Here is a 113,440-nt window from a genome sequence, read left to right as displayed (position 1 = left end):
CCAACAAAAGCTCACAAGAGCAAACATACCAACACCATTACAGAAAATGCAACCTATCCCCATCTCTAGTGTTCACTTTTTAACCTATGATGTTCTTAATCCTATGCCTAATACTAAACTGAATATAGTCGATACTACTGTCTATAGAAGGAACAAAGAGGTCCTAGATGGTCGAGTTCCTTGCTTTCCAAACTTGATAAACCACTCCAGCAACAACTGCATAGGACACTCTTTTCCTGAAGGTTCCTTTACGGTACATGTGAATCCAGTTAAGTAACATGAACAGGTTGGTTCTATGGGTGTGGAACCCCAACAACTGGAGAACATTCTTGCAGCATTTAGTGTTGTATTGACAGGAGAAAAACAAGTGAGAGCTAGTCTCATGATGCAGGCAGAAAAGGGCACAAAGATCATCACCAGTTACCCCATATTGATGCAGCCTAGCTTTGGTTTTCAGTCTATCTTGGAGAGCCAACCACAAGGTGATCCTGTGTTTGGGAGTTGTATACCACAAAAGTTAAACAACTTCACTCACATCACAAAGAGCACATGAAATCTCAACAAAGGAGCCTTCAATCAAATTCACATCATCAACTTCACTAATATTCTGGGATTCATCAAAAACCACCAAATTAGGTGCATCACTCTCAATGACATCCTCAATAGAGCTATCACATCCCAAATGACCCAAATCTTTCTCAAAATCCAACGGGCAATCATCAATGGGGTGAAAGTCACTTTCGCTCAAGGGAGGAGGGGTGGGAGAAAAAGGAACAACCTCAAAGTTCAATACCTCACCCTTTTCAACATCATTCCTTTCACTAAATCGATCTTCATCCTTAGCATAATATGAATTATAATCATCATCATCATCAATAACATTGCAACACATAAATTGATTAATGGCTCGGTCAATGTCATCGATTTGAGCTTTAGGAGATTCCGAATAAGATTTTGAAAATTCACAATGCAAGGAGTTTTGAAAATCCACATGGGGGGAACGGTTGTCATCAAGTTCATGAGCATTAACATTGGAAACATGAGGAAAATCATTTACATTCATGCAAGGATGCGAAAAGTCGTGAGAGTGAGCATGAGTGTCAAAATATTGAACTCTAGCAAACCACGAAAAGAAAGGCATGACATCTCTCCAATGCATGTTTTGAAGCTCTCCATTACAATTGGATTGAAGAATCTCAAACATTTTCCTATTCACACCGTTATATATGACATTACAAGGGTACCATGCCGTTAAACCATTAAGAGTTCAATGGGTGCGACGATATCCAATCACCACATTCACTCTATTATAATACATCCAAAATGGTTCATGAACACCTTGAGGAAATGAGAACACTCTTGACATTTTTTTTTTGAAAATGAAAAGAAAAAGAAAAAGAACTAGAATAGTGAACTAGAAAGAAAAATCAAACAATGATGCCATTCCCCGGCAACGGCGCCATTTTGATGAGTCGATTTCCGGTCGTTGACGGATACCGCTCAATCAAACAAAATTTATAAACTCCTAAACTAACCGACTATATTGGCTATAGTGGTAAGCATAGGGATCGTCTCAAGAGAATAGATACATTTGACTTTTCAAACTATTTGCATTCACAAGCTACCTCAAACGGAAATGTAAGTATGTATGTATGATTCTATTGAAATCAAAAAAGAATATGAAATATGAACAAGTAAAGAAACTCTAGAGATTTCGGGAATTGGCAATGGAATTTGAATTGGGAGTTCCGAAGATCCTAAATGCTCATGATATGCAATGACTAATGAATGAATGCAATGACCAATTTGTGGCTTCGACGAGCACTACTCAACCAATCCTAATCTAGCTCTTGCTACAATTAAGACTCGAAGAGGAAATTATGAACGAAAAATCAAGCCAAAGTAATGCAAGCAACGAATCACGCTCTCGCGCCAATTCGAAGCCAAACACTCCAATATTCTAGCAATTTAGGTTAGCTAATCCTAAACTAACTAGACATGGAATCAAACATCAATTAATCCATTTAATCACAAAATCATTCACAAAATTATCAACAAAATTATCTCCAAAAATCTCTAATTCTAATCCAAGGCTTCAACCCAAATCTCTAGACTATGAACTATTCAATAGGCATGATTATGACTAAGATTAAACTAAAACTAATCCTAATCATGAAAGTAATTGCAACAATGAAACTAATTGAATCACAAAATTCAGAAAATTCAAAGATCAAAATTGAGGGGAAAATCAACAACATTCACAATATAAAACTAATTCTAAAATTCAATAATGAAATCAAGCATGAACGAAATTAATGAAGCAATTAAAGAATGAAAGAAAAAATTAAAGAGAAGAGTAAGAATTATACCTTGAATTATCGAAATTGGACCAAAATTGAAGAACAAGAAAATTGAAGAACTAAACTCAAACTAAAGAGAAGATAATCTGAAAATTATGTTTGAATTAACTAAGAAATCGAAAATTTAAGCTAAGAATCCTAAGTTCTATCCTCTAATCTAAGCTCTAACCTATTTCTCTCTCTAGGCCTAAAACTAATTTGAGAAACTAATTCTAAGTATGAAAATCTCCGTCCTCGAATAATGCTGCAATTTCTCTTTTAAATGACACTTCCGCGTAGCCATGCGACCGCACAAGGGTCCGTGCGCCCACACAGGCAGGCATGTGCGCTTGCACAACAATCCATGCGCTCGGGTAACAAAAAACAACAGCTACTGAAGTCGTGTGCGCTCGGGTAACAGACTGCGCTCGCACTGTCAAGGCTGTGCGAACGCACAACAGAACTGTGCGCCCACAATGCCTGCAGTTCTGCACAATTGCTGTTGTTCTTTCCGTGTTGCTTCCGCTCGTGATGGAGCTGTTGTTTACGTGTAATGTTGCAGGGCTGTAGCTGCTATTTGCTTGCTCTTGAGTTGCTACTGTTTAGGCACTGCAAGTCTCATATTGAAGAGCCCACGAGGCTGCTGCAATGGCTCGTGTACAACAGCTTATGGACTGCTTGTAATGGCTCCTGTACAACAGCTTATGGACTGCTTGTTGCATCTATTGTTGTTCGTGTGCAGTAGCTGGTCTGCAAGGTTGATGGGCAGCAACTATGCTTGCCTCGCTGCACATTTGCAAAGTGTCGTATGGCAAATTAGTAAATCGTAAAGCACGTTACTAAAGGTATAAAGTCATATTATTAATTCGTTTAACAATTTTACAAATCGTAAAACATATTACTCGTCGACAAGCATAATGACACATTATTTAACACGTTAATACTCAAAACGATCCTTACGCAATGAAAATGAGCACAAAGAGCACGATTAGAGCAAAAACGACTAAAATATACGCAAGACGAGAATGTAACACCCCGACAATTCTCTCTTTTCTAAAATAACTTTTTAACATAAAACGTAGAGAATTATCAAGACATTATCGCCCGTGTGAAAACGTAACGGCTTATTCTGAATTTTGCAGCGGAAAACATAAAACTAACTTTAGGTTTATAATTAATCGATTACAGGTTTAATCCCAAAAACCAACCAACGAATATAAGGAACTATAAATAGTACGACAAGTCTAAATTCCAAATTAACAAACCAGCTCACTTAGCAAAACAAAACTAAATACAAGCTCTCTAATCCCGATCCCCATGATGCATCATCTTCAAACCTGTAGATGGGCAATACTTATTGATCCTTAGAGACTGCTCACCAAAGATGGGTCATCACAGGATCAATAAGGCATAGCCATGATCAACACACACAAACAAAGCACGTAATCAGCAAAGCTGAATACTACATACTAAAACAAAAACAATCCTAACATGATATTATTAAACGAACAACCCTAACATGATACTAATGAAACATAAGCAAGGAAAACCTAAACATATTGACTTGAAAGCTATACTTGACTGGACTAGACTTTTGTATCATTAACATTACTTTAATTGAAATAGTCAATGGACCGAGTTGCTACTAGAAACTTCTTCTTCTTCACTAAGGAAGACGAGGTACGGGCGCGACTCCGTAAACCCCAATGACCTGCGATATCGAGGGACTTTTGAATAAAATAGAACCGGTGATCAATCCGGCCCCAGAAAAAGCCATAGGCGACCCATGACCCCAACTCCTGATTGTCCGTCACTTTAGACGTGCACAGACTAAAGCTATTGTTCTTCAGTTTCACTTTACAAGATTTACAAATTAATCTCTGTTGTGACTCAACAATCATACAAACAACATTTATTCACGACTGTTTTTATCTTGGAATTAAGTAAGTGATCACAAGGGTATCAATCAAGACTCATTCCAATTAAATCCAACCTTTCCTTTAATACTGATCAACCCCTCTATATGGGTATAAGGTTTCAACTTACTAAACAAGGTCCTCGGCCCTCATAAAGTAGTGAAAAGCTAAAAGGGAACAATGAACAATGGATTTGAATCAATATATATATATATATATATATATATATATATATATATATATATATATATATATATATATATATATATATATATATATATATATATATATATATATTATATATATATATATATATATATATATATATTATATATATATATAATATATATATAATAATCTAATGTTCCCAACTAACATGTTCGCATCAATCATCTACTAACATGTTATAATTCTCGTAACGAAATATATATGCTTAACATGTCCATCCAACAATATTAAACATGCACTTTCAACATAACCAAGTTCATCAACAATTTCAACATGGTTTCAACAAATCACACGCATTCCAAGCACACAGGTATGTACATACCTTGTGTAAACAAACTGATAGGCCACTTTAACACTTTCAAAAGTCGCCTAAAGAGAATTTTCCGCCTAAAAACAACCAATAAAATTCCCCAATCAATATCCAACAATTTACAGCAACACTAAAGTACTCTAAATACACCCTAAACATATTTTGAACCATCCCCAATATTGAAACTTAACTAAATAACCTCCAAGCATAATAACTATTAAACTAATGATCCCAAAACGTTCTAAACTCCCATAAAACATCCCTTTTAAAATTTCCAGCAATGTAAAATAATTTCAAACGTCCACAAAACATAATCAACGTTCTTAAAATCATAAAAACAATAGCTTTAATAATATATAATCATTCTATTATGATTTTAGAATATTAAAACCTTAAAAATCCATGCTTTAATAATTAAATTCCTTATTTCAATTCAATTTCATAATCTGAAAATTAAATTTATTATTTAAACGTAATATATAATCTGAAAATATAATTTAATCATAATAACTTATAATTTACATTCAATAATCATGAATTAAATCACTAAACTAATTAAAACCCTAACTTATATATTAATCAACCAAAACTGAAAATAATTAATTAATAACATCAACACCAAATCTGAAAATTATAATTTAACTATAAAGATTAATAATTTAATTTCAAGAAACATAATTTCAAATTAATAAACTTAATTAAAAGATTTAAATAACTTAGGGTTTAAGAAATAACCAAAAGGAGAGGAGGAGTGTTGGCCGGCGGACAGGGCACGGCGGGGACAACGGCGACTTACGGAGGTTGTCAGGCCTGGTGGTGCGTGCGGTGGTGGTGGCTGCCGCAACAAACAGAAACAAGAGCAATGATGTGGTTGCGTGGAGGAGGAAGGAGGGAGGAGCAGACTGAATAGGCAGGGCCACAGCGAGAGTGCAGGTGGTGCGGCGCGGCTGGCTTGGTGGTCGCGGCTGGGCCGCGGCGGCTGTGCAAGAAAAACAGAGCCTTCAGGAGGAGAGGAAAACGAAAGGGAGAAAGAAGAAACAGAGAAGAAAAGGAAGGAGGAGGAATTACCGGGCACAGGAGGAGGAGGAGCGACGGTGGTCGGGTGGCGGCGGCAGCTGGGAAAGCAGCGTGGAGAGAAAGGCAGAGAGGTTGAGGAGCAGTTACGTGAATGGAGGGTTTGGAAATAGTTTTCCTGTTTTGGTTTTCACGTGAATTAGAAAAGAGGAAGGAGGATTATTTTGGGTTTATTGATTTGGGTTTTACCCAATTGGGCCTAGAATTAGGATTTGGGTTTTAGTGTTTGAGTCAAACAGAATAGGATTGTTTTTCCGAATTCAACGTTTTTTTCCCTAATTCAAATTCTTTTCAACATAAAATTCAAAAATTATTTTTGATTGCACAAACCGTTAAAATATTTAGAATGTATTTAAATAAAATTAAATATACATTAAATATACATTAAATATATAAATATAATAAAGTTCAAAAATCTTTAAATATTTAGAACGTACTTAAAATAAAATAAATATACGTTAATTATATATTTATTACTAAAATTCATAAATTCTATTTAAATATAAATAATATACGTTAAAATATATTAGTAAAGTTTATAAATTTACGGGGGATTACAGAGAAAATATTACGATTAATGCAAAAATGCGATAAGCGAACTAAAATCGATAAAACTAAGCAAAAATAGTAATAAAATGCTAAAAAATAAACTAAAATCCTAAGCTAAGAGCGACATAAATGTCTTAGGCACTACTACAAAATAGAGAATAGAAAACGCTTAATAGAGGACGGTTAAGTTTGTTAAGCGTTATCTAGGAATATAGAGTACGCATTTCTCTCATAACAGTTGTGTGAAAAAAAATAGAGTACGGTTACCTTACCTAACCGTCTTATATTTTTTACCATAATAAAAAAAATTATATAAAATATAAAAATACTTAATAAAATATAAAACTGTTTTCAAGATAACCGTTTCATATTCTTTTACAAAACTATTTTTACAATAAAAAAAAACCTTAATTAAACCAAGTCAACCATTTATTTTAAAATAATAAAAAAATAACAAAGCAATTAAAATAACATAGCAGATCGAAAATGAATTCCCAAAAGTTATGAGTTAGGCGCGGGGAATTTAGAAAATTAACCCTGCACGTACTCCAACCTCTACCTCTACTCGCAAGAAAAACCGAAAACCTCTACACCGCCGCTCCTCACTCTGCCGTCGCTCCTCACTCTGCACCGTCGCTCTCTTGCACCCCTTTCCGGCCGCCTCCCAACCGCCGGTAAAACCCTCAGAAAAACACTTCAACCTCTGCTCGGAAGAAAACCCGCAACTCCTCTGCACCGCCCCTCCTCACGCTGCACCGCCTCTCCCTTTCACTGCTTTCCGTCCTCCTCCCAACCTCCGGTAAACCCCGGCTGCCCCACCGCTGCCTTCAATTTCCAGGGTTAGTATGTGCTTAATTCTGTTTCTCATTAATTTTATTTAACCTATAACCTAGGGATTATGAATATTTGTTTGTTTGTAATATATGATTAAAGAATTCAGTTTGATAATTGCCAAAATAAAAAAGAATAAGAAATTGTTCAGTTCAATCACGATTGATCAGCGTTGAATATGTTTATTGGCCTAATTGGTGTTTTCTTTGACCTGAATTTAATTTGGAACCGTGTCTTGAATTTTACAATTGAATTTTGATGACTAGCTATTTTCTCGTATCAATAGGATGTGTTGGTGTTAATATTAATGCTTTTCTGAGGGATGATTATGATTTTGGATTTGTCTCTGCCTTGTTAGAGGCTTTAATTGATTTATTTAACATTAGCAATCTTTCGTTTGCTTAATTCTCCGTATTATAGTTACAACTTACAAGAAACTTATTTATATTTTTTGCTTAGGCTTCAATCCTCTTGCTGTTATAGAGTAACTAAGATACTTCAAAAATTATTGTTGTACAATGTTAGAGTCACTCATGGTGTAGTTAGCTTGCTTGAGCTCACAGGAAGTGGGCATCTTTTCAATGTCTACCTATTGAGCATGTACTGTTCAAATTGAAGTGGGCATCTTCTTACTCGTGTATGTAAAATTAGTACTTCTTGAGATACACACCATATTGGGTTAATAGTTGAGCATAACGTTACAGCACTATGATTGAGATATGTTCTTGATGCGAACAACTTTAGAGAATTCAAGTGCTTAGTAAAATAGAGAGGTGTTTCATTTCTCGGTTTTTGGAATAATGTTAAAAAGGAATTGAAGAAGTATTTTCTGAGGACCACAACCAACTAGAAGCTTATGATGTTCTTATGGTATTAACTATTTAGTCTTCATTGTCGGGAATGGAGAGGGGATTGGATTTTGATAGCCTTTTTCCCCCGTTTTATGCTAGCATATTTTAGACATCTACCATTTAGATTTGTGGAAAGGTAAGATGTTCTTGAAGGGATTGAGGAGCATCTTATAAAAGTTGGTAAGGTGCTTTAGGAATCATCTTGGTCAATTCATGTACTCTCCCTACTTTGAGGATCAAAAGGCTCCTGGGAAATTTTGTTCATAGTATGCTTGGTGACAAATTCAATTGAGGCATTGTAGATTGCACATTGTAACTATGGCCATTGGTTTGATGTCATACCTGTATTTAAGAATTGAGCAACTACGGAGTATATCCCAAAAGAAGAGTGCATTTATTTTTGGTAACAAGAATTCCGTTCCTGCTGAATTTTACTTAGTGAGATTTATGGAAGTCCTTATTGTCCAAATTTTCTATGCTCTTCTAAATTCTAATTAATGTGTATAACATGGTAAGATTTGTGATAATAATAATAATGTACTCAGAGTAATCCTACCGAATATAAGTTTATATTTATGATGCCGCTGGGCACCAAATTCGTTGTATGCCTTAAGTAGAAGTTTTTTAGTGCAAATAGATAGCATCTTTTCCTTTTGCTTTACTAACTTCTCTCCCTTCTCAGGAAATTGTGTTGAAACCTGCAACTGAATTTCAAATTCAGTAGGATGTTTATTGTAGTTGTATATCTCTGTTATTTTATGTAATTTCACTAATTTGTGTAAGAGTTGAGGTTTGTATGACTAGCAATATGTCTTCCAGTTCTGAAATGTAATTTGCAACCAAATTTCCTAGTCTATATTATGATCAGTAAGAGTGAAGTAAGAAAGCTATGATTTCTTGTGACATCATAAATATCATGATAGACTTTTAGCACACCATTCCTTCAGCAAAAGCCGTGGGCAAAGTGGAACTTGAATCGTAAGCACAGCATGACTATGACAGGTAAGCTCACTGTGATACAGAATAGTAGAACACTGGTATATTGTGATATTGCAAACTCTATTCCATGATTTAGTATTCAGGGTTCTTGTACTAGTGATTCTCCTGTAAATCTCCTTCAGTCCATCCTCCTCTCCCAAGTTCCATCAAAGTGAACAAGTCCCACAGCTACTTAAGTAGCAATAGACTCAAGAGCTTGCACATAGTTCACATGCCATTGATGGATAAGATACGATCAAAGAGGGCTATTATAGCTCTCTTATATCACATTTGGACTTGACACTATCAAACTTGATGCTGACCAGGATTGTTCATACGGGGGAATGTTTCACGCACTCAAAGCCCAGCTCATGTTTTGCAACTTACCTCCTGTTTTGGTTAGCAGTGAACTAAAAGTACCCAGTTTCATAACAGTGGATGATGAGACTTTCTTAATCAGTTTCATTGGACTGATAGAGTGGATTAAGTTTTATCTAATGTATTTGCAAGAGTTATACTGTAATAAATACTGACCATATAAATACTTGTCTTGTAGTATTTTGCCAAAACTCCCACGTATTCTCAAACTACGATTGATGAGCTAAGGGAGAGGTGGATCTCATATGTTACTGAATATCCCCAACCAAATAACGATGAAGATGAAGATGATGATGACGATGATCTAGTGTGACTTAAGCTAGCTCATCAAGGAGATGGTTGTTGTTGTTCCTGCTGCAGACGCTGCTGTTGCTGCAGATGCTGCTGTTGCTGCAGTCTGTTCCTGCTGCAGACGCTGCTGTTGCTGTTGAGTTCTTGCGGTTCCTGTCTGTTGTTGTTCAGTTCGTGCTGTTGCTGTTGAGTTCCTGCGGTTGCTGTTGAGTTTTTTTTTTCCAGTGATATTGGATTTTTTTTACAGTGATTTTTATTTTTATTTTATCAATGAATAATAGGATTTTGTTATTGAATGAACAATATTATTTTGTTATTGAATGGAATGATTTTTTGGAAAGATCGTGTCGATATAATTTTTGTTTTATCGTTTTAGATTTGCTTTACATACTAGAATCGTGATATCCTCTTTTTAAATAATATTAATAAAAAATGCGTGGGCTGTTTTTAAATAATATATAAAAAAAGGGTAGAATATAGAACGTTTGTGTAAGGAAACAATTTTATATCTTAATATTAAACATGAATTATATAGTACGCCTATGTACGGAAGATGTTCTGTATCTCAATATTTAATAGGAAGAATAGAGGACGGTTATGTACGGGAGGCGCGCTTTATTATAGAGTATAGGAGACAGTTATATACGTTAACCGTTCTATATTCCTTCTTCATTTCCTGATTTTAGGAAGGGAATAGAGGACGCTTATCTCTTATCACTGTACTTTATAACTAGGTATATAAAACGCTTCTTTTACCCCTTTTATAAACTTTATAGCGCGTTGAGTTGGAGAACGCCTCTAAGGCGTCCTATAAAGTGTATTTCAACAGTACTCTATGCCCTTTTTTGTAGTAGTGAGGGTTGGGTTTATATCGGGTTGGAATCATCAACCCTAAACCCTAAACAAACATAAATGTCGCTCATCAACATGTTCATAAGGATCGGGTTATAATCGGGTCGTGTTATAGTCGGGCCGGGTCAAGTTGGTCAGGTCGGAACATGTCGGGTTGTAAAACGAGTTTAACCAGATTGTAACAGGTTCGAATCAGATTGGGTTGGGCTTATATCGGGTTGGAACCATCGGATGACGGTCTGAAACGGGTCGATTGAACAGGTTTAGCCGAGTTACATCTGATTCAGGTTCATATCAGTTCGAGTATTTATCATTTCGTTATCGGCTTGAGTTCATACATTGTGGAAAAATCAGAAGTAGGATGAAATAGTTAGCGGGTTGTACGTATCCGGGTCAGGTCAATTCGGTTCCAAATTATAAATCACAATATCTGGTTATGACTAAAATCACAATTTTCAATACGTTTATAAATTATAACATTGAGGCCTTAATTAGGGGACAAGAACTATGACGACTAATTTTTAAAAGTATTAAGAGTTTATGGTACGTAGCGGGATTAAACGGGTTACGGTTGTAAGCAATTTAAGTTAAACGGGTTACGATGTAAACGGTTCGGATTAAACGAGTTACGGGTTGTAAATGGTTCAAATTAAACAGATTTTCCTGGATCGAAAGAATCAGGTTATTAATGGGTTTCGGATCATTCAGTTCGGTTGAAACGAATCGGGTTGTTGCGGGATGGTACGTTTGTTATCAGATTTCGGTTCTTAATTGGGTTAATGTTTCCGGTCGGTTCAGGTTCAAGTTGAATATTATCGGATCAGATCGAGTTGAGGTTTCAGCTCACAGGTTATTACCGGTTCAGAATCTAAACGTTCGGAATAACCCAACGAATTCAATAGTCCGGGTTGAGAATTGACAACCCTAGTCCGTAGCATACATAAGTGGAATAATTTCAGACTAGTAGTTTCGTGCTTTCGTTATTTGAATAGCTTAGCGTTTGTCTTTGTGTAAGCTTGCTTATCACTGTCAATCCTTTTGTAACTGAACATCTTCAGCTCTATCCTTCTTGGTACGATGGTACGGTACGGGTTTTACATAGAACATATTACATGCACCCGGATGCACCGTGCACTTTCTCACATTTTTTCTTTACATGTGAGGAGAAAATGTGATATGGACCACCAAATGACATAAAATACCCTTGCATGATACACCCAGGTGCATCTAATAATTTTCAGGTTTTACAGATCTAACTTTTGCTAGCTTGACTTCACTAGCAGATATTATTCTGCAGATCTGCTCTCGTTATGAAGTGTTGGTGAGGGTTCACCTTCTGGGATTACCCCTTTTTTGTCTTTTTTGAAGGGAGATTACCCCTTACAACTTGTTTGGTATGAGGGATAAGAAGTGGGGATAAGGATATTCCATTTACCCTCCTATCCCTTGTTTGTTTACAAGGAATTCTAATTTTTAGGGGATATGGATAGAGACTAATTGAGGCTTTAACCCCATTATTTTGTATCAAGGGGAGCAGGTATTGATTTGAGGATTTCTCATTTCAATGTTAAAAGACAATTTTGTCCTTCATTAATTAAAAGCAGAGAAAGAAAGTTGACATTATTTTAGCATACCATTTTAAAAGGGGTAATATAATAATTTTGTTATTTAATCTCTATCCTTATCTACCATGCCAAACAAAAAATAGTGATAAGTTTAATGAATTCCCTGTGATAAATTCTCTATCCCATCCCAATTTATATCCTTATCCTTATCCCTATCCCCCTCTCCTACCAAACGACCCGTTAATGCTTATGTAATGTAATCTCCTTCTTTGCGTTAAAAAAAAATGGAATACGCCGGACCTAAACCTCCCCAGTCCCCAGCTCACCACCAAGTTCAACGACCGCACCACCAGTCCTCCAGTGAGTTCTCCGTTCTCTCTCTACTATCTCCTTCCATTTAAATTCGCGCAATTTGACCGTCAACCTGTTCAATTAAGCTCCAAATGAATCGACTTAGTTCATCTTTTGCAGCCCCAAGAATTCTTCTCTCAAATTACAGCACAAAATCTGCACTCACTCCATCATCAACATCTTTCAATCCTCCGATTGTTCCAAACTCAAAACCCAGCTTAAACCCACTTTACTCTTTCCTTCCCGAAACCCAGAACCCCAATAATTTAGTCAATCTAATTTGTTTAGCTCTCAAAAAAACCAATTTCCAAATTACCCATCTCGCAAATCAGTTGCAGGACCTAATTCCTCATTTGGGTACCCAAGAAATTTCTAGGGTTTTGCTTAGATGTCAGTGTGAGTCCCAGTCTGCTCTTATTTTCTTTAATTGGGTGAAAAATGATCTGGGTGTTAAGCCAAATTGTCATAATTACTGTATTATTGTTCATATATTGGTTTGGTCTCGGAATTTTGTACACGGGATGAAGCTTTTGTCTGAATTGATTCGATTCCAGTCGGATGAGAGTGAAAAGGTTGACATTTTTCAGGGTTTGGTTTCGTGTTCCGAGGATTGTAATTGGGACCCTGTTGTGTTTGATATGCTTATAAAAGCTTATATGAAAGATGATTTGATAAAGGAAGGTTATAGGGTTTTTAAGAAGATGGTTAAGATGGGTTATGTGCCTCATGTTTTGGCCTTTAATTGTTTGTTGAGTGGGCTCTCGAAGGCAAATTGTGTTGATAATTGCTGGGAACTTTATAAAGAGATGTGGAGGATTGGAATTAATCCGAATACGTGTACGTTTAATATTTTTACTAATGTGTTGTGCAAGGACCAAAGTGTAGACAAGGTAAATGAGTTCTTGGAGAAGATGGAGGAAGAAGGATTTGTGCCTGACCTTGTGACTTATAATACACTTATTGGTAATTATTGCAGAAGTCGTAGGTTGGATGACGCGTTTTATTTGTATAAGATTATGTATAGGAGGGGTGTTGTTCCTGATTTGGTCACATACACTTCGTTAATGAATGGACTTTGTAAAATTGGAAAGCTAAAGGAAGCTCATCAGGTTTTCCATAGAATGGTTGATAGAGGACTGACTCCAGATATTGTATCGTATAATTCTCTAATTCACGGTTACTGTATAGAGGGAAGGATGAAAGATTCGAGGCTCCTACTTCATGATATGATTGCAAAGGGGATTAGCCCAGATACTTTCACCTGTCAGGTTCTTGTAGAAGGATTCGTGAAAGCGGGCAGCTTGCGTTCATGTTTGAATATGATTGTGGAGCTTAAAAGGTTTGGAGTTACAATTTCTAGTGACGTATACAAGTATTTGGTTATCGCATTGTCTCAGGAGAATCACCCAATTGCAGCTGTTAAACTTTTAGATAGAATGTTGGAAGATGGTCATGAGTCGGATGTGGAGATTTATGATAAATTGATCAAATCATTCTGTGATAGTGAGCTCCTAGAAGGAGCATTGCTGCATAAAAGCAAGATGCTAGAAAGGAGGGTTAAACCATGTTTAGCAATATATCAAAACCTAATAAGCTGTTTGTGCAGATTGAGAAGATGCTTGGAGGCAGAAGTTTTGATGCAAGAAATGGATTTATTTGACCTTAAACCTGACAACAATATCTGCAGGGCTTTGATATTTGCCTATTGTACAGAAAATAATTTTGATAAAGCAGAATCCTTGCTTCTTTCACTTTCTATCAAGTATCAGCTTTACGATACAGATAGTTATAATGTACTTCTTAAGATAAGGAGTGAGCAAAGCAGCATTACTGAATTGATGGAGTTACAGGACAAGATGCTGAAATTGGGTTTTGCACCTAATGGGTTGACCTTCAAGTATGTGCTTCAGGGATTACAGAATACTGTTATGAAGGACAAGGGCAGTTTTCAAGCCTGCAGTCAGTTGCAATAGATGAAAATGATAGATGTTTGTGCCTTTGTGGTTGCTTGATTTTAATCTTTGAAGTTTACCTTCATTCCTATTGTTTGGTCTTGCTCTCGGACTGGTGGATACACATTTGTCTCCCCCCGTGTCATATTGGTGCTTCTATCTTGAAGATTTTCGAAGATTCTGACTTCTGAGACCCTGAGGTAATATATCTCTTCTGTTTACAAAGTTGCAGCACACCCCCCCACACACACACCAAAAACACACTACTTGTATTTTTTAGCTACAATGACAAGTTGACAACTGATAGTGCTTTACATGGATTTGTACATCTATTTTACTATTTAAGTTGTTTAAAATGCCAAATAAACTATATGGAGGTTGAGGAAACCACTATGTGATGATTTTTCAAATATGTTGTTCTGGGAGTGGGAGAGGCAGGGTCAACTGTTAGTGCTTTTGTGCTTTCTGATTTGAGATGTATAGCTATCCACTCTAGTTTTAGTTGAAGCCAGAAGGTGGACTTTGCGAAGGTGTTTTTCTTTCATGTCTTTTTGGTCTTTTTTGTTCCGGGGAAGGGAGGGACTCTCTAGAGTATCAATTTCTCTGGGCTATGCCAAATGTACACAGAAGCTGAGGAAACGTTGATTGATTCTGGTCAATTTTAGGACGGTTTAATGGAAAAGCAAGTGATTTCCAGTATAGATTGGCTAGAACAAGGCTATGTATAAAGAGTTTAACGTAGGATCATAGACCCCCTGTCCTTTCCCCCTTATATGCAGAAGATTTGGAGGCTAGTTCTCCTACATAAACCGTTTAGTATTGTTCACAGTGGAGCACTTTACTGTTTCACCTCATTTATCCAGCCCTCTGTCATTTATTTTGTATTTCTTGATATTATTACAGGCGGAGTCATGAGTCTTGGTTGGTATGCATGTCAAATTGTCTGCCCATATCTACTTTGTATATTTTATTTTTGGTTCATGTGCTATAAAATAGCTAAGAATTTTCTATTCAAATGTTTATCATGAAACGTATCTAAAGATTAATGCTTGTAGAAGGAAGGTTTTGTGTCCCATAAATAGGGCGAACAAGGGTATCTCAATACCAAAATTTTGAATCCTCACCCTGTCAATAAATTGAAATTTCTATAATGTGTAGGATCCTAGGATGTATTATCTCATCCAAATTACATGTTTGTCCTAGTTCTTTTTCTCCCCCTCACCCCCCAAAAAAGAACTAAGAAAAATGTAAGTATTGTTTTCTATTAGTGCCGTAGTGGGAAGCAGTTTAGGGCCTGTTTGGCTAAGCTTCTTGAAAAGAACTTGTAGTTTTCTAGAAACTGTTTCTAGAGAAACGCTTTTGGCTTGTGAGAAACGTAATTGTTTGGTCACTAATTTAAAAAGTTCTTTTAAGAAACATAATTTTTGGCCACAAATTTAAAAAGTACTTTTGAGAAACTAATTGTTTGACCACAAATTAAAAAGTACTTTAGAGAAACAAAAATTGGAAATCCTCCCAATTGTAGATAGTCCATTGATGGAAGAGTTCAAACCCACATCGTCTAAAGACCCACCCACATCGTCTAACCGTCGCCTACAAAAGTCCACGAGTGACCTTTGTTATAAAAAGCCGCAGAGAATGATCCCGACATCATTTTTATTGGAAGAGGAGATAGACGGCCTTTCAAAGGCCGTTCATACGCTACTCGTCACGTCAGAACTAAACAAGCGGAAGTTGTGCGTTTTTTTCGCTTGAATGACGACACATTAGTTAGTCTTTCCTCTACGCTGGTGTCACTACTAGAATTCGAGGACTAAGTTTTGCTTAGCTGTCGGATTGGTAATATTAATAGTTGTTCATCATACTTTTTTTTATATTCGCACATTTATATTGGTAGATTACATTTTAATGGTGTGTAATTGAAATATATACGACGCCCGGGTATGAACATGTCAACACACGCTGTCAATTTCAAGGCGAGTGAGATAAAGTCCCTCTCTTACGCTTGTCCATTCTCTAACAAAGGTGAACCGGTTTATAACCAGGAGTAGTTGGAACTCATGGGCATCCCTGTCACCAAATTTTTATGATGCATGAGGGTGTGGTGATCCAAAACACTAATGTGACGGGGTTGGGTAACTGAACATCCGCAACATGGATACGTTGTTTGCATTCGCCCTTCCTATGTGAAATGGGCGTTGTTAAGGTGTGAGCCGTGGGGGCTGGGAGGGTGGTTTTTAGTTTTTGGTCAAGCAGGAGTAGGTGCTGGTGGTGCCTGGTAGTGGTGGTAGACATGCTTGAAGCTTTTAGGCTTAAGTTTTTATTTTTTTTATTTTTTATGTTTATAGGACTAATTTCTCAACTGTCTAGATGATGTTAATGTGAGAATTAACTGTTATGACAGTGTCATTACTTGTAGGCTTCTGTAAGTGTGGAATGTGTATGTAAGTGATGAAGCCTACTCTTTTGGTGTAATGAGATAATTTTTACGAAGGAATAAATGACTTTCTTTCGGTTATATAGGTCTCTTAATATTAGATGTGTGTTCATTTTTTCATACATGCATTTGTTTTATTGTGATCAGATGGTGAATGGAAACCTTGTATATTGTGCATCATGGTGGGAACTGGGTTGTGGAAGGTGACTTGTTTACAATGGGGGAAGGGTGAGTGTATTAGATGAATTCCTGGCTAAAAATGCTGATGTTAGAGCATCACAAATCCTCAATACATATCCACTATGTTCCTGAGATTTTTTCTTTTCTTTTTAGCTGATGAGATGATCATAGTAATCTGGAGCTGACTGAAGGTATCAGTTGGAGTACTAGATTACGTAGATAGAGTACCAGTGTTAGCTGAATCAAGAGTAGGTGAGGCTATAAAGGAGTGTCCTCTGCAATCCTTTTCTATCTAAATAAAACGATTGTTTCGGACTTATCATCAAATATTCAAAATCACAAGCTTTTTCCATTCCTTTCTGATTCCTTTTAATTGTTAGAACTAACTTGTGCCAAACTGCTAATACCCAAAGAGTCAGAAGATTATTAGTACTTCTGGTCGAATGACCTTTCACTGGGGCTCAAACACCAAATTCGCCTGGTTGCGGAAAATCAGAATTTCCTTGTTGACCTTGACAGTGGAAACAAATTACTGTGTTAACTGTCTAAATGCATTTCTGTGCCTCTTACTTTAGTTATGAAACATACAAGTATGTATCAGCAAAGTCACCTCAAAATTTTAGTTTCACTATAGATGTGAAGTTGACAATAATTGCCAAATACTGCACAAATGTAATTGAGAAAACTCATTCTTTCTTTACTCTATAGTTCATTTATAAGATATGACTTGTCGCTTGTGCAGTGCTCCCATTAAGGCTCCATTTGATAGGGCGTAAAAAGTTTCCATGAAAAACGATTTTCCCATTTTCAATCATTTTACGTTGTTTGGTCGGGTAAGAGATGAAAAATAAATTTCCATGACTCCCTCAAAGGTGGAAAACCCTTTTCCATTTGAAAGGGAGGGAAACCACTTTTCCTTCTTTCCTCCTTACCTCCCTCTCCTTTCTTCCCCTCAATCTTCACCATCTTCTCCCATTTTCCTTTAAGGTACCAAACAAAGGAAAACTAGTTTGGAATTGTGTTTTCCCTTGAATTTTTTTTCCACGGAGAATAATTTTACAATGAAAACGTTTTACGCCCTACCAAACGGAGCCTAAGTACACTATTTCTGCTATTCATTTGTTCAGAGAATTTTAGGACTTATCTATTTTTGGTGCCAATTAGGATTGTATGCTCTCATACTTAAGCGTAGAAATTAGGTAGAGTATTGAGCCAATGATTCTTCGAGCTGGATGTTTTGGGTTGTTTCTTTAGATTATTTGTGTAATATTTGTGTCCAATACCCATAAGCTTACTGTTGTCTGAGCTCAAGGCATGGGTACTTTGATTGAAATGAAGAATTTAACTTTGTCAGGAGAAGTACGGAGCTTATGACTGACATCTGTTTTAGGCAAGACTCAATAGAGTCAAGATTGTGTCACACACAGAAAGCTTGCTATTTAATTTGGAAGCTGGATAATCATGTACGATTTCTCATGATTTAGGGTACGTGAGATCTTGTTACATATATATATATATATATATATATATATATATATGGATTTACACGAGTTATAAATTTGTGTTTGTCTGTACTACATGGATCATGTTACTTTCTTCTGCTGTTTGCTCAGATGATCTTATTATTATTTTTTCCTTAATTGGTGTTTAATAATGAATTCTCGGGTTGATCTCAAGTTATACAGATCTATTACGGTCAGTTACACGAGGAAGTAATGATGCTATCATGTTTGTAGGACGACAGTTGGTGAGAAGCTGAATTGGTGCATATAATTTTGGTTGGAAAACATAGTGGTGGTGTTGATGTTATACTTGTATGTCTACTTCAACTGGCCACTAAGCAGATATGACATTCATGGATCGGCCTTCACTGGGAATATCTGTTATGTAAACCGGACAACTCTGATTGCAGTTGTTGATTTCCTTGGAGTGCACTCTGACTCTGTGAGTATGATGCCTTTCTGGAGATAAATAAAGTAAGCCATTTCTTTTCCATAATACCTCTATAATTAAATTAGTAGCTGTTGGTCAACTTTTCGTCCAAATCTGAGGCATCAGTGACTAATAGTATCTTTCTTTTCAGTCATAATTCATAATTCATAATTCATAATTCATAATTCATAATATCTGGTGTTCATTTTTCAAAGCCTTGTTTAAAAAAGACATAGAAATAAGGAATCAAATGAATGGACACTGGACCCCACTTCAATTGTTTGCATCCAGATAAATAAAACTAGTCATCGTGGACAAATTTCTTTTCTTGTCCCATTTCTATATTTTTGATTTTTCCCATTCAGGAGATTATCACTAATTTTGGGAATTAGTAAGGGTGCTAAACTCTATATGGCTATACCTTGTATTTGTATTTAGAAGAAAGTGGGCATATATTACGTTGGGATTGCTTAAAATAGAAATGTGGGCTACTGTGTTACTCCTATTTAGGGATGTCGAGAGTAATTTTCTTAGAATACTTGGGTGCCATGAATATGATAATGAGATTAAGAGTTAGGTTTGCCTATATATATATATATATATATATATATATATATATATATATACATATATATATATATATATATATATATATATATATATATTATATGGCCGTAAAAAAGATGCTCCTTGTTGGCCTTTGGTTATCAGAACTCTTACTTGGTATTACCCCTTCATTCTATCAGAAATTTCTAAGGAACTTAATACCTCAGAATATCTATCTAATGTAACCCTGTAGCTCTTTCTGTTTCTTCATCGCATTTCTTTTATGCTACATGTTTGTTGTGAGCCTTTGTAGTTTGTACGTCAACATGAATGTTTTTTTGCAAGGAAATTAAGTTGAAACAAATTCCAACAAGATCAGTTCGGTTCTAACTCACAACTATATATGTTCAGATAAGACCAGATAAATGTTTTTCCTATTGAAAACAACAAATCCTCTGTATGCCAAACTTGATGCTCCCCTTGACTTTACCTGAAATTTCCTATTGCGGGATTGAATGCGTTTTTTTTTTTTTTTTGTGAGAAACATGCGCAATCAAGTACAGTACGTTGGACCCCATTAAGAGACTCCCCTTATTCATGCTCATACTCGTCTATGACTATGAGTGACCATTATCTGGTGAGTAGACGTTTACCTACCGTCTCTTCCTATTTCATGCCTTATTATTATGTTGTATAGATTGGCTGATCTGTACTCTGTGGTACTCCAGCTTTTTGCATTATTCTAGATGTAATGTTGATTAGTTTTTGTTTTGAGATGATTCTAGATCTGCCTTTTTTTTTATCTCAAGACTACTCTTGAGTCTTGACCATTGAGTGAATGAAATTCTGGACATGTCTATAGAGTATCACCATTCACCAATGCAAATCAATCCTAGCCCTTCATTTTTAATTTATTTCTCCTTTTTGTCTTAAATGCTTTTTCTTTTCTTTTATCTTTTTGTTTCTTAACTTAAAATTAATTTTATTATTTCGGAAATTTTTAAAAAATATTTTTTGTACCAAAAATAAAAATTCATATTTATTTTTTATTGATTATTCTTTTGAATATTTAGACACAAAAAAAGCTGATTAAATTCTGAAAATAAAAAATTATCATATTTATCAAAATTAAATTCTTAAAAATTATCAAAAATTATCCTTTTTATTTCTTAAAGATCCTTACAACTCAAAAATTATTCTTTCTTTCTATTAAATTCAGAAAATTAATTGGGCATATTTAATTAGCAAAAAAAATCAGAAGTTTATGAAAAATTAATTGCAATGAGAGGAAGGGTGAGGAAGGAGGTTGAGAGGTAGATCTTGGTTAATTGATGAGGGAGGCGGGGATAAGGAGAGAGGAGGGCGGCGCAAGGTCGGTTGCGCCAGGAGGAGAGAGGAGGGCGGCACACGACGAGGGTTGCGTGAGGAGGAGAGAGAGGGGCGGCGGGGATGACTGCGTTAGGGAGGAGGAGAGAGGAGGGCGGTTGGGATGACTGCGTCAGGGAGGAGGACAGATGAGGGCGGTTGGGATGATTGCGTCAGGGAGGAGGAGAGAGGAGGGTGGCGTGGTGGATCGAAGCAGCGGAAGGGGGTAGGAGAGAGGAGGGTGGCGTGGTGGATCGAAGCAGCGGAAGGGGGTAGGAGAGAGGAGGGTGGCGTGGTGGAGGTTGATGGTGGAAGTTGGAAAGCAGGCATGCCTGTTTGGAGAGATGATGGTGAGAGTGTGGTGTAGTTTAAGTGAGTGTAATGAGGGTGGTGTAGTTTAAGTGAGTGTAATGAGGGTGGTGTAGTTTAAGTGAGTGTAACGAGTGTGTTGTAGTTTAAGTGATTGTGGTGAAGTTTAAATTGTGTAGAGATGAGCAATAATTAACGAGAAAATCTCATAATTTCGAGGCTAAAGATGTGCACTTTGACGTTTTTTATACTTCCTCCGTTTCGGAAATATCGCAACATGTTTGACTTTTACTCCTCTAACCAGGGAGGTGATAAATCCAAGGAAATTTTTACTTCGTCTAAGGAAATTCACATTTTTTCAAAGTTGATTTCCTTGGAAGAAGTGAATTCTTTCTTGGATTTATCATTTCCCCTCTAACCATTATTTTGAATCTTAATATCTCAATCGATTGCAAGTAAAATTATAAAAAATTAATATTTAAAAAATATATATCGATACGAATCTAACATGACCCCACATGACTACAACTTCCTTACGTACGAATCAAAAAAATGGCCAAAGTCGTAGTGTGAATAGTGTAAAAAACAAATGACGCAATATTTCCGGAACGGAGGAAGTATATTGTGCCTTAAATGTGGACTTTAGTTGACTTGGAGTATGTGGCTCGGATCTCGATTTCCGAGCGCTATATATAAGATTAAGCTAACGAGAGCATAAGTTTTATGTGTTTTTCAATGTAAGGAAGTAACAAACATGTATGTTGTGTTCTATTCATTTAAGTTCTATGTTTATTCATTAAAGCTTTAATTTTATATATTTAAAACTAAACTTTTATTCATCGAAGTTCACCGTTTATTCATTTTCAAGTTTTTATAGATTTTCATTTTTATTCATTTAGTTTACTTTATTTTTCTTTCTTTTTTCCTCTTTTCTCACCACTTTAATTATGAAAATGCTAATATAATCTTAAATAAGTTGAGTTTTAAGTATATAAAATTGAAGCTCTAATGAATAGAAGTGGAGCATAAATGAATAAAAGTTGAGCTTAAATGAATAAAAGTCGTGCTTAAATGAATAAAAATCGTGCTTAAATGATACTGTTTTTTACTTAAAATCATTAACTGTATATTCTTAATCGTTACATTTCATTTAATTCCAAGAGTTATATATGACCATGATTATTTCTTTAAAAAATATTTATTTTTAGTCAAACACAACTTAAACACTAACCTATGACTCGTGTGATTATTATAATTGAAGAAAGCTAAAAGATTGAAAGTTTGATAATTCCCAAACTAAATTTGGTCATTACCAGAGCACAAAAATATAGTTTGCATTTAGCCAACTATGTCATTGATCATTACCAAACTTTATCTTAGGGAAATTAAACTGTATTTTTGGGAAATGACCAAACTTTATTTTTGGGTAATGACCAAAATTTATTTTGGGAATTACCAAACTTGATTTTCGGTAATTAACTGCATTTTTTTATTCAGGTAGTGACGAAAAGGTAACTTGGAAATTACCATAGCTTTTGATCTTTTAGTTTTTTCAATTATAATAATCAAATTAAAAATGAAAAAGATATTTGCAATTCATAAGTGTCATATGCTAATGTTTAAGTTGTGTCTTATTCATTTAAGCATTAATTTTATGTATTTAAAACTAAACTTTTTAATTCTTCGAAGCTCACCGTTTATTCATTTTCAAGTTTTATAAATTTTAATTTTTATTCATTTACGGAGTAGTTTTTTTCCCCCTATTTTCTCACCACTTTAATTATGAAATGCTAACATAATCTTAAATAAGTTGAGTTTTAAATGTATAAATTTGAAGCGTAAATGAGTAAGCGTGGAGCAAAAATGAATAAAAATGGAGCTTAAATGAATAGTAATTGATCTTAAATGAATAAAAGTCGTGCTTAAATGATACTCTTTCTTACTTAAAATCATTAACAGTATATTCCTAATCGTTACATTTCATTTAATTCCAAGAGCTATATATGACCATGGTTATTTCTTTTAAAAATATTTATTTTTAATCAAACACTAACATATGACTTTGTGTGATCCAAAGGTTAATAATTCCCAAATAACCTTTTATTAATAACCATAACAAAAAAAATAAAGTTTGTATCTAGTCAACTACGTCATTGGTCATTACCACATATTGAAACTGAATAAAAACTTGAAAATGAATAAACGGTGAGCCGAATGAATAAAAATTAAAACGTATAAAACTTGAAAATGAATAAACGGTAAGCTTCGATGAATTAAAGTTGAGTTTTCAATATATAAAAGTGAAGCTTAAATCTTTAACTATATGCTCTTAATCGTTAGATTTCATTTGGTTTCTAAAGGTAAACCAAAATGCACCACACTCCCACCCTCATCTCTCCAAAATGCACAACAATCTTTTTGGATTTCCTCCACCACCATCAAAACTGATTCCTTCTACCACCAGTAACTCACACATTATTTCCTCTAAACTGTCGCCAACGCCCACCGCCTGCCGCCTGCTGCCCTCCCCCTCCCCGTCACGACCTTTCCCGCCGCCCTCCTCTTCCCCGTCGACGCAACCCCTCCTGCCTCCCTCTTCTATCCCACTCCAGACGCAACTTCCGGCCGCCTTCCTCTCTCCCTCCCCATCCCTTCTCGTCGCCTATCACCACTATCAATCGCGCAACTCTCATTCTCAGTCTCCTACTAGATCGCCGCCCACCACCACCATCAATCACTCAACCCACCTGGCGCCGCCCAACACCACCATTTCCTCACGCAATCTTTCCCTCTCCGCTCCAAATTTTCAAGGTTTGAGATGATAATTTAACACCACAAGTGATGATAATTTTCTAATTTTCTGATTTAATTTGAATTTTTTTTGGGCAATTTTTCAGATTTAATTGGATAAAAATGATAATTTTTATTTAGAGAATTTAATTAATTGTTTTTGGGCGAAAAAAATTAAAAGAATTAAACATTGAAAAAAAAATTGATTTTTATTTTTGGTAAAAATGATTTTAAAATTTTTTCTGAAATAATAAAAATGATTTAAAGTAAATAAATAAAAAAGATAAAAGAAAAGAGAAAGGAGAAAGTAAAAAAAAAAATTGAAAGACTAGGATTTATTTGACTATGGTGGCACCCAATAGGTGTATCACCTTAGAATTCTTATGAAATTCTTCTACTTGGGCTATTGTTATGACTTGTGAGTTGTGACATTGATTCATGCAAAAATTTACTTTTGTTCACAGTCCCAATCATAGTTATTTTTTTCTTTTCTTTTCTTGGAGGGTATTAGCTTTGAAATAAGTTTTTGTTATTTATTTTCAAACAATGTGTGTTGTGGTTGTACAATATATAGAACTGGACGGTTCTTACAATTATTGTGAGAATTGGACGGCCTAATCTGTTTTGAAGTGTGACTTCTGATGTCTCAAACTTAATTGACGGGAGAGATCAATATCATTCAAGACTTGTTATAATTTTTTTCCCGAAAGAAACATGAAAAATAATTTCCATAATTTTATTAAAGTACTTGTACTACATAAGCCAACTAAATTAAATCTGTTCACCTTCTTTTTTAACTGACTACGGAGCATTAATATTTCTTGTTGAAATACATTTTTAAAGACATTGAGGTTAATTTATCGGCAAATGAGAAATGTAAGGAATCAACTTAAAAAATGTGGATTTCTTTGAAAGAAGTAAAAATCTCCTTAGATTTATCAACTCCCATCCCTTATATGATAATAGGTGTTGTTTTGTAAGAGTACTAGACGTTGATAACGAGGTTGATTAATGGCATTTAATATTTAGTGAAGTGAGCAATTAGTCATTTTACAATGTTGATTAGATTGGAAATAATAGCTGCATTTATTGACGATAGGAAGTTATGAGTAGTAAAAAGATCATGTTAAAACTTCTGGTTTCGTTTATTTACGTTGTAGCATTGGCGAATCATTTTTTAGATTGAGATTTCTATATCTTTCGAAAATGTTGATTATGGTCTATCGGTTTAGAACAGACGTAGACGTAGACGTAGACGTAGTGCATTAGATATTGAATACCCTGTTTTGGCAGTTTACAGCATATGGTTATTGTTACCACTTAACACTTACCACTTACCACTTACCACTTACCACTTACCACCAAAGTTAGTTGCGAAATTGAGTCCGAGTTAATGCAGACGATAATTGAATTTGGCTTGCATGCAACTACAAGGCAATGATGTATTTCGAGTAACGACTAACGAGGCTTGTTGACATCTACGATGGGTTCTTGGGATCTAACATTTCCAGAGATATAACTTATGAATTATGAAGAGGCCGTTGTATAAGTTACAGTTTGTACTTGTCAACTGTTGTTTTAGTTGACTTAATTTAATACCTGGCCTTTTAAAGTAACTTCCACCTACCTTGATGTACTCCACTTGTCTTTTGTGCATGTCTTTGTTTCATCACATAGTTTTATTTTCTTGTATAGACCACAAGTTAAATGCCTTTCATAAATTCCTTTTCCTTTTCCTTTTCCTGGCACCGCGGTCACCGCCCTCCTTTTCTACTCTTGGTACGTGTAGACTGACGGTAGAGTATCACTCATTAAACTCGATCAACCCTTTATTCCAAGGCAAGTACCAATTCCACTAAGAATGTGACACATTTTGGAAAACTAGTCACATAATCGATATTACGGAGTCACGAGTGCGAGTGCGAGTGCGAGTGACACAACTTAGATTTTGTTATGTGACTACTTCACTTTAGTCTTCTTAAACTTGGGTAAGTATGATCTAATAAAACATAGAAAAAACCTGATACGATCCCGGTTAATTTACACTTGTCTTAGGATCCTAGCTAGAGGAAATACATAGGAGATATAAACTACTCCCTCTGTCCCTTAATACTCGCACCGATTTGACCGGTGCGGAGTTTAAGATATTTAAATTGACTTATTAATTTAATGGGTGTTAGTTGATAGTGGGGTATTTTTAATATAGTTAGTGGAAAATGTGTAAGAGGTGGAGAGTGGTGAGTGAGTGTGTGAATCTTTAAATGATTTTTTGTAGGGAATAGGGATGTAGGTGGGGTTAGTAAGTAAGTGTGAGAAATAATATAATATTGGTATAAATTTCCATTTATAGAAGCGGTGCAAGTATTAAAGGACGATCCGATAAGGAAAGCGGTGCGAGTATTAAGGGACGGAGGGAGTAACAAAATACTCCGTCATCCTTGAGGTTAAATTCATCCTCTTTTTTGTCTTTTCCTTCTCCTCTTGGGCCCGGGTTTATCTAATATGCATGAGGATTAATGCTTGCTTAACAACGCTCCTACTTTTTAATTTTTTTCATGTGTGTTAATTGTGAAATAGGGAGTATTGATTAAGGGAAAAACAAAGGATGTAGACATTAGCAGATCCAGATATTCATTCTAAAATAAAACCAAAACACTATAGCCGGCGTATAGGGGTGCGCTGCGGCTGCTCAGTGCCTGTTGCCTACCTTGGGGCTATGGATATACTCCCTCTGTCCCTTAATACTCGCACCGTTTTGACTTTTTACACTATTCACATAATTCACTTTGACCCTAATTTATTTCTAGTATATGAAAATAAATGTTAGTATATAATATATTGTTGGCTTCATCTTAATATATATTTTCAAAATATTAATATCTTTACAAGTTTTTATAATATGTAATTAAAGGTGCGAGTATTAAGGGACGGAGGGAGTAATACTTATACTCCGTACTCCAGATAAATACATTAATTAATAGATTATTATACATTAATTAGTTCCGGACAAAGGGAATTAACACAAGGAAAAATATGCCAAAACTCTTCTTTCTAAAAATTCTGAAATAACCATCCTTGTATAACAGGGGTTAAATATTTCCACAAAACTAATCTCTATTCTAATCAAAGTATTTATATATGTTAATTAAAAGCCATAAAATCACAAGTATTATTATTATTAATTTTAAGGGTTTTGATGCTGTGTGTAAATGTAGTCCAAGTGAACTTCTGAAACCAGTCTTCTCTTCAAGCACTCTTCATCTCCATTCCCACATATCTCCAATCCCATCAATTCCTGAAATTCATTCAAATAAAACAACATGCATCAGTTTTTTTCAGAGATAGAAATATATGATTCAAAGCTGTGAAATTAAAAAACAAATTAAAGCTTACATCTATGGAGTCTTTATCTTGTGACTTTGGTATCGGAACCGCGTTGGAGATTTGATGGTTTTGGTCATCTGCTGGTTTGTGTACTAGTAGACGAGCAGATGTTGTTGGAAATGCTACGAGGCAGAGGAGGATAACGATGAGGAGAGTAGAGGTGAGAAATTTGTGCATCATTTTTGTTGTCTGTTGAGTTTCTGATGCTGTTGTGTACTTGTGTTTCTGGGTTTTTAGAGAGAGAAAGATGAGAGAGAGGGGGGGGGAGGGGGGGAGTTTAGAGCAGAGCAAAAAGAAAGAAGTTGGAAGGTGAGGGTGGGAGATAAAAGGGGGACATGAAGCATTTAAATACATCTCAAGTTTAGTCACATGTAGCACCCGTAACGAAACAAGGTACAGACCCGCAACATTTGGACTAGGACCCCATACCATTTTCAATTTACTCCCTACGTCCCTTAATACTCGCACCGCTTTTCTTTTCGGGTCGTCCCTTAATACTTGTACCGCTTCTATAAATGAAAATCTTTACCAATATTATATTATTTCTCACACTTACCTACTACCCCACCTACACCCCTACTCCCTACAAAAAATCGTTTAAAAATTCACACCCCTCACTCACCACTCCCCATCCCTTACACAATTCTCACTAACTATATTAAAAAAATACCCCATTATTAACTAACAGCTATTAAATTAATAAGTCAATTTAAATGTCTTAAACTCCGCACCGATTAAATCGGTGCGAGTATTAAGAGACGGAGGGAGTATCAATTACGGAGTATCTGTCTATGTGGCTACTTACCTAAATACGGAGTACCTAATACTCTGTACTTAAGCAAAGTTACGAGACGATATGTCATTAGCGGTCTTAACTACTTTGACTAGTTTGTTCAAGTCAAATGAAGTGTGTTTCGGTGTTATACTTTGATTTTGTCATTGGCATTTTTATTGCGTAAGATCCTCAATACTGAATTATGACATTTTAACAACATTTCATTTTGATTTTTATATGTAGCCTTTCGACACATTGTCCGTGTCAAATATGAGTTCCAAATGTTCGACTAGAGTATGTTGATTTTGCTCAATGTGAATATTTGAGACACTTGCTTGGACATAAAAAGTATTGGTTCGGACCCCTCAGTTTTATAATTTCTTGAATATGTCACAAGTTGTTTGGTTTACTATAAAAATGTTCATATAACTTTTCATAATAATATATATTCATAAAAAAAAAGTAGATACTATGTACAGGTATTAAGGCGTTTGGTTAACATGAAAAATTATGAAATACGAGTATTAATGTGTTATTTGGTTAACATGGAAAATCATGAAAAGTAAAACTTTATGGGAATTGAAATGTTGTTGTTTAGTTTAAAAAAACATAAAACCATACTCCATTTGTTTTTATTTGTTGTTCCCATTTACTGTAAAAATCTTGTTACGAAAAGTAGTGGGTGGGTGTAAGATAAATGTGGAAAAAGTAAAAGAGATGTAATAAATTAATGGGTAATGTAGATAAAAAAGGGAAAAATGACAGAGTACTCCGTAAAAAATGTGTACGGAGTAATTATTATAGAAAAATAGGTAAAGATGGTAAAAATATACTCCGTAAATGTCAGAAATGTAATAAAACTATAGTGGATAGAAAAAAAAAACCACATCTTTTTGAAAAGTGGATACTCTTTTCAGGATTTACTTAAATGATACACTTTGATCGTCATGTAGTTTTAGGAGAGTAAATTAAATATATTAATATTATTTATTGTAAAAAAAATTAATAGTACTTAAATATATACTGTTAGGAAAAAAAAATGAATAAACATACAGAAAAAAAGAGAAAGATTAATATAAGTGAAAATGAAGATTACAATTTTCCTGAATGACATGATCATACTCCCTCCGTCCCAAAATTATAGTCATATTTTCTAAATCGGACGTTCCAAAATTATAGTCATATTTCTAATTTCGGCTATTAAGGTTCTCACATTCCCATGTACTATATTAATTAAAAATGCATTAAAAACCCCACACATGTACTATATTCCATTTTCTCATGTACTATATTCTCTTTTCCATGTACTTTATTCCACTTTTCTATGAAACTCAATCATCATTTGTACTCTATTTTACTTTTCCATCTACTGTATTACAGTACATTTTTCTAAAAATCCGTAATTTTTGTCAAACGAAACTATAATTATGGGACGGAGGGAATATGTGCATAAGGAAGGGAAGAAGAGAGCGATAAAGGAGAAGGTTGAGGTGTGTCGTCCTCCTATAGGTGATCGAGGTCCAAAGTAAAATCCAAGTGACTGCAAATATAAAATTAAAATGTCAGTGTATAAATAGCCTGAGGAGTGAGGACCTATTTCAATAAGTCAACCTTTTCGACATTGCTGACAGCTGGTTGTCCACCTTCACGTGTTTTGCCATACATCTTCTGACACGTATCAGATTGGGCATAACGAACGTGTAAAACCATGGGGGAGGAACTTCATGGAAAATCTAAAAGCAGAGATGACTTCACAATTCACATCACCCTATAATTATATGCTTTTAGGTTTTTATATTGCGGCCCACATGTAAGCAACCCAAGTACTATGTGTGTGTACCAAACAGGAAAACATTAACCGCCTCGGAAAAAGTGATAGAGTATAAAATTAATATTGGGGTTTTAAAACTAATTTGAATATAAAATTAATTTTGGAATTTCAACCATCAGCGATGAAAATGAATCGAGACATGTAAATAAAATGATATACCGCAAAAAGAAAGAGTAAATTTGTCTTATTAAAATCAAGGGTACTGTTTAATAAAAGAAAAAGAAAAACTTTGAAAACAAAAATATAAAAATCGATCAAGGGCACTCGAATTTAAAATTTTGCAAGTGGACTTTGACATTTTGGTAAGAAAATTTGCTAGTTGACTTTTTTTTTTTTTTTTTGTATGGTGTTAAATGCCAATTTTGCTAGTAATGGTATTTTACTTAGCATAGTACCGTACCTAATTCATACAAGTAACAACTTGAGGTCATGGAGTTATTCATCACGACTCATTAAGACAAAGTTTTTAAACTTGTTATACCTGACCCCACGTTAAACTTTACCCGAATTATCTAACTTCCAACTTTTCTCTTCCATTTTACTTTTTCTACTTCCTCCGTTCCGGAAATATCGAACCATTTGTTTTTTACACTATTCACACTACGACTTTGGCCATTTTTTGTAATTCGTACGTATGGAAATTTTAGTCATGTGGGATAATGTTAGATTCGTATTGATATAAGTATTTTCTAAATATTAATTTTTTATAATTTTACTTGCACACAATTTGAGATATTAAGAGTCAAAGTAATGTTTAAATGAGTAAAAGTCAACCATGATGCGATATTTCCGGAACGGAGGAAATATATGATTTGTATTAGTCTGATTTCTATTATCTTTCTTGGACATAATGATACTATTAATTATCTAACAAAATGCTAGATGCAAGAACGATTTGAGATCTTGCAAATAATGAAATCAAATCAATAAGTGATTAATTCATCGTTCTTATTACGTACGTACTAAAATATTATTAATATTCTAGCAAAGTTTAATTTGAAGTTTTATGTCAAATGTATTTCCGAATACATGTAAGAAATTTCAACACACAGAATGTGCACTTAATATCATAGTGGGGTCAAATAAAGTGATAAGCTTTAAGTTGTGTGGTGTATGATTAATATATATCTTGGGAAGAAAGATGAAAGATGAAAGATGCTTATTCTCTTGAGAAAGGAGTTGGGACTATTAAGAAAGAACCTGTCTGCTAATACTAGACATAACAACGTATAAACAATGTCTTTAATCTCCATTCTTAAGGAGATCAGACTTTGGAAAAGTTGACGCATATTTTTATAGTGTCGCTTTACCATTTGCTGTAAATGTGATCACATTATTATTATTATTATTATTATTATTATTATTATTATTATTATTATTATTATTATTATGTAGATCAATTAATCAAGGGTCTATCATATCGGCGCAATTTTTAGTGATGTCGCGTACTCCGTATATAATATACACTCGAACCAAGTTACAATAATAATAATAATAATGTCATAAAAGTACGGAGTACTAGCTGCCCAGCTGCTTTATTCAAAAGAATCAAAGACATACGGAGTATTGGCTAGCTGGTGTGGACGGATCGAGTGGCTTGGATGTAAGCAATCTTATATCTGACGACCACCCTAAGTTATTACTATAGAGATGGATGTAATTAAGTGCCTAAAATGTCAGATTTGGTCAGGTACTGTCAGATTTTATTAGTTTCAGACTTTCAGTAAGTTCAGATGGTTTAGTTCAGTTCAAATAAGTTTGGGTTTCATCTTGCGCAAAAAAACACTCTTATAAGAATTATGCCAAATTGTCAATTTACTACCATACTACGTAGTATGCAATATATTTTCCCCCACTCTAGTACGATAAGTCGCTAATTGTTGATATTTTATGTGTTTATCGCAACATGAATTACTTAGGTACGTAAGTTGTAAACTCAATTAGAAAAACAAACACAAACAAAGATATCGGTCTACGTCTGCATGGGGATGTAAGATTTGTTCTTTTCGTATGGTGTGGTTTGCTTTTTCAATGTTATAGTTCGATCTGCCATGATTTTTTCAGTCTAGTTTGAATGTTTGCGAGTGTTTTTTGTTTTTTCTACTCTGATCGAATATGGTATGAATGTTTCTTGTGAGTGGTTTTTATTTATTTCTGATATAGCCTATCCGGTTTTGGATCCTCTAGAGTTCTAAAATAACTCTATAAGGTAGAGTTTGAGCATATCAACAATTAAATGAAAAAATCAATGGTTCATATATTATCTTTCCAAAATCTCTCATATTATTTCTCATCAATACGAGCCATTGATTTTAAAATATATGGTTTAGATACAACTCTACCTTGTAGAGTTTTATTAAAACTCCAGAGGATCCGGACTCGGCCTATCCTTATATGCACGATCTAATCTGATTTTTTTTAAAAGCTCTATGCGAATAAAGAGAAAAGAAAATAGCCGTAAACGGGTAAATTTACCCATTTGATTCCGTGAATTCCTATTTCATGCGAAATACTCCGTATAGTTTCACGGAAGGGTGATGGTCGTCATCGAAGAATAAAATCTTTCATTGGAGTACAAGATAAGCTTTATAGTTAATGGTCAGAATAAAACTTTTATTTCTGGAACAAAATATATTCTAATTCTTTCCCAACTAATAAATCGTGATATTCAAAAATCACAAACATTTGGTCTTTTATTTGTGTAAAACAGGTTTATCGTTGACAAAAATAACTAATTCTATTACCCAGCGTGTATTAATTAATGGTAAAAGACTAACTACATATCTTTATTAATCCCGAATGTTGAGATTCAAACCTCCAGCGAATTGGTCAAGAGATAAAGTGAGCAATCAATATGCCAAAATTAACTTGGTTAAGAAGCAGTCTTAATCATTTAAGGTTGAACCCAATTTGGTGATGAATTTCTAAAATGTGCCTAGAAATTGGTTTCTTTGGTGGACGTAACTTCTTTTTACATAGGATGATATTAGTGGTGCACTTCTGTGTTGCGTATTTATGATTCTATAGTAGATTATAAACTTATAAGCAATTGTTTGAGTCCACATCTTACCAAAACTAGTTTGATAATCAAGATAGTTTTTCTCTTAATAAAAATATATAATTCATGTAGCTGGGAGTTATCTGCTAAATCGAATCAAGTTGATATAATTATATTAGCGAGTGCTCAGTTCTTATAGAACCCTTCTTCTTACCTATAAATAGAAGGTGACAATAGGTCACAGGTATAACAAGGTTGTTGTACAACATGTTTGCTATTATTGATGTATTATATGATGCACATATGTCATGCCATATGCTTAAAATAATTGGCATATGCATGCATGATTGCCGCAACATATGATACGGAGACACGGAGTACATAATACCAAGTATTATCGAGAAAATAATGAGGGCTTATCCTCTTACCTAGGATGCCTAGAATTTATTTACCCACCTAAATTTACATAAGTAATTAAGTATCCTTATATTTTATTACTTGCACAATAAATCACTTTTTTTTTAATGAAATAATTAATAAATGAGATGTTTCAAACTATCAAGAGCTGATAAAGTAACGTGCACTAGTACACTCATAGTTGACTTCAAAGGACGATATTCCACCTGAGATATCTATTGTCAGGCCCTCCACAAGTATACTCCCTCTGTCCCTTAATACTCGTACCGCTTTTATTTTTGGGCCGTTGCCTCGACAAGTATACTGCCTCTGTTCCTTAACACTCGTACCGCTTTTATTTTTTGGGCCGTTTCTTAATACTTGCACCGCTTCCATAAATGGAATTTTTTATCAACGTTATATTATTGTACTAACCCACCTACACCCATACTCTTTACAAAAAATCATTTGAAAATTCACATCCCCCACTCACCACTCCCCACCCCTTACACATTTCCCACTAAATATGTTAAATAAATATCCCACTATCAACTAACACCCATTAAATTAATAAGTCAATTCAAGTGTCTACTCCGCACCAGTCAAACTGGTGCGAGTATTAAGGGATGGAGGGAGTAACATACGGAGTAATTTTTTATGTTTAGGTCAGTTACTTTTTTAGTTCAAGATCAATTACTTCTATAGTATTAAGTGTGTTACTTCTATATATTAAGGACAACTACTTTTATCTTTTATATAGAGTAAGTGTTATTACTTATAAGGTTAAAGGCTAGGTACTTTTATAGTTTCTGGGCTGTTGGTTATAAGATTAAGGGCAGGTACTCTTGTAGTGTTAGTGTTGTTATCCATAGATGTGGTGATTGAAAAGTGGTAAAAGTGTAGAATGTGTAAGAAAAAGTAATAATGATTTATAGAAAAGTAGGAAAAGTGTGTGGAAAAGTGGGAAAAGTGTATGGAAAAGTGGGAAAAGTGTATGGAAAAGTGGGAAAGGTGTATGTCCAAAAATGAAAACTGGACACTTATAAGGAAACGCTATTTATGGGAACTGGACACGTATTTAAGAACAGAGGGAGTAGTATTAGGGCTACTTTATTAAGTAGAGGTACTTCTATAAAAGTAGGTGGCGCTTATTTCATTTTTGTGATTATTTACTTTTTAAAAGAAAAAACTGCAATATAATTTCTAAGCCTGTGCAATACATATTAATTTATAGCAGTCTATTTCACCAAACATCACCTTGACATTCCTAAAAAATTAGATATATTTCAAGTTTCAATAATATTACCACATTAATTCAAATGTAATTAAATCAATAAATAACAAAGTAAGTTTAGAGTCACGGATAACTACTAGCTTGTTCAATTTACAACGAGGGTATTTTACAATCGGTGAATTAAGTAGCGCACTTGTCTCGAACTTCATGCACCTCCTCTTTGATAAATGGCCTCTCCCCTGGAGTATTGAAAATCTTTAAAAGAACAACATGCAAACCAATAAATTAAATTAAATTAAATATAAGATTAGCTGAGAGTTGGGAGCGAAAAAAATTGTTTTAGTCTAAATATGTTTACTTAAGTTCGTTTTATGAAAGTTGGGAGCGAAAACAACTGTTTTAGTCTAAATATGTTTACTTAAGTTCGTTTTATGAAAGTTGGGAGCAAAAATGCCATGTTAGGCTACATATGACCTATAACGCCTTAAACGAGCTTTCGATGTTCATATACAGTCATCTATGAATATAAGAAACCTTAAACTAATAATATTAAACATGTAAATGGTTAAAAATGAGTCCTTAGGTTCATTTTGTGAAAGTTGGGAGCAAAAATGTGCACAAATTGACTAAAGTTGATGAGAATGAGGATTGTGAAAGGCTAACGCACATTCTCTCTCTGTATTTTTTTTACTTGCATCATTTGGAGCGACACACTTAGGGAAGTAAGTGGATTGTGAAAAGTCCAAAGTCCAATCCAATCCAGTCCAAACTTGTCGGAGTGGATCGGACTTGAAATTTTTGGACTGGATTCGGACTCAAATTTTCAAGTCCAATTATTTTTGTACTGGATTTGGACTCAACCTTTTGGAGCCCAAAAATACAATTAAGTCTAAAGTTTTAAATTTATTTTTATATAAACATATGTAATTTTAAAACTATTGTGATTTTTGGGCCTTTATTTATTTTTTCCTAAAAAAAATCAAATGTTACACTTCATATAAAACCCATAGCTCAAACATATTCTCTCAACCTCTTTCGCTTTCGGCTAAATATTTAGATGTATAATACATATTGTTATTTGCAATTATCACTACAAGAATTTGTATCTTTAACGACAACCTAATTAAGACGGGTTAAAAATCCCGTCGCAAAAGGCTTTTGCGACGGGACTAACAACCAAACAAGGACGGGAATAACCTTCGTAAATGTCTTTTACGACGAGATTTTCTATTAACGACGACCCCCTTTTATGACGGGTTCGCGACAGGAAATCCCGTCGTTAAGTAACGATTATTGGTCTTTTGCGATGGGATTTCCCGTCGTTAATAGTACAATTTTTTGTAGTGTATATCTATTGTTTAACTGAATTTTGGCTATTTATTTTCCGTGGATAGAAGAGTGACTTGTAGTTCTAAGCGTTAAAGGATTTCATATCCAATAGTTAATACTTGTATATTTTATTTTATTTGTCAGAAAAGTTAGCTGGTAACATTAGCATTTGAGTTTAACTTCACTAAAAAAAAAAAAAAATTTGTTTTTTTCTTAAAAAATCGTATCAGATTGGACTAGATTCGGACTCAAGAAAATTTATATGGATCGGACTGTATTGGACTCAAAAAAAATTTGGATCGGACTTGGACTCAAATATCAAAGTCTACAAAAATTTGGATTGGATTTGGACTTGGCAAAGTCCGATCCAGTCCATCCAATTTACACCCCTAGACACACTTACCAAGTTACCAATGCATTATTTGACCATTAAATATCATTAATTTTTTATTTGTAAAAATTGTAAACAATTGATATAATGAAAATATGCATTGTGAGAATTCCAACAACATTTTACAATATGTAGTAGTAACATTTGATTACTATACATTGGTAAAAAAAAAAAGTCAAAGTTAATACTTCCTCCGTTCCGGAAATATCGCACCATGGATGACTTTTACCCCACTAACCATTACTTTGACTCTTAATATCTCAAATTGTGTTCAAGTAAAAATTATAAAATTTAATATTTAGAAAATATATATCGATACGAATCTAACATGACCCCACATGACTAAAATTTCCTTACGTACAAATAAAAAAAATGGCCAAAGTCGTAGTGTGAATAGTGTAAAAAATAAATTGTGCGATATTTTCGGAACGAATGGAGTATATAAATATTGATAAATCAAAATGACACAGGTAAATAAAACATAGGGAGTACCTTTTGTTATGTATCCATCAAATGCTCCCAAAGCCGCCATTGTCTTGCTCTTCTACCCACTCAAAACGAGTGTTCATCCCAACCGTATTCATCTTCTTGCCACGCTCTAAGCTTGCTCGAGCTTGATCATCCGCCATTTATGACTACTACTTGATCCTTGATTAAGCTTTTCTTTTCTCTTCTGTTCTTCTAGCTTTTCTATTGCATCATTCATTTGCTTTTTGCTTTCTTCAACAAGACGATGAAGAAACCCCATATCCATTTTTAGATCTATATGGATCTAATTAATTTGTTAAGGTGTTTAATTAATTGTTGGATGATTAATTATAAGGGTTTTGTTTAGAACTACGAGAACGGTTTATGGGTTATCTTCCTAACAAAGGTAAAGGGTATTATTGAGTATATATACTGCTTTCTCCGCCCCTTATATTTTAAGTTGTGTCTTAGAAACCATAAAGAGTCAAATAGAGGAATCTAGCTTTAAGGGAAGGAGTATATATGTTGTGGACGCAGCTACTCAAGTTGAGCTATTAATAGTAGCTAGAGAACGTGGTGCATTATACGTAGTATATGTTGAGGGCGCAACTACTCAAGTTGAGTTTTACTAACTTATACTAGTACTCCGTAAGTAGTAACGAATAAGTAAGGGGTTGCATTATGTATATTTTGTGGACGCAATCACTCAAATTGGACTTTTAAGTATTTTACTAATTGATGAACGTTTGACTTGGTTCAGCGTTCTATCTGGCTATATTGATCTCTAGAAAAATAAGCAATGCCTTTAATGGTTATCTATTTCATTTATATACTCTCCCCTAACATTTTCTATCATTGCATGCATCATTTTGGGTTAAACTTTTAAAATGCGACCACCTATGCAATAAACGCTAAGCTTAGGGTGGTCAGCACAATTCAAATTGTGAAAGGAACTCTTAGGGTGCTTTCTGTTCAACTTATTTGACCTGAACTTATCTGAATTTATTGAAACTTATTTAAACTTATTGGAACTTATCTGAACTTATTGAAATAATAAATAATAAATAATAAATAATAAATAATAAATAAATATTAATAAAGGTACACCTGACTGTGGACTCAGAGGTAGTAGTCCGCTTGTTGAAGGGGGAAACTCCTCTCAACTCTCCTTATTTTCACTTACTTAAAAGATGCAAATCCCTCATTACTCGTCAAGAGGACATTGCTACAGGGAGGCTAACCGAGCAACTAATTGGTTAGCTAACTTTGGAGTTCAGTCGGATCAAAAATTGATTATCTTGCCGTTTTATTGGAGGACATGAGTGGTGTTGTCTGTCCTCGTATGGTGCCGGTGGATAGAGCTCCGTAAGCCAAGCTTCGTAGAAGTCAGTAGTTTAGCCTCTAGTTTCGTACTTTTTTGTTTTCTGTGGTGTGTTTCTATTTTCTCTTGTTGGGGTTTTTGGCTTTTTACCCCCTTTTCTCACAATTTTTTTTTGAATAATCAATTGAGAATGTCGATTGAAAATTCAATTTCGAACAATCGATTTAAATTTCCGATTGAAATTGATTTCGAATTAAGAAGCGTTGATTGAGCAATTGGAGGAGGAAGGAGGAGGATCGGATAATCGCGACGTTGCTGGATTGCTACGAGCGACGATTTCCAATTGATGCGAGCGGCGAGCTACGAGCGACGACCGACGAGCTACGAGCGGCAATCGCCGGAAGTTGGCGGTGGAGAGAGAGAAATATGAAATAATGAATCGATAAGAGGAAGTGAAGAGAGAGAGAGAGAGAGAGAGAGAGAGAGAGAGAGAAAGAGGGGGGGGGAATTGGAGAGAGAGAAGGAGAAATCTGAAATAATATTTTTTTTTAATCCCATTCCCAACGCTTAGATGTAAAATATTTAAAGGTCCAGATTTGTTAAAATTGATTCATTTTGGGCGATCAGATTAGAAACAATCCAACGGTCTAGGGAATGTTCTTATTGAAAGAAGTATTCTCACGGAGTTAAGTATTCTACGAGAGCCTCACTCTCTCTCTCTCTCTATATATATATTTATATTTATATATATATATATATATATATATATATATATATATATATATATATAGAGGAAGGCTCTCGTGAGAACACTTATTTACGGTGAGAACACTTCTTTACGGTGAGAACACTTCTTTACGGTGAGAACACTTTTTAATAATGGCATTTTCGTAATTATTATGAACAAATATCCCAATATAATTATTTTTTAACCATTTTTTTTCATTATTTCCAGCCCTATTTCTCTCTCTTCGATTCCCCTTTCTCTCTCTCCTTTCGAACGCTTCTCTTACTGCTCAGTTCGCTGCTCGCCGCCGCTGCTCGCCGGTCACTGCTCGTCGTTCGCCGGACGCCGATCGCCGCTCGCCTGTCGCCGCTCGTATCTCGCGGTTGTGGCGGCGGTTGTTCTCTCTCTTCTATTCCTCTCTCTCTCTTCTCTTTTCGAACACCACCACATCCGGCCACCGCTCGTAGCCACCATCAACATCCGGCTCTCCGATCTCCGCTCGCCGCCACTAGCTGCTTGCTGCAAATATAATCGTCGGTGGCAGCGGTGTTTCTGGTGGCCGCGAAATCGAACCTGAACACCACCACCAACAGCCGCTGCTCGCCTTCCGCCGCTGCAGTAATTTAAATCGCCGGTGGTTATGGTCGTGGTTCGTGAATCATGAATCGTTTCAATCGCTGGTGTTCGAAATCGAAATCGATTTCCATGAGCCATTTCGGTAAGTTTGTTCAATCCTCCTCCTTTCTCCTCCAATTCGAAATCAATTTCAATCAGCACTTCTCAATTCGAAATCAATTGCAATCGAAAATATTAAATCGAATCGCTGCTCGCGGTGGAAATTTTAATCGATTGTTCGAAATCGATTTTTCAATCGGCATTCTCAATTGATTGTTCGAATTTTTTGTGATTTCGTGGCTGAACTGATCTGAGGTTACGAGATTCAGTTTTCGTGGCTAAATGGAAGGACTAGGTTTGCTGGTTGTTTGCGGTTAAGAGACATTTCCGGAAAATGTATTTGGATCTTGAAAAATGCAAATATTCGAACATGCTTGGATATATTTAGAACATGCTTGAATAAATTTAGAACATGCTTGAATAAATTTAGAACATGAGCTTACAATTTTAGAACATGATTGAATAATTTTAGAACATGAGCTTACAAATTTAGAACATGGTTGAACAAATTTAGAACATGGTTGAACAAATTTAGAACATCGTTAAATAAATTTTGAACATGCTTGAATAAATTTAGAACATGCTTGAATAAATTTAGAACATGAGCTTACAAATTTAGAACATGGTTGAACAAATTTAGAACATCTTAAAAAAAAATTAGAACATGCTTGAATAAATTTAGAACATGAGCTTACAAATTTAGAACATGGTTGAATAATTTTAGAACATGCTTAAATAAATTTAGAACATGAGCTTACAAATTTAGAACATGGTTGAATAATTTTAGAACATGCTTGAATTAATCTAGAACATGAGGTTAAAAATTTAGAACATGGTTGAATAATTTTAGAACATGCTTGAATTAATCTAGAACATCGTTAAATAAATTTAGAACATGAATTTGAAAATTTAGAACATTGTTGAATAAATATAGAACATAGAGAGTGTAAAAGTGTTCTCACCATAAGAAGTGTTCTTACATAAGGAGGTGTTCTCACCGGATCCCTCCCCTATATATATATATATATATATATATATATATATATATATATATATATATATATATATATCAATTTTTAATGTTTTACTCATACACAATTTGAGATATTAAGAGTCAAAGTAATGTATTGAAAAAATAAAAGTCAACCATGAGAAGATATTTAAGGATCGAATGAAGTATCTTACGTAGTACAACATAAATTTTTATAAGGTAGTTAATTACAACATTTTTTTATAAAATAGTTTTTCGCAAAAACACGATTTTATAAGTTAGTATTTTACAAATTTGCCTATTATTTACAAAATCATATAACTTCGATAATTCACAATGTAGCTGTGAAAATTAGCAACACCTCCAAAAAAAAAAATCACAAAACTGTAAGAGAAATTAATAATAAAAATTTCAATTTATACAAATTAATGAAGGATGCTAAAAGTTATAGTTTAAGAACAATTAAGTAAGTGAAAATTGGAAGCAAGAAAGCATAGACGATTAAGAGTTTAAGACTCATTGCCAAGTAAATCATGCGCCAAAACCGCCAAGGAGACTACCAAGCTAGAAAACTGCACAAATTAACGTCAAAATTTTATGTTAGAACGTACGAATATACAACTTGTCTATTGTTTGCTTTACAATTAATATACTCATAATTTACAATATTGCCAAGATTAACGAAATAACGGCATGTGTATGATAGACTGATCACAAGTTAAAATCCCTCTTTTTTGTTTGTAATTTGTAATGTCCTCATGACTCATTCATACGAGAAAAAAGATACGAAGTAAATAATATGGAATGCATGGTGTAGTGTACACTCCGTCCATTTTATTTTTATGTCCAACTCTACCCCTTAGTATATATTTTTTCTAACAATGCATTAGTGTAATTAATCATATATTTAACCCAGCCATGGGCATAAAAAAATTAAAACAACGTACCTTAGGGCGCTAGAAGTAGAACCACCACTTCCAAAGCCAGTACCACCGAAGACGTTGCTGGTAAATCCATTATTATTGTTTCCCATCATCCCAAGAACCATATTCATGGTATTAGCGGAGCCGGCCGCATCACCATTACCAGGATAACTCGAATAATTACCATAATAATTAGGACTTATTCCCGGCATTGTTCCGAACATATTCATATGTATCATTTGAGTTTGAGCCTGAACCTGAGCCTGAATTTGAGCCTGAGTCTGAATGTGGACTTGATGAAAATTACTATTCAAATGTTGGTTATAAGCATTGTTATAATTGTTGAAAAACTCTTGTTGGCTATTCGCAATTGAATTAACGCTAGCAAAGGAGTTATTGTTATTATAACTAGTGTAAACCTCCGATGCTTGACCATTATTATTCCGAGTGCTAAAAATATTTGGATATTTTTTTTCTAGCTCTTGTTTGATCTGTTGCAATATTTCTGGAGGAAATCCCTCGGTTTTCTCGAGATTTTCTACTGCTTCGATGATTGAATTGATCATTGCTTCATCATGGGTATTTTTAGTGGGTGTGGAGGAGGAAGGGGTAGTAGACCTAGCAGGTGGAGCACTGAATTGAGACGCTGGAGCTGAGGGTGTGGCGAATCCAAAGTAGGGAGACGAGGAGGAAGAAGGGGCGGCGGTGAAGGCAGAGTAGGGAGTTGAGGAGGCAGAAGGGGCGGCGGTGAAGGCAGAGTAGGGAGTTGAGGAGGCAGAAGGGGCGGTGGCGAAGCCGAAGGAGGGAGCTGAGGAAGAGGATGATGATGATGATCGATGAACTGTTAGGGAAGGGGAACCCTGTGAATCCTGCCATTCATGTACAATTACAAGGGTTGACTTATTGAAGGGTGTTTTACAGGATGTGACTATGTGTGATGAATTTTGAAATCGTTAAAGAGGATGTATTATGCTTATATTTTTATTTTATTTATGAAAATTGGTGGAAGACATTGAGGATGGGATCGTGGGAGGATATTGACTTTCAGGCAATGCCATTATTGTGAAGTGTGAACTAGTAGTGTCTATCTAATGGTGGTTGACAAACAAAACTCTATTCCCATAAAATAATCAAAATAAATTTTCAGGTAATTTATTTCTCAAGAACGTGTTCTATTCCAATTATTTTGTCTGAGTTTATTTTATCTGGAAAATAAACTTATTTTGTCTGAAATAATTTTTTTGTATATAAAAATGTCTAAAAAACTTATATTTTTTCATGTACTTATATTATCTTAACTCATCTAAATTCATTTTGTCTGCTATAATACGTCAAAATAAGTCGTGTTAGGTTATGAATAATATAATGAACATGCAAAGTATGTTGTGTGTTGTATTATTTTCATGATCATACAACTAGTATTTATACGAAGTAGGAAAATCCTAAGTGTCAAAACCCTAGAAGCAAATTAAATTAGGTTGTTGTAGAAGCTCGATCACCACCTCTTCTTTGATACAATCACGGGTTTGAATTATGGCACCATCTTCTCGAATAAGAAGATGAATGGCATTATGATTCACTATTGTTGCTCCAATACTAATTAGAGATAAAGGCCCTGTTTGGTAATCAGAGTTTAGCGGTTAGCTGTTTACTGTTTGGATTAGCAGTTAGCTGATTACCTTTTTGCTTACCAGATTTGACTGCTGATTTGACTAGCTATTTGTATAAACGTGTTTGGTAACACTTAGCTGATTGCTAAAAGCCGGTAAATATTTTATTGTGTTAAATGACATTTATAGACATTGATTTTCAATAACATTAACATTTTCTTAATAATTAAGATAAATATTTTACTCGTGAATTGTAATTTAATTACGGAGTGTAACTTTGGGGGGAAAAAAACTAGTAAACCGGCAATACAGCAAATGATTACCTGATGTGCAACTAGTTAATTGTATTTGTGGCATTTAGTAATTTATACTTCTCTGTATTAATTGAAAGCAAAGAAAAATAAATAACAAACTATCAAAACTCCAAAAAAAATCTCCGAAAGGACAAAAACCACCGTCCTTCTACCTCTCCTTTGCTCCACCCAATTTCTTTTAAAGGTCATTTTTAATACGAAATACCATCTAATTTATCTCTTAATCTTCAACGCTTTGTTCATCTATACCCTCTTTGTTTCAATGTTAAAAGCAATTATTAATCTAAACTCACAATTAAAACTTACATTGAAGTAAATTTACAAAAACATTAAAGAAAAAAAAAATCAAGATCTATTAATGGAGGATACAAGGTAGAGGAAAAGAGAATGAAGATGGGGATAAAAGTGACTTTTCACTTTTCAACTTCAATCCTCTTTTGAAAACGCTGCTCATAGCAACGTATTTGAAATTGGAGGATTAAGTCCAATCCACTCTTTCAATCCTCCTTTTACCAAATACCACTATTAGATGGTTTGACTAGTCAAACCTCTGATAGTGACCCAAACCTCTAATTTTTCTCCAAAACTCTATCTATCAAACAAGGCCAAAGATAGCAATCTCTTACACGACTAAAAAACACAAAATCGATACGGCACGATATGAAATCAATTTGAACATGAGTTTTCTTTTATTATTAATTTGTTATATTATGCGCAATTACTCTATATTTTACCGGCTTAATAAAATTTGTGAACAACCTACACGAGTTGACACGTTTGTCGGGTCATACTTAGAGAGAATCCCAACTCCCCAAGTCCGAAACATGGCATGGACATAATAAGAATCGAAAGAACAATGAAGGGAAGCGGGTACAAATATTCAATTCTGTTTCTTATGTTGTCAACAAGTTGATATGGCCGAGTTGGTCTAAGGCGCCAGATTAAGGTTCTGGTCCGAAAGGGCGTGGGTTCAAATCCCACTGTCAACATGACTTTAATGTTTTTCTATTTTGTATGTATACAGTCTCAAGACTCTCAAATCGTTGTTGTCTCATGGGCCGAGAGCCTGGGACACTCTTTTACGGGTCCACATAAAAATCATCTCGGCCTAGGTAGTAACTGTTTCATTAGTCAATGAGAGCTCATACCACTTTATTAATTTTTAAATTAGTTAGTAGTCCTAGTAACGTCGTGTGGTGTTACATATAGTTTGAGTTTTATTTATTTTAAATTTACATATCATTTTCTTTATATATTGTTGTTTTTTTTTTTTTTTTTTGACATAAGCTTAGTTTGCATAAATAAATAAAGTGTACATATTACAACTTACAAAAACTAAAACAACCTAAACTACTAGGGTCATTAACACCCCTTACATAGATTACAAATCGAAATACCAACAAAATATCAAAAACTATAGGAATAGCATGTTCTTCATATGTCGACTGTGATTGTTGCCATGACTCTGTTTACCACGGCTTATGGAGGTCAACTGGCCTGAGCCATTTTTGCTATTGATATCCTTATTGAAGATTGAATTGTAACGGGATTGGTACATACTGAGATAATCCTCCGAAAACCTATGGAGCTTGGAAACAAAAGAAAAGAGCGAAAGAGAAGTAATGCCCCGAGATGGTTGCAAATGACTTGTGATATTCTCACAAGCCCAAATAGTCACTAAAAGTGACTCGAAAAGCATGCTATAAACCCCCGAAAGAGAAGCAGCGCTAAGATAAAGATTTTTTAAAGCAATGAGAATCAATCTCATCGCTAACCTAAAATGAGAATTAACACCAGTTAACCTCATCGACCACACTAGTGGAAAATCATTCTTTTGCGTTCGCTTATTATCACGTCGAATGCAGTCAATCCTTGCCTCGAAAACTTTCACTTCACCAATAAATCTTTGTTTCTCAGCAATGAGGACATTAGTTACATCCTTCTTCCATTTCACAATATCTTCATCCACCCAATCGATCGCATCACACTGAGCCTTCCCATTCTATTTTGCAAATCGATTCGTCTCCCGAAGTGCATATGCATGCATGCGGTTAGCCGAACATGTTACGGGCAATATGATAAAACTAGTGAAACACTGTTTTTAGCTTTATTCCATTTATTTGGTATTACATTGTTTAACTATTTCGATGTTTGCTACATAGATAATGTCTAACTTTTCTCTAGAAAAACTTTGCGAAATATTTTTTTTCCTTACATATTGATTGATGTTATAAGATGCATGAGTATCGCAATTTTGTTTTCCATTAACTTTCGCACGCATCGCGTGCATATAATACTAGTTAAATAAGGTGGGTGGGGAAATCAATGAGAATAATTTGATTGCTGAATGAAATAAATGTAGATATGGTAGGAAATTAAATTGTTTTACCAAAAAAATAATTAAATTGTAGAATTAAGGTATTTAGGGGGATAATTTGCAAAAAAAATGAAAAGATTAACAATGTAAAAAACAAAAATAAACAACAATTTGGAAAACAGGAAGATCTTTTAGGAATGTAGGGAGTATATAATCAAGAGAACAAATAACAAGTACTTAAGCCAAATCGTACAGCTAAGATGACATAGATTCCATAGTCACCAATCACCATTCTCACAGTATGTAAGGTGTTTTACAATTTTTAACAATCAAGTTGATATGGCCGAGTTGGTCTAAGGCGCCAGATTAAGGTTCTGGTCCGAAAGGGCGTGGGTTCAAATCCCACTGTCAACAAGATTCATTTTTTTCTATTTTGTATGTATGATGCAGTCTCAAATCTCAATACACTCAAATTGTTGTTACATGGGCAGACTCCGAGAGCCAGAGACGTATTCTTTTAAGGGTCCATATAAAATCATCTTCTTTTAATATACACCATCGTTGGGTCCATATAAAATTTATATTCTTCTTAACCATACGTTGGGTCCATATAAATTTTATATTCGATTACCAATTATATATCCATCATCGATAAATTTCAATAGGTAGTCCGTAGTCCGGCCTGTGTCGTAACGTTAATTACTCCATCCGTTCCGAAAAGATTGCCCTATTATAATTTTTTGGGTCAAATTTTGAAAATTTGACCATGAATTCTCATTATCCTACGGGAAATAATAATATAACCATACATGTTGGGTCTTGTTAAAGTAGTTTCAATGTATACTTTGGGAATATTAACTTTCTATAATTTTTACGCATATAAATTAGAGATATTTACGTTTTAAGTCGTGTTTTATAGACCGTAAAAAGTCAAATGCGGAGGGAGTAGTTAATAAGAGTTCACACGCTTATACTTCCTCCATTCTTATTTACATGACACAATAGGGTTTTGGACACTATTCACACAACATCCTTTGACTTCCTTTTGTGGTTTATACGTAAGTAAAAATATAGTCGTGTGGGGTCTTGTTAGATTCGTCTCAATAAATATTTTTTAAATACCAATTTTTTATAATTTTTTCTTATCCAAAATTGAAGATATTAATGTTTGAAATAATTCATGGGCATGACTAAATAATTGTGTCATTTAAATAAGAACAGGGGAAGTATCTCTAAAGTAGGCTTTCTCCATTCATATGGTATAAAAACTATGAGGAATAAACCACTTTGTACGTACGAGTCATCCCTTAGCAAAGTGGTTTATTCCTCTTCGTTTTGCAGCGTACGTAGGTGAATCATTTCACTCACATATCAATTGTTCATGAGATCTTATCTTAACAGTCATCTTCTCAACTATCAGCCAACACTAACCCGAGACATACAAATTATAAAATTAGCCCGCCAGACACTAACCCGACTACCCGAGGCTTATATACAAATTAATGAATTATACAATTTGCCCGCCAGACACTAACCCGCAGGGGCGGATCTTTGTTGTGGCTGGGGTGGGCCTGGCCCCCCGGCCGGAAAATTTTGTAGTGTATTTTTAGTTACGGCCCCCCCAAAATTTGTGTATAATTGTATAATTACATAGTATATTGCTTAATTTTTTTCTACCGGCCCCCCTCGTAAAACCGTTCAAGGTCCGCCACTGCTAACCCGAGGCATACAAATTATACAATTGGCCCGCCGACAAATTATACAAACTGGTCTGATCTGGTCTGGTGTGGTCTAGAATTTTCTTATTATAATAAATAATAAATGATAAATGATAAATAATAAATGATAAATAATAAATGATGAATAATAAATAATAAATAATAAATAATGAATAACAATTAACAATTAGTAATTAGTAATTAGTAATTTATAATTAATAAGTAATAATAATAATTATTACTAATTATAAATTAATAATGAATAATTAAAAATTTGTAATTAGTAATCCCTCCATTCCTTTTTGTTGTTCCCCTAAAAAATGTTGGGTGGTTTTTAAGAAAACTGGAATCTTGGTTTGTATTGGGATATGAGTAATGATTTGGTGTAAGAATAATGATTGTGTGTAAGAAATTGAATAAAGTAAAGAGAGAGAAAGTATTAAATGTTATAAAATTAGGGAGAAAGGGATAGAGAGAAAGAGAGAAACAGGCGGTTATATTCTTATTCTCCTAAATATAATATGTACATATGCATGTATTATATAGGATACAGATGTCAGGGGTATAATGGACATCCACAATACAATATATTTATAACACTCCCCCTTGGATGTCCATTATCTAAAACAATACAATGACCCTGTAATATACATGAGATGATGCCTCATTAAAAAACTTTCTAGGAAAACCCTATGGGATAAAAACCTAGTGAAGGAAAATAGTACAACACTTATCATAATACGCTTGGGATGTTGCCTCGTTAAAAACCTTATCAGGAAAACCCAATGGGACAAAACCATGGTTAAGGGAAAAAGAGTGCAACGCGTATTTTCTCCCCCAGATGAATACATCACTTGAGATCTTCAAGTTCAATGAATATAAAATTGTTGATAAATTTTCAAATGTATCAACATGTAACTCCTTGAAATTTGATTCTCCGCCATTTGACTTGAATTTTCAAATCTTCACTTGTATGCACTAGATGAGTACTTATATCACCAAACTTTTGAAAATAATACCTGAAATAAATATATATTCTTGCATATAATATTACAAAATGTATCATTTCATATTGGACATATATAAACCTTCTTCTGGAGGTCATAAGTAGTAGTAATCATCAATGTTGATAAAAATTTCTCTAGTCATACTTTCATGACAATACATGATAAATAATAATATCATTGTCCAACTTAGGGAATAATGTGATTTATGGTTCTTCTGGACCCTAAAATAAAACTCAATGTAAGGACATTACATGCTCTTATCTTATATTTTTGAATCAACTCATATTTGTACAACAATTCTTCCGTGAATAAACTAATATGTATATTTCATAATTCTCAAGTACTCAAACTACTGGTTGAGACGACATTTCAAAAACACTCTTCAAGAGTTTAGATAATATTTGATCAATGTTATGACATTCATATGCAAAACTTAAAGGGCTAGATGTTTAAGAACATCATGTATAAGTTCTTCGGGAACTTTTCTTATTTGCATGATTCATAACATGTTATTAAATCAACATTATATATATATTTCTTTCACAACTATTAAGCAAATGGAGTAAGAATCTCCACTTATAAATTTCTTCATAAAGTTGCAAATCTGTCTTACTATTCTTTGGATGCATATTCATATACGACATAATAATTGTTTTGAAACATGTTATATGAAATTATAACTAGATAATTCTATATCATACCATGATAAAACATAAAACAACCTAAATGTATGATGAATGATGCATTTACCTATTAACTACATATGTATATGAATGTAGGACTCAAATGCAAAACACTGTACAGTGTGGATATTTCAAATCCATAACTTGTTGGACTTCAGGCCCATGAGCTCATTTGATCATTATAGGTATGTCTACATCGAAACAGACATAGATTTACGATCCCCTATTCAAAATCCATTATTTCTCGCATATGCATTATATTTCGGTTCCATCGTCTACCGGTATCATCAAAATTCTTCAACATATATTTTGCATGCTATTCATCAATGATATCTGAATAATTATTCAATAGGTACCATTCATCTTTTCACACCGCCCATCTATTATAGTTCAGATATCTATACCACTTAAAGGGTATTTCATACACTATATATTAGTGTTTTCTTTATTTTCAATAATATCCTCAACTGCATTATCTTGCCCTTTTTATATAAATAAATCTATATCTCATCACTGTGTTGGAACCGTATATATAATCTACACTTCAGGTGCAGAGATTTAAATAAATATTGGCAAGATATATTTCTCAACATTTACTATGTGTAACATCGAGCACTATGACTAGCATATACCTTTATGTCTCTAAACATGTACAACTTAACATAATTAAGTTTAGATATTTATGTCCAAACATACTTCGAGGACATAAAGTTGGCATGTACACTTACTCATATGGGGATCAATTTATTATCTTTTAATTTTGCCAACTTATTCTTGCTCGTCTCCCCCTAAGTTAGAAAATTATTTCCAATATATTATGGGGCATAAAATCCTTCACCAACTAATAATACACTTTTCAGCGTGTATTTTAATAAATGTTTCATACTTTCGTTCTCTTCTAGAGATTAACATTGATCATGGGGAGTGGATACACTGTGCAGTTGTATTTTTTTTCTTCATATTTTCTCAGTTCGTGCTGACGTATGATTGCCCCAATCAAGAGATTTATGATATTTAAATCAATCACAAAACACTTGAAAACTTCTTGGTGATCTTCAAGTCACTTATTATCATTTTTGGTGAACTTCAGGTCACTTACTATCATGGTGAACTTCAAGTCACCTATCATATAATTATACAAGTTTTCAAAGTAATTAATATCTCTTGTATTTATTTTCTCAATTGATTCATTATAACTATTTGATTGAAATACAACTCAACCTCATCATTATGTCTTGCCTTTGAATATATACAACATATGAGGGAATGTCAGCACACAAACTTTTATTTGACAAGAATTTTCAAATTCTCATGACGGGTGTTCTTAAACCCGGATGACCTGAATTATCACATCGTACGTATATAATATCATATAAAATGTTTCATTCGATAACTGCTGGTTATCTTCCCAAAGCGATCACTTTAATTATAAAATACTATAATTTGAACATATTGTGATGTAATATAACGACACAAAATAGTGTCTTATTTCTAAAAGCAAGACAATTTAACAAAACTTGTGGAAAGATAGCTTATATTCTTCTTGAGTATGCATTGTAATTGTGGTACATTTCAATTTCAATACACATATTCATCTTTCTTTATCTTCATGATGGTATAATAATCATAAACTTGTACTCGTATTCATAAAAAGAATTAATGAAATATGAACAACACGTGTACCACTTTTACCATCATTGTATCATTTTGATCCATATACCACTGATCCATTTTGATCCACTGATCCATATTGATCCATATTGATCCATATACCACTTTTACCATCATTGTATCATTTTGATCCATATCTCCCACCGATCTTTGTATATATTCCATTCTCAACTATTGTGGGAGCAATATTGTCTACCATTAAACATATCTCTTCATAATCTATTATCATTATATATGAGAGACATTCTTAGACTTAATTAGTCCCTTCGGGGGAAGTTCATAAATCAACAGCCTCTAATTGAGTTATGTCACTATATTCAAAATCCCTTTCGTCGTTTTCAAAGTCCCACTTCTAGTCAGATCGGAATGTAACATCTCTAAATAACCTTTATATAAACATAAAGCAACATACGGAGGGAGGCATTAAGAAAATAAATTAAAAGTAAAAAATATAGGTCACAACTATTACAAACATGCAATAATAATAACTAACCCTGCAAAATTAATTTGTTAGATCGTTTCCTTGTCTTCACATCCAAATTGTTAGTTACTTGGTCTACCCAAAAACACATACATAGGCATCATATATTCATATGGATGCATGAAAATAACGGACGGTTTTTATAACAAACGTAATTAATCAAATTAAGAGTATATAGAAATGCAGTTGACGGTTAGGATACCATATCCACCAAAGAATTAATTAAATGTAAATACCGCACAAATATCAATCAATCAATCCAAACTCCAAAACTAAAGGTTGCAATATAAAATTAAGTTTATCTGTACGTTAACACAAAATCATATACTCGAAATCACGTATTCAACAAAGTAAAGTATGTAAATAAAAACATTTGACGAACTATAATCACAATCAGATTATAATTCAACAAGTATAATATCATACAATCCATGTAAATCGATTAATATTTACTTACATCGATAATGACGATTCTCTTTGTTATTTTCTCGTTTGTTAAGTCGCAACTTCCTTTGATTTTCATCAACGGTTAGCAATGGTGCTGATAACATGTTATAAAATTAGGGAGAAAGGGATAGAGAGAAAGAGAGAAACAGGCGGTTATATTCTTATTCTCCTAAATATAATATGTACATATACATGTATTATATAGGATACAGATGTCAGGGGTATAATGGGCATCCACAATACAATATATTTATAACATTAAATTAATTGGGGAAAAGTAGATATTTATTAAAGTATCAAAATAAATTAGCCAACATTTTCATTCACATGGGGCCATGGGACCCATCTCATCTTACATGGACCAATCAGAATTAAGTTTACAACGAGTAAGTTTTTTTTGGCTGGAAATGTAGCCCAAACAACTGACATTCAGATTTCCCTCCAAAAATTTCCCAAAAAATTAAAAATTGACTTTTCCCTCCAAAATTTTAAGAGGTTGAAAAAGTGAATGTCTTTATAAATAGAGTCACTTTTCCCACAAAAGACCAAATTCTGACTCAATTTAAGTTCAATAAATACAAGGGATACACCAAAAATTCTTCCTCAATTCAGCATTAAAGAGCAAAAAAACAGGGGAATTAATGGCTTCAGATCAAGAGGATGACGATTTCCTCGGATTTTCTGATGATGAAGGCGACGACATTAACTCCGGTTCTGACTCGGAGGGAGGTGATAATGATGCTGACTTGGTACAAGCTTCTGAAAATGAGGCTGATTTTGGGGACTTTGAGTTCAATGAAGATGTACCAAACAGCAATGAAGATGTACAACATGTACCAGCAGAAGATGGAATGGACAGCAGCAAAATACCAACATTTGATTGAACTTTCCACCACCATCAGAAAATGCATCACCTCATCATCATCAAACAGCAACACACACAACAGATCATCATAAGCATAGGACTCCAAGAATAAATAATGAATTGAGGCTTGAAATTTTGGTGTTCCTGCTAAATAGAAAGATTCCAGATTCAGAAACTCTTTTGTATGGAACAATAAGGGATGCAGTCATAGAATTTGATTACACAAGAAAAACCATAGGCAAAATATGGGACAGAGCAAAGAAACAGAAGGAAGCAATGAATTCATATGTTGTGGAAAGCAAGTATCACAAGTGTGGCAGGAAAAAGGTTCAAGTCTCATATGATTCTATTGCACAAATAGGCATGGGGGACAGAACATGCATCGTAGATCTTGCAAAAATGCTCAATTTGGGAGCAACAACAATATGGAGGCTCATCAAGAGGAAAGTTATTAAGCCACACTCAAGTCCCTTGCATCTAGGCATTTCAGAAGCATGAAAAATGGCAAGGATGAGGTAGGTAATCAGACTGATAATGGATTACACTATACCACAAGAACCAACATATTACAACATGTATGACTTCATTCATATTGATGAGAAGTGGTTTTATTTGACTCAAAAAATCAGAGAGTTTATCTTGCAAACAATGAACCCTATCCACACAGAAGTGCAAGTTTGGAATGGACAGAAAATGCTCATTAAGGACATTTTGTGTTATTTTTTAAAACATCGAGGGTATTTGGTGCATTTTGGAAAGTTTAGGGGTATTTGGTACATTAAGGCAAACCTCATGGGCATTTCATGAAAAATCCATTAATAGATAGATAATAGATTCTATACTATGGAGTAATATATTAAAAGACGGTTCTAACAAAGTATATGTGCCATATGGAACCCCCTCTTACAAGAAACATGACATGTCATCAACATAGCAAGAAATATGCGTACAAAAATTTCGCATTTATAAGTCTCGAATATGAGACCAACAAGATGTACAGTAAAAGTCTTATCATCTTAGCCAACTATTTGTTATGATTTTCACTCTACGTAAATATATAACTTGAAATAAATAATGAATGTTCATTAAGAAGCACTATGTATTAACTTATACAATTATTTTATACTTACACTAGATGTTGATGGACAAAACATTTTAATTTGATACAAATAATTTTTAAGTAAAGAAAATAGTTCAAATTAACAATTATTCATGCTAAAATAAAATTACATTATTCAATGTATAAACCGGGACATCGCCTAGACGATTGGACTAGACACTATAATATTTGAGATGATCACATGTAGCTTTAAGAAAGTACATAGATATAGATAAATACTATAAACAAGTTTTTATTAAAAAATGTTGGGGAGGAGCGACCGCCCCCACCCCGGCCCCTGTAACACCCTGATAATTCCTTATATTTATAATTACCTTTTTCCGACTAATATAAAAGAATTACCAAGATATTACCGCCACCGTGATAACAGCTCAGGCTATTTACCAGAATTACGCAGCGGAAATAACTAACTTTCAAAACATATTAAATAGTTAATGGTCATAAAAACAACTTGGAACCGTTGAGGCCCAAACCAACATTCAATAGTTTAGAAAATACATTAACTAAGTTTCAAACCATACTAAAGTAATAATGATAGTAGTCATGACTATAAATTAAAATAGAGTTTATAAATGCGAAAGATGAAATAGTCTCTCCTCACTATTCCCATGATAACTTCTCCTGCAAGTTATCTCTACCAACCTTCTTATTGAAAACTACTCCCCAACAATGCAAGTGCTATGATGGATCATCATAGGGTCATTAAGGCGAATGCCATGACCGAAAGACACGAAGCACGAAGTCAGCGAAAGCTGAGTACGAACAAGCTAGAATGAAATCCTAGTCTAACATGCTTCACTCAACAATAAAGATAATCCACATGCAAAAGCCACTCAAGTAAACCAATTAATCATGAATACATACTCAAGACTTGACACGACTCTTAACTCATAGATTAATAAGAATTTAGCTCCGAACGGGTATTACACAAAACCACTGAGGGAATAACAAGACCACTGAGGGAAACTGAGGGTGTTGGGAGCCCACCAAACACCAAATAAAATAGAGTCGGGCTTTCTACCGACAGTCGGACCATACCGACGAAATTCCTGCGCATTTTATAAGCGAATAACCAAAAGAATGAAACAACGTCTTGTATCATTCAAGGAGTAGGAGTTTCTCTGACGCGACTCCCCCCATTGTTCATACTCAAGGTGTATACGTTCCAAGAGTTTTGAAGCTCATTCGGGTTACACTTTACGTTAATTAGTATGTTATGTTCAAGACTCAACCCAAAGACATAACTCACAAGAAATTCAACAATTACACAAATAAAGAATTAAACAATGACACTTCATTTTAATCCTTTAGGACTTGTGATCAAACATAAGACTCAAGTGAAATTACTCCATTGTTCCATCTCAAAAACACTGTTTGAGATAACCAGACATTGCCTGTTAACAAGCGGGATGTTCCCTTAGCACGAATAGTCCTTAGTTCAATTCACATAAACTTCTTAAATGTATGCTACACTGCGGTAGAATAAACGATGCACGGAGTCAATACAACAAACGATGCACTGAGGCAATACTCAATAGGCTCATTGTATGCTAGACATTCCGTACAATAGCATAATAACTTGCATGCGAAACACTCATACATGCATATTAATTTGAACAACATGCTTGACATAATTCAACGATTATCAAAGTCCATAACATGATAGTTCAACAGAATCTATAAAGCATAAATCAATCCATAACATGCTCATTCACATAGATTCAACAACAATTCTCAACATGCTTGTTCACATATCAAACATGAATTCTCAACACTTAAGTTCACATGATTCACAATCAATATACTTCATAAGGTCCTCATGGGATAGGTGGTCACCCTAGTTTTGTACGTACCTGGAATACCTAAGTACGGGGGCCACTGTGCGAATCACGACTCAAGCTAGAAATCAACTCCTATAAACACAAAGGACAAACTTAATTATTATTCATGTTTACTAAATTTCCAGCAACTATTTAAGAATCTAAAACCCTTGGTTTATTTAGAAATTAATCGTTATTCGTTAATTTAATAGTCTCAAATAGTCAACTCAAGTCCTAGTATTAAAACATTGACTTTTGGCCTTAAAAATCATTAAAAATCAACACTTTAAGATTTATAATAAATCTGAAAATTTAAGTTGATTCCCATAATTTAAATCGTCATTAAATTATGTGAATCAATCACTTGAACAATTGGAATTTAAATCCTAACAATAGGTCATTAATAAAACCATGGTTTGACCATAAAAATTGACACTTTAATAAATCATTAAATCTGAAAATTATAATTCTTTTGAATTAAAATTAATCTTATCAAATCAAATACGAAACATTAAAACACGGTGTTCACAACCATTCCCAGCAATTTAAATAATCCAAAACAATTAAATAATCGTAATTAAATAATTTAAAAACTGAATTTGGGAAAGTTAAAAGTATACGGATTTGATTAACAACAACAACACACACACGCAACAACGAGGTGTTGCGTGTGGGGCAACGACGCAAAGCATAGCAGCAGCACGAAGCAACAACAGCCGCAGCACGAGCACGACAGGGGCGGGGTGTGCGCTGCGGGCGAGGGCGAGGGCAGGGGTGTGCGCTGCGGGCAGGGCGAGGGGTGTGCGCTTCTTGGCGCGACGAGAGCGAGAGGGAGTGAGGGTGAGTGTGCGCGTGAGGCGCGGCAAGGCAGGCACGGCACGCGAGCTAGCAGCGAGCAAAGGCAACACTCGTTGCTTGGGGCCGAAGGAAAGGGCGGACGAAGGAGAGAGGAAGTGCCGCAAGGAGGAGAGAGAAGATAGGGAGTTCTGAAAATTTGTGGGGGTTTAATGAGGGGGTGTATTTAAAGTTCTTCTTTCCCACATGGGCTAGGTTTTGGAATTTTGAGTTGGGCTTGCTTTCGGGCTTAACTAAAATTAATCCTTGCAAGCCTTGTTGGGTTTGACAATGCAATTGGACTGGGCTTAGATTAGAATGAAATTCGTTTTCAAAATACGACCCAACAATTCCCGAATAAATAAATTCGTTTAATTTATTTAATAAAAATCTGGTTCGTAAATAATTAATAATTAAATTATTTAAAAATAAAATACATTTGATTCTCATAAAATGCATTTAAATTCATAAAATCTTTATAAATACAATAAAAATATACGGAGTATTTATAAATTACGAAAAATACGAGGTATTACAACCCCTCTTATCTCCGCCACTGTTCACAAATACTTCCTCTGTTCTTATTTAAATGACACAATTATTTAGTCACGTTTTCCAATACACGATTTCAAACAATAATATCTTCAATTTTGGATAAGAAAAAATTATAAAAAGTTGATATTTAAAAAATATTTATTGTGACGAATCTAACAAGACCCCACACGACTATGTTTTTACTTAAGTATAAACCACAAAATGAAGTCAAAAGAGGTTGTGTGAATAGTGTCCAAAACCCTATTGTGTCATATAAATAAAAATGGAGGAAGTACTATGTAAGAATGTAATAAACTAGTGAGAGGCCAAGAAAGACTTCTAAAGAGTTACTCTTACAAAACGTCTTTAGAAAAGAGAAGTCACTCAAATCTCAAATCCAGTTTTTATGTTGCCATCTTGTGCAGTTGTACCAAATGTTTTCAGCTGTATGATCAATATTATATTAGCCGGCCAATCCATTCGAGGCCGGCCGGTGGAGATCGCGAGCTACCAAGTAACAGAAGAACGAATCAGTAATACTTCAGAGTCGTACATTACATTTGAATGAATCAAGTTGGTCTTAGCATAGTAGATATTCACTTAATCTCTTAACTAATAGGTTGGGGATTCGAGTCACATCCCACCTTTGGAAATGAAAACAGATCATTGGTCAACCCTTTACATATGATTAAAGCATGCAGAGCGAGATGGTTAGTCACTCTAGTAGGCGATGGACAACAACTATAAAAAAACAAAAAAAAAACATTACAATCAAATGAGATTTTGTGGATTAGGAGTAAAAAGACCAATTAACCAAAAGTATATTCACTGACTTAAATAAATTTTAAAAAGGGTAATAAAACATATTTAAAAAAAGAAAGTTGGTACATCGTGATCACAATAATCAACATCTTCTACATGTACATTTCTCACCAACAATTTTCCACCATCATAAACTGGTCCACCACTACTCCATCTCTTTCTTAAGGAATTAAAATAAATTCCAAGAAAAATACATATAAACAATTCTATTAATCTATTTATATCTAAATAAATAAAATAATCCCAAGGACAAAATTAAGCAAAATAAACAGTTTTCTCTCTTCTTACATGATTCTTCCACCCTCTGCCATCTTGTTGAGGATCAAGAATTATGAACACAACAACACTAATTATTGTACGTTTATAGAGTTTTTAATATTATTGATCATCAGGACGTGACGGAGACCACGGTGACATATCCATGGGATAACTCCCTAATACCCTTAAGAAAGATGTGAATTCTTGAACCTCAGCAAGCGCATTCTGAGCTCTAGGCTCGGCCATTGAAGCCTCGAAATCAACGTAGAACATGTACTCGAAATGCTTGGCCGTACCTACATTAGCGTCATCAACGAGCCTAATAGGTCGGTGGCGGTGGGGGCGGCTCTCAATCTTGGTAAGGCTAATGTTCCTAAAGGCAAACGCCGAAAGAACCTTGAACAAGGATGAGGTTCCCTTGCCTTCCCCATTGTTGTCATGAGTAGCAAACACTATACTCGTCTTAAAAGGCCGGTCGGTTCGAGGAATAATCGGCTCCCTGGCTAACATAACGAACCGAGTAACATTTCCTGAGTCGTCTTGAATACCATCTGCCAATATCTGTATAATATAAATCAATTAATTAACTACATAAATTCATTAATAACAATTTTAGTTGGTCAGTTCTGATCAACAAAATTAATATTAAAATTAAAATTCTAATTTTAGGAGCGTTTGGTAGGAAAGGCAACATGTGCTATCGGTATCTATCGAGCTGTCATGGCTAAAATGCATCCACCACTACTATTACTCATACATGGAAAATATTGAAAAAGTTCACATCAATTAGATGCCAAAATACGTGGGAGCAACTCTACTTGTTAAAATAACAAAAATGGTGTCAATTTTCAACTTCAACTAGTATTTTTTTGTTCTTTTAGTAAATTCATTGCTAAGTTGCCTAAGTATGAATTATTAAAACTTGTACATAATAGACTTAGTAGTTGGAGACAAAGTCTAACATTAACAAATATGGTTGGTCAACAAAGATGCTTGTACATATTAGACCACTAAGTAGACCATTAATTCATTAACGAAATTTCCTAGAATGCCATTATGTTATAGATTTCGGAATTAATGACAAAATCACACATTATTACCAAGTTAATTTTAATTACTCAAACAGTTAGACCCATGATGACTTGGCATAGTGGTTAAGACTGAAGTATATACAAATTTGTAGCTTTTACATGAACTTGTTAATTTGTATTTGAGCTAATCAAAACATGATGATCATTGCAATAAATTCTTCAACATTTTTTAAATTTTGGGCAAGTGAAAACAACAAGGCCATGGGGATGCCAGGCAATAAAACAAAAGCATAACATAATGGTTCACCATCACCCACAAGGCCACAAGTTCAAAATTCTTAGTTAGTTGGCTCCTTTACCATACATGACTAATTTCTTTTCTTTTTTTATTTATTTTTTGAGGAAAATGACTAATTTCATTTTTCATCACCCTAAATTAATCATCACAGTACAACATGCAATTGAAATTTGACAATTCATCAATAATATCTCCACCATATCATAATGCTAATGATAGTGCTTTCACTCTTATAACAAGCTAATTCAGTCAAATTTCCAGCAATAATATTACTGTAATGTAATTTTTCATGTACTCGATTTTAATAAAAGGTAAAGAATTAATACCTGTAAACCGTACAAATCGGCGGCGCGTGCGGAGGCAATGGCGGCGGTATCCCTCAACCCATGAGTAGCAACATACTCAGCGGCGCCAGCAGTATCATCAACGGCTTCTCGAGTAACATTCAACCCCAGCTTGGTGAGCGTGTGCTCGCACTGGGCTAGCGCTTGCGGGTGTGAAATCACGCGCGTCAGATACTCTTTCCTCACCCCAGGCAAAGCCAACAAACAATGATGAACCGGAAGCTGAACCTCCCCGACAATATGGAGCCTATGACGAAGCAAAAGATCGTAATTCCGATGAATCGAACCGCCGAGGGAATTCTCAACCGGAAGAACTGCCCGATCGGCGATCCAGAGCTCCACCGCTTGAAACGCCACTTCGAATTGATCGCAAGGGATGGCTTCACAACCGGGATATGCTTTCCCGGCGGCAGCTTCAGAGTACGCGCCGGGGACGCCCTGATAAGCGACGCGGAGGGTGTTTCCGTGCATTGGAGCTGGGGAGAAGTCAGTGGAGAGAGAAAGAGGTTTTGGGAGGTTGTTTGTGGTGGTTGTTGCGGCGGTGGTGACAGTTGAGACGATTGGAAGTAGGCTGAGGGTTTTATGGCCGTTCACAGTGGTGATTTCATCAGGTTTCTCGCTGCCATCTCCGCCCGCGGAGGAGTTTTGTTGGGAAGAGATGACTTTGGAAGCGAGTATAGCACACGAGCTTTGCCAATCGGCGCGTGTACCAGTAACGGCACCGTTCCTACCGAAAGCGGAGCATCGGATAGTGAGTTGACTCGGGTGGAAGGTGACTCGAGTCGTGGTGGTGGTTTGCCGAGTTCGGAGTGGGTTAGGTGAGGCGGCGGTGGTGGTTGGAGACGGAGATAATGCCTGCATTTTCGCTGCGAATGATTCTAATGTAATTTGTTTCTTGTTGTGGTAACTTGTAAGCAAAAATGTGAAATGAAAATGTTAATTTTGTTTTTTTTGTTTTTATTTTATTTTTCTGTAAGTTATAAAGCTTGGAGTTTTTTTGGAACTGCAAGCTGAGGATAAAAGAAGAAGGGAAGGGTTTATATACAAGAGAGGGAGAAGATTGGTGATTGTGTGCGTGTAATGTGGTGGTTCGGTCAATCTCACACCTACCCCCCTCCAATTTCTTCTCTTTTTCCTTTTTTTTTTTTTTTTTTTTTTTAATTTTAATTTTATTTCTGCCTTTTTGGAAATTTTCATTTACTAGTAATGTAGGATCAACCTTTTTTAGTAGTAGTTGTATACATTTTGGCAATTTTCATTATATCACATTGACATCTAAAACAATTTTTTCGCACATATTTTTGATTTCTCATCGGAAAATGACAGTATTATGATGTATTGTGCGCAAAGGATGTCCGAATGTACAGTGGACAACTTGAGCAACTTCTGATTCATTTTCATCTTGATGGAAAATCTACTTCCATCATTTCCATTGTTTTCACCTTTCATTTTGCAGTCTATGTGTGATCTTTTTTTCTTTTTTTTTTTTTTTTAATTAAACACAGAGAGAAGCTCCAAGTAAAAAAAGAACACAACATAAAATAAAAGATAATTAAATGGACAAGAAACTAAAGAGGAATTAAGCGTCGTAAAGTCATAACTTTGTGATCCGTATCTATATAAAAGGATCCTAATCTAAATTATAGTCTACTGTTTTTAGTTACGTCTGATTAATCAATCCCCACACAATTACATATAAATCCAATTCGAATTTCCAAGCATAGATTGGCAATGGTTAAGGTCAAGAGGACACCACCTCGTCAATCCCACTAATATACAATTCTATTACAGTGCTTCTTACTTTGTACATAGTATTTCATAATCTCTTGTTCTAATTCAATGGATTGTCACATTTTTCTAACTCGTTTCTATTTAATTTACATACTCTTTCTATTCTCGAATAGTAGTTCCTTTTGGAATCTTGATACTATTCATAATTGAAGAGAATGTTCTAATTTATTTCCAATATGTACTTTCAAACATATTCATGCGAGATCTTATTTTGTTCGTCTTAATTTGTAGTTTAATAATATTATTTTTTTATATTTTTCTAACATACGTATTTGGAGACATTTACGTTAAATATTGTGTAGAAACGAGTTGAAAAGTCAAAACATGACTAATATTTAAGAACGGGTGGAGTACTTCGTATTTCATTTTATTGCATAGATCTATTAATATTTAAAAGTCAGGATCTCCTTCCCTCTTTTGTTCAATTAAAAAACTATATATGGTCCTTTTTATTTATTAAAATGACAATACAATCCAACAAACAATTATTAATAAAAGTCATGTTTTTTTTTCCCAAACGAGGGTAGTTCCAAAGTAATAAAAGGACAAAAGGTCTTGTGCGCACAAGGTGTACAATAAATTTATTGTACACCAAGATAACTTTAACCGTTTTTTTTATAACTTTAACCTAGTTTTGATTAACTTTTGTATTAGTAAAAAAAAATTGATAGATAAATATTTTAAAGGGTTAAATGATTAATTTTATACATTATTAGTTATTTTGAAGAAATAAGTTTTACTAAAATGAAAAAAAATAGATAACTGAAAAATAGATAACTTTTACTTATATATGCTTAACTTTTAAGCATTTTGAGTTAACTTTTACTCCGGTGTACAATATTTATTGTACAGCCATTGTAAATAAGAATTTGTGATAAAAGGAAAACACATAAACCAAACAATTAACAAAAAGCATGTGATCACTTGATAAATGTTTGAACTAATTTACTTTTCCATGTTTATTTCAAAAAAAAGTATTTAGATGTTTACGAAAAATAAACTAAGGGTTTTTCATGTCCAGTTTATATTTATTTTTCCTGATAAGTTCAAATAATTGAAAATCAAATGAATAAAATACATCTAATATAGGATGAATAAAGTAATAAACGACCAAATTGTCTAGTATTCCACGAAGGCTTTCGTGGTCGATTTCATCCAACTTGCTTGTGCTTTGCATCCATCCCTCCTCTACTTTTCTTTAAAGTAAATATAAATATATTGATGTCATTACACAACAATATAATTTACGTACTCGCACATGCTTTATACCTAATATACAAGAACATATATTTTTTGAATTCAATTGAAAAGATATTTATAAAATGATACACAAAAGTTGAAAACTTGTTTAATTAATTCAGGGTTTGAGAGAAAAAGTGATAAATTAATTAAAATTACTAAGAAAAACCATGAAATTGTAAACGTGTTGTAATGCATTGAATTTCAATAAAAAAAAATCAGTTGGTGAGCATGCATGATAATGGTCCTACCAATTTTACTTCTTAGAAATATTTTAATTTTATTAATTTTATTTTTGTGTAAAGTATTTCTAGGGTCAAGACTAAAAAGAGCTACAATTATTTGACTCGAGACTTTCAGACGCCCGCCAAGGGCCAATAATGTCTGACGGCCTTATGGGCAATTTTGTCTTTTTAGTGAATTATAACGAAAGCTTTGTTGTTTTATGGCAGCTCATCACTAAGCAATTTAATTATGGTTCACCAATTACTATTTCGGCATGAGTTCAATAAGCAGCACCCTTTTAGAGTTGGAGAATTTTTTTTTTTTTTTTTTTTTTGACATAGGATTAAATTTGCATAATTGAAAAGGTTTTAGTTGGAGAAATTTTAAGGGCAAATGAAGATCTATTTATCATTCCCGATCCCTTTCTTTACCCTTCCCTTCCTCCCCTATCCTTCCATTTCATTATCTTCTATATAAAGTGTAGATTTTAGAATAATTTAAGCACTAGTGTTAGATTGGGTGAAACTCCCTAGATTAGCATGAAGTGTTTTTCATTTATCTTATTACAAACATTAGTCATTATTGTATTATATATGAAAATTAATGTGACTAGAATTATACAAATTATATATATCTTAAGAAAACTCTATTTTCTATCGCAAACCGCAGTCGTAGTGGTAGGAGAATGAACGTTAAAATAAATTCTATATTTCACAGTGACTATTGAGTATATATAGAGTGTTATAGTCAAATTCATATTGTATGTTTTTATAAATTTGTTGTGATTTCAATGTATTCCGAGTTTATATTTCTTTAAGTGTGTTTTCCCTGTAACGAAATTATGGTTAACGCCACTAAATGAAAACCATGATCAATAGTGTCCTGGATGTAATGCAAAATTTACTTTAATACATTTATAATATTCCTCCCCGAGGTCATGCATAAAAAGATAAAATAGTTGTACCCCTATAAAATATCAGAACGAGTGAAGGTCACGTACTGAAGAGCACCTGTCAAACTATAGTAGAGAGTAGTTTCCTTATCTTATCCAAAAAGTTTTTTTTTTATCTCCATCTTTAATCTTGATTTATCATTTGCTCTAATTTTGGAAAGGGCATAACCACATGAATAATGAAGCATTTACTATTTCCGGAGTTTGCTTTAGTTTAATTTGCCTTATTTTCTATGCCACGGATCAGAAGAGTCAAGTTTTTCTTTGTGTTACTTTGGAAAACTCCAAGCTAAGTCATTTTTTGAGATAAGATAGCTTTCTAACTAAATCAAGGATCAAACAACTATTAAGGGCGGAACGTACTAATTATATTGTACATTTGCTACTTAGGGATTGTTTATTTTGCGTAAAATATATAATGATTTAAAAGGACTAAGCATTTCTTCAATATTTCTTCAATCATAGGTTGTTTTGGTTTTTTCTCTGCACGCAAGTTTGGTTATAAAACATTATTACCTCTGTTCTTAAATGATCTTTACGCTTATTATTTACACGGTAATTAAGGAATTTTGGTGAATATGTGATGGTGGCTATAAATTGTCCAACAGTGTGGGTGAATGAAAATTATTATTAAAGTATTGTGAATGGGTAAGTTATGGTGAGCCAAATGAAAGTAGAAATGGAATAAAGTAGAGTGTAAAAAACTTTCTGAAATGTACTGAAACGGAAAGTGTAAAAGTTTTTCAAGAAAGGAGGTAGTATATGTTTAACAAAAAAAAAGAAAAAAACTATTTCAAGGGAAAAACATTTTACTTTTAACCACTTTACCTTCCATTTTACTTTCCTCCCTCCATCCTCACCCACCACACTCATTTTCCTTCCTTTTCACTTTTCTTGTAAGGAAAAATAAATATTTAATGTAAACTAGTTTGAAATATTTTTATTTAAGACATTTTTCCATGGAAAATCATTTTAATTAATTGAAAATGTTTTCCGTAAAACCAAACAGTATCTTAATATATTATGCTGAGAGTTATATATGTGTTTTTTTATTTTATTCTATCACTTGTATAAACTTATCTATTATCACTACAAAAAATTGTACTATTAACGACGGGAAATCCTGTCGCGAAAGGTCAATAATCATTCATTAACGACGGGATTTCCTGTCGCGAACCCGTCATAAAAGGGGGCCGTCGTTAATAGAAATCCCGTCGTAAATCCGTCCTAAACCCGTCGTAAAAGACATTTGTGACGGTTATTCCCGTCATTGTATGGTTGTTAGCCCCGTCGCAAAGGCTTTTGCGACGGGATTTTTGACCCGTCGTAATTAGGTTGTCGTTAAAAATACAAATTCTTGTAATGTATATACCTGTGAGCGTAACACTTACTCAACATGCTGACTTACTCGAATTTATTGGCCCCAAATTAAGTTATGTGAACTTAATTACTATAATTTAGTGTAAGTGTTTTGACCTCCAAGGCGCTAAATGTTACCTAAACTCCATCGGTGAACATGGCTTTATAGTAATGAAATTCATCTGTCATTACAAACGTTGCTTTTTTTCTTTTTCTTTTTCCCCTTTCTCATATTTTTCTATTGTTTCTTACGTTGTACGTCCTTTCTGGTGTATAGAGGGAGAGACGCAAGAGATATTTTTTAGAATTAGAAGAAATTCGAGCAAACGTCTTATACTACCTCCGTTTCAGAAAGTTATTTACGCTTTGGAAAATGTGTCCAAAGTATGAAAACTTTGACCGTAAATTCCCACTATTATATACATCAAAATGTTACATGTAAGATCATGTTAGATTGGTCTCGTTATTCATTTTGAGAATATTAACTTTTTATAATTTTTTTCCATACAAAATTGGATATATTAACGGTCAAACATTGAACCGGAGTCCGTGCAAATAGTACGTGTAAAGATCTTTTTGAAATGGAGGAAGTACTTACTAACCTACTACGTTTATACTTTATAGTAGTGTGCTTAATGAGAAAACTTGATACTTTCCTGTGCAAAGGATGAAATGAGTGTCATATGCTACCAATGCTTGATCTATATATGATTATAACGGTACATTGTAAGGTGCAACCAAACAATATTTTGTTCGTGCATGTTTTACATTGCAAGATAGAACACAAGGACTTTTACTCGTGTGCACACAATGTATAAGCACATAGGGCAAACGAATAGCCTTGATTGTAGGTACCATGCTAAAGATACAATACGTTGATAATACTTAGAAAATTGCCTTGATAATTGGTTATGAGCGTATGACCTATGATTCCTATTAGCTTAATAAACCTATGATCAGGCTGATCTAATATGAAATTTAACAGTATCATCGACCTGCTTTGATCTTATCTTCTGATTTAACTAAACTTTTATAAATTTATTATCGTAATTTATATTTTCTAATATCAATTTTACATTTTTTGTATCACTATAAATAAAGAAAAAGTCACGAGTCACTTATTTCGTGGCCAATTTGTTTCATGCTTTCATGTCGGGGCCGGGTCGAATTTTACAAAATATGAAATCCACTTCCTTCGTAATTTACCATCGATAAACATTCTTCGTGTACGTTACAAGTTACAACGATGGATTGCAATGTAAAATGATTCTCACATTGATTAATGTACTTACCAACCTTTCCTTGAAAATACAATGTGTTTACCAACCAAATTGGAGAAACTACGTAAACGTCATTGTCCTTAAGCTTTGACAAAACAATGTACTACATGTAAAGTGTTGTAATTATGTAAGGTATATGACGTTTTGGAGATGAGACTATATGTTGGTGGAATAATGTTGGTAAGCAAAGAAAGCACTCCACTTCCGATCTCTCATTGATCGACATTCATCATTTTCGAGACCGAAAACTATTTACATAATTACATCGTCCACATTGTGTATTAATAAACCATTTACGGGGAACTTTTAGGCGTTTTTGTCATGCTTCCTCGCTACATAAGTTAAGCTCTGTTCTGTTTCATCTTTTTTCATTTATTTTGGGAAAAATAAGTTTATATAATTTCAGTTACGTTCAGATAAGATAACTTCATGAAAAATAAGTGTCGTTTAAGTACAATTATAACTAAAATAAATTTTGATTATTAAGTTCTAACGCACCTTATTCCTTTTTTATATGCTGCTCCGATATAATGTTTTCGGACATCAAATATTGAATTCTGTAGTTATAATTAAAATTATAAAAAATTGATATTATGATCATCATTTTGGAGACCGAGGACTGTACACATAATTACAATTAGGTGTGTTAATGATCCGAGCCGAGACCGAGCCTTTATAAGCTCGACTCGAGCTTGAAACTCGTGAGCAAAGGCTCGGCTCGAGCTCGAAACTCGTGAGCAAAGGCTCGGCTCGAGCTCGAAGCTCGTCGAGCTGAGCCTAGGAAATTGGGCTCGAGCTTGAAAAGTTAAAACCGAACTCGGTTCGGCTCGAAGCTCGATAGGCTCGTTGAGGCTCGACAGAGATTGATCATCAAATGTTAAATTAAGAAACATGTTTATCATTTTTTTTTCATGTTTAATATGTTACAAATAAATATTTATTAAAATTAATTTATGCAAAAAATTATTTTATAAAAAGTACATATATTAAAAGAACTCGAGCTTATTCACGAGTGTAGACGCCTACATTTGTCCCTAGGCCCGACACGGTGTGTTCGATGATGAAACCAAACACCGCTTGACTAAGCTTTCCTAAATATACAGCGAACGATCCATGACTGACTGAAAGCTCGGTTATCAAGCCTAGCTCGAACAGGCAAATACTCGGCTTGGCTCAGCTCGTTGACATCCCGAGGTGTGGCGTGTGTTCACACTTATAAATAATCCCAACGTGTTTAAAGTCTATCGCATTGGTTAACATAATCTAAAAGTAACATAAACATAGAAATAAAGTAACACCATTCTATACAAGGAACCTCTAACATGAAATTGAATAAACTGTAATAAAACAAGAAAAGTAAAAGCGAATACAATTTATAAGTAACACCAACTTAGAAAGTCAAGTAACACCGGTCTATACAAGGAACTTCTAACATGAAACTGCTATAAAAGAAGAAATGTAACAACGAATACAATGTATAAGTAACACCAGTCTATACAAGGAACCTCTAATTTGAAACTGCAATAAAATAAGAAAAGTAGTAACGAATACAATGTATAAGTAACACCAGCATAGAAAGTCAAGTAACACCAATTGTTAACACCAGCATAGAAAGTTAAGTAACACCAGTCAATAACCTTCTCCAGCAATTGTTTGTTCAAAAAATCCAGAACAATAGCACAAGATAACGTTAGCTATATATAGAAGTACATTTTTAATACAACATTGTATGCAGGTAATGCAAACCAGTTTCAACTCGAACCTGCTGAATACCACGCATTTCATTCACTATCTGCACAATCCAATGCAAATGTACAACTAGTCAAGTAACATATCATCTAAAAATGGAGGGATAAAAGTAAATTTTCATCTACACATTCTGGCTTTTGCACAGCAAGGACTACGGAGCAACAATTACATGACCTATGTTTTATCTGATTATTACTGGTATTTAAGTCTAAGCAAAGAAGTCAGGATCTTGATGCTTAATTATCTTAGGCAACTCAACTTCCCTGCCTCTTGTGCACCTTTTCACGCATCTCCTGCAAACCATTTTTCCAAAAGAGTGACTCCGAGCTGCTGGATAGCTTGAGATGAAGTTTTTGTTTCACCATTATTGTTATCAGGGGCTCGTTCTTGGCAGGTAAACCGGACAGATACATGTCTTTACAACCTCATTCTATCCCTGACCCTCTTTTGACAAACTAAAAACAAAACTTCAAAGCACAACAACCTGATGAAACAAGAATTCTTTCCTTCCCTCCCACCCCTCACCCCCAAATAAGAGTAATCATAAACCCAAAATCAACAGGAGAAGGAAAACTTCTTCTGCAAATCCTATAATGAATCTTATGTTCATAAAAGAAGCCAAGCTGGACATCACACATCACAGGAAAAACCTCTAAACTTATTTAGCATGAGACAAACACCATTAAGCATGACAACGCACACCATTTAGAAACTACAAGATATCCGTAACTTTTTGTGGTAGAGTCGACATAAAGATAGAAGTCTGGCATGAGTACTTCAAATGAAGCAAAAACATCGCATTGACAGTTGACAAGCATACAGACTTCAAATTCGACTAAAGCCACAGTTTTAAGCAGCAATTCAACATGAAATTTGCAGAAATTCACAAGAGAAAATATTCTAACTTTGTAGTTAAAAAATTCAGAAAAAAACCTAACTATGTAGCAACAATTACAACTTGAAATCGCAAATCGAAAAAGCCCACACAAAAATAAGAAATTCGAAACAAAAATTCGAGAAGATAAGAGAGTGATGCGAAAAGAATAAAAGACCTAAATTTTGTAGTTCGGCAACGGTGGTGGTGAGGTCGCCGGTGGTAGTTATGTCGCCGATTGTAGTGTATTTCGCCGGTGGTGGTGAGTTATCCAACCTTTGCCCTACATTATATGTGAGTATGTCGAGGGAAGAAGAGGCAACATTGCAGGGAAGAACAATGTGGTGAAATTGGTTTCGTCAGGACTCAGGGTTTTCCTTCAGAAAAAAGAAGGAAAGTAGAGACCCGTTGAGTTAAACAACGGGTCTTTCTTTATTTTACTTTAATTTTTATGGAAAAGTGGTGGGTCATGTAAAATACTAGAGACCCGTTTAGTTAAATAAGAGGTTTCTTGGTTTTCTTATTTCATTTTTTACGAAAAATAAGTGGGCCCTTTTATACGCTAGAGATCAGTTAAGCTAGATAACATGTCTTTTATTTCTCTCCCTCTAATTTTTATTGGGTTATTTGATTCGTAAGAGACCCGTTATCTACAATATTAGATCTCTTATATGAAAGAGACCCTCTATGTCGACCAACGGGTCTTTTATTAAGGGTCTCTTTGCCCATATTTGTAGTCGTATGCGCGCGCGCGTTCACCATCAAATTGATGGTGTGGCTGGTCACACATGAGACGTATTGATCATCTAATAAGCAATTTTTGTTCTATTACGTAATATATAATTTTTATATTGAAATATGAAAATTTGACCAAATATTCGATATGCTTAATATGTTATTTTGACAAAATATTGAGTTAATATAATTTCTATTATTGATATTACGATTTGACTAAAATATTACCAAAATCATCAATCAAATATTGTCATATTCAATAATATATTTTTTCTTTCCATGCATAAGCAGGTTAAAAGAGAAAAAAATAAATAAAATATATTGGTGTTTTTTACGAAAGGGGTTCTTGGCGTGAAAATTTTGCACCAAGAAATGACATGTGTCATTCCTGATGTCTGTTTAGTATAATGTAAATAGATACGTTGTTCTTTTTGGCTTAATTTTAGTTTCAGCGCTTATATTTCAGTTCAGTTTAGTTTAGTTCAGTTCAGTTCATTGTAATTCAATTCAAATCAACTTATTATTATTATTATTATTATTATTATTATTATTATTATTATTATTATTATTATTAGTATTATTATATTTATATTAGTTACTATAATTCCTCATTTATCATTTATCATGTACTCTCTCCGTCTCTTTTTGTTCTTTCTGTTTGGAATCTCCTTGTGAGACGAAAAAAAGTTAAACCAGGAAGAACAAATAGAGACGGAGGGAGTATGATATCATTTATCAATTATATTTTATTTACCATTTATTATCATATATCATTTATAATTTATCATTGATCATATATCATTTATTATTAATTATTAATTGTTTATTATTTATTATTTATTATTTCTTATTCCTTATTTCTTATTTAATACTCCTACTTACTACTTATTTCTTATTATTTATTACTCTCTCCCTTTAATAACGTTCATCACTTTTTCATTATGTGCGGTCTCGAATGCACTACTTTGGCCATTAATATTTTAAAATTTTCATTATTAAAAATTGTAAAAAATTTATATTTAGAAAACTTACACTGAAAAGAATCTAATGACATCTCACAAGTAAATATTTTTACTATTATTTATAGTACTAATTACGGTCAAATTTTTTAAACTTTGAGCATATGAATATTAAACATGAGGAACATTATTGAACGACTGTAGCATTTATTATTTATTAACCTGTATTTATTATTTACTACTCCGTATTTATTATTTACTACTCCGTATTTATTATTTATTTCAATTCAGTAATATTCAGTTAAGTCCAATTTAGTTAAGTTATTTAAGTTAAGTTAAGGGTGCGTTATATTCACCTGATTTTCACTTATTTTTTCCGAACTTATCTTATCTGAACTTAATTTAATTAACTTATCTGAAGTTATCCTAACTTATCAAAACTTATTTTAGTTATAAATTATATTTGGTCAACCTTTTTTTTCCCGAACTTATCTTACATGAACTTATCTGAAATTATTTTTCCCGAAATAAGTGAAAGTTATGTGAACAAAACAAAGCGTAAGTTAAGTTCAGTTAAATTAAATTAAATTAAGTGCAGTTCTATTTAATTCAACTCAAAAGAACAGGGCCTTACAACAACAAAAAAAAAAAAAAAAAAAAAAATTGACAACATATTCTTAACATTAATTTTAAAATCCTAATACTTTCATTTACGTAAGTGTACTTCCATTCAAAACCTAATAAGTCCGATAGTGAAAATGTAAGGACTATTTACGTTCTTTCGAAGTCAAAATATATTTTAGTGAAATATAAACTATAAATGGGCGAGGGGAGATTTGAACCTAGGACTTATTGTACACATGCCCTCAATCTTAACCACTAGGCCTAGACATCATTGGTAAAATATATGAAGTAGGTAGTAGCTTAAAGTAAAACCAGAAACATTAGATATTATCAATTAGGGCTTGGCCTATTGGTTAAATCTGAAGGCTTGAGAATGATATGTTTCAGGTTCGAATCCTCCCGCGTGCCCACATTTGCAATTTGTAATTGTACATGTGGCTCATTTGCACCAAAAACTTTTAAAATTAAAATTGCTAATTAACCGTATAATTGTGGTCTTAGTGGCTTGATTAGGTAACAATCACTCATCAATGACAAAGATCTAAGTTAGGATTGGATGAAAAATAGTATTATTTGTGTCCCTAAAACACATATACTTGTATGAATAAATTAGTATCGTTTCTCTACTTAAGGAAAATCTTTACACTTCACAACCTTGAGTACGTGTGGCCGTCTAGGTGTCCACAACACAAAATACAAGCTACAAGAAACTAATTGTGTTTTATAAATGAATGATTTCCTTTTAGCATGATTATAACTTTCAAAAGTTTATGAAATTAATTGTTGCCTTTATTATTTAGTTAAGGGCCTACCAATAAAATATCATCAAACTAACAAATTAAACTTCCGTCCTATACCTACCAAACACAACCTTCGTTAGGTTTGAACAGAAAAACGTCTAGATTGTGGGGATAATGATGTGATTTGATGTTGGTAAATGGTAATTGATGGATAATATTAATGGGAAACAACTCAAACAAGTGACTTTGGTAGTGGTTCCAATTCTATTATGGCGTATAAAACAATGGTGTTATAAACATACAACATATACAACATAACGGCAGAACCCCTTCCTTCTAAAAAGAAGGAAATAATTTAAAACGAAATAATGACGTATAAGGTCCCGTTCGACAATTGCACTTTAGAATTTATTTAATTACCCTTTTAATTAATTAGCAAGTCTGAGTAGGCTTTTCAATAAAAAATTAATAAACGTAAGGTGCAATCCGAATAAACTTGAAAACACTTGAAACGTAGATATCTTGAGTATGATAGCCTATGGGGCAGTACTCCTACTAGTGATACAAGACGTTGTTTCACTTTTTTATGCAGATAATTCCGTCAGTATGGTCTGACACAGGTTACTATTATTTCTTTTGGTGTTTGGTTGGCTCCCAACACCTGTCCAATGGACATTTCTTTTCTAGGCCCGTTCGATGCTTATTCTAATTAATCTATAAGTCAAGAGTTACGTGCTATGTGTTTTTGGTCATGGTCTTTGCCATAATGACCCTAAAATGATCAATCATTTGCACTTGTATTGTTGGGGAGTAAATTTTTAATAAGCAGGATTCTAGAGGTGACTTACAAGTGAAGTTACCTAGCAATGAGATTGGTTGAGAGCGTTTATTTTTACTTGAAATTTTTAAACTCTATTTATTTTATATAGTCTAGACTGCTTCTATTTCAGTTTTGGTTAATGGAATTTGTTTTCAATTGAATTTTGGTTTAGGCCTAAAATGGTTCCAACTTGTAGTAAGACCATTAACTATCATTTAATTATTGAAAGTTAGTTATTTTCGCTGTTTAATTCTGGTATTAACCTTAACCATTATCACAGTGGCGGTAATGCTTTAGTAATTCCTTTATTTAAGTTGGAAAATGATTTTATAAAAACAAAGAATTATTAGGGTGTTCAAAAGTGATATTTGCAAAGCTCTAGTTTAACAGATGTTTTGCATCAATAATATTTGATTACCCTTTTAATTAATTAGCAAGTTTGATATGTTTATCAAAATGTGTTTGTAACACTTAGTTGATCACTAATTCTAAAGTTGTTGGCTATTTGTGATCGGAGTTCATAATCCATCTTGCAAGATTATTAACGGAACATTATGAGAGAGTGTTTTGTGCTAGTCGGTTTTATAATAGTCTCAACATTTTTACTTTCTACACTATCATATAACGAAATTGACTAGTCATTTTACTAATATGTATTTTATAAAATGTTGTTGGACTAATTAGTTTCAATGTCTATATTTAAATTAAATTTTGTCCTTTTAATATAACCGATAACTAAAGATGATAGTGGTTAAAATAATAGTGCAACTATTAACAAACGGATGAAGTATTATGTACTACCTCCGTTTTATAATGATCGATCTTTATAGTTATTATTTACATAAATATTAAGACAAATAAGATAAAGTGTGTAAAAAAGTGGGTGAGTATAATAATATGGATAAAGGAAGAGAAATAGTGTAAAAATGTGGGTAGGTGTAAGAAAAACATGAATTAAGTAAGAAAAAAGTTAGTGGAAAGATGTAAATTTTGCGGGTTAAGGGGATAAAATGTACATTTTAATGTTCAAAAATAGTATAAAATACAGTGTAAAAAACATTGTGAAACAGAATAAAACGAAAAATGTAAAGATTGTTGTGAAACAGTAGACATTATAAGAAATTGTACTATTAACGACTGGAAATCCCGTCGCGAAAGGCCAATAATCATTGATTAACGAAGGGATTTCCTGTCGCAAACCCGTCATAAAAGGGGGTCGTCTTTAATAGAAAATTCCGTCGTAAATCCATCGTAAACCCGTCGTACAAGACATTTGCGACGGTTATTCCTGTCATTGTTTGGTTGTTAACCCCGTCGCAAAAGACTTTTATGACGGGATTTTTGACCCGTCGTAATTAGGTTGTCGTTAAAGATACAAATTCTTGTAGTGAGAGATAGTAATTAAAATTATATTAGTTTACAAAGGGATGGTTAAATTGGAAATAATGAATTATGAGGATAATATGGTGTATTATTATAAGGTTAACAATTTAACATAATGTATTATTTTATATACGGGTGTTCCGGGTACGAAACAATGTGTTTCGGATTGAAGGCCCTTTTGTTGATGTGGAAGATTTAGCTTGCTCTTAATGTGTTTTAAGTCCCAAATACCTGCACACAAGTGAGATTACTAGCCTCGGGGGTGTTTCCGAGGAAAGTCTCTCCGATGCCTAAGTAAGCACTACGTTCAGATCTAGAGAGAGTTCTCTAGAGAATTGTTAGTGTAAAGGAAATACATGAACGTACCTTGATATGTGCTCTAAGGCGACATATTTATATAGTGTGTGTAGTAAATGCAGCTATGGCTTTACTACAAGTGGGCATGGGGCCGCTTATATGAGGCGTAGAGCCTATGAGGGAGAGCTGACTTTATGTTGTGTTAGCCAAGTGGGCTTTTGGGCAGTTGCCCTATTGATAGATAATTGGGCACCCAAACAACATGTCACACAGACCCATTTAATTTAGGATTAAATGAATGGGTATTAATTTTCCACTTGCCGGTTTTGAAATTCAAAACTCCCGCCATTTTAATCCAAAAAGGTCTTCTAAATTTGGGCATTTATGACAAGTGTCATGTAGTTGCGATGATCGTTGTTTCCACTTCAAGTGATCATATATGCGGTGCAAACTGAAAGGAAGTTAAGCGGTTTGGGCTTCCCCTTATAAATATAAGACCCAATCTTTCATTTTAATATTTTCTTTCACCGTTTATTCGAAAGTCTCTCAAATTAAGGCAAATTTGCACTTTGAAATTCGTAGATCCTCGTCTTGTCGTTGGGAATTTTCTTCGGGACCTTGCATCATTCGACTTGTCGGCGAATTCCGCTTCTGATTCTTGGATAAATAATGTAAACTAATAACATTATTACTACAACGCCCACTCCGAAAATAACCAAAGCTTTCCTGCCCCGGCGATAGTAGATGGTGTCGTTCTCATTTCCATGGACTGCCGGCAAAAATGCAAGTCCCCTGCATGTATACGTGGCACATATCAATAAAAACATCAAATATTTGCTTCACATGTGGCGTCTAATAGCGAGGAAGTACAAGCGCATAACAGATATGTATGGGCAAATACATATCAGAACAAAAGACAAAATAAGAAAAAGGACAAAAAAGAAATTAAATGGCACTTTTTTAAACAAAAATGGTACTTTTTTTTACAGAATGGTACTTTTTTTTTACAGAATAGTACTTTTTTTTACATGAATGGTACTTCCTTTTTTTGTCTTTTAGCTATTTGCCTTTTAGTTGATATGTGTGTTTCCACACATATCTGATATGCGAAAAAACAACCTCTCTAATAGCGGAGGATCAATGTAGAAATAATGTCAAATACGGAGTATCGGATAATGTCAGACAAGTATTAGACCAAGCGCTTTAACATCAGCACTAAGAGCAGATAAATAAAGAAGACTCTTACTTTGGCTCTTAATCTCCCTCCTATGCCACCTAAGGTCCAACTTCAAATAAGAGAAAATTGTGGAAATCCACTACTTTTTTACCCTAGCTCTTATTCTCTCTTACTCTCTTCTTTTTCTTTTCTTTTTCATGCAAAAAGAATGATTTGGCATTAGTTCAGAATTTTCTCTTACACACTCTAATTAAGAGTCTCTCTTTTCTCACCTAAAAGCTACTCCCTCTGTCTCTTTTTTATTTTTACGTTTTTTTTATGGGTGTCCCAAATTGTTATTTACATTCAATTTTGTATTATCACATAAATGTTTTTAATTAGGGTAAATTATTTTTTACCACCTAAAAAATTGATAAATTGTTTTTTAACACCTAAAAATATTAAAAATGTCTTTTACCACGTAAAATAAAATAAAAATTGTTTTTTACCACCTCTTAACCGGAAATATGGACGGAAACGTTATGTGATCTCATTTCAACGACTATATTTTTTATTTTCTTCTTTTCACCCACGATTTTCATGTATATAAGCTACAATTTTTCCTTACTTCTCATTAATTCACATAACATTTTCATCTATTTTGTAGTTAAGAGGTGGTAAAAAAAAAATTCATATTTTTAGGTAGTAAAAAATAATTTAACCTTTTAATTATTACATTACCGTTTTTTTTTTGTCCCAAAATGTTATTTACGTTTTTTCTTTTTGGTTGTCCAAAATGTCATTTACATTTCATTTTATATTCTATCAAAATTTGTGTCCGATTATTATTTTAACTATATAAATTCATTGGGTCATTTAATCTCTCACACTTTTCCATTAAGATGTCAATTTTTCTCATTTTCCAAATATCGGAATTTTGATAAAAATGAAAACATTATATATAAACGTAATTTGCCTTATTTAAATAAAAAAATAGAAAAATCTCAATGCACGTTAACTAATCGTAAAACGCATGCAAAATGCCAAACGTAAAAAACAAAAAGAGACGACGAAAATGACTCTTAATTTTTCTCTCTCCATAAGAATCATCTAAGAGTCTAAAAGCTATAAGTTTCCCTCGAGATGTGACACTAAATAAAGTCATCTAACCATAGGCTGATAGGCCTGAAATATACTCGAGTTCGTTAACATACTCAATGTGTAAACGTACAACGGCAAATTAAAACACAACCAATGTGTACAATAAGGCCATATATAATTAATTACCAAAATCATCACAAATTTATTCCTAGGAAATTGAGTGATAGAGTTATGAGAAAAGTTAATTTTATTGATATTTGTAATGAAGTATTTATAGAAGCCTAAGAATATTATAAAGTCAACAATAATATCAATTGTTAAAATAACAAAGATATTGTATATAATTAAAAGATATTATAAAATTAAATCTACCACTAATATGTTAAGTATATTTACAAAATCAGTAATAAATTATTGCCATGGATAAGTTGAAAAGTATTGTCAGTGTCGATCTTGTGAAATTAAGATTGGAAGAATGTGATTTAACAGAATTTCAGAAGATATTAGCATTTATATGAGTTATGCATGCAATGTAATTACGCGCTTATGTTATACTAATCAGCACGTGTAATTGTTAAGCTAACCGAATTCTCCACGATTTAAATTCTTTCTTATTACGTACTACTACCTCTGTTTCAGAAAAGTCTTTACAGTTACTATTTGCACGGACTCCAATGCAATAATTAACTATTAATATATCCAAATTCGTATCTGGAAAAATTATAAAAAGTTGATAATCTGAAAATACATACCGAGATCAATCTAACAAGATCTTACATGTAACGTTTTGATGTATATAATAGTGAGAATTTACGGTCAAAATTTTCATATTTTGGACACATATTCCTAAGCGTAAAGAACTTTCAGAAACAGAGGAAGTACGTGTTATGTAAGCGTATTTCTCTAATCTATACATATAACTTCCCAAGTTTAGTATACTTATTAAACTCTAGCTAATAATCGCGTATAGATAAGTGTCTGATTAATATATACTCATTGCCATGCTTAACAACAAAGCACTCACTACCATGCTATAAGGTTGTTTGTAATCAATGAATTGCCAAATGAAGTACTCGGTATATTATTGGAAACTGAAATCATGAAATGGATGTCTACAATAATTCACTACGAAAATTAACTGAAAGAAACTATTTATTTTATATAAAACCAAAAAAATAATACAAATTTGTATCAGACACTACTGATCCCACAGCCCTATATACTATTTACTCCCTCCGTCCCGGAATACTTGACTTGTTTTCCTTAACGGGTCGTCCCTTAATACTTGACCTGTTTCTAAAAATGGAAATATTCTAATAATATTATATTATTTCTCACTCCACCCCTATTAACCCACCTACCCCTTACTCCATACAAAAAATAATTAAAAATTCAACCCCTACTCTCCCCCAACCCCACCTTTTACATATTTTCCACTAACTACATTAAAATAATACCCCACTATCAACTACTACCTATTAAATTAAATAAGTCAACTCAAGTCCCTTAAACTCTGTGCCGGTCAAACCGGGTCGAGTATTCCGGGACGGAGGGAGTACTAATTAAGTACGTACATATCATGCATTATGTCAAATTAGTCTTTAGTCCCGAAGTTATTGGTATGTATTAATGTAACAACGGGTAAGTTATTGATACGGAGTAACTATTTGCGCAGACTCGTCAAGGGCACAAATAGTTACTCCGTATTAACTAAGACATTGTTGAAAAAACCCATTACAGTTTAACCCGAATAACAAACTGAAAATTGATCATTACCAAACTTGACTTATCCAGCCAGAAACCGACCTCACCAATCTGTCAAAACAGGTCTACGACCAAATATGATGCCAATAAATACACAATAAAACTCAGGGTCTGTTATATATATATTACTCCCTCCGTTCCTAAATGTTCTTCCTGTTTCCATTTCGGGCAAGAAAATAGAGTACAATAATAATAATAATAACAGATGTGAAACCCGGGTTGCATAACAAAGGAATGAGATGCTTAAAAACCAACGGGAGCAAGCACCCTTAACAGTAAAATGTGCACCATCAGACTGAAAAATAACTATGAAAACCCCTCTACGTACATACAAAAATCCTCGTACTAACAATTTAATATTACAAGGTTAAACCAAATTCCCTCCTAAGATGTACATAACTCACCTCTTCCAGCCACACCAAGCCAGAAAAATCACTTGTCCAGAAATGCTGCTGCTGCTTCATTGTATCATAATGGGGCATATGTTTGAACCTCGATCCAGCAGCTAGCTATCCCTTTTCCTTTCCCTCTTTCAACTAACTGACTATCTCCGATCAAGCCTCCCTCTCCAATGGCTTTTGACAATTAAAAATGATCCTTAAAGTCCAACCCATTTGACCCACTTGAAAACCCGCCCAACTCTAAATGGCAAACCATAGTCTTTGGTCACTGCCGGCTCCCTCCTGGCCGCCTCTGCTTCTGACCAGACGTATACTCCACGTTCTTGTCGACTGCCAGGTACCGTGTTATCCAATATTACAGCCACAACGAATGCAACCACCATGTGGAGTGATAGCAATGTGTTTACAACATAGTTAAGCTGCACCAAATATGCCATGTCAATAACTCACCGGAACTCTATATTCCCACCGCATATAATAATAATCAATAACTTTAATAACCTTAAATCACCTTTAAAAGTTATATAAAACTACTTACTAAGGCTCTTTTTCCGTTAAGGGTAACAGATTATTAAGGAAGGATGTGTATTTTATTTTGTTGGTAGGTAAGTCGAATGACCCGCATCGGCCGCATGGACAAGACTCCTCACGGGTCCCCAATCCAGACTTCGCAAAGCACGTTGCAAATGGAGGATCAGGAGGAAGAAAGGATAAGGGGATAGTGGATAGTTGGATACCCACCCCGAGAAGCCCTAGTGGGGTTTAATCCCATGACCTCAAGGTACTCATCCCTCTAGACCTAGAACTGTTAGTATCTAGTTCATGTAATTATACAGTCGTTTCCTGTTTGAGAGTTCAATGGTGATGCTTTTCCATTGACAAACACTTTCTTTTCTTTCATTTTTAAATTAAACCTGTTTCCAACAACACAAGTATAAAGAGGAATGTTCGCCAGCAGAGGGCCACAACCTTAGATTTACATGGTCATCCCATGCAAAATCATCAATAAGACATATCCATAAAAACAAAATATAAAATATTCCATAATTATGGATTTATGACCTCAAACTGCAGTCCACGATAAACCTTTGCAGTGTTTTTTATTTGACAAGCAAGAGAGAATACAGCAAAAGTTGGACAGAGGAGAAAGATGCTTACCCCTCCAAATTTCGTCTGGACGGGCCCATGAGAGGCTACAATGTATGGAACAAAATAACTTGGTACTGACACATTAGACTTTGGAGAGATGCCATATTGCTGGAGGTACGCTGGTATAGAAAGAGAGAAAAAGAGGGAGAGTCCAACAATGATAATGTTTCTAGCACTTCCGGCCTCACTGTATCGCAGATTTGATAAGCCTAAAGCAGTAAGCATCCCCCACATGAAGCAAAGGAGAGCAGCAACCATGACTTGAGGAATAGATGCTAAAAACCCTCCAACTTTACCTGCATGCATGGCAAAAGGAATTCAATATAAAATGCAAAACCAGAATCGGTATTTTGCTAAATCAGAGGATATGTGAAAGCATGAACAAATGAAAAACAACAATAATTTGTCACGTTATAACATTGTCAACTATCCTTCATGGCTTAGCAAGTTAAAACATGTGTCAATGAAAATTATGTGATGCTCCGCCTCCGGAGCTTCTTCCACTCTTCGTAGTAGATATGCCTAAAATTTATGTACAACATCTGTGCAATGGCTTTTAACAATGTCTTTTACATTAAAAATAAAAATAAAAATATGCACAGTTCACCGAGAAACTTGAAGCATAAGGGACACAAGAGCAGAAGAACTCACCTATAAGAGATAAGACGATAAAAATACATGCACCTAACTCAACTGCTCTCCGGCTTCCCATTTTAGTTACAGCAATAGTGTGCACATTTTCGGTGAGTGTTGTGGATCCAGTCCCTGTACCCCAAAGGCCAGCTAAGACACTGCAAATACCTTCCAGACCAATCCCTCGACTAAGAACACCTCGTGTTGGAGGTCTAGAGGCCACCAATAAGGACGATGCATGGTATGAACCAACCTATGAAGTAAGATAAAGATTGAAATTATTTAAACAATATTTGAGGTCTTTGAGTTATTCGATCTTTCATGTAAAAAGATCAAGGATAAGATCAAAACCAGAATCTACAAAACAAGTCTGGAGTACATGCACAATGATTAAGACTGTTTAAAACATTGGAAAGTGTAAATGCAATACACCGCCATCGATGCTAATAGCATATTCACTTATAAACCACGATTGTAGGGTGTAAGTGGACTGGAAAAAGTCCAAAGTCCAAAGTCCAAAGTCCAATCCAATCAAAACTTGTAGGATTAGACCGGACTTGAAAACGTTTGGATCAGACTCGGACACAAATTTCCGAGTCCAACTTTTTTGGACTGGACTTGGAGTTAACCTCTTGGAGTCCATAGCATCTGATGACTTGACCAGCAAAAAGTGACATCATGCCGACAGGTGGATGCTAATGCAAGTTGAGGTGATATTTTCCAGGGAATATGCGAAGGACGTAGAAATCCTGAAAGGTAATGGTATGATCAAGTGCTAGGAGTCTTCCCAAGGAGTGACCATTACAATTACTCGTCTAACCATGCATTGCAACTCTCAGATTTAAAATAATTGACAGAGAACTTACAGAATCCACTGACGCAATTATGGAGACAAAGCACATAACAAGGGCCATTTTCCAGCTGAATACAGGTGTACCCCATTGCAAAGGATAAGGAAATCTAAACCACGGTGCCATTTTCAGTGCATGTGAAGTATCAACACGGCATTGTTTCATCCTGGCAACATGCTTTTTACAGTGCTCGGATATAATATTTGATGTAGGTACACTTGGATCACAGCCTTTGTAGCTGTATGCCCCTGCTGCAGTCAGAAGAAATGCGGCAGCCCACGTGATTGCAAGAGCCAAGGGAACCTGGAAATAACTTAGCATGAGATACGACTTGCATTGACTACATTCCCCCGTCATATAAAACTTACTAAACTGTTTCGACTTTTAGCATGACCGACCAAACTCATTTACTTCAATTGACCTTCTTAACTCTAAGATCTCTAAACTAACAATTAGCAGAGTGATCTAATCATCCATAAATTGTACTTTGTGTACTATGACAAATATCTAACGGAGACAACGGTTCAAATATAATATTTCATATTTATGTTACGAAGCTGCCAACAGAAAACTAACTGTAGTACAGAAAAGAAGCAAGACATACCGCATATATCAGAAATACACGGTGACCAAGAATAGATATCTTTCTCAGGTACTGCAAGAAAAATCGGTGAATGATATCAGTGTTATTGCAGGCCAGAATTTAAAAGACAGTAACAGCTTTATAAAAATTTAATCATAATGGATGGATCACAATTAGAGCATCTCTTACAAGAGAGAAGATAATCACAAGCAATATCTGCACAGCACCAATCTCGAGACAAGTACCAACTTGTGGGAAGCCATAACTATAAAACGAAAGCCCTACAGCAGCAATAGTTGGAGCCACAACCACCGGATTGATAACCCTAGAGGTGGAAACAGTTATATAAATGATTTACCATTCGATAAGACGTTGCAACAAACATATGGAAACACCGTAAAACACAAAATTGAAATAACAAAGCAAAAACAAGTCGAACAATATAGTGACCAGCAAGATATGTGCAGCTAGACAAAACATAAATGTGCGTCTAAAAACAATATAGCGTACATCCAAAGAGACCATTAGATTAATTCTGTTTAGATATAAAGGCATAGAAGAACACCTCGTGTTGGAAAAGAAAGTTTACACGTCTTGAGATTCTAGACGACATACAGGCTACTACCATAAATTTCAAGCAATCTCCTACTTGATTTTTATGCTCCCCCATATATATTAAAAAAAAAAAAAAAAAAAAACTGTTGTCAAAATCAATGCACATATGTATGCAAACATGAATGTACAGCACAATCAGAGTAGTACTAAAGTCACTTGGAACAACTAACTGGAGAGACATTGAGGCATATAACACAGGTTAAAGGGGAGGAGGCGTGGTGTAGTACACTTTGTGATTAGATGCTTTCTTTCAGTAGTTGGTGTTGGTATATACAGGGGTAACAAGAGAATTTACTGTCGCACACCTAAAAAGTAGGCTACTGCAAAATGACCAAGTTTAGGGATGGAGAAATCATAAATGCTTAGGTGGATGTGGGCCGTAACAAATCAAACTAAATTTTGCCCAAAGCTAGTCATGTAAAAGGAAGCTTAGATAGTTTAGATGGATGTAAAGTACAGCACAGAAGAGGGTGTTACAAGATAGTGAGATGAGACATAAACTGACTGGATAAATCTTTCACAAGAGACTTAGTTGACCTTGTGTACAGCTCAGTAGATGAGGGAAAAACTCTACAAGGAACAGGACATAAAATCAGTAATATGTAGAACAAAAAATGGACTGCTGTTTACTGAACCTAGGAATAATAAGGACATAAAAAAGAAAACTGGATTTATTTTTCTATGAAAGATATGCTCTCTTTTTTTCTGGTGCAGTGAGAGATATGCTTCATTAACACTCCCATTTTATTTTACTTTCATTAGGAATGAAAACTTAGTGTAAGTTTACTAAAGATACTACAGCCTGAGTCATCCTTTCAAAAGAATACAACAGCAGTGGAGAGATATAATAAACAAAATGAATGCTGTCGTGACTCGTGGCCCAAGTTACTAAAACCGAATGAAGAGAAGAAAGAAATTCTTCATAGAGAATCAACAGACAACCATGCTACAAATAAGAAAGCTTCCAAATCTTACAAATAATGACAAATTGGCAATCGTAAAAGCTATGACTTAAAAGTTTTAAACTACAGAAAAAAAATAAAAAATGTATTTCAAAAGAATAAAAATGAACCAACTAAATATATAATTATTACAGTGACACAAACAAGAAAAAACCGTGTAATTTAATTTGTTTCTTCAAATTATTTAACATTAGATAACAGATACACATCCTCCATCTCAAATAAGGCACCCACGTTTTCAAAACTAAACTTTGACTAAGAATTTTTTACTTACATTTTCTATACATTAAGTCATGCTATCAAATCTTCTCGCTAAATTTTTAGTATACAGTACTTCAATAATCTAAGAGAGTATAGCTGTGTAGCCACATAGGGGGGAAGTACCTTTATACACTTATTTGCAGGGATATAAGATGAGTATGCTCATTTACCCCCTTCACAATTCACTCACCACCACTTTTGTTGGTAGTATGATAGTTGATAGCATCCAGCCATCTACTGTTTTAACACAGTTATATTACATACTACCTCTGTTTCTGAAAGTTATTTATGCCTTGGAATATGTGTCCAAAGTATAAAAACTTTGACCATAAATTCTCATTGTTATGTACATAAAAACGTTATCACAAAAGATCTTGTTAGATTGGTCTCGTGATATATTTTCAAAATATCAACTTTTTATAATTTTTTCACATACGGAATTGGATATATAAGTGGTTAAATATTGCATTGGAGTCCATGCAAATAGTAAGAGTAAAGAACATTAAGGAACGGGGGTAATATAATTCAACCCAATCGAGTATTACTTTCTTTGAGTCTGGATGTTTACCCATTATCCTTGTTATAATTTATTACAGAATGCCATAATAAGGTTGTAAAGGTCTTTCGGTAAGGGATCTTGAGCTTGCCACTCCACAAAATATCTTTGGTTACGTGCGATTTAAATCACACCGCGATAACTGTTATGGACCCTTATTTTACCAAATGATATATATGTTGTGGACCTTATTTTACCATAAGATATATGTTACGGAATCTTATTTTACTATAATAGCAGTTACTACCAGCTTCTAAAACTCTAAAAGTGATACGGATCATACAATTGAATTCAGATATAAATTATTATTTTGTCAGTTAGTCACTATGTTTAGAATCTTTTATGCATACACAAAATAACAGATAAGGTTGTGCAAAACTACATCTAAGCTATAATCTAAAAATTATTATCCAAAATTTTTGAGTTACAATGAATAAAGTAAATATTTTCAATGTGTTAACCTCCGAGTGGACACTCTCTAAAGAAAGCTAAGAAAAATCAAAATAAACTTCCCATCAATATTCATCATACCTCCTTTCCAATTGATCTCATCTACATATAACTGAACTCCCTAGTTACCTTCCTACCCAAGCTAAGAATACCAACTTATTTGTATTACCTAAAGTGCCCCTTCACCTAAACTTGATGCATTACACAAATCCACCGGTGATCAAGTAGTTGAGAAAGTTTCTAGAATCGTATGCTGTGTTTAGTTTAGTGTTTAGTCAATCCCAAACTCGAGCTACACAATATATTCCTAATTCGATATATGTCTCTTGTCAATCTGCAAAACATATCCTCCTTCCCCGGAAAAGGAATCCCATCAAAAGCACATGAACTTGCTTCTTTCACTTAGTGGTCTGATTTTTCTCTTCATCCTCCCCCTACCCCACATCTACTTTGAAGTTTGGAAAGGAAGATGTCGGGATGAGGACTGGAACAAAACATTCTATTTAAATCACACAACCAAATCCGCAAATAGCTTGTGGTGTATTTCTTCCAATTCTCTCACATGAGAGCTTGGGGAGAGGGGGGACATGTCTCTATCCCAAAATCTAATCCACACTACACCTCATGAATGATCTTCCTTCAAGCTTAGTTTTAAAAAGCGTGAAGCGCACTGAAGCGCAAAAGGGCCTTGTAGCTTAAGCGCAAAGCGCAAAGCGAAAGCGCACGCTTTTCGTAGGCGAAGCGCACCCAGAAAGAAATAATAAAATTTCAAAAGTTCAGAAAATATGGAGAAAATATGGAAAGAAAAGATGAAAGAAAAAAGAGAAATCAATACGATGAAAGAAAAATTCAGAATGCGACGAGAGAAATCCGACGAGAAGGCTAGAGAAATCCGGCTATGGGAGAAAATTGCACTAGGGTTTTCAAAAATATCCCAAATATTCGCTTTTCAAAAAAAACAAATCACGTGATACTTTTAAAAAGAAAATTAGAGTCACGTGGCTTTATTTTTTATAAAAAAGAAGGGTTTGATGTGCCCAGACTACAAGAAGCGCAAAAGCCCTAAGAACCGCAGAAACACCGAAGCGCTAGGAAGCGTGCGCTTCTTGTATGTCGCTAGGCTTCGGCTGGCAAAAGCGTTTTGCTGTGAGCTTCTGAGCTTTTGAGCTTTAAGCGCAAAAAAGCGCGCTTTTTAAAACTAAGCCTTCAAGTAGGATAATTTTATGAGTTGGCCATCTACTCAACTAAAAATCTAAAGTTGTTGGCAAACTAACTATGGTTTAATCTCTAAAAACTACTTCATATACATTCTCACTAACTTGGGGTGTGGTCTGTGGATAAAGAACTAGCCCGTTCAAACCTTATACCAAGTCTCCCAATAAATGGAAATAGAGGCTCCCAGAGAACTGATGCAAAACTTCTTGGTCTCTATTTCTATACTGCCACATAAGAAAAGCAACTCAAACGAAAGCTTCAGTTTGAACTGAAGGGTGGTGGGGATTTTATTTCTAGAAAGGATAGAAAGTTTGAGTAGCTGGGTAGTGGGTTTGCTACAAAAGGTGGACATATGGGACATAATCTAGATAAAAACATTCTTTCCCACACATTTCTATTCTGTCTTCGCCTAATTTTCATAAAATCTATAATTCCATACATGACTGACACTGATTTGATCATATACTCCACCCTGTAATATTATGAGACTAACAGGTCAAGACGGTTGAACCACAAACTTAAATGTCAAAGCTGGCATTTGAGGAAAACATGTGAGGGGAGAAGACTGTCACCCTGTAGTATACATGATAAATTATGTATCATGAATATCCTTTCCCCGTAATGACTGTGTTTCACCATCTGTTTGGACTGTTTCATGCTTAAAGATATTTCCCGACATAAGATACAATTCTCCAAATGGTATCCAACTCTCCTAAAGTCCTACTACAAACAGCCAATTTCATTCACTGCATAGACTGCAGAGATGAACAAAAAATTCATACCAACAGAACGCCGCGAGAAGTTGAAAAGGCAAAGATACCAATAAAACTTTAAAACTCATGCTCCACGGTATTTTTTCATATAAATAGCTAAAGATTATGCTACAACTGCCAAAGAATGCATTAACTAAGCAACTTCTTGCAACCACAAAAGTAAACTGTGACCAAAGTGCAACAACATAGGAGGTACTATGAAGGAAAGGTGGACACTACAGCCATAGCACACGATCAAATCAAATATAGTCCCTCTTTGTCCATGCCAATAGAAAATAGAGGAAGGGGAAAAGGTCTCATTTAATCACATCCATCCACATGCAAAGAAGGTCAAATCAAGACACTTCTTACTATTTCATAGCAATTGCATTTTATATTGTTCAAAACATCTAGTTCTTTCTGTTGGTCCACATGGAGCAAAATTGCCAATGCAATTTATACAAATAATGAGAAGGGTACTTGAGTCTAAACCAATAGGCCAATACCTTATGGGTAAGACATCATAAACTCATTAAAACTAAAAGGGGAAGTAGCACAAAACAGAATCTAATATCTTTTTCGAACAGCCATTATCCACTAACTCCACAAGATTATCCTACACATCAAAGGATTCAACCAGCAAAAATTACAAAAATTAACAGAAATCTAAGATTCATACCTGACCAACAATGACATCAATCCACTGTAGCCTAAGAATGTCTGAAATGCTGATCCTATTATGATGGCCCCTTGGAGCTCCTTCATTATGTGCTTGAAGTTCTGCAGTGATTACAAATATATAAACAAACTTGAAAGAGACTTAAACAATGGACATAAGCAACATATGAAGTTATCCGTAGAAAATTATCAGTAACATAAAACCCTAGTCACGAATTACAAACATAACAACTTCAAATCGTCCGTAAAACAAAAAACATCCTGCTTGAGGTTATCATGCAGTTTCTTTATACACTATAGTCTAAACTTGTGATGAAGCATAGGAGTAAGCCTATCAGAGATACAAAGTAGTTAAAAATGAAAATAACCGTCCAGCAAGAAAGTTAACAGACAAGTAGTAGCCTGCCTAACTCAAACATGTTTGGAGATACTGGTTAATGGCTTTAAGCTACATCAAAATGGGTGAATCAGAAATTTTCTAAGACACAAATGGCATAAAACCTGCGCAAGGTAGATGAACATGTCTCAAAGAAATATCATTAAGTAAAAGATACTAGAGTATGTCTATACGTTTAATTTCTCCAAAGGTACATCAGAACAACACTGTAATTCTGACAAATGGATAAAAATAAATTTTCTCGCCAACCTGCCCCTTAGCCTTTCCAGTTTATGGTCAAATGGAAACAGCAGTTTGCACTTTGCAGGGTCAAGCTACATGCATCCAGATCCTCCCTCAGGTCAAAGCCATCATAGAAAATCAAGATAATACATTCTATTCTGGCTACTAGTGCATAACATCGAACTTTGCAAGGAAAAATCATGTCTAGGAGTGTCTTCCCTAACCTATATGCCAGTACTATTGTTTGCCAATCATAAAATGAGATCATTACTACATTTCTTCCAGACATTCCCTCCTAGGGAGCTTACCCCAAAAAAAGAAAAAGTTTGTTCCCAGGTTACAGTCCCTCAAAGCATTTCGGCTGGGATCCAACATTTTTTTTAAAACCTTCCATTGGTTTTCTGTCTCAAATTGCTGGAACTAGACAGCCAGACAACTACACAAATTGTGGACAGGACATTGACGGCCAAATTTACACAAATTGCTCTCTTGTAGAGTTAAACCAGTACAAATAATACTCAAACCAGAAAATATCCAGATCATTCTCGAACCAATCACTGAAGTGTTAATAAACACACGTAGTAATGTTTAAGATCACGTAAGACGCTAAAACTAATTCCATTAAGCAATCGTGAGAAAAAACAAAAGCACCAGAGGAAATAGATAATTTGCAGAGAAAACAAATAGAACTTGTCCGAGGTTACAAACATACATTTCCTTGCAGCTTTTGGAATTCCGTAGAATTGATTATTGCAAGTGCTGGAGCCAGATAAACAAAAGAAGGCCCTTGTATTAAGGGCAACCTAGTTCCAAAGAATGAATGCAATAGTGTAGTTACTCCAGTCATGAAGAGAACCGTGGACACCACATTGGCTGTATCCTCCTACATTCACTAAATCACATTAGAACAACACAGTAAACATCAAAACTGATGCTTGAATTTGTGGAGCACAATATAAGCAACAGAAATTTAGAGCTTCAGTGTTATGCTTACATAAGATCCACCCATTGCCGGTACTATCACAAGAGGTATCAGAATTATTGAGCCCAAAATCGATAGATAATGTTGGAGACCATAAAAACCAATGGGGACTGCAAAATCAAACAAACCAAAAAGGTAAGTTCCCTATCAATCAATACTTAACAAAGATCAAAAGTTTCCAATATACACCGAGACCCACTAAAAAATTCAACTACAAATTCCAACAACCTCAAAGTAGTGATCTCATCATGATTATTGCATAAAGACTGAAACTTTCTATTAACCAATTATATTATCACACTATATAATTGAATATAAACCTGCTATACATTACATTATCTTACGTATATATTGAAAAACAAAATTATCAAAACAACTAGTCAGTAAAAATTATGAAAGAAAATAGTTTAACTCGAAAGAATTATTGATTTAAAAAAATAGAAAACTCACGAAGACCAGGACTATCTCTGAGCTCATACTTCATATGAGACTGCCTCCCAACAAACCCATCATCCTCTACAATATGAGGCACCGCCTCTACACCCTCCTCGTTCCTACCCTGCCCTCTCCGGGAACCCCCCTCGACAGCGTGCCCTGGCCCGTTCCCATTCGCTACAGGTGTCGGCCCCTTCGCTGCACCCCCACTCCCTCCATCAGAGTCCCTTCTCCTCTTCACTGGCACTTCCTTCTCCCCACCAGTCGCCGGAACAGCCGCCGGAGGAACTGCGGGAACTGCTACCGGCCCATTTGCTGTCGGTAAAGGCCTCGACCGACCCAATTCTAGATCAACAGCAGAATCCGACCCCCGTGACTTCGGAACTGACCCAACTGGGCCTGAATCACTAGCATTAGTCTCACCAGAAAACTTGGGCCGAAACCCAGTTTTCTTAGCCCAAGATGTCGGTGGCATTGGCTTTGATTCCGGCACCGGCGGCCATTGCCCGGGTTTAGGCTTCTTATTCGGGTCTGAACTCGCCATGTTTATTATTTTTTGGGGTCAAATCGAAAGCTACAAATCCATTATAAAAAACCCAAGTATAAAAATCAAAAACAAATTTCAGAAACTGGGTAGATCTGAATTTTCTCTGAGATCCAAGAAAATGCAAGAACAACAGCAGCAGCAGAAGGAGAAGTGACAAAAATGGAATGAAAAACGCGGTTTTTTTTATTTTATCTCTCCTCTTTTCTCACTCTAGCTTGCTTAATAAGAGTGAGCAAGTACAGTAGTGTAGTCCTAGTTTTCTTCCATAATTCAAAATGGGGTTTTAATTTTTATTTTAAATATTTTTACAGAGTAATTTTTTGGTTTTATTGAGAAGAAGAAGGTGATGATGTCATAAGGGAGAGAGATATGGATATGATAATACATCATACATGCAGTGGTGTGCAATTAATCTTACTGTTTTGTCGTACTTTTGAAGATTTTTAGGGGGAATTCTTTGTTAAACTTTCAAGTAATTAGGTTTAATAAGATTGAAGCTAAAGTTTTTATCTCACCTCCTAGATTGATGGCGATTAATATATTTGTTAAATTAGTAAAACATTACAAAATAAAAAAAAAATATGCTAGATACGAAGAATTGAGGAGTGATGAGTCGTTGGTGGACACTAGACACTGTAGAACATATTAGGTGAATTCGAACGAAGAAGTCTCTGCGGCTATCGGTTATTTGTTAGAAAAGTAAAAGTAAATAGTAATGAAAATAATTTTGGGGAGAAAATGAGATTGTACAGTAAATAACATATGGACTTCTTGCTTACAATGGTATTTTTTTCAAATAAATGGTATATTTTTTTAGGGAAAGGGTACTTTTTTTTAATGAAATGGTACTCTTTTAAACGGAATGGTACTCTTTTTAACGAAATGATACTGAATTTAACGAAATGATACTCTTTTTAATGGAATGGTACTCATTTTTATTTTTATTTTGACTTTTCCTACTACCACCCTTGCTTATTTTGTCATTTAGTGAGTGTTATGTTTTTGCAATATACTCCGTATAACAGCTAGCCACAGCGACGAGTCCACACCCGGATGCACCGTACACTCTCTCACATTTTCCCTGAACATGTGATGAGAAAATGTGAGAGGGGCCACCAATGAACACTAAAATACCTTTGGGTATACGGTGTGCTCGGGTGCACGTAATAATTTTCATGGACAGTGGGCAACGAAACTCATACCCACCCAAAAAAATGGAATTGAATGAAATGAAATGAAATATAAAAGTAAGGGGACCACTTAATAAATGAGTAAAAGTGTTGTTAATGTTTGTATACATGTTATGATTGTTGCATAAATATTATCATTGTTGCATAAATATTGTCACGGCAACTTTTGTGTGAGACCGTTTTACCGAAAAAACCATTTTGATTGCTAAACTAATTGGTTTCATTGCTTAACTAATTAGTTTCAGTGTTTAACTAATTAATTCCATTGTTTAACTAATTAGTTTCATGATTAACTAATTAGTTCCAGTGCTTAACTAATTGGTTCCATTTGTCTGTATAATATACTAAAAGAGAGGAAATCAATGTGATGATGACAAATGTCATTCATTAATTCGCCTCTCTTTTAATTACAAATAATTTTTTTAAAATATTTCTAATACATATATGGAATAATAACATAACTTAATTAAGCACCAGAAAATACTCATATAATATCTTTAACTCGACTACAAATAATTTGATAAATCATGTTAATTATATATAGTTCCTTTATTTAAAACGTAAATTAGTTCTAAAAAAAATGTGAATCACAAGTAAAATAACTAGTATTATAAAAGATTTTTTTGATTTTTCGGTTTTATATGTATTTACTCATTAAAATACATCTAGAGCTAAGTATCCTGGCATATTCTATTTCAATCTCACGCCTAACATTATTCTTACATGTGTTACTATGTTTTCTTTATAATTTATATGTGATTATCTAACACAATTAACTATATTCTCTTTATATATTTACATTGACTACCTAACATAATCAGAGTATATTTACCGTAATTACTTTTCTTTGACGTGCATGTTCTCTAATTCGAATACAATCTTGTCCAAAAAGTACTTGCAAAACGTTTTATTGGTAAATTCGAGTGCATATTATAAAATATTGTGGAAACCCTTAACGGCTTAACCATCCGCCATCATGCAAAATATCATATGCATTACAATCTTTATCTAATATTTTTTGTGGAATGCAATATTATGTACTCTGTGCAATTATCATTTCTAATAAGTGTTTATTTCATTTGCATTACAATCTTTATTGAATGGTTTCTGCAAAAATATGCACTTCCTTCGTTCTTAAATGTTAGACCCTTTTGTAATTGAAGACAATCCAACAAAAAGTACAATTGTCACATGGATTCAATAGAATTTAACCTGTGTGGGTAGGATATAGAAATAATTAAAAGGTTTAATGGGGGTAAAAGTTAGCAAATACAACCTAATAAAGTTCTCTATTTGCCAATTACAATCTCTAACTTCTAATTTTGTCAATTACAACTTTAAACTTGTACAATACATCCATTTTAAATTACAACCCGAAGTCATTTTTCGGCAAAAATCACCAGAAGATGATGTCATGATGTATTAAAAAAAATTACATAATTTCTATAAAAAAAAAATCGAAAAATAAGAATTAAACAAAAAAAATTGAAAAAAAAATTATTTTTATTATAGATATTATTGACGTAGTACTTCGTAATTTTTTTACTGTACGCGAGGTTGTGCATAAATGGCACGGGCCGTGCAGAAATGGAAAGCCCCGTGCAAAGTCTAACGACAATCCTACATTTTGGACACATGTTCCCCTTAGTATAAATAGAAGGCTACCCTTACGTGTAAGGTATAGAGTGTGTCTTTAGGTTTATTTTCAGTCATTAGTTATCTCTCTTAGTGACACACTCTCACCATCCTTTATTTCTTTCTAGTGTAAATTTAATGCTTAATTGACTTTACACTTCTGAATTCTTGGAGAAAGATCTCCATTCAATTCAAGTAATTGATTTACTTTTCATGCCTTATTTATTTACAACTTTCATGTCTTTAGATTAGCTTCAATTTCTGAGGTTTTTAGTGCATGATTTGCGGTTGATGTTCTTTACACAAAGTGGTATGTTCTTGGAGTTCATCCCCAAGCTCATATTTTTGGTCGAGCTTCTTTATCCGAAATAGTAAGTCATATTTTTATGTGTAGTTTACTTAGACCTACTTGGTTTAAGTATAGCTATGTGTGAGTAGGTTACTTGGGCCTAGGGTTGGGTGACCCCTAGTAAAATTATGGCGCAATTGGTGTTTCTCTCTACTTGAGTGTGTAAGTTTGGTGTTGGTTTGGCGTTGCTAGTTGTTGTGGGATTATGTCCTTTCTTGAGATGGATTTATGAGCATGTTAGGTGTCTTTGCTTGACCCTTGTTTTCTAGATACCTTAGGTTGATCGTAGCTTGCATGATAGACGCCTTAGGATTATGCCTTGCCTATTTCTTGCCTTGTTCCTAACCCCAGGGAAAATAGTGATTCATGTATTATAGTTGTTCTCCTAGATAGGCACTGAGCACAAAGTCGTTGACACCGGAAACACTCCCTATGACACAGGAAAATGCCTGTTCTTTGTGTCGACCCTAGGAGCGTGACTATAGTGTGTGTTGAGCCTCATTTCTATTTACCTATTTTTCACCGTGTCCATTGAGAACCTAGGTAGTAAATCAGGAACACAACGTTAGGCTCTTGAACCACACCGTGACCATCAGATGTGAATGGTTTGTAGTAGCGTATAATACTCCCTAGACTAACTTGTAATTCGCCAAATGATCATAGTGAGTAAAGTAGAGAGATCTTGACTTGTCATAGCTATACTAGGTGGAATTCCTCTTCTCTGGTCATACCCCTCTTATATTGTTTACACCCTTCATTTGTGCAATAAGTGACAAGTTGTGCAAACAACTCAACATTGAGTGTTGTATCTAAATAAAGTATCTAGTGCGTGCATGTCCCTTGATAGTGTAGAAAATGATTGATCCCTGGGAGTTTGACCCCTTCTTACCCATTTGCTACTATACATAGTGTAGTTCCATAAGATTGAGTCAAGTGGATAAAAATGTATTACTTGTGTGCCGCTCCCATGATTAACGACTAGTGGGGGTGCATCAAGTTTTTAGCACCGTTGTCGGGGATCAACCGTTTTCTATGTTACCTTACGTGTATTCATTAGTTGTAGCTTTACTTTAGTAGCTTTTTGTAGTTGCTTGCCAAATTTCTCTTTACATTCTAAACTAATTCCTAGATTGTGTGTGAATTAGGTAGAGCACAAGGTGGAGAAGAACGTTAGGAAAGTGACAGAGCAAGCAACGATTGAAGGTATGGAAGTAGGTTAGAATTGAGACCATATTTTGTGAAAGAGTTAGAGATGGACACGTTCGGAGGAAGTCCAGGAGAAGTCATCTCGGCCCACATCGAGTGCTTCCTCTTGAAGTGTGAGCAAGAGAATTGTAAGGGAATTTTTGAAGATTCTTTGAGACTCAAGGCATTCCCTTACATCTTAAAAGGTCGAGCTAAAGGGTGGTACGAGATGATCGGTACATCACGTTTCAATGCTTAGGGATTGGTGAATTCTGCTTTTAGAATTCGCTACACCCAACCTGAGGTCGTTCAATCCTTCAAGAGTGACATAATAATCTTTTCCCAACTCGAGAAGGAGCCATTCTCACAGGCTTGGGAGAGGTTCAGGATACTCAAGGAGAAGTGCTCGTATGGAGATCCGGCATGGCATGACGCAGCTAGAGCCCTTTTTAAGGGAGTTATTAACGAGCATATCCACGGCGAGACACCCCCCCTCCCCCCACGAAGATAAGGGGAGGATTGGAGCAAGGATAACATGTCGCAAGGTGGGGGAAACACGGGGCAGTCTCGTGGACAAGGGATCTCATAGTGCCACTCCCGACTAAGCAATTTGGGTAAGGTAGGTCAAGCTAATGACCTTAAAGAAGAGCTTCAAGGGAGGCAACCCATGGTTTTTCATTTTGTAGCTTAGGAAATTTACTGTTTGTTGAGTGTTTTGTGGAATAAACAAGCTTGGTCTATGATAGGGTCGCTTGGCATGACCCAACAATGGTGCACATGTTGTGCAAAAAGAAGGGACGAAGGAAAAGTAGGAAGAAGGCATGATGCATGCCCCATGCACTTCTTGCACGGGGTACCTCTGTAAAGTTTGGAAGCTGCTTCCCGCACAGGGAGAATTAATTTGGCACGAGCCATGCCATTTGTGCACGACCCTCAGCGATTCTAAGAAAGTACTGTCATTTTCTCTCCCCTCGTTTCACTTCAACTTTACAAAACATAGAAGTCCGAGAAAATGAGAGCTTCCGCTTCCTCTCTCTCATCCAAAAACCCCATTGTTTCTGACAACCCTTATCAACACAAGATTTATTTCCCCCAAATTCCTCAACCAATTTTTAAAATTCCACTTCAAAGATTTGAACTCACACCAATTTTCCGACGTATACCTAGATCCCTCCGACCGTGCCACCGAGGAAACTCGTGAGCACCGACAGAGAAACCAAGGGTCAAGGGTGGAGTTCAAATCTCGACTAGTTAGTCCTACAAAGGCTCGATTTTTTCATTATGCGATTTTGGTAAGCAATACTCTGTATTTCTCCACTCTATACCTCCCCTGTTTGAGATATGTTTGCTAACCAACTTTTTAATCTCCCTTGAATTTTCCAATTAGTTGTTGTTATTGTTCTGGTGTTGTATTGTTGTATTGTTTTGGGAAAGAATAGGTTTTATGTAATGTTTGGGGGTGTGGAGTTAAGGGGTTCAAAGGATGTTTCATGAATAAAGAAGAGAGCAAGGAGACTCTTCATCCGGTACGAAATGGGAATGGGTGCCTGGTAAATGGCTCGTAGATAATGAGCGAATCACTAGTAGGGAGTCATTTCTCACTCCGGCAATAGGAATTGGTGAAGTTGGCCTTGAGTTGATGGGAATTCCTGGAGAATTCAAGGATTTACTTAGTGTGGTAAACCTCTGGAACTACTCCATGCTCCGCACAACCACCTTCGACCGACTTATAGTTGAGTTTTTGGGAACAATGCACTTTCAACTTTTCGATGAATCTCAAACCCCCTCTAGCATCCCCTTTTTATAAGTAGTGCTTCCTACACAAAGACCAAAACAGAGCTCCAAAATATCTTCGGGTGGGAAACCACAAATTGCTGCCCAACTTCCCCTAAACATCCACAATACAAACACACCTTTTGGGAAAAGCTCACAAAGGTTCCTCCCTACAACCCAAACACGGTCTTTGCAACAAAAATTCACAACCCATCCATTCGTATGTCATTCAAAATCATGGTCACCACCTTATTTCCAAGAGACCTTGAAACAGACTTGGTTTTTGAAGAAGACCTATATTATCTCTTTCTAATGGTACAAGGCCATTGGAACCATGCATCCATCACGCCACCAGAAAACATGGCCTGACTACTTGCCTAGCACGATCAACTTCAAGATAGATGTTTTTGTGAGAAATGTAGAGGAGCCTTGGAAAGGCTAGCAATAGGTGGTATAGTGAGCCGAATAGCATGAAGTGTTCATGCTTCCACCGAGTATTCAAAGCAACTTCTTTCGGCGTCCCCCAAAATGAACCTAGCTTCTATTCAACACGTACCCTACTTCACATATGGGATAGTTGGGAAGATCACATGGCTAGTCAATTCGGCACCCTATTACTCTCTCCCAGACCGGATCCTGAAATCACAACCATTTTGTCCAGATGCATCTTCACTCCTCCTCCTAACCTTGTCTGTCTCCGCCAAAGGTTGGAGAAAGGGGAGGGATCCAGAAGGAATGATCGTGCATAAGGATGCGGGAAGGCGTGCCATACCAAGAGGAAAGGGCACTAAAATCTCGAGGAAAGGAAATGAGGGAAAAGGAAATGATGGAAGAGGGTCAAGAATTGGCTCATAGCAAGTACACTCATGATGACAAATATTCTAGTGATGATACTCTGCTGCGATGGGTAGAATTTTTTGACGAAGAAGAGGATCGACATCACCGCCCTAGCCCGATCATCTATCCAAGCTCCCCGCTCCCCATAGTAAGGTACTTTCTCTCTACCACCCAGGTAAACCACATCAGGACGATGTGCTTAGTTTAGCTTGCGGGGTGTTTACATCTAGTTTTTTTTTTATATCTTATGCATGTTTTAAGATACTTATTGCTTTAAATATTTCTTGATATTATGCATGAGATTGTGGTTTGCTTATGTTGCATGATTAAGAATTTAGTTTACTTAAAATCTAACCAACATAGCAAAATCCTTAAGTTCTAAACTTCAAAATTGAGTTAAAAGGTGTCATTCCAAAATAACACTTACTTTTATAGAACCCAGCCCACACACGGCCATATTCTTCCATTTCATCATCATCATCCACAGTTTCTTTCACAGAGTTGTTCACATCATCAACAACTTCATGTATAACTTTAGAAATCTCCAACGAATTAACATATGCTTATGTAGAAGTTGTTGGCTCAACACTAGCAGCAGTAAACAGAGATGCAACCTTAGATGAAGGAACAACAACAGAAGGTAGAGGCACAACAGTAAGAGATGCTGACATAGATGCATTCTTAGCAGTACCAAAAACATCATCCCACCCATTAGGTAGGTTCTTCACCACTTGATGAATCTCCACTACCTCATCGACCAACTTTTGATAAGTGGCAGATTCCATAATATCATCATTGTTGTTCTGCATCACAGCCCTTATTTTGAAGAGCTCTTCGGCATGGATGGATGATATGACATCGATCCAAATCTCTCTTCATCAACAACCACTGACCTTGAAAATCCTGAAAAATAAAGTACATAAATGTAAATACGAAACATATTAGGAAAACCTAATAAAAGAGTACAACAACTATTATAAGAATATAGTTGCTATATTATAAATATAGTAACCATTATATAAATAGTATATAAAAGGTAACTATAGTATATATTACAATTACTATATCAAATATAAAGGTAACTATAATATATAAAAGGTAACTATAATATAAAAGTTAATTATATCAAGTATAAAGTAAACTTACATCAGGGGCTTTGGAGGGAATTTCTTCATTAGTAGGATGAGATTCAGGATCTCAAACTGAAGAATCCTAGCCCACCGATGGGGAAGTCGATGGCCAACAGAGGGCTTTTCAGCTCCTACCCCACTGCTGCCAGGATCACTTTCTTTCAAAAACGATTTCTTTCGTGTCAAATCCATTTGACCATCAACAAAAACAATTCTTTTTGGAAATTGGATACTTCTCCTTCTCCAAATTTCCAGAACCATATAATGCACTCATATTTGCATTTTCAGCATGAACCCGATCAGTTATCATCTTCAACGTCCAATGTTGAATCAGAGGTAATTCATTAGGAATACTTCTTAAGTTCCTAAATTTCATCCGTTGAAAATAAACAAGTTGCAAAAAAAAACACAAACTCCAAAAGTTTTATGATCTTTCCCTTTAATTAAAGTATTCTTAAATTTCACAGCTTCCTCACACAATACGTGAAGAACATATCTACACCAATTATATTTTGGAATCATATCAGGAAATTCCAAAGCTTTGGCAAATCGTAAATCAATACTCCTATTTGATGTAGGAGTCATAAATGTAGAAAATGCAACAAAAACAAACAACTGTTTAAACAGATCACCACCCTCTGTCAACAACTTGATTTTTTCCTCAAACAACCTCACAAGAATTTGAGCATTTATTTCTTCAAAACCAAACTCCCTTCGCGACTTGACCTTTCAACTCCAAGTCAGGATTAGAAGAATTTCGCCCACATTTAACCCCTTCAACCTCCAGCTTAGAAAGGGGGAGCATAAACATATCATACACATCATAATCAGTGATTTCAAACTGCATGGAATCACTGATTGTGAACAAAGAACTCACTCCATCAAAACATTTGATGCACTAATACATCATTTGCGTATTTTTTCGGTGTAGTTGCAGGTGTAACAATCCCCCAAACCTATCTCTTCCACAACTGCCTTTTGCTGGGGTGTGAAGTCTTTAATTAATTGGCACAATGTTGGAACATTGTGTATCAAAATTAAACCTGAAAATAATCAATATTATATAACCTAAGTCATATATTTAATATATAGATATAAAACAATAACATAGTAACTATAAAAAATATATAATTACTATTACCAAGCATATAGTAACTAATATAATGATATAGTAAATATTGTACACATATAGTAACTATAATACACATATAGTAACAATTTAAACATATAGTTACTATTATTGATATAGTATCTCTAGATATACTATTTAAAACATATAGTAACTATTTAGAAAAATAAATACTTACACAATCGGCATGCCATCAGTGCCTATTTCTTTCATAGCTTGAGCCTGGAGTTGATGAACATCAGGCACTAGAACATCAATCAAACTAAAATCTTTTAAAATTATTTGCCGATTAGGTTCTGGTTCTGCTTCTAGTTCTTCTTATGCTTCTTTTGCCTTTCTCTTCTTCTTAATATTCACATATTTTTTGGCAACTGAAAAGAAAACAAATATAAGACAAAGTAATAATAATATAGCAACAATTAAAATAATATAGTAACTATTGTAGACATATAGTAACCAATGAAATCATATAGTAACCATTGTAAAATATAGTAACTATTAGAATCATATAGTAACTATTGTACACCTAAGAAACGAACAAAAACATACTCTAAATAACATAATACATAATGTAATAATATAATATAGTAACTATTTTTTAACATAAAGTTACTTTAAAAATGTTGATAATATAAAAAGCCATATATACTATGATAATAATATAGTAACTATTTTAAACACATAGTTACTATTTAACACTTATAGTAACGGTTCATAACAATATAATTAATGTAAAAACTACTACTAACATAACTACAACGAACATTGCGGTAACTGTAAAACACTTCAAAACATAATATAAAGGTAACTATATCATTTATATACTAACTATATTAAACACTAACCCTAATTTCAATAAAAACAACATGCAAGTTACTGTTTTAAAGATATTATAACTTTCTAAAAAAGCTATTAACTATATATAACCCATAGTTACTGTTTAAAATTAAAATAACTTTCTAAAAAAGATAGTAACTATTTTTTTTAAAAAAATAGTTACTTTTTAAAGTTATAATAACTTTCTAAAAAAGATAGTAACTATTTTAAACAAATAGTTACTGTTTTAAAGTTATAATAACTTTATAAAAAATATAGTAACTATTTTAAAAACATAGTTACTGTTTTAAACAATTAGTAGCCGTTTTAAAAATATAGTGACTCTAAAAAGCTACTACTAACATAAACACTACGAACATTCCAGTCACTAATAAAAACACTAAAAAGCACTTCGTAAAGTAAAGTAAAGGTAACTATATCAAATATACACTAAACTGTATGAAACACTAACCCTAATTTTAACAAAATAACAAACATTTCAATAATTCAAAATCAAAAACATAAAATAAGTTCTAAACATACCATGAATTATCTCAGAAGCTTGATTTGGCCGTCTTCCTCACCTTCGCGGACCTTCAACTCTTGTTTCTAACTTCAAAACGGCGACATTATCGCTTTTAGGACCTTCAACTACCGCTTTCTTCACTATTGCTTTCTTTACCATTGGAACAAAAACGAAGATTTGATGAGTAATGTTATGAAAATTGATCGCGCAAACGCTGAAATTGTATTTGAAATGAAGAGAGAAATTCAGAGAGAAGTTCGGTGACCAGTTTAGAGATAGACTTACAAGAGTAACCATAATTATTAACTTTCCCATTTCCTTTATTTTCGTTCCTTTTCTTTCTCCTCCTTCCTCTCCCTTGCTTTCCTCTTCCCTCTGGTACAAAGCAGTCCCATGCTCCCATCCTTTTCTCAACTCCAACCACCAACTCAACCCGGAACTCCTGCTAGCGTTACCCTCCTCCCAGCACCCACAGCAGCAGTCGTCCGCTTCTCCACCCGCCACCACCGTTCGTTCTCTCACTCCACCTCCATCTTTTTCTATTTTCTCCTCTTCCCTGTTTTCGAAATATATTTTTTTGATTCGAAAATATGTATACTTTTTGTTCGAATTATATGTATAAAGAATCTGGATACTCCGTATTGTTTTACTTCATAAATTTGAACAAATTTGGTTCAATTTCAATTCAATCGAAAACATAAACCCTAGTTTTTCTCCCAATTTGATTTGGATGTATATTTGAATTCCATATGCTAAATTGATTGAAATTACATACCAATTATTCGAATTCATGCCTTAATCCGTCTACTTCTGTGTTGTAATGTTTCAATTTCTACTATCAGAGCAACTTGTATGTTGATGTCACATTGTGTGGGTATATTTTGTGAAGGTGAAGATTCTTCCAATGGACAACAGTGTAGATGCCCTAACTAGTGCATATCAGGAATTTGTGGCTGCGGCTTGTGGGGTCTTAGAAGCAAAAGAAGCATCCGAAAGTCAGAAAACAGCAGCTACAGATGCTGCCCTTGAGAACTTTAAGCAGCGTTGGGAACTATTCAGGGTTGCTTGTGATCAAGCTGAGGAGTTTGTAGAGTCTGTTAAGCAGAGAATAGGATCAGAGTGTTTGGTGGATGAAGCAACAGGCTCAGTGGCTGAGAAGCCTGGACAGCCTGTTACTGGTCTTCCACCCATCAGTGCTGTAAGGCTAGAACAAATGAGTAAAGCAGTGAGATGGCTTGTGATTGAACTACAACAGGGTTCTGGAAACAGTGGTGTGTCGTCTCACCCCAACTCTTCTGCTCCTTTCGATGCCAGGTTCTCAGAGGATACAGCTCAATAGGTATTTTGTGCTATGTCATTTTTATCTGAAGCATAGTTACTTAATGCATAGTGCTTTGAGAACTTGGGATCTCAACGGTTTTTATGCATCTTTGATTTACTTTCATCTGAAAACTAGTTCAAGATATTACCAAATCAAATAATTACTTACTTTGTAAAGGTTCAATTAGTAAACAGTGTAAACAGGGCCTGGAGTTATAGGGGACAAAAGCCTAAATCTGTTATCCTTCATGTTTAAGTTATATATTTTTCATTTTACATTGGAGTTTGTAATTCACAATCGATTTGTGCTTAACTTATGGATCTTATATCTATAAAAGAAAAATCTTCATGAAAAAATATCTCCAGTAGGTAATTTTTCCGCCACTTTTTTATTTATTTATATATATATTTTGTATTTTTATTTTTATGTAGTACATCTAGGGCTATGAATAATTGTGGAGTAGTTATCTGCCTGAAGACTACAGCTCTTACAAGAGAGTTATGGCATATCAGGGAAATGTGTATCTCATGGAGTCATAAGTACCATAGGAAGGTTAGGCACTCAGCTTGTCTGAAATCTGCGGATAAATTATGAGTTACTTCTTTAACATTCAAAACTGCAACTTGTGTGCATGTTTTATGTTTATGGTATCGTATATGCATGATAGATTATTTCAGAGGAAGGATTGTAGATCTTGGTTGTGATTAAGTTCTATTAAGGATGAGGTCCAATAGAGAGCACAGTGGGAGCTGCTTCATCTCTTTCAAACCTAGTCCTGGCTCCTTGTGGGGAATAACTTTTTTGTTTAGGGGAGGGGGGCGAAAGGGGGGAGGAGGAATCACTCTCCTGGATTGATGGGCCTTAGCTTTGTGTCCAAAAAAAGAAGCCATGGTGCGGATACATGGTTTGGATAGTATAATGTTTAGCTCAAATTTGTGAACAGAAAATTGACACCTGTTATAATAATTTAGTATCCATTCCCAATATAAGAACACCTGAGTGGAAAATGGTGAGGAAATTTGAAATGACTGAGCCGAACATATTGTATGCGTCTTTAAGGGGTTTGGAGGGATCCGATTTAGGAATGGAGGAAGGGTTTGACAATTTGAGCTATAATGGCTGATGGATAGTCGAAAACTTAGCAGTTAACATCCTCTCACTCTCAACTCTCAAGTCACAGAATAACTTTTTCCCTCCCCAAGCTCGTTTTCTGTCAGGTGTGGCCCTTCGAGACAAATAAACTAGGCAACTAGCTCAATTGTACATTCGTCTTTGGGGATGTTGCTGGGGTTTGATGATTGTATCAACCGGTTCCATTGTCTTTCCCTCTTTGTTTCTTGAGCTTGTAAGTGTTTATGATTCATTCATGATGTTTATGATATATTTAGGTAGTAGAAAACTTTTTCTTACCGTGAGGCATATTTAAACCAATTTTTTTCAAAATAACTTAAGATATATTTGAACCAAATTTTCAAAATAGGTCGATCCTTCTGAATTCAAAAGGAAAAGTAAACCACTCTTTAGGCCCTGTTCTTTTCAACTTATTATGACTTATTTCAAACAAGATAACTTAAGATATGTTCTGACAAAATAAAAGCAGTGGAGAGTAATTTCTACTACCTCCGTTTCAAAAAGATCTTTACAGTTACTATTTGCACGGATTCCAATGCAATATTTAACTACTAATATATCCAATTTCGTATGTGAAAAAATTATAAAAATTTGATATTCTGAAAATACATCCCGAGACCAATCTAACAAGATCTTACATGTAACGTTTTGATGTATATAATGGTGAGAATTTACGGTTAAAGTTTTTATACTTTGGACACATTTTCCAAAGCGTAAAGAACTTTCTGAAACGGAGGAAGTATAACCTTACTATGTGTCTTTCTGGAGTTTAGTATTTGAACAGGGGCATCCTTTTCTGTAGGGAGTGCTGATTGAAAGTATACTATGTTGCAAGATTTTCTCGTTAAATTGTTTTTAGTGATCTGCTATTTAAAGCTTATAGCACTCATTTTGAAGGGAGGTGTGAGGAACTGGCAGTACTGAAGTGAACACAACTGGTGAGCTATGTTGAAGAGGAAGATGGGTTTCCAAAGAAAATTACAAAAGTAATATGAAATTTAGAAAAGGTTGAATACATCCAATCTGGTAATGGGTATATTTTCTGGTATGTCAGTAGGTAATATCTTCTGTGCAGTAAGTGAACTCGAAAGGATCTTTTTGTTTTTTTTTCAGGGTAGAAGCACCCTTCTGCTCCTTGTCTTTCTTTTGTGAAAGAAGTGAACGTATGCACTGCCTATTTTGCATGAGCTACGCTGTTTCAGTTGGGAAATCTTAGTTAATTTCAGAATTCAGAGTAGCAGATGTTTTCTCTATTTTTTGTTGTTGTTGTTCAAGTCATCGACTGGATCTGTATTGCAATTGGCAGAGCAAAAAGGATACATATTCTTTAGAAGTTAGAGAAGAACATGGTCTTTTAGTAGGGTATGACAAATGCATTGCAGTTGAGACACCATTTCTTTTGGTTTGTGCCGAGTTTTGTTAGATATGTTGAGAAGAATTTGCAGACTGGTAGAGGGAAGATCTTATATAAAATTTTAGTTGCTACATGTTTATACAAATCACAACAGCCTATGAGATAGTGTATTGTTTTCTCATTCATTTCTGTGGGAAAAAAAATTACCATCACCAGGGCTTCTGATTAAAATCTGAACATGACTAGCTTAATTGCAGGACAGGTTGTGAACTCTTTTTATTGCAGGCAACTAGTTTTCTGGTGTTTGATCATTATCTTTTTATTGCAGGCAACTAGTTATCTGGTGTTTGATCATTATGTAGAACTTCTGAAGCAGTTGCGGTGTGTAGTGTAGTGTCAACCAAGCTCGAAAAATACAGCCAACCTACTGAATGCTGTTACCTGGCTGAAACGCCGATCAACTGCTCCCTTATTGCTTCTGCTATATACTACTCTTCTGTATTGCCGGCTACCAGCTCCTTTCTGTTATATCATACCGTGCCTGCATTATTATGCCTCTCTTTCTTATGATCCTACCACTGCTTGTTATCAAACTACCAATGCTCTTTATCACTGATTTTCCATGAATCATGATTCATTTTCTGTTTGACGTACATTTAATGCTTTATCTTGCGTCTCAACATCTTAATCTTATAAAACGGAATCGCCGTCTTTTACAAGAATTTGCCAAGTTATATTTATAAACTACAAAGTGATGTGTTTTTAACTTTTTATCATGGTCTTTAGGTGTTTTTATCATGGTCGTTTCAGTAAAATAACTTTTTACTTTACCAAAAGTCAAACAGTAAAAAAAACCCACCTCATGTGACATGTTGTGACAAAAACTTTTAAAAAGAATTACTACTTCTGTTTGGACAGTTCATTTTTTGAGGACAAGCCTCTGTTTTCCCATCCTTTTATAAACCCTTCTTAAACCCCCATTTTAAAACTTGCTGTACATTTAGAAAAAACAGAGGAAGAAACGGAGATACCACCATTGTTGTGTTCCCTAATTCATGCTCAATTTAACACGAGTTATCTGAAAGACGAAGATGTCGAAAAGGCGTATTTTTGTGTTGATTGTGGCGGTAATTCTTTGTCGAAGAAAGAGAAGGAAGCAAAGCATGAAGGGCACAGAGTTTTCAGAGCAAAGAAGATGTCTCACCGTTACTCTTACAGAAAAGATGACATTTTGAGTTTAGGGTTAGATGTAACTGGGGTTTGTGTTTACTGCATTAATTCAACTGATGTTTTCTTACCAAAATCAGTTTCTGACAAATACCATCACTTGAAAGGATATCTTGGGTGTTGCAGATCTTGTGGGAAGCCTGTGAAAAAGTCTGCATTTTACTGCTCAATTCTGTGTAAGTTACTTGCCAATGAAGAGCAGGAGAATTTTGGGATTGCGGAGATGATAATGGAGCACGAGAACCCGAGTCGCCGTCGTTGTCTTTCGAAGAACAGGAAGAGAGAAAGGGAGGAAGAGAAGAAGATAATTAGTTTAAGTAATAATGGTGGAGGATTTTCTGTAGAAATGAAGCATGGGGGTAATCCTGTAATTCTGAAGAACGCCAAGGAGAAATTGGAGACTTTGATAGATGCTGTTAATCTGACATACAGGAAGAAGGGTAGAAAAGGAATTCCTTACAGGGCTCATTTCTTTTGAGAGTTGAAGAAGAAGAACTTCTGAATTTTGGGTAATTTTTGGTACTAATATGTTTTTTTACCCTTTCAATTAGGTTTGTTATTGTGGGATTTAGTTGATTAATATGAGAGTTTAATTGGGAGTGTTTAACATAACTAGTAGGGTTATGTTGAACTGTTGAAGTAATACTGACAAATCTTTTTATGGATCTTCACCATAACCGGATGCATAAATTCGGTTTAATTAATTAATGGGGACTGTGGAGGGGTTTATGTGAATAATAGGGCAGATGTAGCACTTGAATACTAGGTGTTCTCTTTTGGATTCCTAATTGATTTGTGGAGTTAAATCTTTACTAATTATGATGAATTTAATTACATTTGGTTTGTACTTTGTAGTAATCTTTACTTGCACTTTGTAGTGCTAATAATAATTATCTCTATTTTAAAAGGGAACTCTCGAAAGCATTTTAGTAAATAATATTTTTGTGTCCTCTATAGAATAGTGTATAATACCCTCATTCACAATTTAAGTTAATCAAATTGTATTAAATATATAATTGATGCCAAGATTTATGAAAAAGTATAATGCAAATTTGCAAACTATGCTATTTTTCCAAGGAAACAAATAATCTGATTGGGAAAAAAACAAGTCAAAATAACATTATTTAGTGACAACAATTATTCGGTAAAAAGATGCAAATAATACATGTTGTATTCTCTTTTCAAGATTCGGAGTACTCCCTTCGTTCTTAAATATTAGTCTCTATTGGAATCTTGCCACTATTCACAGTTAAAGAGAATCTTTTAATTTCTTTCCAATATGTATCTCAAAATATATTGTTGTGGGATCTTATTTTGTTTGTCCCAGTTTGTAGTTTAACAATATCAAATTTTATATTTTTTTAATTTACGTATTTGGAGATATTTACGTTTAAATATTGAGTTGAAACGGATGAAAAAATCAAAGAGGGATAATATTTAAGAACGGATGAGTAAATACAAGTACGAAAATGCATCAAATTATACACTAAAATTAAATGTAGTATTCAATTTTTAAAAGGATTAATTGACCAGAATAATCCCAACTTTAGGTGGTTTGCTTTTAATAATCCCAACTATAAGTTTTTTTTTAATAATCCGAACTTTTACACCTATTGACTTTTAACGGGTCTAGCAGGTAAGTTACTTACTGTAGCAGGTAATGTATGGCGTGGCGCTGACATGGCAATAGAGAGTTAGTTTTTTTTTTCTTTAAATGCATTTATTCCCCCTTATTTATTTTCCTTAATAAATCTCCTTATAACCCTTGTTTCTCATTTTGTCATTTTCTTTGATTCTCCACCCAAAATTTTAAATGTTTTCAAACCTCATATTTTAATGTGACATTTAATAGCTGAACGAAGTAAACTTCATATGTTAGATCCACCGGGTCATTTTCGGGTTCAAGGGGGTGTATTCCTTTGGGTTTTTTTTTAAAGGATACAGAGTTCAATTTATTTAAATGGGTTACTACCAGTAACTTACTAGTAGTAACAAGGTTGATGACCTTTGATTTCAGTTATTTGAAAGGGATACAACCATAGCAGAAATGGTGGTTACCAAATGAAGCACGATGAAGATGATGTAGTATGATTTAAGTTTATTTACCTGCCAAATTAAACAAATAACACAAAGTAAAAACAAAAATGTCAAAATGAACCTCCTTTTACAATCAAAAAATTGTCAAATTACAATCTAAGGTTAAACATACGAGCATGGAAGGTGTTTGATTTTTGTTTTTATTTTATTTTACAGCAGATGAAAAACAAAAAGGGTTTAACTTTGGGTGAATGGATATTGAATGAATGACGTGTACCAAATTTTTTAGAGAGAAACTAAAAGCCCAAGTCCAAGTTTGCAAGTGTTTACCATTTTAACAGGTTACCGGTTTTTGGGATTGTTAAAAGTCATTAGGGGTAAAAGTTTGGATTATTAAAAAAAAAAAACCATAGTTGGGATTAATAAAAGTGAAACGTTCAAAGTTGGGATTTTTCCAGTCAATTATTCCTTTTTAAAATTAGTAGCAAACAATATGAATATTAATTATACACAAGAAATGTAGGAAAAGTAAACTATGCTTTGCTCGGTAAAATATTAACGTTCAATACAAATTACTAAAAAGCAGAAAATCATGCTCCTTATAATTATACACTAAAGATATATAGGAACAAAAAAAGATATAGTAATAAGGTTGATTAATAATATTGGTAAAATAATGAGTAGTTATAGAGTTCTATATTGGACGAAAACGAAGATCAAGAAACACGAGATCGAAGTTCAAAACTAATATATGGGTTTTAAGGGAAAATTAATATCTGATTTGGTTTTATGTGTTATTACTTTGACCTTGCACAACACATGTTAAGCTGCTTAACTACTGAAATAAAATAAGTACTTCGATAGGTATCAATCCACTATATAACTAATTAACTAAATACTCTTCTGATATATTTGAGCTTAAAATTAAAAGGTAAATGGTTTATATTACTTTATGTAGCTTAATAGATGTAATGAGCTCATAGGAAAAGAATACTCAATCTTCAGAAATCAGAACCAAAGTTTTTCATGGGTGTTACCTACACTAATGTATTATTTTAATCCAAAACATTCTTATAGATTTAGTTATGTGCTACAAATCGACAGGGAGAATAGGCCGGTTCACGTGGTTAAGCAATACATTGTGAGCCAAATAATAAAAGTGAAACAAATTACGGAGTATATGTTTACTTTTTTTTTCCCCTTACATTGGTACTACAATTTAAAAAAATCGTCATGTAAGGACATGAGTATTACATTATTTTTTTATGTTACATGTTTGGTTCAAGTTGAAATAGATGATGTCTAATTTTTCTGTAGATGAACTTAATTTGTAAATAGTTTTTCTTGCCTATATTTTGTGGTGATTAATTGGAATTATACAATTTTAATTTTTATATATACACTCCTGCACGCATCGCCTACAGATAAGGCTAGTATTCATCTCTATTTACACTCTACATGTACGTACTCTACTCTAATAATAGTACAACAAGAGTAAGAACCTTTTTTTTTACTATTTGTATAACAAACTGGGTAAAAAAAAAGCAAAAGGTGAGAAAAGATGATTGTGGGCCGGGATTTGGACTTATCCCACGGGCTCGTTCCTAACAAACTTACTTGTAATGGGGCGGGTCGGGTCAAAAATTTTCAAAAAAGAAGCACGTGTCCACGTGTCGGGCTAGGCTGTCACGCCTAAGCCTACTATTATAAAATTTAGTGTGCTTTGTCGTGCAAGGTCGGCCATGTCGTACCTTGTCGTACTTTTCCCCAGGTGCAACCCACGACTAATAACTCCATGCCCATGTTGGGCCGTACTTTTTCTTTGCCCGTGCCAGGCTGGCTTTTTCCGTGTCTATCGGGCCCCATACTGGCCCGACCCACAAGATTTGTTGTTAGTAAGAAGACAAGTGTGTTCACTATTCCTTTTGTAAAACTACTTAATGGAATAAACCATGATAGTTAGAATGTCACTAGTTTAGTGCACTATACAAGTCAATTAATATTAAGTGTATTATTGGCAAAAACCAATAGTACAAGTGTACTAATGGGAATATTCAAACATTGTAAGTGTGTAAATTATGGAGGGTAAAATGAGGGTGTTTATGTAAAATCCCATTGCAAAAAATAGAGTACACAAGTGTTGGAGTAACAATTTTCTGAATTGGACTAAAAGGGAAAATTTTAACATCATTTAGAGACGAAGATAGTATTACCCAACTTCTGGAACGATTGGATCGGTTGCTAATGATTGGTTTCTTACGTTTCCAGAAATTAAAGTTTTTAATCAACCCTTTATTGCGTCAAATCATGCAGCAATTTAGTGTTTTTTTTTTTTTGTTATATTTTTAACATAGACTTAATGTGCATTAAAAAAAAAACAAAGTTCACTTATTACAACGTAAGTAAATTATACTATGGTCTTTAGTGATCATTCCATAACTTAAATAACATTCAAAACACAAATTGGTGTAATCCAAACAGGTAGTATTATTCCCTTGTGTCAGCCCTTGTTTTCCGATATAGCCTTGCTTGCACCAACATCGAGATGATTTCGTGCCAAAGCCATGTACCATTGGCTGTGATTTCCTTATAGGAGATAAAGTACGAGTGGGGATAGTAATTGTTGTCAAACTCCTTCGTTAACCTATGAGCCTCTGAAGACAAAGAAAGAAGTGGAATAGTACGGAACAATGTCTTGAGCTAGTTGTAAAGATCTTATGAATACCTCACAAGCATCACCAAGAGTAACTCGGGTAACATGCTATGAATCCCCACAAAATTGGGAGCAGTGTTCATATATATAATTTTGAAAACATCGAGATCAAACCCCAATGCTAACCTAAATTGAAAATTAACCAAAGTTAATCCCAAACACCAACTAACAACTAAAACACCAAACCTTCATGTCATAAAATCCTTCTTCCCTCGCCAAACTACCTGAAAACCTTACCCTAAGGCCAATTTCGAAGGTGAATAAGTCCTTCATTTTACTTCCTCCTAAAATCGAACTCCATACTCCGAAAGAGGAAAGGACTGCATCACACACTAACTCCCAGCATATAAAAACTAACCCCACTTTCTTCACAGCCACAACTTCTCCAATTGACATCCACACAAACGAAAACCACAATTGATTACCAACGTCAACAAACTTAAACAGGAATTTACCAACACAAGCAAAAATAAATAAACCTACTACCATCACCAATCAAATAACGTCCAACATTAAGAAATTTAACAAGAAAGACACTAAGCCAACAAGAAGGAAAACAAAACACTAAGCCAACAGAGGATAACAAGGAGAGGTATACAACCCACATGCAATTGCCAAAAGCTCAATAAGGACACAGGTGAAAAAAATTAAGACCGAAACAGAAATCCTAACCTAATCTTTACCTTTACCGTCAAGATCGGTGTAATCCGACACTACAAGACGACATCGACAAGGTTAGCTTCGGAATTAAAATTACCAAACCCTAAGAAAATCATAACACAACCCTAAAACCAGTGTTTCCTATCCCAAAATAGAAGCCCTAGCCCCTAAAACTTTACCTTTACCAGGGAATTTTTATCGGTGGCGCCGTCATGTGGAAGATCTGAAAATAGGCACCCAAGGTTGAAGATCCGATCAAACGAAATTCTCCCAAATCGAATTTGACTTAGCTTCTTATGGTTGACTCCAACTATTATCTTCTTACAGAATTTAAAAACGAAAAACTCCGACATGCAAGAGATGAACACTAAGGGGGCTTTGAAGCATCGATTGCCACGATCCTTCTTCAGTCCCTACCTCTTTGTCGGCAAGAACAACCTAATAACTACTACTACGCCGGAAAAACGCAAGCTCGCTGGCTGCCGCTAAGGCTACGACCACCAACGAGCGGCGCAACGTTAGGGTTTGTCGGTTTGTTTGCGTTTTCTTTCACGGGAGGAAATGTAGAGGCGACAATTTGTTTGATAACAATGAGGTCGATTTTAAGAAATTGATACCTTATCAGATTGAGAATTGGTGTCTTGAATTTGCAGAGATTTATAACTTAGTTGATGAAACTTGGGGGGAATTTAGTCAAGGTTCATCAATGTTTTTTTCTATGGAGAAGATTAGTTTCCCTTCGTCTGAAAATCCGTACGTGTTGTCTTATGAATAAAAAAATCATGGGGGTAGAATTAGAAAGATTTACATGATTCTTTTCTGTTGGAAGGATCTTATGTTTTGAATTTACACCAAGCCTCAGACTATATGGAGAATGTCACCAATGATCTCTCCCAAACAACACTAAAATTTAAGTATTGGAGACAACAAATGAAGGAAGGTTGGATTATATTAAGGAAGGTGACTTTCCAACTTCTCTTCTTTATTCTAGAGTTAAAACTAGGCAAAAAAGGAATGAGATCCTATCTCTAAAAAATAAAAGTAGAGTTTGGATTGAAGGACAAGATCAAGTTCAAAGCCTAGTAGTAGATTAACTCAAAGACGTGTTTAGTTGTGATCAAATGATTACGCCTAAATATGATGTTAAAACCTTTTTTCAAGAATTAGGTCTACCATAACTTTCTCCAACAGTTGTGACCACGCTAAGCATACCTCTGTTTGACACGGAGATCAAGGCTTACATGTTTGCAATGGATAGTTCGAAATCACCAAGGCTAAATGGCTTCACGCCAGGTTTTTTCAAAAAGCATTGGATTAGCGTAGGGAATTCAGTTTTTGAAGCAGTTAAAGCCTTTTAACCTCAGAATATATTCTAAAAGAGTGGAATCGTTCGTTACTTGTTATGATTCCATAAAAGGATATTCCAGAGGAAATTGGGTATTTAAGACCCACCGGCCTTTGCTACACAATTTATAAATATGCGTCTAAATTTTTGGTTGCTAGGATGAAGTCGATACTACCGAATATCATTTCCCCTTTTCAACATGATTTTTATACCTGAGAGATATATGGCGGACAATGTACTGGTTAGCCAAGAATCGATTAACATAATTAATACATGCAGGAGAGGGAAATGATACCCAACCTCACTCAAAATAGATATGAGTAAGGCTTATGATCGTGTTCATTAGGAATTTCTCTTACTTGTGCTTAGAGCTTATGGTTTTCTAGTGCACTGGATTCAGCTGATTTACCAATGTATCTCTACAGTTTCATACAAGGTCCTTCTCAGTGGTAACACTTAGGAAAAATTTCGGCCTGATTGTGGTATTCGATAGGGGGACCCCCCTTTTCCCCTTCTTGGTTCTCTTTTGCATGGACATTCTATCCCGTATGCTGCAATTGGGAATTGATTTGAATCTCTTTAAAGGTATTACCCTTGCTAGGGTTGTCCTTAGATTTATCATCTCTTCTTTGCGGATGACGTCCTCCTCTTCTTTATAGCCACCACAAATAGTTGTGCTCAAGTTTCAAAGATAATTCATAGAT

General features: G+C 34.5%; 5 protein-coding genes, 2 long non-coding RNA genes and 2 other non-coding genes across 18 annotated transcripts; 4 read left to right on the top strand and 5 right to left on the bottom strand.

Annotated features, from left to right (window-relative positions):
• The first annotated feature begins 12,346 nt into the window (after nucleotides 1–12,346).
• Nucleotides 12,347–26,908, top strand: LOC110790171 (pentatricopeptide repeat-containing protein At5g40400). Of its 7 annotated transcripts, XM_056843144.1 has the most exons (4): nucleotides 12,382–14,665; nucleotides 18,819–19,058; nucleotides 20,102–20,197; nucleotides 25,424–26,908. In XM_056843144.1, exon 1 carries the CDS (start codon nucleotides 12,606–12,608, stop codon nucleotides 14,484–14,486), a length of 1,881 nt encoding a protein of 626 aa, XP_056699122.1. In that variant the 5' UTR covers nucleotides 12,382–12,605; the 3' UTR covers nucleotides 14,487–14,665; nucleotides 18,819–19,058; nucleotides 20,102–20,197; nucleotides 25,424–26,908. The 7 variants fall into 7 exon arrangements, with proteins under 7 accessions (XP_021850638.1, XP_056699122.1, XP_021850639.1 ...); XM_021994947.2 differs by having other exon boundaries at nucleotides 20,102–26,908; XM_021994946.2 differs by lacking the exons at nucleotides 20,102–20,197; nucleotides 25,424–26,908 and having other exon boundaries at nucleotides 12,347–14,665; nucleotides 18,819–19,208.
• Nucleotides 26,909–27,056: 148 nt separating this feature from the next.
• LOC110790161 (putative phytosulfokines 6) lies at nucleotides 27,057–27,588 on the bottom strand. The gene is made up of 2 exons (XM_056843147.1): nucleotides 27,418–27,588; nucleotides 27,057–27,319 (listed from the first exon to the last, which is right to left on the bottom strand). Exons 1-2 carry the CDS (start codon nucleotides 27,586–27,588, stop codon nucleotides 27,209–27,211), a joined length of 282 nt encoding a protein of 93 aa, XP_056699125.1. The 3' UTR covers nucleotides 27,057–27,208.
• A 7,084-nt stretch (nucleotides 27,589–34,672) lies between these two features.
• LOC110790160 (uncharacterized) lies at nucleotides 34,673–37,400 on the bottom strand. Its single transcript, XR_002533713.2, has 2 exons — nucleotides 36,855–37,400; nucleotides 34,673–34,897 (listed from the first exon to the last, which is right to left on the bottom strand). It is a non-coding gene; the product is annotated as an uncharacterized lncRNA (long non-coding RNA).
• Nucleotides 37,401–44,299: 6,899 nt separating this feature from the next.
• TRNAL-AAG (transfer RNA leucine (anticodon AAG)) lies at nucleotides 44,300–44,380 on the top strand. Its single transcript has one exon. It is a non-coding gene; the product is annotated as a tRNA-Leu (tRNA).
• A 1,661-nt stretch (nucleotides 44,381–46,041) lies between these two features.
• TRNAL-AAG (transfer RNA leucine (anticodon AAG)) lies at nucleotides 46,042–46,122 on the top strand. The gene has a single exon. It is a non-coding gene; the product is annotated as a tRNA-Leu (tRNA).
• Nucleotides 46,123–57,754: 11,632 nt separating this feature from the next.
• LOC110790170 (arogenate dehydratase 1) lies at nucleotides 57,755–60,673 on the bottom strand. Its single transcript, XM_021994945.2, has 2 exons — nucleotides 59,624–60,673; nucleotides 57,755–58,529 (listed from the first exon to the last, which is right to left on the bottom strand). The coding sequence occupies exons 1-2, from the start codon at nucleotides 60,500–60,502 to the stop codon at nucleotides 58,089–58,091; spliced, it is 1,320 nt and encodes a 439-aa protein (XP_021850637.1). The 5' UTR covers nucleotides 60,503–60,673; the 3' UTR covers nucleotides 57,755–58,088.
• An 18,193-nt stretch (nucleotides 60,674–78,866) lies between these two features.
• On the bottom strand, nucleotides 78,867–90,778 carry LOC110790169 (nucleobase-ascorbate transporter 12). Its single transcript, XM_021994944.2, has 10 exons — nucleotides 89,847–90,778; nucleotides 89,409–89,506; nucleotides 89,127–89,297; nucleotides 87,797–87,897; nucleotides 82,496–82,631; nucleotides 82,328–82,378; nucleotides 81,739–82,026; nucleotides 80,891–81,125; nucleotides 80,249–80,535; nucleotides 78,867–79,509 (listed from the first exon to the last, which is right to left on the bottom strand). The coding sequence occupies exons 1-10, from the start codon at nucleotides 90,373–90,375 to the stop codon at nucleotides 79,288–79,290; spliced, it is 2,118 nt and encodes a 705-aa protein (XP_021850636.2). The 5' UTR covers nucleotides 90,376–90,778; the 3' UTR covers nucleotides 78,867–79,287.
• A 9,022-nt stretch (nucleotides 90,779–99,800) lies between these two features.
• On the bottom strand, nucleotides 99,801–101,368 carry LOC130472394 (uncharacterized). The gene is made up of 3 exons (XR_008932544.1): nucleotides 101,234–101,368; nucleotides 100,966–101,098; nucleotides 99,801–99,977 (listed from the first exon to the last, which is right to left on the bottom strand). It is a non-coding gene; the product is annotated as an uncharacterized lncRNA (long non-coding RNA).
• On the top strand, nucleotides 101,216–106,815 carry LOC110790166 (mediator of RNA polymerase II transcription subunit 32). Of its 4 annotated transcripts, XR_008932543.1 has the most exons (4): nucleotides 101,295–101,456; nucleotides 101,838–102,287; nucleotides 102,701–102,821; nucleotides 105,083–105,434. XR_008932543.1 is itself a non-coding variant. In XM_021994942.2 (3 exons), exon 2 carries the CDS (start codon nucleotides 101,853–101,855, stop codon nucleotides 102,285–102,287), a length of 435 nt encoding a protein of 144 aa, XP_021850634.1. In that variant the 5' UTR covers nucleotides 101,216–101,456; nucleotides 101,838–101,852; the 3' UTR covers nucleotides 105,083–105,434. The 4 variants fall into 4 exon arrangements, 3 of the variants coding, with proteins under 3 accessions (XP_021850634.1, XP_021850635.1, XP_056699121.1); XM_021994942.2 differs by lacking the exon at nucleotides 102,701–102,821 and having other exon boundaries at nucleotides 101,216–101,456; XM_021994943.2 differs by lacking the exons at nucleotides 102,701–102,821; nucleotides 105,083–105,434 and adding an exon at nucleotides 104,298–105,072.
• The last annotated feature ends 6,625 nt before the right edge of the window (nucleotides 106,816–113,440 follow it).

This window comes from Spinacia oleracea, chromosome 4, assembly GCF_020520425.1.
Source record: "Spinacia oleracea cultivar Varoflay chromosome 4, BTI_SOV_V1, whole genome shotgun sequence".
Taxonomy (NCBI): domain Eukaryota; kingdom Viridiplantae; phylum Streptophyta; class Magnoliopsida; order Caryophyllales; family Amaranthaceae; genus Spinacia; species Spinacia oleracea.
The sequence above is the reverse complement of the archived record's forward strand: the minus strand, read 5'-3'. Positions and strand labels throughout refer to the sequence as shown.

Bases quoted from the DNA above. Each gene is read 5' to 3' on its own strand.
- LOC110790171 (XM_056843144.1), top strand. From the start codon at position 12,606: ATGAATCGACTTAGTTCATCTTTTGCAGCCCCAAGAATTCTTCTCTCA.
- LOC110790161 (XM_056843147.1), bottom strand. From the start codon at position 27,588: ATGATGCACAAATTTCTCACCTCTACTCTCCTCATCGTTATCCTCCTC. The intron at 27,320-27,417 runs GTAAGCTTTAAT...AATGAATTTCAG, and splicing joins AAGATAAAGACTCCATAGAT to GAATTGATGGGATTGGAGAT.
- LOC110790170 (XM_021994945.2), bottom strand. From the start codon at position 60,502: ATGCAGGCATTATCTCCGTCTCCAACCACCACCGCCGCCTCACCTAAC. The intron at 58,530-59,623 runs GTATTAATTCTT...TATATTATACAG, and splicing joins CCGATTTGTACGGTTTACAG to ATATTGGCAGATGGTATTCA.
- LOC110790169 (XM_021994944.2), bottom strand. From the start codon at position 90,375: ATGGCGAGTTCAGACCCGAATAAGAAGCCTAAACCCGGGCAATGGCCG. The intron at 82,632-87,796 runs GTATGAATCTTA...TTCCACCTCTAG, and splicing joins TTGATGTCATTGTTGGTCAG to GGTTATCAATCCGGTGGTTG. The intron at 80,536-80,890 runs GTGAGTTCTTCT...CCATGCATGCAG, and splicing joins TATCGTCTTATCTCTTATAG to GTAAAGTTGGAGGGTTTTTA.
- LOC110790166 (XM_056843143.1), top strand. From the start codon at position 105,950: ATGTCTCACCGTTACTCTTACAGAAAAGATGACATTTTGAGTTTAGGG.